The sequence below is a fragment of the Labrus bergylta genome, chromosome 9 (assembly GCF_963930695.1).
Source record: "Labrus bergylta chromosome 9, fLabBer1.1, whole genome shotgun sequence".
NCBI lineage: Eukaryota > Metazoa > Chordata > Actinopteri > Labriformes > Labridae > Labrus > Labrus bergylta.
The window spans coordinates 26,864,213-26,986,712 of record NC_089203.1 but is presented as its reverse complement, the minus strand read 5'-3'; the positions used below and the strand labels follow the sequence as shown (position 1 = coordinate 26,986,712).

Here is a 122,500-nt window from a genome sequence, read left to right as displayed (position 1 = left end):
TAGACTCACACAAACCTGTAACAAAATGATGGGTTGGGCTATTCCATTGGACGACTTTGGCTTTCTCAGTAAATATTATGTAAGGTGGAAAAATGGAGGATGATATTTGTCGGACGTACCAAGCTGGACTCTTCATGTTGCATTTGTTTCAACACCACCAGGACATCCCAAATGAGGTGATGAGCAAAACAATGCCATCCATCTATCCATGTTATTACAGTCCTTAGAGTACTTCTTAAATAAATGCCATGTGCGATGCTGTCCTCCATATAATGTCTCCATAAAAATCATTGACTATGTTTACATGCACACCATATTCCTGTATTAATCGGAAAAAAGACAATATTCTGATTCTGTAGGAGTCATGTAAACACCTTATTCCAATTGTTATAACCCGATTAAGCTCATTTTACGATCATTAAAAACCTGAATAAGACCCCTGGCATATGCCTGTATCAACCTGAATATTGGGTCATGTAAACGCGTTAGTCTGAATATGCTCCTGAATATGTTACATCAAGGATTTGTTTACTTCTGCGCATGTTCAACATGGCGAGAAACACGCAAAAGACCTTACAGTTTTGGGGCGAGGAGGAGACAAATGTCCTACTACTACTACTACTACTACTACTACTCGCTCCCACCAGTCCTGGCTGTGAACTTCCATCCATAGTCTCTCTGCGGGTTGGTATCCATGGCGTAACGTGTAGAGCTCCGTTTACCATTTCCTCGCGTTCTCGTCGGCCACGGTTGAGGAGGTGAATGAGAACGAGTGTTCCAGTCACACTTTGATGGAGAAGTGATGAGAATATTACACAGTATAGCGCAAACGCAAACATCTTGGACTATTTGGTGGAAATGCCAATTCAGTGTGTGCAAAAAGAACGCGCCAGATGATGTCTTGTCATGAAGCTAATACTACTCCGGTTTATTGGGAATAAGCTGATTAACATGCAAACGGGAAAATATTCCCATTCTCCCCGCGGAGACTATGGATGAAAGTTCACAGCCAGGACTGGTGGGAGCGAGTAGTAGTAGTAGTAGTAGTAGTAGTAGTAGTAGTAGTAGTAGTAGTAGTAGTAGTAGTAGTAGTATTAGTAAATTTGTCTCCTCCTCGCCCCAAAAGTGTAAGGTCTTTTGCGTGTTTCTCACCATGTTGAACATGCGCAGAAGTAAACAAATCCTTGATGTAACATATTCAGGAGCATATTCAGACTAACGCCTTTACATGACCCAATATTCAGGTTGATACAGGCATATGTCAGGGGTCTTATTCAGGTTTTTAATAATCAGGAGAATGAGCTTAATCGGGTTATGACAATTGGAATAAGGTGTTTACATGACTCCTACAGAATCAGAATATTGTCTTTATTCTGATTAATACAGGAATATGGTGTGCATGTAAACGTAGTCAGTGTCAGTCATGTGACTAACTGTAACTCCTAAAACACAGCCTCCATGTAACACCGGCTTACAACATCCGGCTAACCGCACATCAAAGCACCGCAGAGCTCCATGATGCCTGTGAGAATGCCGTGAGCCTATATGTGCGTGTGTGTATTTGTGTATATTTGTGTTAGATAATGGCAATCCTTTGATGCCTGAGAGTGATTTGGTTCGAGCTTTCTGGCGCATTGTTTCCCTTTTTGGCCTCCCTGTAAAGAACTTTGATGAGGACCCAGAAGAGAGGACCCTTATTGCCTGCACTTACTGTGTCAATAATGAAATTGTTTTGGAGATTTCACCCCCGTCTTCATCTTCTTCTTGTTCCAGCCATACATGCAGGCGGTCTTTCATCTATCGCTGCCATCTTCCTTCCGTAGCATGCAACTGCTGAGATTGCAAAGTTGGAGTCGCCACCTCTCAGAGGAAGCAGAGCTATCTGTAAGAGTCGTCTTGACTAGAGGCTCATTGCTCACTGCGCACACACACACACACACACACACACACACACACACACACACACACACACACACACACACACACACACACACACACACACACAGGATGAAAGCTAATGAGTGATGTGTTTATGTACAGTATACAGGACACATGCACATGTTGTGACTCATAAATAAGCTGAAATAAAACACATTATCATGACATAAAGCCTGAAGGAACACAGATAGAAATAACAATCTGGAACAAATGGGAAACCTGGAAATCTTTAGCCACATCTGGAATACAATTTATTTAATTATTATCCTAGAAATGTAAGTAAAAGTCTAGTATTTTTTTTACCCATGCATGTAGATCTATCTAGTTAGAAACATCATGGAAGTATTTCTTTGAAAAAAGCTGCCAAAAAGCGGTTTTCATTCAAGATATTCAGGCTTGTAGTACGGCCGGAGAGCTCACACTGTACAAGTGAAATCGGGACAGAACGTTGACAATTGTTAATAAAGTTTCATTTAAAAAAAACAAAGGAGGACGATTGGTGAAAGAGAAGGAAGTGGAAGTTGTTGTAGGATATAGAAAAGTTGATACAATCGTAGATATATGGAGACAAGTTTCAGAAAAGCTGCACTGATGATCTGAATCAGGTTTGCGTCCTGCCGCTGGTCGCCATGACTACAGTCCTCCCTTGTCTCTGGTGATTATATTGTAGTCACACACAACTTCTGCCGGACCCTTTCATGACGTAATCATCAAGATTTAAGATTCTAAATATCAAACATGTTTGAAATAAATCGGGGCGTCCCCGACGATCGGCGGGCAGATCGGGGATGTTAAGATTGGATCTTTGGACCGCTCACACTACGAGATAATCTGAGCAGATAATCGGGTCCGATCCGCCTCGAGTCGGGAGCGAACCCTGCGATTGTCGGGAAGGAAGAATCAGAGCTCAAATCGGCCCGATTATCCTGCAGTGTAAGCCAGGCTTTAGTAAGGTTTCTGTCTTTGTTTTATTACAATAAAAAATAGAGAATATGCTGCTAACTTTGAGTATCTTGATAAATTGTTCCAATAATTACATTTTTACATTTTTCTTTCCATTTGATGATTGCAACAATGGAAATGGTGCTATTGGTTGTTTCAGCGGCTGCATCTGATTGACACACAGAAACATGTCAGTTTTCTCTTCCCAACACTTAACACACACCAAAAGCTGAGAGCTGCAAAAACCCTCTAACGTTCTTAATCTCTCAGCCTACATCAGACACCAGGAAGCAGCCAGACATCCCCCAACACAAAGCCAAGGGCAAGCACGAGAGCACACCTTGGACTGTGGAGAGCAAACAGAGGAGAGGGGGGGCGATCTATATATCACAAAGCGACCCCGGCACTCAGGGGCTTGGCAAAAGTAAACAACGGCACTAACAGGCCCATAATTGATGGCACCGTTCCTTTTTTATACAGTAAATAAGATGTCAAACTGTGGCGGAACGCAGCGACCAGATCACAAAAGATTTGCAACACGGCAGGATTACAGAAGAATTCCTCGCTTTGATCTTACACCACTTAGTCTTTGATTCCCTGTAATTACTCGAAGCAGCCGCTTTCTGAGGCAGGGTCGAACAAAAAAAAGGATGTATAGCCTTTAGCAAGTTTCTTAATTTTAGGGAGAATAAGTGACTGCGGTCCATAATGGTGGGCCAAGAATGAAAGTTACATTTGTAGTAAAACAGATGAGTTCATAACATTTAGTTTTTCACAATAACTGAAAAAAAAAAAAAAAAAAGGCAAAATATCTTCGGAATCAGAATCAGAATCAGATTTATTGGCCAGGTATGCTTACACACAAACAAGGAATTTAACTTCAGTGAACTGTGCTCTCTTATATACAGGTACAACTTTAAATATCAACAATAAACAGAATAAGAAAAGACTAATATTTACATGACTAAACATGAAACAGTGCAGTGGTGAAAAGTGCAAAAGATGCTGAAGTAACATGATAAGTAAAATGCAGTTATGTGACAGATGGGCCAATTAACATGTCAATTACAGTATTTACATAAATAAGTGTGAGTATATTATCATTTAAATTAAATAATATATATATACATATATGTATATTCACAGTGACGGTTGGTTTAGAGTTGGTTTAACTTCAGCATTGTATTTATTGTAACTCTGTCCCTAAACTCCTCATTGATGTTATTGGTTACATATCTTGGGTCATCAAATTGTTCACTTCTCACAGGCTCTTAAAAATGTTCAAACTTCTTTAGACATGCTAGCAGCATTGCTTGAGGATAGGCTGTTAGCAGGTTTGGGCACACGTTGGTTAATCTGGTAACCATTAATTATCTACATTAAGTCTTTGTATGTGATTTTTCACACTTAAATATAATATAAATCAAGTATATCCTCTGAAAATAACTCTGTGAGTCATGACTGTCTACAATGGGTGTAACACCCGAGTCCCACTGTCTGTGATGTTTTCAGAGTTTTCAGAGTCCTATCTTCAGTTTGTTTACATCGCCAGGACGGCCGGCTGACTCCTCCCTTCGTGTATAAAAGTTGTTTAATTGAGGGACTAGAGAAAAGAAGAATAACATACTGTACTCACTGCTTAACTGTGTTTCTAGATCACGCTCATTTCAGGTAAATTTACATGCAGTGTGAAGATACCAGCATAATAAAGATCGCTAGCATTAGCATGCTAACACAACAATGCAGCGTGAGTTGTTTTTGTTTCATACTGGTGCTCAAGGGCGACATCTGCTGGATCAAAAAATTGCAGTTATTGCTACTTGAATTCACTTTTGCTAGTCAGCTGACCTCAGTTGGTTAGTGGTTGAAAAATGAGGGGCGGCTGGGGATCAGTGGTATAGAGATGTTTGTTGGTTGTGTCTTTAAGAATTTGGAGATATAAATCTTTGTCAGATGTCAGTCACTAAGTGCAAAAATTCCATAAAATGATCTCAAAGGGGCACATTTGGCTCCATGCATCCATATAAAAAACATATCCTGGCTTCAGGTCCTTATTTCATCTGTGTCTTTTTTAAAAGATGAAACACACACTTCACTTTATTTGATATTAAACTGTGCATGTCATAGAGATCAAAAGCGAGTTGAGCCCAGCCCATGATGACCTGGAGTCATACTGAGTGTACCTTCTGTCTGGTCATTTTTCCTCTGCTGCATGGCTCAGTCACAGCTGGTAATGGTGGACGCTTGCAGAGGATAACCAGTTCAGTGCACACATTTCCCTGCTAATGGATAATTTGTGAGGAGAGAGAGCCTTTAATTTTCTGATAGGAGGGTGGATCAAAGTTATGAAATGATTAAAGGAGAGCCAAAGCATGTGAAATAAAGGGACCACAGATTCCTTTAAAAGCTTCCATTACTTCTTTTGTTGTATTACTCAACTGCTTTGAGGACGGGTTGATATTAAAAATGAGCAATTTAACTCAACATGCATCTAAGTTTCTAAGGGCCTGATTCAGAAAAGTGTTTTGCAGCTTTTGTGCTGACTAAACCTATAAAAAAAGAGTAAAAAAAGACACCGTCAAAGACATGCAAAGGGTAAATGCTCCCCTCACTGCCCTGCAGAGCAAACAGCGTCTCTTTGCACTGGTGCTGAAATTAGCCTTCATGCAGTCGCTAGGGGAAGAGTGGCCCCGTTCTATTAGTAGTACTCAGTAGTAATCATTTATTTCGGTAAGAAAAAAACAAAACATTTTGACCGAAAAGGTGTAGGCTGAAGCTTTAGCTTATTACACCTACCCTTGTTACAAATCTTAATATTTAATTATTTAATTATTTAATTCTTGTTCCAAGAATTTATTTCAAAACAAAACAAATCAAACAAACAAAAAACAAAACAGAAGTCACACTCACAAAAAAATAATCAAAAACGACCTTTTATATTTGTTAAACACCATTTTTTTAAACAGAAATTTAAATCTGGAAAGTGAACTACACATTCTTAATTCCATGTCACAAGTATTCCACAAGTTAACCCCTTTTACCAAAATACACCTGTTCTTTATGTTTGTCCTTACCTTTTTTATACACACCTATACCCCTTAGTTCATACCGGCTCTCTCTAGTTCTATTCCTCGAGTCAATTGCATAATTGTCAGGATCTCTGGAAGTGTGAAGTACTCAGAAGAGAAATTCAGGAATGAGGGAAAAATCAACCTATTTGTTTAAGAATTTATTTAGAATTGCTACTTTTCCATATTCATTTGATCATTGTCCAAACACGCTTAAATTAATCTTCCTTACAGTATACCTCCAAAGCTGAAAACAACAGTTTCAGGCTACCAGTGGTACCATTACACCCTTTGTAAGACCTACAGTTCCTGCTTCGAGTGGTTCTAGCAGAGAAAATCCTTCAATTTCTTCTTCAAAATCGACGATTTATTTGTCATGTAGCACACCTGAATCTGCTCTTCAGAATGGAGCAGTCCATCTTGTGCTCATTGTGAGCCTCATGCAACACTATACACTTACATGTCTTGTAATTTCCTCAGGTTCATTTTTGATGACATCCCAGGTAACCAGTCATCCTTCTCTGGTTTCAGGCCTCGTGATTAAGAATTGTTTATCCCTGATTTTTTAGCTTGGGGGAAGGAGTTGGTCATAATCCAAATGACCGCTCTCTACAGACATAAGGAATGATACTTAACTCATCTTTTATCAATTAAACATAATTCAAGCTACATTCCTGTTTAATCAAAGATCCCCAATCAGCACTCCTGCATCGAGAACTTTGATAAGACAGAGGAGCCAGGCCTCTGAAAATCGAGTAAATCTCCTGGAATTGGCGTTGAATCATTTGTAGGTGGTCTAATCAGCTCAGCTCCTCACCCAGACTCATCCTCGCTGGCCTTTTTTTCCCCCCTGAGCTGACATCACTTTGGTCTTTGACACACACACACTCACATACACACATACACACACAGCGCTCATTCCACATATGTGGTTCTGTTGACCCAAGAAGACAAATCAGAAAAGCCTCGGGGGCTCGGCCTGCCCCGACCAAAGGGATGAGGTCATCTGACAGAACCTCATTTTCCCTCAAATTGCACCTCTGATCAGCGCGGTGTTTCCTGCAACAATTACACCGACCCTCATTAGCAAAATAGTGTGGAGGACAAAAAAAAAGAGACCACTTGGTTTGTGAAGAGCAGGATGTTTAGTTCAGACATGGTTGCAGGGTTTCTTCTACCCCTTGTCTTTATCTTGAGGCTTCTTCTCAACATCATCCTCTTGATTAGCGGATATTTGGTTTCTGCATCATCAGTGCTCCAAATCTGACAATGAGAATGCCTAAAGGAATGTGAGGGTCATGGTGCCATGTCCTGTAAAAAAAAAAACGATTTAAGTTTGTGAGAAATGGCAAAAAGAACAGCCAACTTTACAGTTATGTTTTGTGATGATGACATTAAATTTGTACTGACATTTGTGATGCCCAGAAGTTGAAACCCAATGCTGGTGGTCCTCCTCTTTACTATACAGCCACCAGCAATGCATCATTTTATAAATCTAATAATTCATTCTTTTAACTAATTGAAACAGAAAGTAAAACAGCAGCTATAGTGCGCCACAGGAATGAGTCCTAAAAACCCTGAAGTAAGTTAGCATTTGAGCGCCATGGGGTCTAACGTCTAAAAGTCAACAGGGATTTTGAATGGGTTTGTGGTTGGACGCCTGAAATAAGGTCTGTGGTTAACACAAGCTGAAGAGATGTTGGTGTTTTGTTAGACCACATAAACTACGTTAGGTAATACCTCCACTTGTGAAGTTTGAAGTTTTTACTCGTCTTTAAAAAGGCGGTTGCTAACAAGAGGCTAAATGTGACTACAGTGGTTGTCGGGGACATTAAACGTCATCACGCCGGACACAGAGGGCGGGAACTCTCTCACTAGTCGGAGATGTCTCCTGTAGGTTTAATCTTTAGGTTAAGGTGAATATTATGTTAGTAAACTATTTATTAAGCTACGTGGATTAGTTTATCGGAGATCGTCTGAAGCATAACGCTAGTGACGTCACAATCATCCAACCGTGGTGTAGATAGCTTGTAGCATAACGTTAGCTTTTTACTTCTGTTGGCCGCATTAACGCTTCAAACATCATAAAAATGGCGTTCATCTGTGAAGATTATCCTGCTGAACAAAACGCCTACGCTTCAGAAACGTGTGTTTGCCACAGAGATTATTTTCTGCAGTGATCCAAAATCCAATGAAAAAATCCCAGAGGTGAATTCTAGTTAGACCCCATGGCGATGCTACTAACGGGTTGGCCTACAAAAACACATCATATGGTTTGTTCTCTAGACGGTCCATGAGTAGCAGTATAAGTTGTAATGTAGGCTTAATGGTTGATGTTGGTTTTTGGCCTGAGTGTGGCTCCAAAGAGAACAGAAAAGATTGTGTTTGTTAAAAAAAAGGTTCACTATCAAATGCTTTCTATTAGGACTTGGGTCAAACATCCCATCCACATGAACGCATAGCTGAGAACAACAAATCCAGAGAGAGTATGCTAACGCCCTTTTTTTAGGATGTCATTATGCCACTATATATTTTGAGTATATTTGATTTTTGCCATATTAATAGTCAGAATGTCTAATTTTATACCTTTAAGGTCCCAACTTATTATCCATAATTTATCACCCCGTTTCCTTTACCTGCATGTATTACGCTGTATGACACTGTATGACGATGACTAGACTCTTCTCCTCTGTCGCCCCCCGGTTGTGGAAAGAACTTCCAAACTCCATTGGATCTGCAGAGTCCCTCTGCACCTTTAAGAAAAAGTTAAAGACCCAGCTCTTTCATGAATACCTACTAACTTAATGATGATGGTCTCCATATTATTGATGATGATGATGATGGTAATGACGATGGTTTTTGTTTGATAACGACGACTTACAAGATGGTTTCTATGCTGATTAGAGCTCTCAAGAACTGCCCTCAATGTTGTGCTTTGCCTCTGGTCACTTCCTGTCAGCACCTATGTGTCCAATCGGACTCAAAGCTGATCGTTTGCTCTTACTGACATTGTTCCCTTTTTTCTAGATCCTTGCTTGTGTTGTACTTACTCTCTGATGTACGTCGCTTTGGATAAAAGCGTCTGCTAAGTGAATTGTTGAATTGTAGAACTGTATTCGTATAAACTCTACTGGTATACTCTAACATAAACCAGATTTAAGATGTGCATTGTGTTTTTTTCAAGTATTACTGAACTATCTGTCAGTGGAGAAACATGACTGTAATCACTGTGAGTATTCTTCAGTAATCATACATTTATGATGATGACTACATTTATATTAGACTCGAACGAAATGAATGGGCAAGTGTCTCTTACACTAACGTCTTGTTTGCAGAAATATATGATTCTAGCTGAGTACAGGGTGATTTGTTGGGATGGCCAATTTGGCAATGTAAGAGAACTTAATTCATCTCAAAAACATGGGGGCTCCTCCAAGTTGGAGCTGGAAAACCATCATAATTCATCCATGCAGCTCCAGGCCAAACAGCTCCCACTTGAGTCAGTATGATCTACGAGTGTCCATGAGGCCCCAGACACATGTAAATGTATACCAAGCTAATTGGTGCTGCAAGCGTCAGGGGATTTAAATCATATTATATCACCTGTTATTTCAAACACGACGGGGGGAGAGAAGAGAAACACCTACTGAGATTATTTGATGATTTGTTTCAATTTCTCCGTTTCATATCTGATTGACCGAGCGCCAGGTTACATCTCTGTTTTTCAAGGAATATATTCCTTAATGACAGTTGGAGATAAACTTTTACTATTCTTTTGAAATACAATCTATTTCAACGTGACAGAAAAGAAAAAGGTGTACTTAAAAGATTGGATTTGACCACAACTCCAAACAGATGCATTTTACTGTTAGTATTAAAACGTTAAAGCAATCAGGTTGCATAAAGTTTTAGTTAAAAAATGAAAGAGAAACTTAAAATGCAACACAATTTAAATTGCAAAAGCTGTTGATAGAAATGTTGAACCGCTCTTACATAAGCAGATTTGGCAGAAGAACTACAAGTAAGTTTGCAAGAGCAGGCAAGAAGGAAAGGAAATCAAAATTCTTGTTAACAATAAAACATCAACCTGAAATTGACATTTTTTGGTTTTGAAGAATTGCATTGTGTAAAAAGGACCCTGTGGAAGAAGCAACAAGGTCCAATGCTATGATTAACATTTTGCATTCGTATCAATGCTTCAACATCATTGGACAGTATCAACAAAGAGTGGAAAAGAACATACTGGCAAGCAGAAAAGAGTGCAGTTAGCGCAGCGGACCCAGGAAATAAACAGGAAATAAGTTCACACATTGGCTACAACCAACTCTAACATTTCTGGACATTTTCAGGAATTCTATGCATGTGTGAAAGTGCTAATGAGAGTGACCAGCCTTCTCTTTTTTCTGAAAGGGCCACACACAGTCTCCTGACATTATGCACAACAAATCACTTGACAATAATGGCAGGAAGAGAGCCCTTGCTTCAATTCAGTTTTGATATACCTTGTGCATCTAAATCAGACACCTCAGGGTTGTGAGAAAGCATCAATAGTTGACCACCTGAGATAAGAACAGACTAGAAGCGCCATGATGCCTATGTATCTATTTTTGACTAAAGGAATGGTACATCTATGGCAATAAAGTCTGAAGAGGGAAAGTGTCCCAACATGATAACTTTCCAGTCCTTCAACTTTCTTTGATATGCTTTTCCTTTTCTCTGGTCTTCAGCTGGTTTCTTTTATTCTTCACCACAGCAAATGTACTTCACCTCTTACCCTTAATCCAGAATCATTCATTTCTGCAGCCCACCATCCAGCATTGATAATACAGTTTTGACATCCAAAATATTTTGTGGTTCTCATTACTGCCTCATTGTTCATCTCCAACAACATCATTGTATCAAGACTCTCCTCTGACAGAACTCAACCCAAAAATGTAGAGCCTGTCAAACACAGTGTGTTTCCATTTATCTTTACTGTGTAAACCTGACACCATACCTCGGCTGTCGCATCAAAAAATGGGCAGGAAAAGGTTCAATATTTGACCTTAGCTAAAGAAAATATTAACATATTTCTGTAGTGATCCTGTGCTAGCTGCTACGCTCGTCGGAAAAAAAATAAAACGTCCAAAGTTTGTTTGGAAGATGATGGATTTTATGTCCTTTCGGTGCTCTTTGATGGTAAAAGTTTGAAGAGACAGCTAATTCATCCCACACCTGACTTTGATCTGAAAGAAAAAACATGGAGGAGAACGGTCCAGACAAAAAGATCAATGGGAAATTATAGAAGACTGACACAGGGCTGTGTCTGTATAAAACATGGATGTAGTCTCAGTGACATCACCCACTGGTTCATGAAGAGGTGTGATGAAGCCCAACGATGACGGTCACCATTTTGGAAATGTTATCTCCTCCAATCATTTGATCAATTTAGCATTAGGCAAAGAGGTAGAACTGAGACCGACCATAATCCTCAAGGTAAACAACTAAGATGTGCCCACCTGTGGGAGACAGAGATGCTTTAAAAAGTACACCTGTATGGGGTGCAAAACTGCAAACATGTTTATCTCCACTGTAAAAATGGGAATTTTAAACATCCTACCTGATGGGTATTCCTTTGCTTTTTCCCCAAGTCTCAAGTAGACACTCAACAAAATGCAGTTTTTTCAACTTCAAGATTGGCTTCATTTTTCCACACAGGAGGTTGCAGCTAATCTGAGATACCATCATGAAGTGCAATTGGACCAATGTGAGCAGGCTTCTGTCCTGGGAATTCTCCAGAGACAATGACATGGAATTGATGGATGGATGATTCAAGTGTTGCAAGTTGCAGCAGTGATTCATTGACTTCTACAGTTTGCTAGCATCAAACGAATAGAAGTAGAAATAGGATTTCCAAAACTGCATACAATTCATACCAAGTAAGAAGTCATATTGAGTTTGAAGTGCCTTCAAAATACATATTGTGAAATTTGAGTATGCAACAAATCCCTAGATATTTTCTAGATTAGACAGATTTGCCGTGTGTTAGTTCATTCACTGAAGCTTGGACCAGAAATAGGTAATTAATAAAGGTGGAAGGAGCATGCATTAGTGTGTTGCTAATGACATCTGTCAGCTTAGTAGGCAGTATGTTAATATGTAGAAGGCAGTACACATCATGCAATACTGTTTTAGTATGTAGAAGGCAGTAAACTAACTTGTGGTTTCAGACAAAGCCATAGTCTCTAGGTGGATGTGCAACAGTTGGCACAGGCTAGAGGAAGCCAATGCCAAAGTAATAAAATTAGTTAACTTCAGAGACATTGTTAACAGCTAGCAGGGTTTACCAAGAGGTCAGTGAGGTCGTCTCTAATTAGAGGTTGGAGGAGTTATTTTGGTAATGTTCTGTTATCTTTATTTGTGTGTGCATTATTAATTCTGACATGTGAATTTACTTCTAGATATTCTTGTTGCTGGAGGAGAAGGAAATTATCTTTATTGGCTTATAAATGTCTCACATTTAGATCTCAAACATATTTTTTTTGGTACTTAAAAGATAGACAAAACATTTATATTTTTTTATTTCTCAGGCTCTGAACTGTGACGTTAGCTACTCTGTTTTTGTAAGCAGCTCTAAGTGAAGCATACCTGGCTGCAATCAAAAACAAGCTGGCAACTCCTCGACAGCCCTCGGCAAGTTTTTTTGTTCATGCAGTTTTGTTTGACACAACAAATGGTACCTGAGATGAACAATACAAAAGTAAGAAAGAAGGTGTCATAATCGGATACATAAGCCATGTTTCAGTCAGTAATCCCGTCCAATGGGAAACCTTAGCCCTATACGTGGCAGCCTGACACCACTTCTGTGTTCTTTTAAATTGTTTTGATCTTTTTCGCTAAAAAACTGACACATCAGTTGACTGGTACGCTGATCAGGTGCCTTTGCACATGCTCCTGCTTGCTCAACACACGTTGAACCGACTTGCCAGCAAAGACAGCAATGCTGTCACTGCAGACACCTGAATAAAAAATGTTGCAAATACTTTGCAAGCAGATATGTGCCGGCTCGTTGGCAGAGTCGTGGGACTTTTGTGGTTCAGCAAGAGGTAACTGACTTCAGTGGGTGTGGAGACAGAGGGAAAGTAAAAGAATCTTCCATGCAGAGATAGAAAGAGAAATGCATGTATGATACATGCACACGCACACGCACGCACGCACGCACGCACGCACGTACGCTAGCACGCACGCACACACACACACACACACACACACACACACACACACACACACACACACACACACACTGACACCCACACACAAGCAAATATGGATACACCTATGCGGCAACCTCCAGTGTTGAAAAATTAAGCCAATTCCGAAGTGCAAAAAAAAGAGCAATTCCTTAAGTGTCCACTAGAGGGTGGCTCCAAAAGCCCTAGAAGTCACATATACATACATATTAAAATGCCCTTTTTAACAGCAGAAATGAAAATGTTTGCTGACTGGTACAAAGATCGATTTTGGTTTGAATAGTTCATCTCTTTAATAGCACAGACTTTAAGGGGTGTGATTTATTTCATGTAAAATGAATTACATTTTCGAATTGGAAAAGTTACTCTATAGATTGCTCATTATTGTTTGAAAAAAATATTTGTTCAGCGCAGTGAAGTTGAGGGTGTTTTTGAAGTGTTAGTTTGGAGTTTTTGATGTTGAATTTTTGAGATTTAAAGTGAGTGTATTGCACACAGTAGATCCTGGTTCACACCGTTTGGAGAAACCTGCTGCAATACGATACAGAGGCTAAGATTTGTACTGAGCTTTGACATGCTGTTGAAGATCAGCTGTTTTGGTCAGAACTCGTCATTGTAAAGATTTCAAAGATGGTGCTTCATTGTCTTTTTCTGAGCTTTTAAAAGAGATTGTCCTAGTCACCATATAAACTAGTTTTCAGAAAATTATTAACCTATAAACTTGTCAAGCTGCACTGAATATAAACCAAAAGATTCCACATGCAACACTGACCCAGCTCCACATTTGTAGTGATACATTATTCCAAAAAAAGATATTGTGAAAATACCACTAAAACAAACCATCTACACACTCGCTGATCGCTAAATAAAACATGAAACCAATTACCAAACAACCAAAGAAGTTGTCGCTCTCACGCCTGTGCTGCTCTGAAAATACATGCAACTTAAAGAACAGTACATATATAAGGTGGACATGTATGAGTGGCAAATATATCTAAAGGTCTTTTTACAATGTAAATTGTAAAATTAATCATTTTTGAAGTTGAAAGTGATGGGATGTGATCTCCATTTGATACAATGAGACAAATTGTGATTCATTTTGAGACTGCCTGAGAATGTCATTAAACGTTGAAACAACTAAACTGTCTTGTAATTACACACTGATACGATCAAAAAAAGAGTTTCCCAGCTCTGTTGTGACTACAGCAACTGTTGTTGTTGCTCTGATGGGAAACACATCAGTTGCCTGTTTTTAGGAGGAATCAACACTCCTGCAACCTGGCAAACGCCTAATGAATGGGAACAGTCTGATATCTCAGAGAAGAGAAACATTTGCAGGATGAGCAGGAAGATGATATCCAATGCCACCCAAGGACTGTAACAAATGAGTCAATGTCTCTGAGCATCAAAGCGGCACTGTGCAATGTGGCGTCTGACCTGCGAGGTTGCTGGACTCCATGACATCAGACCCACAGCATCACGTCATGGTCAGCCCCCGAGCGCTAATTAACACCAGACATGGGGATCGTTGGACTGTAAGCTCAGGGCATTACCATTCATCACTGAGCGGCTTAGTTTGTTTATTTGCAGATGTAGAACAGAGAATAATAACAGATTGTGCAAATTAGAGGAAAGGAAACCCAAGGGATGTACGAATTAACAAGTAAAAAGGTGGGTAAACTTAAAAGTGTCTGAGGTTTCAGTATAACCATGCCACAGTCTCTCACTGCAGCGCCATCCTCCAGGCTCTCCTCTCATGTGACTCAGCAGCCCGTGAAGTGTCATCAACCTTTATTTTTATGAGATGGATGGGCCCAGAACAGAGGTCTAAAAGCTCCTAACATGAAAGAGAGCATGTTTGCTTTTGCTGCCTTTAAATGGACTCAGAAGCAGCGCGGTGGAGAGACGAGACAAAAACAGATGCAAACTCTGCTTCTCTGAGGAGCTTTCTCTAAACAGTGAGCAACAAGTTCCTCCCCTGTGCTTTTAAACATGAATTAATGTAGATTCCAGACGTATTTTTGAAGTCTGCCTGTGACGCCTCGACTCACCGGCACGGTGGAATTTTTTCGTAGGGGTGTGAGAATCTTGATGTAATGTGCATTCCTTGCGCTGCAACATTACCACTTTTTTCCCAACAATCAATCATGGTCAGTGCGCTTCAGGAGGAGAAAGAATCTGCAAGAGTCCATCTGCGGTGTGAGCAATGGGTTACTTACTGAAGGTGGTACTAAATACAGATTATGAAATGAAAAATAATTTGTCCAGACTTCTACCGCCCTTTTGCTTCCTTGTTACATTAATTGTTATTTAAGGTCCTGTGTCCTTGGTGCTTTTTGCGCTGGTAGTGACCAAAGTTTCTGAGCGCTTCGTCGCTAGGTAATCAATCAATCAATCAATTTTTAGTTGTATAGCGTCAACTCATAACAAGTGTTATCTTGAGACACTTTACAAAAAGCAGGTAAAAGACCTTACTTATTGTTATGTTACAAAGACCTGGCCTATCCATCATGAGCACTTTAGCAAAGCAGCAAAAGTTACAGTAGTAATACAAAAACTGTCTTATTAAAAGGCAGAAATCTTCAGGCTGGATCCCCGGCTCATGACGAAACAGCCTTCACAGGCCTAAACTGCACCGGGCTTGGAAAGGGATAGGGGGAGAGATGGGATAAAATGCAGGAAGAGGGATAGGGAGCAAGGGGGTGGGGGTGGGGGGTGTTGTTCAGGCAAGCCGTCCATCAACGATCCCGTGTAACCGAATGATAACCTTAGCAAGGGTCCATGACTGTTGGCAACAGGTAAGCAATTGGGTCTTCCACTTCCCTTTATTGTGACTGTAAATCTGCATTTTCTTTTGATGCCCCAAACTCGTGGAACGCCCTCCAGCAAACTCTAAGGATCAGAGTTCTTCCCTCTCTTCCAGAGTTTAGGAATTTGATTTCGAAAACAACTTTGTTTCAAATTGTAACTGTTTTAATTTATCTCAGTGGTTTTTGTCACAAATGTTTGATGTGTTTTTGCTTGTTTTACTGTGCTTGTAAATCTCGACGGCATTGTAAATGAGGGAAACCTCGGTGTCTTTTGAGAATAAATAAAGGTTTGAAATGAAATGAAATGTTTCCCTCTGCTGCTAACGTTTGGGTTGTGGTGTGTAATGCGTTCATGGGCGCAAGTAGCTTCTATCTCTTGTCTTGAAGAGGAGCAAATACCTGTTTACATCATGTTTACATGGACGGGACGGCGCTGCGTATAAAGCTGTTTTAGTCAAGGACTAGAGAAAAGAAGAACATATTCACCGCTTATTTGGATGTCATGTTAGCGTTTTTAGATCATGGTCATTCTGCGTCAATTTATGTGCGATATGAAGCTACGAGCTAACCGAAGTGTGCTAACAATAGCATGCTAACACAACAATGCAGGACACAGGCGATTGCAGCTCGAGCAAAGGATTGATAACTCCTTTGTGTGAACACGAGTGGAGAGGGTTTGGATGTGTGTCACTGGAGGAGAGCGGAGGCTTCAGTATGGAGGAGGGGTGGCCAAACAGCAGTTTGTTTTGGTTTCATGCTGGAGCTCAAGGGCGACATCTACTGGATCAAAAAGTTGCGCATTCTTCCTTTAATGGTATTTATTTACACAAGCAAATCTGAGAAATGTCTTCCTTTTTGCATGCAAAATAGTAGATAAAGTGTTATGTGTGTGTATATAAATTATTTTATTCTATTCTGTTCTTAAGAATCTGTATGACCAGATGATTAAAAAAACAAATCTTAATGAACCCCTGACTTTTAGAGAAAGATTTGATCTTCTTCAAGTGTGTGTTTTCACTCTGCAGCATCGAGGTGTAGGGCAGCTCCCTGACTATCTGACAGTGATATTGCACATACGCACCTTTTGACATCAGTGATGCTCGGCACATGTGCTCCGCATGCCGTCAGATCACGTTAAACATAAACGAAAAGAGGGAGGTGGACGGTGTTGATGAAGCCAAACAAGAGGGCGTTCACCGGCGTGTGTTCCTCACATTCTCAGCTAATCAGGACCTGCCCTGTTTGGAGACACAGTGTCCACTGAATAACAGTGTGCAGTGATAAGGTCACCAAATGAACTAAAGCTGGAATCAAGAATCTGAGGCTTTTTCTAATCCATGACCAACAAGATTAGAGGGATTCCACTCGGCACACTATAAGGATCCCTGGAAGAATCACTCTGAGACCTGAGAGGTGCACACAGAAAGGAGTCCAGTTTTTATTTTAGATAACAATCACATTAACGTTGAATTCAGATTCTGATACCCCACTCTAGCAGTCACACAGTAAATGCAGGATTTAGGGTTTGACTCTCATACGACATCACGTAATAGGGTGGTTTATTGATTTAGCATTCAATTCTACAATTCACTTAGCAGACGCTTTTATCCAAAGCGACGTACATCAGAGAGTAAGAACAACACAAGCAAGGATCTAGAAAAAAAAGGGAACAATGTCAGTAAGAGCAAACGATCAGCTTTGAGTCTGATTGGACACACAGGTGCTGACAGGAAGTGACCAGAGGCAAAGCACAACATTGAGGGCAGTTCTTGAGAGCTCTAATCAGTATAGAAACCATCTTATAAGTCGTCGTTATCAAACAAAAACCATCATCATTACCATCATCATCATCAATAATATGGAGGCCATCATCATTAAGTTAGTAGGTATTCATGAAAGAGCTGGGTCTTTAGCTTTTTCTTAAAGGTGCAGAGGGACTCTGCAGATCCAATGGAGTTTGGAAGTTCATTCCACCACCGGGGGGCGACAGATTATTTTGTTTTTAACTAATATTATTTACTTTTTAAGATATCTTAGCTAACTGTGTTTGTCTTGGACATACATCAGTTGCAGCTGAAGCATCAATAAGAAATCAAGTAAGTGCACCTTGAGTGAAAACGTCCTCCTTGATATTTAGGAGCATAAACAATAAATATTAGGACAGTCAGCATAAAATACAAAAACAGCAAAAAAGGAGCACACTCGACAGTAAACACGATTCCAGGTGCACGTCCGCAACAAGACTAGTAAGAGACAGAAAAGTTTGTTGCACTTCTTACCCAGCTAAAGGAAACTAAAAGGACATTTGAGTGCTGTCTCTTTCTGTCAGCATTAATGACCTCATCGTGATTAATTACGGTCTGAATTGAATGCATTAATTTTTTAAACGCATACTATTTTGTTCCTTTAGCGCAGCGTCTTCCCGTAGTCATAGTGATAGAAAGGAATGACACTTTCTTTGACTCATATCACTCCAAAAACATCTCAGAAAATTCAGTTTACGAGCCAAAGGTAATATCCAACTTACAAAATCAAACATTTCACTTTGTTAAGGTTCCTTAACCTGTTTGACATCAGTTTGTGATCTCTAAGCAGTTCCTTTTTCCGTGGTTAAGTTAATGTTGCTACCTTCTACCAGAATGCCGCTGCTAGATTTCAAAATAAATGCAGGGTTGACTTCAAACAGTAAGTAAAGTTCTCTCAGTTTAAGACAAAATTACAAAATAAAAGCCTATGCTAAATGCAAAATGATGGACTTTTAAACATGCGATTAAAATGCGATTAAACATGCGATTAACTTTTGAAATTGTGTCATTAACTGTGATTAAATATTTAGATCGTTTGACAGCCTGAGTGAATAATAATTTATATAATGAAACACAGTAAATGGAAAAATGACGCAGATTAGTGAGCACATTTTTTGCATACCCTTGTCACAGTCAAACATAGTTCCTTACTTATTTCTTGAGTAACAAATTGGTGCAATAATTGGTTTAAATGATTCAATTTCATTCAACTAGTAAGTAAGGATTTTTCAGGGCTTCATAAATAAACCGGGAAATGTTTTGTAAATCTTCGGTCATGCAGGTTTCACTTTTACAATGATGAGTTAAAGGTTAGCTGAAGCTTTTATTGTAATCTACCTGAAATCTGAAATGTCCAGTGTACAGCAAAAAGCACATCAGGACAAGTTTGTGTGTGCTTAAATCAGTGAAAAAAAATGTTAAATGAGTCACTTCCCTTAGCCTAAAAGTAAAGACGACCCGTTTCTTAAAAGGTTCCATACATGAGGTAGCGAGGAGAAAGCCACACGGACTATAAAGACGAACTGTGGAGAGGAGAGAATGCACTTTCTCCTTCCCTCTCTTTGCTCAGTGATCCAGCACGGCGAACACAAAAGCTACTGTTTGCCAGTGTGCTGAGGAACCCAACCAGTTACCTCAACAACAGAGAGGGCTGAGAAGGGCTTCCCATAGAAAACATGAACCTGTCGACTGTGTAATGGATCAAAACTTAGGTCGACACAAGTCAATAGAAAGTTATTTCACATCGGTAAGGAAAGAGGCTGGGGTCAAAACAAATATGGACCTGTAATGTAACTGGCTACATAGGATTAAGAATCAATCTAGATACTGCTTAAATCAGAGCAAATATTAAAAAGGTATAACTAGAAAACAAAGAATGAACTCTCTGATAAAGTGGGGCCCGGTGGTCTAGTGGTTGGTTTGCACTCCCGGTGTACATAGGCTGCAGTGTATCTGATAATACAACATCATTTGTAAAGCATTCACATTTTATTGTTCATAATTTTTACTTGAATAGATAAGAGCAAGTATATAAATTGTGAATGTATATGTAAGTTTTGTGTGTCATGCTTCCTTTAAAAAACTGAGTGACATCCAGTGAAGCTGATTTGCATAAAGAGAGAGAGAGAGAGAGAGAGAGAGAGAGAGCGGCACTAGGCAGGGGAGCAGAGTTGTTCTACTGTGTGACAATTTACAGCATTTTTCATCAAACTAGGTTACATCTCTTGTCATTCAAATCGGATTCAAGGTACTCTGCCTACACCTCGTCGGTGGCAAACTTTACACATATTACAATACCAAACTTGGGGGCCCCGTTTAGCCTAGCAGTTAGAGCCCCATGTGCCCCGGTGTGGTGGTGTCATGTGGTTTAGGCTCATCTGCAGAGGAGAGATGTCTGCAGTGGCTTGTGGGAGCAGAGCCAGACTAAATTGACGCAGGGGATTTCTGTTGACTGATTTCCTCGTCAGTAACAAGCAGGACCTGGAGGGACACACATGCATACATAAATACACACAGAGAGAGAGAGAGAGAGAGAGAGAGAGAGAGCGAGAGAGAGAGAGAGAGAGAGAGAGAGAGAGAGAGAGAGAGAGAGAGAGCAGGAGGACTATGTCAGAAAAGCTGGAATGACTCTTCTTTAGGAACACTGTGCAAGTTTATGAAAGTTGTGGCACTGTGCAAGTTGTGTATGTTATTGAGAGTGTGTGTGTGTGTGTGTTTGTGTGTGTGTGTGTGTGTGTGTGCCTCTTAACAGCAGATTTGTCAAAAAAGATTTCATTAAAGGCTTCATATGTGATTTTTTGATCCAGCAGATGTCGCCCTTGAGCACCAGCATGAAACCAAAACAACTTGCGCTGCATTGTTGTGTTAGCATGCTAATGCTAGCGATCTTTATCATGCTCGTATCTTCACACTGCATGTAAATTTACCTGAAATGAGCGTGATCTAGAAACACAGTTAAGCAGTGAGTACAGTATGTTATTCTTCTTTTCTCTAGTCCCTCAATTAAACAACTTTTATACACGAGGGGAGGAGTCAGCCGGCCGTCCCGGCGATGTAAACAAAGTGAAGATAGGACTCTGAAAACTCTGAAAACATCACAGACAGTGGGACTCGGGTGTTACACCCATTGTAGACAGTCATGACTCACAGAGTTATTTTCAGTGGATATACTTGATTTCTATTATATTTAAGTGTGAAAAATCACATATAAAGACTTTAAGGTTTCTTTTGGAAAAATGTAATTTCAGTACCATTATATCGCTGATAACATTGGCCAATTTATATAGATGTGAGACTCTACCGACATGAAGCAAATAATACAGTTTGGATTTTCTCAATTTGACCACGTGTAAACACATTTTTGTCAGTCTCATTTTTGTGATGAGATGATGAACACTGAATGTTTCACATAAACGCTAGGAAGCCAGGTCAACGTTGGACTTAAAATCAGGTCAGACAATCCTGTCTTAGATTTTATTGCTACGATAAAGAAGGCTGGACAGCCTGCATATTTCAACACTACTGAAATATGCAGTTTCCACAGGACTATTTGTTATTATCTACACATATCATCACTGTTTAGTGTGTTTGGCTTTTCATTCATTTTTCATTACTTGTTCAGTGTAATTTATTTATAGAAAAATATTTTGAGGTTATAAAACCTGCTAAACCTCTTTGGATAGAGGCCAACGGCGAGGGATTACTCAACTCTACAAGCTTTAGAAACATGGGGGGACTGTTTGTTGCATCTTGTCTTGTCTGTACCACCTGCCACTGTGTTGTTTCTTTTAGTAAAGACTCATTTCTGATCACCTTAAAACTTCATTTTTAAAATGAAGATGTGGACATCTTTGAAGACTTGTTGGTAAAATGATAGTTCTGTGCAGCGAGAAAAAGAAGGTAAGTCAATGATATATATGATTTAAATAACCGACAAATGTAAAAAATGTTTAAAAAGATAAGATTGGGTCGGGTCAGGTCCACTGGTGTAGACTTTGTGAAAGAAAGCATTTAAAGATGTTTAGTCTGAAGAGCTGAATCAGCTTCTGGAGGATAGTTTTTTTTGTCACATTACAGTTTGAAAAGAAAAATACAACCTGCATCCTGCATATGTGTTGTTAAGGTTCTCAGTTGTTGCTTGCCCCATAGCATTTATAAGCTATAGGGTTGCTATAGCAACATGTGACTAATGCTTATATTCAAAATTGCACCATATAATCAAAGAGATCTGACCTGAGCCATTCTGTTGCCAAAGGCATGCAAACTCAGCAAAGTTGCAGTTGTGAAAACTTGCCTTGCACTTTTTAAAAAGCAGTATTATAACGTCAACAGTCTGATTTGTAAATATGAGTTGAATACACAGTGGACTTTGATGTAATGGTTATGTCATTCAGATGGGCCTGGAGCTAATGGCACAGAGTCAGACTGTGACTTTTTTTCACAAACCAATCCAGCAAAAGAAGGCCTAAAAACCTGCTGCATCCATATGCCATTAACTTTGGATCGCACCATCCTGCTTATCAAAATATTTAGCTCTGCCTTTTTTTTTTTTCAAAATACTTAGTAACATTGGAATCTGGGAAAAACATTTTGGGTGCATCAGGTTTACCTGAAGGTGTCCAATTCCATCGGCAATAGATTTCTCAAATATTTCTCGTCATAGATTAGTGGATATTTTGTTAAACAAAGGCGGGTTTGATTCTGAGCAGAGCCTGACACTCCACCTCTTTAAGATTACATAAAGCGTGAGCCTTCACTTGGCACAGTGTTGCTGCTGCAACAACGCTGCATGAGAACATGACTGAGCAATGCTAAACCCATGACCCCACTTGTACCCCTTATTACCCTGCCACCCCCCTCTATGCCTCATTCTCTCCATTTCTCTACATGTTCTCCTCCCTCTTCTTCTGCTATTTTATTCCTTTACAGCTCATCTTGGGTCAAACTGTGATTTGAAAATAAAGCTGTTTACCATCATTTTGAAGAAAGGTTTTTTTTTTTTTTTTAGATCTAGAGCAGTAGTGGAAGAATCCATTCATGGCTGTTGTTTTCTGCATGAAAATGTCTCTTAAAGGCCCCAACACTAAAACACAACAGATACTTTAAATTCTGTGACTCATAGCTGTAGTGGCGCCTAGCAGGCAGCTAGCTATACCAGGCTGTCAATCAAACCAGCACCTCCCTTGTTATCCATAACTGTAGTCATAATATAATTCAGAGGGATGAAGTAGTTGCCATAAATACAGAAAAATAGCTAATGAGACCAATAGTTTTTTGAAAGTCTGTTCATAAAACATGTTTAATTCTGTTGGGCATTTATTTTTGAGATCTTTGGTTAGGTAAGGGGTTAGGCTTAGGGTGGCCACTCGAGGAGCTGCGGTTATAAGCACTTAAGTGTTGGCGTCAGCCCACTGGAAAACGTATGATTACTTCAAATTAAATTATTATTTCTATGCAAGTGTACTCAGTAATGTTCCTACGTTGACCTCCTGTTGATGCCGATTCTTGCTTTCTCCCATCTTACCTGCTAAGACTCGCAGTATGGCAGATGTAGCCAGCACTCTTTGTACCATAACAGAAGGTGCGACGTCCTGTTTTGGGTTTTTTTCTCCCTCCCTTCTGCATCCTCTCTCAGTTTTTCCTGTCACTTTTTAATCTCGCATCAAAAGGCTACTCTGTTTGATCTCAGTGACTCAATGATATCCAAATACCATTGCTGTCATGGGCTCTGTTGTTTTTAAGAGTGCTGACATTTCTGTCCGCATTTTTTTGCATATTTTTGGTGGAGCATGGCCAAGTGTAGTGCTGACACTTACTATGGTATTCACTTACCTAAACACTTGTAAACATCTCAATATATTTTGCAATGTACAGCTATGCTATTTAAAAGACTGAGAGACAGCAAGCATGGCATAAAAGTTGTAAATTCAAGGGGAATGTTATGCAACATGTAATACCCTTGTATGTACCAATCTAGCTGTTTCTATCACAACAGCAAGTGCTACTATTACTAAACAACCACAAGGACAGGAAACACAGATTTGTGGTCATGTTCTGCTTTGTGTTTGATCCTATATGATCCTAATGCAGGTACATTTATAGTGATGACATGGAACAAGTTAAAAACCCTGAATGAATACATTACCATGCAAATTAAATGTATTTGACTGGACCACCATGACAACTCAACAAAGAAATGTAAATCAGATTTTACATTTTTAGCATCAGCTAAGCTTCACTATTGGCTCAGTATGAAGGACCCTATTAAAGCACATCTCACAAAAAGTTGTTGTTGTCCTCAGTATTCATAAATACCTATTTTACAGACATTAAGGGGACCTGGTTGCACAAAGACATCTACGAGGACTCAACTTCATTAAAGTCTTCATAAAACTAAGCCAGCAAGCTTAAATCAAATCTCGTGGTCAGTCCTAATAGACACCTTTAATACTCTTTCATACACACAAGAGGAGTATACCTGTTTTAAGAACAATGTGGGGACCCAGTCACACAACCACATCGTGGGGACTCAGCTTTATTTGAGCTTAAGAGTGAAGCTGGAAAGTATACAAGAACATCAATTTAATCTTGATTAAACATGATAGTTACCTTTATGTTTGCTATAGTTTCAGAGGGAGATGTATATTTGTTTTATGATTATTGTGGGCACCTGGTTACAAAACAACATCATGGGGACCCAACTTTTTTGAAGCCCAGGTTGCAACTATATGTATCTGGTAGCATTGATCATTTATTACAGGTACCTTTTGTACTCCTTAAACATGTTAATATAACTACTGAACTTAGGGTTTTGACTCTAAAATGTTTATTTTTTATTTTTTTGGCACTGCATTGGCATTCATTCTGTTAAAGTCAATCTTATTAGCTTCACATCATATTAGTGCATGTCATTATCTGTAAATCTTCATGTACTATTTAAGTTAAAACCATATATCTTTCTGGGAGCTCCTGGGCTCTCTTGTCTCGTAGGTTCCTCTGGGTCGTTGGTGTGGACAGCCTGCGGCTGTGGACCCCCCAGACTCAAACTATTACATCTATTTTCAGACTTCCATCATAATCAGTCCTCCCCATTTCATCATCGTAGCAGTTGCTAATGTATTAGACTGATCAGTCTATTATCATACGTAGCTGTTACTGATAATACTACGCGTGTTATTACTGGCATTGTAGCTATCGGCCTAAATTTATTTTATTCAGTATTGTTTCATCTCTCTGTTATCACCTCACAACCTCAACAATGTTTCTGCAGATGGCTGTTCAACATGAGTCTGGTTTTGCTCTGAGTTTCTACCTGTTAAAAGGATGTTTTTCTTTGCCAGTGTAACTTTGCTAATTGTTGCAAAGTGCTCATGATGGATTTATGTTGGATCTGAGTGCAGTCTAAAGCAGCTCTTTGTGTAAAGTGTCTTCATATAACATTTGTTATGAAACAGTGCAATACAAGCAAAGATTGATTGATTGATCCCTTCGAAGAAGTTTTGGTACAGATAGAACATAAACCATAGTTAGATATAAGGCAAGTACAGAAGTATGTCCTGCACCATGCTGACCAATGGCTGTTCATCCAACTCTGGACTCTATTTTTCCCTTATTCATTTTTTGCCATGGACTTCCTGTCCCACTGAATCATTAGGGCAGTATTTATGTTGTTTGAAGTTAGTCGATTGCCTTTTCTTTTTTCTACACTTTGTATTTTATGTACTTTCCTTATATGTTGCTTCTATTAAAGCTATTAAAAAGAGTTGGTAATATTTTAAATGCAACATTTGTTATAAAAATAAAGTATCCAAGAAATACTCAAGCTGCTGAGCGTGTTGAACATTTATTTCAAAAAATCTTTTTGTTTGTTACAGAGCTGATTCATAACAAATGTTATCTGCAGGCACAACAAGAAGAGCAGGTCAAGTAAAATACACTTTGCAACATCTAGCAAAGCAAATGCGGCAAGGTAATACTTCCTTATCAGGCAGAAACCTGGAGCAGAACCAGACTGGTGTTGAGCAGCAATCTACTGACCGTGAAAGGATTTCAGAAAGAGAGAACGAGACAAACACAATAACTGACTTTATTACTGACTGAAGTGGCTTACTCAGAAACCATAATGTCGTACATACACTCTATGTTTTGATCTCAGTATTTGGTATTATTTTTATTTCTCTGCCCACCTCTGATTGCAGGCAGAGCTTGTTCAGTTCAGCTGAGTTAATTAACTGGGTTCAATTCAAGCATGACTTGTTGGAGTGGTTAACATACTTCTTTAAATCAAGGCCTCAGCTGGGTGGACTGCCCTGCCCACCACCCACAGACTTACCGTTGTCTCTCCACCTCTGCAGCATTGGAGGAATCTTTTGGGGGTTGAATAAACTCAGGTGAGTTAGTGCTTTGACAGGGAAGTGAAATTGTCCTATATTGTATAAACATTACATCACCCTCCCTATAAGCTGAAACTGGCAATTGTCCACAAGTCATTGGATGAAGCAACTATCCAACTATTGAGAGACAAAGCATTCGATTGCTATGTCAATGAATTGCATGCAGCTTCATTGCCAATGGACAGTCAGCACCACCACTCTACTGGAGCTGATGACAGACACATATTATTATCATATACAGGATACGCTCTGTTTAAGACCTTTTTATTACCACTTGGCACTTTAAAAACATTCCACTTGTTTTGTCCCTTCTTCAGTCAACCATAAAAATCTGATAAAATACCCAGACTTAAACACTTTGGAAGCAACTGAATATCTGTCTTTATTTGGTGCAAGTCACCAAGTTTAATCGCCTTTTTCTCATGTGGGGGCAATCTTAAATGTGAACCAGACATTTATGAGTTTGAGAAGATCTGTGGGAAAAAAAAAAGACACAGCCTGAGGACCACATTCAAAACAAAGGGTCACCAAACTGTGAAGTCATTGCTTCAATACTCTCCCTCCCAGACAGCGGGAGTTGACACAGACGCACATCTGCAAAGCTTTTCTGACACTGTCAAGTGATACTTATAAAACATTGTTATGGTTATGCTTATATTTATGCCTGAGTATCTGTGAGAAAGTATTTCAACATGCATTCTCAAGATAGGAGGAGGATACAGTAAGTTGCATATAGTGCAGAGTAAAATGCATTGTGATGTGCAGAAACTGAACTTTCAAGTTGATCAAAATGTGAACATTTTCATGACATCTCAGCCATATAATCACCATTTTTTTTTCTATCAAAGGTGGTAAGACAAGCTACCATCAAGCAACAATCTCACACGTCTCTTATATATAGAATTAATCTTCATGAAGGTTTAAACACAAGCTGTGAAACCCCTTCATTTCCACAGTGCTAACATTTCAGGATGATTTTTGAGAACTGGACACAAAATGACACTTATTCAATAAATAAATTGCTAATGCTTTATTTGGATTAAGGTTTCAAGAACATGTTTACTTAAGAATTACAGACCTTTGCAGTGAACAAACGTTTGTTTTTACTGCAAGTTTTTTGTGCACTATACCATAGTTTCTTATTGGGATGAATTGGGTGAATGTTTGGAAACTTTGTGTTCCCTTGCAGCAGAGAATCCATGTTTGTTTTTGTGTTGCTGTATGTAATTCATGAAAGTGCAATGCAGGTGAGATTGTAGATTACTATGTAATTTGTCTGGCAAACATGCGCCAATGGCTTCCAATCTCGTGAGAGAACTGAACAGTCCAAATCTTGTGTATTTGTATTAAAGCATAATAGTTTAGCACTTAAAAACTTTTTGGTGGGTAAGATCTTCTTTTAAACTTACAAAAAAAGCTTTGACTTTGGTAGAAATCTGTGTGTTCGTGTAGAGTCCAGTTGATTAGAGAATAATCTTTCAGAGAATTTGGTAATGGAGAAACTACCCTGGCCGACAAAAATCACAGACAGCATCATTTTCATAATGGCCTCCACTTGTCTTTAAACAAATGTACTATCAACATTATTTAATTTATCCTCTTAACCTTTAAAATAGCTTAACTGAAGAAATGCCTCAGTGAAACAAGAAGACATGAGCCACTGCTATTTTCCCACTGCGGTCATTCATCATTTTCATTTTTTTATAAACATATTTTTATATCATTAACATTTACTGTATATATGCAATGTAATAAAAGTAAAACAACCCCCCCAAAAACAGAACATGTGGCAGTATATTAATAACACAAGAATAATGAAAGTAATTTGTACAATTATACAAATGAAAAAAAAAAAAAAAAGTGAAATAATAAGCATAAACAGTCACATTTGACAGATATTTTCATTCATCATTTTCCATAAAACTTTGTCAAATTATCCTGGACTCCAGTAGTCTGGTCTCCTCTGTTTAACAGGTGACGGGTTAGCAGGAGCTTCTGTAATGTGATCGCAGACAGTCTGAGGTTAATCAGCGGGACCATACATCACGGCTGTATGAAAACAGTCTTGGTTTGACTTCTTGTTAAACGCTATGCATGGGCAATCTGTCTCTATCTGTGCAACCTCTACATGACAAAGCAACAAATTGCTTTTAGATGGTTGGTTGCAGGTGAAATCCCAGCTTCAGGGGAGAGTCGCCCCCCCCCCCCATCTCAATGCAATGAATCATAAAGATGTGACAAATATGGTTTGACATTGCATTTTCGGGCTGATTAATGAGTGAAGCTATAGACACGGTGGAAAGTCCCACACTGACTGGTGTCAAGAGTTCTGTTTAGCACTGGAGTGAAGAAAAGCCTCTTCATGTGTGTCCTGGCACTGAACACAGGTTGGCTGAGTGGTATGTACTCAGGTTGTTCCCCTTATGTGAACCTTTAAATTCAAAGCTTGCTGTCTTCTCAAGTGTGCCTACAGTAACAACAAACGGTTCAATTTGTCATTCATACATTGACACTCCCAGCAGTCATAGGTTCAGTCCATAAGATGACACACTTGCATTTGGCCCACCATGCAGATAGATCAGTCAAAACATGAACATAACAAACAAACATCATTAATTACAATGAAAGTTGAAATATTTCAACTTTGACCTGCTGCTGTCGGTGCTCACATTGAAATAGGGGGCATATTATTAAAAATACCCTTCTCCATGGAAGATATTTTGACATGTGATACTGGAAAAAGACAGATAGAGCATCGGTAATACATCAAAATCTGTTTTCTGAGTTTCAAAATAAAATAAAAACAGCCAGTGCTTATTTGTGAAGTGGCTGCAGTTGGAGGTGTTGGGTGTAAATGTGACTTGAAACAACTTCTTTGGCAGTAGGAAGGTGAAACTGTTACCAATTACATTGATTTACATATAATACTAGATTATACACACACTTTGATTCATGAAGTCATTTGTTTTAGTAGGGGCCTTGGATCAGTGGTAGAGTCGGTCGTCTCTCAGAAGACTAGAAAAGCGCTACAATCCATTTACCATACATACATGATATGAGATTAAAACCTCTAACTACCCACAGAACAGAAAGTTAGCTTGTCCATGATATGAAAATGCTGCTAACATTTTCATTATTATATCAGTATTTATATACAATAATAAATTATTATACTGACACTCTGATTGGGACCATTTTGTAGAATAATTATACTTTTGAAACTATGAATATATTAAAGTAGTTTTATCTCACAAATGTTGTTTCTATGGCGATAAATCTCAATACTTCTTCCACCAGCGATACGTTCTCTGAGCAGAGTTTGGGAGGAGTAGTACCGGTCACATTTTGATTCATTTCCCTGAGAGCAGAAGATCGTGATAGTTAGAGAAAGAGCAGTAGTAGAACAGATTCATCACCGAAGAAGCAGCATAATGAATAAAGTAGAAGCACGAGCGGTAACAGCATCTGTACTGGAATAAGAGTGGTTACTGGAAGTTAAGAATCTAACGGTCCCTGCATTGTTTCAGAGCTGCACCACACATGGAGGACCTGTTTTATAGCTCAGTGCATATTTAACAGTTGAGAAGATACAGAAGATGAGAAATCATCTTCTTCAACTATAAAAAGTCGCTGGTATTTCTGGTGGCGGCGCCTGTGATAGTAACCATGACTTCATACTCCCCTGTTTGGAAACAACCTCTTCATATTTGTTAAACTTTTAACAAGTTTATTTTATTTGTCACCTGTGGCAACATGCTCGTCTGTGTTTTATTTAGACGTGCATTCCAACTGGACTACATTTAGAGAAAAAGTTTATCATACCTGTCATTCTTTCAGAGCCATTTTCCTCCCCTCATGAAGCCTAATATGCTCAGTCAGACCACACAGCACCTTGTACAACATCCAACAGAAGTGATTGGTCAATGATGCATTCCAGCCGTGTCTGAAATTCTCACACTGCACTGGATAGATCTTCAAAAATGTAATAGCTTGCAGATGAAGTAATATCCAGAAGAAAAAAAAACACACGCAGCTTTCTCAGGTAAACATGACTGCACTATTGTTGGACCCATAATCATCCAAAAGAACCCATTTCTGCATGACTTAAAGTGTCCATTTTGGTATGCTCAGGGTTGAGTAATGTACTGTAAAGGTAGGCATTGAGTAGGTGTGATCACCAATCACCTGAATAGTTGTAATAAAGTCACATAACAACTGATTTACCACCATTTCGAGCCTAAATCTTACTAACCTTAAATATAAAAACAATGAGAGGAATTAGTATTGCACATACTTGCGGACCTATGACGTATTGATTGCCATGTATTGGGCTGTGGTACTCTTCAATGGAAGAACTACAAATCCCAGAAGCAGAGGTACACGTTCTGATCAGAGGAGTTGTTTGTCAGTAGGCAAGGCAGGCAACCTCTTGGGGCCTAAGGCCAGTTGGGGGGCCCCTAGGTCTTACAAACTTTAAACCACAGCAGTGTGTCAAAATGTGCAAATTTTGAAATGACAGTAGGAAACCTCTCTAAGGGGGCCCCATTGGACAGCACTCCCTCCCGTTGCCCTGCTAAGTGTTGCATGAATTTTAGAGAAAGAGGAAGATGAGTAAATGCCGGGAAACATGCAGACAAAATGGCGATGAATGCTGGTTTGAGGGGCCCCCAATGATTTTTTTGCCCAGGGCCCCGGCAGATTCTAGAATCGCCACTGGTTGTGATGTGGAAGGTACATTTGATTTTACATTTTTATTTTCATTATTCTGATATGCACCACAACAATACAACTGAATGGGATTGGCACTCCCTGAGTTAAAAGTTCTATAACCCTGCAAAGCCAAACTCTTGGTGTGAACAAATGTTTTGTTCTACATTTTCCGTTTCTACAATCAGTAAAAATGCATTGTTTCTGTAAGGAGCTAATGTTGTGTGATCCTCAGGGGCCTTAAAGGTACTGTATTCATTTCAAAACCTCCTGGTTGTTGGTAATAATAAGCATTTTTGTCATTCTTTTTCCTTTGTGGTTTTTTGTCTCACAGCTGCATCGCGCCGCCATAACTCTTTGTCCCATCACAACAGGCTGTGTGATTTCAGCATTGTTTGGGAATTTCCCTGAAGAAGCTTTATCATGCAGAATATTATTAAGACCACGAGACAACATGAAGACTTTGGCATCAGAAAAGGTGGAGACGATTTTTCAGATGATTCAGCGGCTACAATAATAAACATTGACATTCCTGTCTTTATCTCGCTATCTAGAGTTTCACGAACGCTGCCAAAATGAGCAAGGTGGTTTTTTGTTTTTAGTATGTGTGATATATATGATTATACAGAATAATGATCGTTACATATCTTGTCAGGACACTGTGCCCTCTACAAGTACTCTCCCTAGTAGTAGTTCCTTGTAAACTTCTGCTAAAGAAGCGCTTAATAATTTTAATATGTTGCTTATGTTCATGCATGTTTACTCAAAAATATGAGGATGTTATCAGCAAACAAAAGTATTTAAATCGCTCTTCATGAACATCCCTGCAAAACATGTAGTGTAAATATTTTTCATGTTCACTGTCTTGCAACTAAAGCAAAGTGACTGTACGATTCAGGTGAGGCAACAAAGACCTTTTTGGTTTTCCAAGTGTGTGTGATTAAAGGATTTTAGTGATCTGTTGCAGCTTTGACGAGGAGCCTCAAGCTTTGCTGTGGGCACAGACTCTCACTAACAAGGACCAACACAGGTGGTTGAAGTTAATCTCTTTTAACTTAGACCGAGGTGTCACGGATCCAAACTTAACATGGGGCTCATGAGGGATTACCTGCTTTAGATGAAAGTCTAAAAACCTGCTTTTATGTGTAAGTTCTGCAGGAAGCCCAAATCAACTGGCTAAAACAAGTCAGCTCAAACTGTGTGTGCTGTTTTCAAGGGGAGATAATTTCACTGGGAGAAGAACTTGAAAAGCAGATATATATAGATATGTAAATCCCCTTTATAACCCATCTGCAAAATAGTTTTCATAGCTTTCAGTCATCTGAGTGGCGCGATGGTTTAGACAAGTGGCAGCCACCATTGAACACAAAACAGAGATATTTAGATACATTTCAAGTGAAGCACACTAGGAGAAATATTTGAATCACTAAAAATTGTAAAAAATCCTCTCAAGTAAAAAAAGATCCTCTGCTTATATCTAGTAGAGAATGCTTCCCCTTACACTATGGATATCGCATTGCATCGGGCACGATCACACACTCATGTCCACACTGGGGGGGAATATGACATAAAATGTTCATAATTAGACAAACACCATACATTTGCATTGCATTCTTAAACACCTCCATCCTCAGGACTGAAAACTGTGGCTGAATGCCTCCTCTGTTGTGTTGCCAACTCTCTTCCTTTGCGCCCTCAAAAGAGTTCGTCCGGTCGTGGAGAAGCACGATTGGCATGCCTGTGCTGCTGTGATCGGTGGTGTTGATACGTTTCATTAAGAGGTAACTCTAGCTGCTCATATCTCTGTTTCATCCCCGATGAGTCTCCAGGGAGTGTGCTGCGAAACAAAGGCTGAAGGGTCCTTTGTGGGGTACACTTAGGTACTGGTTCAGTTTACTGTAAACACACCGGCAGGGGCATCACAGAGGTCATATATGAGTGTTTGTGTGTGGGTGTGGAGGCTTTTGTCACCGTGCTTTTATGGAGTTAAGTTGCAGAATGTGATGGAGAATGAAAGACAAGTGCAAAAACACAAGAAGTATCTAATCTATGTATAGTGACATATTCTGACCAATAGGAGTTGTATAATTTCATATTTTAACTAAAACTTGCATTACATTTTATGAATTTGAAGTGGTTGAAGTGAAGTTTTCTTAAAGTTAATCAATAAAGTGTAACTTATAAGTAGACATACTCTATTGAAGGTAAACGTGTTTGTTGATTGCATGAGGTAATAAAGGTATACACTCAGTTGCAAGTAAAAACAAGCACAGTTCAATAGCTTCAGGTACTTTAAGAATTGGAGGGTATTGTGCAAATATATTTAAAAAAAACATATAAATCTAATGCCCTCTAGTGCCCAATTGGTATTGAAATGCATACCCTATTAAAAATACTATACTATTAAATTGGGACGTGCCCCTCACTGTATGGCTTCATTTAAAAGTTCCAGTTATGCTGTACTCCATGTCAGCACTCATGGGATGTCTCTTGTCCAATCAGAATACTCACTGATGTATTACATCAAATTATATTATTTTGTATTACAAAATCACCAAGTGTGACAGAGGGTCTCATTCAGAGATAAAACAAAAACTAATTCTAGGATTCTATGAGACATGATATCATTCAAACCCTTTTTCTTGAGCTATTTGGAAATGTTCAGCCTTTTGAAAACCTCTTAGTTGGTTTGTGTAGTATTGATGTAGTATAAACAATAACTGGAAAAATGTCGCAGGCTGAAGTGACCTATAGGAGGAGGTGGGTTAATTGTTGGCTGACTAGTTATCCGGTGATCACCTTTGAGAAGATTTATTTGGTGTTTGCCATTTGTCACCTTGACCCTCAGCCGCTCTACAAACAGTATGAGGTACAGACTGATGAGGCTGTGTGTGTGTGTGTGTGTTTACGCTTGTACCTTTTCCGACACCGAGGTCAACCAGTCAACTAGGTGCTGAGGGAACCATTTTTCACAGGCTTTGATTTGCCTGTGAGTAAGTTGGCAAGTATGCTTTCAAAGTCCAGTAGTCTGCGGTCCCAGCAGACCAACCACAAAGGAGCTAATCCCTTCTATCACAGCCAGCGCAAACACATTAGCCACACAACATCAACACTGCACTCAAGAGCCCCATTGACAAATCCTCCCTGCTTTCTCAATGAAATTCAGACGAAGAGCCACGATGTTCCTTTCCCAGCAAATCAAGGAGCTTAGATGTTGAAATTCAAGATGCTGTGAAAAATAACTAAAGCTGCACTTTGCCAAGTTTTCCTGCTTCAACGTCATCTGTCTTATCACATTATAGACATTTTCGCTCATGTGATTGAGCTCATGTGATTTTCCAACAACAAAAATAGAAACACAAAAGTAAAGCTAATGTCGAGTATGGAAGGCCTTTATAAAAACAAAAACACTGATGGAGCATAGTTTGTTGTATGTTGTTTTTCTGTCTGTCTGCGACGTCTGCTGGCCTCCCAGTTGCAGGTTTTCTTTGCCCGAGGCTGGATGTTGTTTGACTGCTGACAGGTCTTCAAGATGAACGAAAAGGTCTGGAGCAACAACTTGACTGAGGTGGCACTTACAATCCTGCCTCAAGGCCAAAAGCTACATTTTGTAGCTTTTTTACTACGCTGCTAACAAAGTACAATTAACTATAATTCAGCTAAGGACAGATTGTAAAACCCCCTTCCTATTTCACGTCTTTTTTTGTTTTTGGTATTTTGTTTAGTAATTCAAAGAGAACCATTAAAAGTTATCTTGTTTACCTGAAAAGTGTTCATCAAGATATCAGAAGCTGTCTTAACCCTTTCCTTTTCACAGCAGATCTACTCTTAAAACATTATCATAAGAACTCTGTTGTGTAGGTGATATTTTCATTTAACCCCGTACCACTTGTTCTTTGTTGGCAAATCTAGTGATTTAACAACGGCTGCAGATTTTGGAAAACCTTTAAATCATCTTGGTCTTGAATCAAGTTTATGCCTAAATATTTTCAACTAAGATTTAGCCAACTGGTTCTTGTTCAAGCCAATCAAATATGGCAGCTTGATTGAAAGCCCTAAACTGCGAGAAATCAAATCTTTCAACAAATTCAACAACTACACTCGCTAATATTTGAGTTTTTGCAGTGAACGTGTCAAAATATGACGCAATTTTTTATTTTTCTTTATTTTACATTACATGCTTTATTAATCCCGAGAGGAAATTTTGGTTTACACTCTGTAATGCAAATCAGGCTCAAGCTCATCAGAATAACTCTTCAACGTCCATGGTGATTTTTAAATATTTAAAACTAAACTTTCTGAAAAAAAGTTTAATTCAAGAGTTTTGAACATCTCACAACAATCACACAGTTGAGGAAGCAAAAGTGTTAGAGTTTAGTTATGTAAAAACAGCAAATAGATAATGAATACTGTATATTGGTAACATAACCAATATGTTACATAACATGTCAATAAATACTGTCGATTGGGACAGAGGTGCCCTCTAGAGGAAATGTGCACAACTGCAGTTCAGAGGCACGTGAAGCCGAGCAGTCAAGAGGGACAACAACAGAGCAGCGATGTGGACTCTACTGAAGCTGAGTGGTGATAATTCATTTGATTTACTGAGTGATAATTCAGTCTGACTTCTTTGAGTACTTTTCTGCATTTTGTTTGGACTTAATTTGATGATTGAATTGAATGTTTAGTGACGCTAACTAGCACATGGCCTGCTAGTGAATACTGGGTTAGCATGTATATTCTTGTCACGACTGTTTACTGGATTTCTAAGTATGTAGAAGGGAATTGTTTAACTAACGTTCCATATTTGATTTTGTAAACAAATGTTCATTATGTAACTAGAGAACAGTTACAAACAAGTTTCATAACCAACATACATTGGTGGTGTTTGGGATCGATGGATGAGTCAACAACAATATGTAACTTTCAAGCTGCCTTTCACGCTCTAGATATGATGTCAGGCGACTTCAACAAAATCAAAACAAAGAGTAACAGAACAGCCCCAGGTTATGACGTGAGAGAGGTAGCATCAGCGTCATATATTGAAGCGTTGGGCTAATGAGCGTTGTTCCATATTTTAGAAGTTGGGAATGAGGAAGTCAACATGGGGAGAACAGAGAAACTTTCTCTTAACTCTGGGTAGACATCCCCTTCTTATCAGCCAATCACAAACCCCGCTCTACAAGATATCCCGCCTCTCTGGACCTCTGTTGGCCTACCACACCTATCAATCAGGGCCACTAAAAAGTAGAACAGCGATTTTAGCTGCTAGCGCTGTGAATATAGGATTAGGGTCGGGCTCCTGAGAGGACGTCATCAGGGGCACGATGGAGGGATGGGGTTGTTGGTTTCCGAGTGAGAGCCCCTGTGGACTCCCAGCTGTTCTATGCAACATGCTGAACAGTAGGGGGTCGCCCTGTGTTTGTTTAAAACTAACAGGAGTCCCATTAAAGCCCTGACTCCCCTCATTTAGGACTGCCATGGGGACACAAAGGACAGCCCTGGGAAGCGGCACGTTGCAAGGGACACCAATTATTGAGGCGAGGACACAGGCCAGCTTGTTCCTGCTCAGGGAACATGTCAACACGTTGGACGACCCCCTCCGTCAAACCCATTGACCAGAGCGCACAGAGAGGCATCTTAATTGGTGTTGGGCAAACAGATTTTGTCACAAAGTTGCAAAAGGAAGCTAAGTAGCTGAATGTTCACATTGTCCAACCCCTGACCTGAGCTTCAGGGGCCATTCCGAGACATCATTATGCTCCATTACTTTGAGTAATCGTCTCAGACTCATCCTATACCGCGGCAGGGAATCCAGGACAGCAATTAAAAGCAATATTCTGGCAATAACAGCGGGCGTAAATAAAAAGTGAGCCCTTTTCTCTCCGTACACTGATATGATAGTGGCGAGGGGTAAGATTTGGCACGGGAAGTAGCTAGAGAGGGGTCTCCGCGCAGCACCAAGTTCAGTTTGTTTTTGACAATGTGGGGGTCATCCCAGTCTTTTTCATTGCTCTAACCTGCCCCCCCTCCCCCAGCTTTAACTGCATCCCCTCGCTGGACACGGCGAGCCCCCCCCCCCGCCGCTCTTGCCTCCCTCTCTCTGCCTCTTTCATTCTGTTTTTAAAAGGGATTTTGTTAGAGGGAATCACTTGACATCATTAGTTTTGGAGAGCGGCCACCATGGCAGGGTTGCTTGTCTTGGCTCATGAAAACACATGTCAGATTAGCAGCAGAGGACCTGTGTGTCGACCTCAGGTGAAAGGTCTGCATGAGAGTTTTTTTTGTTTCCTACTGTTCTTCCTCCTCTCTCTCTACCAGGGTTAGATAATCTTACCAATTATTCTTTGCTTTGGTTTTAACCCAATCAAATCATTCTCCATCTTGCAATTGGCATGCCATGTAATGTGTGCAGTATTCTGTCTTTAGCACAGTGGTAAAGACCTTTGACCTTATTTTGCATAAATCTACCTGCCTCTCTCCTCACCCTGAACTTCCACCGAATACGTGTGCAGATTCACTCGCGACGGCGCAAGACAATACGATGTATGTGGTATAAAACTCTAATATAAACACACAAACAAACAAACAAACGGCCATTTTTCTGAACCGTCAAAATGGAGTGTTTTAATCTGAAGATAAACCAGATGTTTTAATGTTGTTTTGGTGTCTGACTTCCAGTCCTTCTTGTTCTTTTCTGTGCTAAACTGATGCATCGGACTCCGGCATCCGGCAAAAAATAAGAGCCCCGCATATCTGCCATGGGGGACTCCGGACGGCCGGAGCGCTGCAGAGCCAGTGGAAGCACACACATTGAATTAAGTGAAAACCGCATCAGCTCTGCTCCGTCTGACCGAACATGCATCTGGTGGAAGATGGCCGTCATTGTGAACATCCCATCTCATCAAACTATCAACGGACTACAGTGTGCAGCCTATCATGTACTTCAAAAAGACTTTAATTTAGAAAATGATTTATTGTTTTGTAAATACAATTAAACATGTGAAAATTAAATACAAATAAGACAAATAATAAATCCTCTCAGTTTGGTTTGGTCATCACTTTGGCAAGATTTCTTGATACCTTGGATAAATAAGGATGGACATCTTGAAATGTAAGTACGATTCATCCCTCTGTGGTAAGAAAACACGACCAACAACTAAAAGTGAAAATGAAATGAAGAAACAAATTATTCAATTATTTAAGTCAAGGTGTTGGTGTGGTGGATACATTTTTATGTTAACAGGGCTGTTTTAATCACATTCATTGTGGACTTATTGGACTGAATAAAGCTGAAAGAGTTTGAGTTGTAGAACTAAAGCTTCATAGAGGTTGTTAATTTAATTCATATTTTGAGTATTACAGTGACAGTGATTCATCATCACCTGGCAGAGCATTATCAATGATTCACAGGCCTTTATTGTGAAATACCTTTGTCTCAATCAGCACACAGATAACACACCTGCGTGACGAACACATTGTTGCTTCTTGTGGTTCCTTCTGAATTTTTGATGTGGCTCAAAACTTTGAAGGATTTGGTGCTTTCTCGCACGCAAGTTTTTCAACTTGAGCCTTGTGTGTCAATGCAAACAAACAGATTTTCTCACTAGCCATTTTCCCATGAGTCCTCCTGAAATTTTCTAGAGGATTTCAGGAGGACTGCTCCTGAAATCTGATCTGGTTGTTCACACATGCACCTCACGGTAGGGTCGGACAGGGAGGGTCTCTTGAGGCAAGACGCAGAGAACAACGCAGACAGATCAACAGAGTCCGCTACAAGATGCTATTTGCTAACTTATGCTAGGTGTAGTTTGATCATACTGGTGAACAGAACCATATAAAGTGCTTATGTTTAACATTTGGCTGTTACTAGAAGTATAAATGGATATAATGCATTCACTAGTTTGTTGTCAACATCCATTCCTGATGTCATTGTTGTGTCCTGATATTTTTGATTAATGGAAAGCAGGCGTCACAACTTAAAAATGTGGCCTTGATAGAATCAAGCAGCTTCTGCCCATTGATGGGAAAGTGCTGATTAATTGTGTCGTAGCCCTGTGAGAAAGTACGCCCAGCGCAAAGCACTAATTACGGGCCCTGCCTGGTCCGAGAGAAAAAAGGGGGCAAAAACTCTCAACAAAGGCTCATCTCATATCTCAAGACAATGAGGAGCAGGAAGAATAGGAGAAAGGAGAAGTTAATGAGCTGTGTCACCTGGCATCTGTTGATGCTGGGACGAGGCCCGCCTGGTGTGTGTCTGTGTGTGTTTGTGTACATGTGAAAGAGAGATTACGTTTATGCATGTTTACATGGTTGTTTGTTTGCTTTGTCGCTGTGTGTGTTGGTCTGTTTTTTTTTTCTTTCTCCGGCAACATTAGCGAACAGAAACCAGCAGTGAAGGTCAGAATTCAGGCGGGAATGAAACTGAATAGAAAAAACGTATCGCTATCTTTGAATGTTTGTTTACACGGTCACAAATTATCCATATTTTGTGGACACATGGGTCACACAAACACAGGACATGTGCGGAGTAAACAAGTAAACAAGTAAACATGACCCCCCCTTTCAAGACAAAAAATTTACACAGCGACTTTAAAGTTTGATTCTTGAAAGCTAAACATGTAGATTGCATTGAAGTTTTCTCAACATGTCTACTTTTCTTTCTTTGTCCGTTCAGATACAAAAGCCGCTCACTTCCTGTTGTAAACAGAAATAAACAAGCTCAAGTCCATTTTCCATTTGTGTGTAACTTCAAGAAGATTGATTTTAAATGGTCAAATTTAAGCTGCAGAAGTTTTGATATCCAAAATTTCTCTCCACTTCTCAATCTAAAAAGTGTTTCAAATTTGAAGTCGCACACTTCCATAAAGCTGACTGTCCAGCTTTGTATTATTCATGACTTTAAAACCAAAAAGAGGCAGTGTGTCTTCAGTCTGGCTGGTACTCATGACACAAGAACTGATCTTCAGGTGATACTGGTGTTGACATTTTTAACGTTTTTATTTCAAGGCACAAAGTGACGTCCTGTTGGAAATGACCAGCAGAGTCTGAAAAGATCATTTTCAAAAAAATGCCATAAAATCTCAAAATGAGTGCCAGGCACTCTGATACATTTATACGAAACAACTACTGAATTTAAATGTTTTATGATTCATATTAAGGTCTATTTAAATGTTTTAAAATGTGAAAAATGGCACCAAAAAAACTCAAATTGTCTTTATGTTCAGAAGGATATCATGAATATTTCACATCAAATGTGTTTGTTTCAGGATTGTGGCTTTAATAGGAATATCTAAAACAATCAGCATATCAAAATAACATGTTGAAATTCAGGCTGACTCTTTACTGACCTTTATTGCGACCCTTCTTGGTAACACGCTGGCCACATGTTGTTATATGAGCAGAACACAGGAGAGGTCTGACTTTCCAGAAACTGTATGTACAGTAAGCACATTTGTAATCCTGTAAAAACACAACTCAGCCATGAGTTCAAAAATACTTTGAAAGTGTTTCCCCCTGTGGATCCCTCAGTCATGAAGGCGACCAGTCGACTGTGGTTTCAGCGCTTAGCGGCAGCAGCGAGTCCTGCTCTGACAGTAAATGACGTGACATGAAGCTACATTTAATGACACGAGATATATTATAGCTTGAGCTTTATTATGTTTGACGTCAAGAGTTTTTGTTTTTTACTGACCTTGAGGAACAATTTGAGTAATATTCACAGAGACCAAACTTGTTTTATGTCTCGAACAGAACACGTTTCTGTTGACAGGGCTAATTGTTAAGTGTGTGGTTGCTGATCTCGAGGCCAAAGAACCACTTTTGGTTGTTCCAAGTTTTGTTTAACTTATGCAGAACCCACAGTGTTCTGGATTGACACTGGTCATACTGTATCCATTGTGCACAGCGTCAGTGTGCTGACTTCTTCTAATAATAGAATATAAACTACTTGGCAAGCAGCACTGCATTTAAAGATTCCACCTCCCTTTGTATAAAGGGGCTTGCCTTTTGCAAAAAGGGAATTCTATGTTTCATTTTGAAGTTATTGGTCCAGTTCCAAGACCATCCAGCCTCCACTGATCAAAGGTCGAGTCAGAGAAAAGCCTGGCGGGAGGCTTATGCAAAAATGTCGTCTCCTTATTGCGAATCGGCCCGGCACATTGGAAACCATCGGCGCTCGTTTTAAATGTCAATATACCCAGATGCAGTTTGGCTCTGCTTGGTCAAGTTTGAAGTATGTGGATGGAAAAAAAAAAAAAAAAAAAGAAAAGCTCGCTTGGAAATAGAACTTGAGGGGTTTCGAAAGTTGCATTGATTAAATTCCTTGACTTTGTGCAAGGTTGATTTTAACTCCCCAGTCCTGCAGAACATATCTGCAGACAGTGATGCACAGTGGACATTTAAGGAAAGTCTATATTGCAGAAATGCCTTAGAAGTATTTTTTATTTCCATTTCAGTTTAATTAAAAGGCCCATTCAAATACTTCTCTTTGATTGTTGCTGTTTAATATTAACATTGTTCTTGTCGTCGTTGAAAAGGTTGATGACAACATGAAGGGACATAAAACATTCCTTGAAATCTTTTTAGCCAACTCTGCTCCCCCCTTCTTCTCGGAGGAGGAGGAGCAGGGTCTTCAGCGCTGATCCATTATGTTAATGGTGAATTAACGGGTCACACATCAAGCGCTACGTTTTTTTAACCTCTAAAAGCAGGCCAGACGTCCAAAGAGCCCATGACGGAGCTGGGGGACTTCTGGGTCTGTTGGAGGTATAACGACCAGATAGCATCGCTTGGAATTTAAACAGAAGTATTTTTTTTTCTCCCTCAAAGCCGCCATCTTTCAGTCTGACGGTTACTGTAAACATCATTCCAGCACACACCAATATAAGACATGCTACTCCACATTCCTGCGGCGCTTTTAAAAATGGAAAAAAAAAAAAAAAAAACGTCTAAATTATTGCATGTTTACAGGTGTGGAGCGTTTACATCAAAGCACGTTGTGTATCTAAGTGCTCAAAGGTTAGCAAAATTTTCACCTCAGACCATCTCCATTACTCTTCACTAATATTTCCATTTATTATCCTTGTGTTGTGACTTTACAGACTTCACACAACTCCAACCGTATGTTGTTTATGATGCCTTACAAAAATCACATTTCATTAATTACCGCAGCAGACATTTTGACGCTTAAAAAATTAAAAGTCAGAAAATAGAATTTGACTTTCTCTGCCAGAAAGTTCTGCAATAATTTAATGAAAGCAATATTATAAACTGCACCATCTGTGAAAACTCAATGACCTTTGCAAGGATATAAAAAAGCATTCAGAGATGTTGCAAAAGCTTTCTTTTCATTTAAAAAGGACACTGACGTTAAGAGTAGTCTTCACACTTTGTATATAAAAATCATACCATGGCATTATGAAGAGAGGGGAATGTACTCTCTCTGTCCTACCAATCGCTACCTACAGTATTTCTCTTTTTTTATGCACTATGATATTCAACATGCATATCACAAATTCCCATTTCAAAACATCCAGTCTATATAAAGTTGGACAACACAACGATTCTTCCTCCCATTGTACAAAAGTGAAGCCAAATACCTGTGTGACCAGAGCTGACACATTGCTCATTTGGAGCCAGAGTCTGTGCATGGTGATTGGCTGGAATTTAACTTACCAATAAAACATCTCCCACAGGCCAGATCAGTCCACAGAGCGGCAGATTCTTGTGTCCGTTTGAAGCAGACGTTCACAGTTATGGAAAGGTCACTGACTCCTGTGTTACTGTTTGTGGTGTTTCCACCTCTACTTTGATAATCCATTGCACACAGGGCTGCAGAAGCTGCATTTGTAAACCCTGCTGTCAATCCAGGCACTTTACACCTTTCTAAAGCATCAAATATCTAATGCAAAAGAAACTTATCCGAAAGAGCTTGACAATAACTAGCTATCGCAACAGAAACCGTGTTTGAGACAAATGTATTTTGCATTTATTTTAATTTTAAAGTCTGCCCATGCCCCGTATGTTAAAAGTTTTCTATGCGATTTTTTGATCCAGCAGATGTCGCCCTTGAGCACCAGCATGAAACCAAAACAACTCGCGCTGCATTGTTGTGTTAGCATGCTAATGCTAGCGATCTTTATTATGCTGGTATCTTCACACTGCATGTAAATTTACCTGAAATGAGCGTGATCTAGAAACACAGTTAAGCAGTGAGTACAGTATGTTATTCTTCTTTTCTCTAGTCCCTCATTTAAACAACTTTTATACACGAGGGGAGGAGTCAGCCGGCCGTCCCGGCGATGTAAACAAACTGAAGATAGGACTCTGAAAACTCTGAAAACATCACAGACAGTGGGACTCGGGTGTTACACCCATTGTAGACAGTCATGACTCAGAGTTATTTTCAGAGGATATACTTGATTTATATTACATTTAAGTGTGAAAAATCACATACAAAGCCTTTAACATGGAAGAGGCAGAGTCTATGAGCAGTTAGTCAGTAGGAGGAGCTCTAAACATTCTGGCTTCACTTTAAAGCAGGTGTTGTGTTGTCCATCTTCTTATACAGTTAAAAGGGTCCAAACCAGGACATGCACTGACTTCCACCATTTTCCATGGTGCAATAAAGACATAAAAAAAGTTATTTTTTAAAATATAGTCCTCATTTTTATTAACAGAGGCCAAATAAAACTCATCACATTTTATTTACAAAGGGAGGCAATAAATATCTTAATAATAGTCATAAAATTATTTTTGCTTACATTTGTTTTAAAAAAGAAATTGTAAATGTGTCATGTTGTTAGTAGCAGTTCATACAAAAAAAAAACAACAACCTGCCAGCAGACAGGTGAATACATACTACAGGTGAGGAGGGAGGGCTGGAGTTTGTCGTCAAGTGAGAAAAAGAGTGACAGAAGCAAAGACATTTCCCCCGTCGTTTCAGGATTCACACTCAAACTGAAAAATGTTCCAAGAATCCCGGATAAGTCGGTCACATGGGGGAGAAGTCTTAATTGTCGAACGTGGATTTATGAAGTGGTCGGAGTCGATTAGAGCTACAGTAGTCCTGCCTGGTGGATCTGACAAACAAGGTTTTAAAAAACAAATCCAGTGAGATTGGAAAAGAGTGAATAAAGGTGAATCAGGACGAAAAGATTAAAAGAGCTCACCATCGACCGATTCATGAGATTAACTCAAAATAAAGTCGGACATATAAAAAGATAATAAAAAAAAGAAAAAAGGAGGTAGAGGAAGTCTTCATCACCAACCCCAAACATTTTGAGCTAGCTCACACTCAAAGAATCAACACAACTTCAGGAAGATTAAAAAAAACAAAAAAAAACGAGTCCAGGTGGAGACGAAAGGGATTAACATCCGTCTTTCAAAAGTGATAAAGTTGGAAGACTTGGTGGAGTTATGAATCACATCAGCTGTTATGTTTTTGTCTTGTTGTTTTTTTAGTGTTTGAATAAGGCTAAAGCCTCGGCTGGTGCCCGACTAGTCAAAGCATGTCGTGTTTTAGCTGAATCACAGGCTGCATGGAAACGTCAAGGAAATCACACACACAGCACTCGGAAGGGTTCAGAGCATTCCAGGAGTGAAGCTGAGGTTGAGAGACGTATGGAAAAAAAAAAAGAAGAAAAGAAAAAGAAAAAGAGAGAGAGAGAGAGAGAGACCTGTAAAATATTGCACTCAAAGCTAACACAGTGATCCCGGCAGCAGCAGTGTCACCTGCGACCGCCACCGCCTCCTCCTCCCCTCCTCTCCGTTTCATCTCCACGGTGTCTGATTCCAGTGGAAAGTATGGGATCCGCGTTGTCAGGGGCAACACAAACAAAAACCGACAGGTATTCCAATAAATCTCTAGTTGGCTGATTTTTATAACATTGCGTCAGCTCCTGCTTTCGGCCCCCCCCTCCCCATTGTCAAAAAGAGAAGTATGCCTTCAAGCTTGCAGTTCAAAAACGGAGCTGAGGACGACAGCGACAGGGAATTCTCTCGGAGGTCCTTTTAGTTTATCCAGTATAAATAACTTGACAAGATTAGCACAATGACATCAACCCCCGAGGAATCCAAGAGTAAGGAAAATACTCAGTCATGCTGAAATACAAAAATAAAACATCTTTGACTCTTTTTTTTTGTTCTTTTTTTGTGTCTGTCTTTTCCTTTACAGAAGTGAAGTCTTTAAGGTGATTCTTTAAGACAAGAAGCTTGAGATTGAGTTTTTTTTTTTCCCCCCCTTCAGAGGAAAAATTAGTGCTATCCCATTGGTCCAAATCAGTTCCTCTTGGAGTTGGGTTTTAACCGCCGAGCCCTTCGTGTCCGCTTAGTCACTGTGGTGAATCGGAACTCCTCCAGCGGGTCCAGCCTGCCTTTGGGCTGGCGCTTCATGAAGTGGACTTCCTGTTGCCTCTGCGTGGTCCGCGAGCCCTTCTTGGGCCGGCCCTTCCTGTTGAAGCCGAGGTACCAGCCTTTGTACTTTGCCGACACGAGAGCCGTGTAGTTGTTCTCTAGAAATTCCTCGACAAAGACGCACTCCTGCTTCCTTCCATCGGGCTGAAAGACGGGAGGGGAAAACGGGACATTCATTAATTATTAACGCAGCAGTGTGAGCGCTTTTTCAACCAACACTATGGCTCATTTTCACCGCACCTGACAGAATCAGACTAGTTTGATTTTCTGTCGGGTTTGGCCATTTTTTCCTCACCATTGTAAATTTTGAAATATTTGAAATATGTGAAATGCAGTTTCTGCAATTTGAACTTTAATTTACCATCAATATGTGTCAAAATCGATTTGTTATTCCAAATCTGTAACACTGAAGGAGTAAGCTAACAGATTCATTAAGTCAGGGAAATCATAACGAAGAGTTAAAGGCTTTATATGTGATTTTTTGATCCAGCAGATGTCGCCCTTGAGCACCAGCATGAAACCAAAACAACTCCCGCTGCATTGTTGTGTTAGCATGCTAATGCTAGCGATCTTTATTATGCTAAAAATCGCACAGAAAGACTTTAACGTCACCTTGAAATCATGATTTTTGTACATTTGAAAACGTTTTCCGAGGAGACGAGGATTAAAATAGAAACGACTGATGCCTGTAAATCCAAGCCTTTAACATGTGTGCCTTTTTACAACCTTCAGTGAGGAAAGTCATAACTTTCTTTTCCTTTTTATCAACATTAACATTATGTCATTTTAATAGCATTGCATTGTGGGTAATACTCCCATAAGCTTCCTTGCTAAGATTTTAAATGTCACATCATTTCCATGTCTGCAGACTAAGACAGAGTGGTAGGTGAATGTTAGCTTAGCTTAGCATAAAGGATAAATAGAACTGTCTTTATGGCTTTATGCTAATGCTAAAGATAAGTGAGTGGTGCAAGTCTTCTCACATCAATCTAGGTAAGAAGAAAACTTTCAACAAACTCAGACTGTTGCTTTGAATCAGGAGTATTTAGGTTTAAATGGCATCAGTTATTGAGGCTGCAGGTGACAAACAAACTGCTCCTCAGTAGGACAACATGGTCACAAAACTGGCTAAACGTGTCTGAGGCTCCTCTGCAGACGGTGTGTGGTTTCTTATTTTCGGCTAATGATGAAACGTGGTAATGCAACATGGCGGACTCCTTGGACAAGACCTGCTCCGTATGTACAATTATTTTTAAATTTATTCCAACTTTTATTGAGCTAATCCGATTTTTAAGTGATTGTACTTTAAGAATACTTTTCATAATTTGTAAATAATATATTTAAGTTCTGCTGATAGAAACCCCGGTCTTTTACGCACTGGCCCTTTAAGGTTTGTAGCTCTACATATACTGTAATTATATAAAATCATCTGTATTCTGTAGTGTAGAATTGATACATAGCCTACATTTTAGAATATTTAAGAGATTTGAGGAAAGACATTTTAAATCATAATTTTAAATTTAATGGGTTCCGAAAATCCTGCTGTATTGTGTAAGCATAGCATGCCCAATGGAAACCTCAGATGTCCTGCAGTTCTGCAACATTTTCTGTACTTTATGGTTCCTAACTGAGAATAGATCTTTTTTTTTTTTTTAATTAAAAAATAATAGATCTTCAAACAGATCACAGTAAGACCAGCAGACTTTCTCCTAAAGGAGGAAGTCGATGAACATTTGTTAAACAAATGAGGCCCCAGCAGCTAAAAAAAGTCCAAAATGCATGTTTCTAACAGATGACCACGGTGAGGGAGTGAAAACTCGCTGCAGCCCCTACCGACGCTGACAGCATGAGTTATTAATGCAACAAAATCACACGTGAGCCTCCCACTGCAGAGCACATGAGTTCTGATATTAACTTCTTTTCCATATCGAAAAGCGGCCGTCCGCAGAGTCACATGCAGTCATCCCGCCGCTCCTGGCCACCTGGTGTGACTAAGTGATATAATTGCAATGGCATTCCTCCTAAGTGACCATTAGTCTCTCAATGCATTGTGGTGATTGCAGTCCGTAATTGACTGATCGAGTGTCAAAGGAGCAGGCTGATTACGTAATGGAAGAAGGGCTGTGAGTTATCAAAGGGGTTTTGTTAGGGTGTACAAAAACAGCAGGAGAAAAGCAGATCGGAGGCGGCGTCCGATTCAGCTTGGATTAAGAGCTCCCTTTAAAAATATCCATTAAGATATCACGACTATTTAATCTCATCAGCTAAAATATTCCGCTTTTACCAAATGTTAACCTCGTTTTCATCGTGTCCGATAAATTAAAAAAACAAACGATACTCACCCTTCCTACTATCTTGCCCTTCTCGTTCATGCAGATGTAATGTTCGCTCTCTTTCCCTTTTATTCGAATGTGACTCCCGAAGGTTTCCGTCTCGACCACAAGAAGAGCTGAAAGAGAAAAAGAAAAAGTGAACTCGGTTAGGGAGCAGGTTAAACATGTTACACAAAACAAAATGATTGTATTCTGGTGAAACTGTGTTTTTACTCTTCTACACTTTTGCAATTATCTTTAATTTCTGCAAAATGTGCAATTTATTTGAGACCTCCTAAATGATTTCATCCCCCCCCACCCCCCCCCGCTCCCTCCAAGTATGAACCGTGCAACTAGAGGCTCTCAGATCCAGAATATAGAAATTAATACATATTTATAGCTGAAAACAACAGAATTCTGCAAGATCCAGAAATATGAATTCTTGTGTTTTGGCTCTGCATACATTTTCATACGACTTGATATGATGAATATTGCAAACAATGCTTATGTGCATGTTGAAAAATATGATGTTTCCAACTCAAAAATAAACAAAAAAGGAATACATGGTGGGTCTCTAGAGCAAATATGAAACACTTGTTACAGTATATTAAGCATATCACTTTATTTATATGTGATAAGACAACAAAGCCACCGTCACTTCAACCTGACACAGCAGTAATCCACTCTCGAGACACACATCCCGGCGGTTCTTTCAATTCCCCCCCGCCTCCTCCTCATCCCAAATGTTAACCCCCGCGAGGTCACCTTTGTCTCGGCTCGCCCCCCTCAGACCAGCAAAGAGATCTGCCAAAACATTTTGTGGAGCGGTTATGTGCCCCTCAGGATTAGGTTTCAAGTTCCCTTTAGTCTGTGCTCACTCAATCAAAAAGTTAAGATGATCCATTTGTTTAACACACAGGGCCATTCAGTAGCGCTCAAGGGAGAAGGGGGAAGAATAGGCGAAGGGGACGGGACAGGCTGGAGGGCAGAAGTGACTCCCCTCCTCCTCCTCCTCCTCCTCCTCCTCCTCCTCCTCCTCCTTCTGCTCCCCTCAACCCTAAAATCCAACCTTGGAGAGAAACTCGAAGAAGGAAACCTGCTGAAAGGTGTAACTAAGGGTAGGTGAAAGCTATTGTCTTATTTTAGGGCTTCACATTGCAGACTTTTCTTTGCACTGGAGAGATCAGTCTGGCTCTTTTTTGGGAGAAAACAGGAACAAACAATGGTTTGTACTCAAAGTAAATAGTTATTATAAGGACATATAAGTTCTGAGAGTCAGATCAGACTACACTTTGGCCTTCTTACACCCGAGCTTGGACCCAAATTTTGACCTCAAGTATGATGTCTTTGCACAAGAAAATCAGATAAAACAGCGTCCCCCCTATTATAACTTTTTTTGTTGTTGTGCCCCGTTCAAACCAAGTTTTATATTTTTCTGTTAAAGTATGAACCTGACAGAACATTTAAATAATCTTTTGGAGGACTTCTGAGTGTATGGATGTTACAGGTGTCCCTCCACTGATGGTAAAATTATAAAAATGGAGCCTAAAAGATAAAGAAGGGTGGATTTATTTGCAACAGCATCGGCATGAAAATGTGTGTGTTCTGGTTATTTCTCTACACAATCCTTCAACTGGAGACTCCATTGGTCGCCATTGTTGGCATTTACAACGACTAAAATCCGACAGAAACTTCAATCAAGATTGAAAATGTTGTCAAAGTTAACATCAGATTTTTAAGATCGCCCACTCAATCCCATTTGTAACGACTTCTGAACCCCAACAAAATACAACAGTTTTTTTTTCTGATGCATTAAACAACGCGGGGTTGCTATATGTGGTCACTCGTCAAAATGTCTAAAAAGTCCGTCTTGCAGCATTTATCAGTTAAAAAGCCTTTTGCCGTGACAAAGCATTAGTCCTGAGTGGACAAAAAGCATCATTTACAATGGATTCTTCTGGACAAAAGGATTGTTCTAGTCTCTTAAAAATGACAAATATGCTTTGCAATTACAGGAGAAGGATTGCCCTAGTCTCTTAAAAGTAATTCATTTGATTCTCTAATACCCCAAAGGAATAATAATGCTTGCACTTTGCTGCACTGATTCGTCATAAAGCTCTAAATTGAGGCAATATATTTCTCCTGCGGTGGTTTGTATCCCTCCTCCGTGAAGCTGCAGTGACCGAGAGAGTGGATTGGAGCAAAAGAAAATATCTTCCTGATTATTATTAGTGAGTGCAAAGGAGTTCACAGGTGCCAGGTACTGCAGCTGGATGGGGAGGAGGAGGAGGAGGAGGTAGACGAGAAGGGGGAGGGGCAGAGGGTGGAATTGGCAAGGCCTCATGGGAAAAATTGGATCTGCTTCCACTCAAGCTCTAACAAGCAGTGAGGAAACTTCGCCTCGGCGCATCTGCGACTGAACACACTCACTCAAGAGGCGTTCAACACCAGCAATTTTCGAGGCCGTGAGTCAGCTGTTATGAGCAAAAAAATATCTGCAGGAGAGTGCAACACGAGTCCCGCCGCCTTATGTTTGTGCCACTGCATCAAAGTCGGCTTAGCTGACCATCAATTTACTTATCCATCTGCAGGGGTTGTTTTTGATCTGAAGTGGTGAACAAGTCCGTGCAGAAGGCAAAGAGAATATACTTAAATATACAAAATCTAGATCCGTCAAGTGTACCTCCATCTTTCACATCTGCATTAGGAACTAGAACAACCTGGTGAAATAAAGGTTAAAAACTACAACACTGCTGGAATAAACCAAATCAAAGTGGTTCTTAAGTTCAACTTTAATGTGACAACGACCATTGCAAGCCACATCTTGGTGAAGAAAAGCGACATTCAACATTTAGTTCAAGCACAGTTCCATTTATGGTTTTCAACAAATGGTGCTTCCCAAAACACATCCACAGTGCCATTCCTTGGGAAACACATTTGCTTTGTTGGGATCTTTTTTATGAACCCAAACACAATCAAGGTCAGTAATCTACATGGCTTCATAATACACAACCTTTGAGTCTAAAAACAGACACTTACTTGCAAGAATATTTTGCACAACGGCAAAACAACAGATAAGATTTGCATTCTGGGAAAGACTCACACTGTTGTCCTTAGAGCCATCCAAAAATAGACTTGCTCTTGATACCCAAATTCTGCAGTAAACATCCATTACCAGGTCAGCAATTTCATAATCTCTCCTTCCATTACAACCAGTAGTTTGGTGTGATAGAAGAGTCTCCATCAACTATGCTCACTCCAAACATGGAGCGTCGAAAACCACCTCCAAACAGGAGTAGTAAACAGCAAAGTAATGAGACAAGATCTCATGAAGTGCCTAAATCTGTCTGGTAGGTCGGTGGTGGTTTTATCACTGACTTGATGAAGTGTAAAAGTGAGATGCACAGGAGATCTCCCATACCATACTTGCCCCCATCATCTCCGTTGGCGTTGACTTTCTTCCCCAAGATCTGGACGTGCTTCCCCGTGGTCCTGCTGTAGAGCTGGTAGATCCGGACCTGCTTCCGGCTAAGGTCGTCGGGGTTCCTCGTGTGGTTCTCGATGTAAAACCTAAAATCTGCGGAGCTCTGCTGGGACTCCTGCGCAGAGGTGAGAGACACACAGAGAGAGAGAGAAGATGAAGAAACAGAAAATAATCAGCCTGAATAAATGTTTTAAGTAAGAATGTTAAGTTAAATCCTTGATGTATAAATCTCTTCCTATTCTTATTTTACTATGTATCTATTCTTACATTGTTTTATTTGTTCTGATAACCTGCTGCTGTAACACCAAAATTTCCAAGTTTTGGATCAATAAAGTAATTCTATTCTATCCTAAAAGAGGGAAGACAGACAGTGAGAGATCGTCACTGCACAGGTGCTGATAGTATCTTGTGCTTGTTGCTTTTATGGGCCCTGTGTCAAAAACAAATTGTGCTTCAGGGGGCGAGAGAAGTGAACCTAGAAATTGCGGTTGTTCTCTTCCTTTCTTTCAACCGGCCCGTTTTATATGCATTGCATTTACAAGGTGATAACTATGCTACAAGACATGTTAATGAAGTCACCGTTTGAGTAAAAAAAAATCCAACAGAACAAGTGCAAAAGCGGAAAGGTTGAATCTTCTGTTGCATCTCTATTGAGACAGCGGTTTACTGTGTGCCCCGGGCGATATTGAGAAACCTGTACTCCCATTTCCACAAGCAAGCAAGCAAGCAAGCAAGCCACTAGCAATTATACACCTGAAGCATCCAGACCTGTTGCACTATCATCAAACAAATATCTGCCTGCAGGCGAAGTCAGGGTCCATAAATTAGGAAAAACCCAGCAGGCAGGAAGACAAGACTGAAAGATGTGCAAGAGGCACCTCCAACCACACACACAAAAAAAAACGCTCTTGTGGGATGAAATCATCTAAAATCCACCTTTCAGATTCACCCGCTCGCCTGCTGTTTTTTACGAGTCACCTTAAGACCTGACGTGAAAACACAGGAAATGACTGACACTCGGCAGCATGTCAGAGAAAGCAGCCGTGTCAAACCGACATGTGGAAGAGCGCCGGGGAAAACGTATACTTTCAGAAGCCCAGGAATCTCAGTTCACGCCAAGATCCCATTTCCCCAGCTGTACGGTGTGGTAATTGCACAGTAATGGCTTTTTATGTGGCTGTTCTCAGGTGGCTAATTATATACACATTACATACCCCTGAGTACTTGTTATTCTACCTTTCGGTGAATTAATGGCATGTAAGCAAAACATGATGGGGAAATTGAGGCCTCAGAAGAACAAATCCTTAAACTCAAGAGTGGAAAAAAATAAATCTTCAAATGTGAACAAAAGTTTTTTTATGGAGGCTCCTAAAGCGCCTCTTATGGACCAGATGTCACACAAGTTAAGGCCAAATCCATGAAGAGAAATCCTTTGGGTTGGACCCAATGTTTTCCCACATAAGTGACAATCTAACCTTCCCAAAAAAAAAATGTTTGTAAGTCATCTCTTCACGTCAAACAAGGACCCTCAAACGCTTCATACTTTGTAAGCTGTAGCATCACCGGGCATCATTTCCCCGCCATCCTTGGACGAGCTTTAGAAAAAGTTGGCTCAATATGACGTATTTGGTCTAGAAATGTGGCCTCTGGAGGATCCGTTTCCCAAACTGGGACACAGCTTCTGTATCTTGATGTTTAGGAAACACGCCCGTAATGAAACTTTTGGCATCAAGCGGTGTGAAAAAGCGTCAGAAACTGGAAATGAAAATGCATTGCAACACATTTGTTGTGCTATTATTGACTTTTAGGCAACGAGACTTCAACATTCTGATGATTTTGTTTCAAGTTGATGATGATTCTCACTTGGTAAAGTTTTTGATGAGCAGTATCTCTAACTTTCTTTGTCTTAAAGAAAAGGTTTCAAAATCAGTAACCCCCGATTGGCTCCTTAACTTGCCCCCATGGTCTCCAATTATGGCTGCACGTTTTGCAAAAACAGTTGATCCTAAGTGATCATTCAAACCTGCAACACGACTGGCATGCAGCAATGACGAGTAAAACTGATCCTATAGATCGAGTACTCTAACCTCGTAGACACCCTCAACACAACTGTACCAGATCAGTGACCTCGTGACCTCATGAAACCTAACTTATTTGAGGCAGATTTGCTATTTTCAACAAATCTGTGTGCAATATTTAGGGCAGTGTACATCGATGTTACCCTCCTCAGAAGCTTTTTGAGTATATGCACAAAGACAAAAATGTGGAAAATCCCAACTACTGAATGATGAAAATGAACCAAAGTTGGAGGATCTCTCCTATCGAAGGTCAAGTAGCTGCAACAACAATGGCGCTTTTATTAAGCGTTCATATTTGATGCTCAACACATTTAGTAGCTCAATAAGGAAGATTCAGAAGTTACTGGTTAAAAAGGACCAGCTGTCCGTCTGAACTGATCAAACAAACAAAGACAGAACTGTCACCTGCATGACTTTTATTATCAAGGACAAGAAGTCATATTCATCATGTTTGATTGGTAAGTTCTCTCTGCTCTTCTCAAAACTCGAATGCAACGTTAGAAGCTGAAATATATTTGCAAAAGAAGAAACTGGATATGGAGTTCAACCTGCTGATTCAGAGATAAGCATTGATTGTAAAATGTCTGCTCATCCATAACTGCACACAGGTGTGAGGAAAATTCACACAAATTTCAAGAGCTAAACCTCAGCATCCTTTGTTGTTAGCTCGCTCTCTCTCTCTCTCTCTCTCTCAGACACAATCAACCACAAGGTTCACAAAAAATGCATCACACAACAAACCATAGCCTAACCAGGCTGCTACAGGATTTATCCCAAATCTCCCCATCTCTAAACAAACATAAAGGTGTGTTTGGTAGACAGTTGCATTTTGTGTCAGGGGAGAGAGGCAAGCCTAAGCACATGGCCGAGGTGAACACACCGCAGCGACAACAGTGTTTTATCACGCTGTCTCCTTTCTTCAAAGACACAGCATGAAAACGGATATGGTTGAAACTTCAAAAGTCTGGCACTCGTCTTTGCCCAGGAAGCTTAGTTGTCGCGTCCATCTAAGATACACCTTGCTATCTGCTCTACACACACACACACACACACACACACACACACACACACACACACACACACACACACACACACACACACACACACACACACACACACACACACACACACACACACACACACACACACACACACACACACACACACACACACACACTCCTAAATGTTGGCGGTGCATTCAAAGTTCTCTTTCAACTGTGGTTGCTTCTGTTGTCTTTCCTCTTGAAATCACAGCCACAGCAGCGCTGAGGAGCAGAAGGGGCAAACAATACGGGAAGGCAACGTGGACGGTGGGATTATCTTGATTTTATGTTTTAGTTTGATCAACCAGCAAGCACTCAAAGTGTCACAATGTATGTGCTTTATTTCACCTTTTCTACACCGAAACAAACATGCCAAATCAAAAAGGAAAAACCCACATGATAGATAAAATCCCTGCTCCTTATACATCGGTCAGGCCACATTCTGCAAGAACTACATCCTGCCTTACATGTGAGAGGTGCTCAGTCGACACTAAAGCTCTGTTTGTGCTAGCTCTGTTGGAATAATCCGAGCACATAGGCTTATGCAACATCACAGTTGCGTTTTTTTAAGAATTTATTTTATATTTTGCATTTAATTTATTTCAAAAAGTCTTGGATCTTCTATCTTACTGCAGGAGTTGTACTCTATTTTGCCTCTGAAAGCTAATAAACACGGTGAACCTGGCAGGACTAAATAAATCTAGAATTTTTCAACCTATAAAATACATTTTGTGAAGTGAATAAACAAACTTTCCCTCCTGCCTGGTTGTATTTCTCTAATAAAGATCAAATGTTGCACCTTCTTGTAATGATGCAGCTTTCTCTTGTAAAAAATATATATTTTATATTTCATGCATTCAAGTTCTAATTACATTACTAATGATGCTTGGTGATGCGTTTGTGGAACAACGTGAGGAATAAATCCTCTCCTCCTTTTGAAGATTCTTTGAATATTTGAGGTCATAACAACTCTGAGAAATTAATCACGATCAAACACGTCATGCCAATAAATTGATCAGATAGTTTTATGAGAGAGAGAGAGAGAGAGAGAAAGAGAGAGAGAGAGGGGGCATGCTCTCTGCATCTTCTCTGAATCAAAGCGGCGCAATTAGGTGAGTGAATGCCTGCAAATGATTACTGTTCAAAGTGAGACGCAACTCGTAAAAAGTGAGGCTTACAAGCCCCAAACGAGCCCAGCTGTTCAAAGAACGACTTTTTCACCCCAGGGATCAAAATATTTATTGCACGATTCTGTTGTAAAACACGGAAACTGCTACTTGAATTCCAAATTAAAAACAACGGGTTTTAATTAAATTGTTTGGGAAGATGGCGGTCCTTATTTAGTGGAATAATCCGACCAAAGCACGCAGATACACACAAGACTGTCTTTTTTATATTCCTGCTTCTGTGCTGTGGTGTAAAGTAGGCTATTGCTGCTGCATTGGTTATTTTAATAGATTTTGATTAAATTATTGTTATTGTATCGCCAATCATATCGCGATGATGCAGCTCTGATAAGAATGCAGGGAAATGCGATACAATTGTAAAAATTTGTTATAAATTGTTTTATTTTTTTTCCTCTGCATTCAACTTTTATAATCCTTGTACATTACTTAATAAGTTGCAGTTTTTTTTTAACCATTTCTTCCAACTTCCTTGACTGATTTTATCATTTGTTTTTGCGCAACAAATGCGTCCTTGTCAATTTTAGACACAATATTTATTCTTCTAGTCCCCAAATGAGTATTGATTTATTGAATAAGTCAACCCGGCGTGCAGTCTAACAGAGCCGGCTACTCCGTGTCAAACCATCTCCACCTATCATGAGCATTACATTTAAAAGAAGCGCATGCAGCATGTAAACACAAGAAACACAGGGTTGAAGTCGGGAGTAAACATACCTGTAGCTGGAAATAGAGGACCAGAAAATGTAAACACCTACGTGGAGAGAGAGGGAGAGAGAAGAGAGGAGGGGAGTGAATCAAACAGGCAATTACATGAAGAATAAACGCAGCCTACCTGGATGAAAGCAATGCGTAAATATGAAGCTTTTGGCGACTTCTATTGGTAAGAATGTACGAGTTTAATGTGCAAAAAGGCAAACGGAGATGTGGAGCACTTACACGTATATGAACCTCGAAGGCAGCAGAGACATCTTGACTCGCAGAAGTACACCTGAAATACACCTGCTTCCACAGAGTTAGAGCCCCAGGAAAAGGTTGGCGAAATCGCCCCCCCTCCTCTATCTCGCTTTCGTTCACCTTGCGCGTACTTTACGCGCACAACTCCGGGGGTAAGTGGGAGATTGAATCCCAGTGTAAGGATAGATCACTGGAGAGCAGCAGCAGAGTCACGGGGTGCAACATTAGGTGCTTCCTTGTTGGGGGGGGAATTATCCAGAAGTGTGTTATTTTCTCAGCTTATAGTCTCCTCCGCTCCCCGAAATCCCCACCGCGTCTCCGGATGTGAGTGCCAAAGCGTGGAGAGGATTCAGAATTCAATCTAGCTCCAAAAAAAAAAATCCCGTCGCTCAAATAAATTATCCTCCGAGTTTTACGCACCTACAGCCGAGTTTCCCCACAATCCCAAATCCAGCTCCTCAAGAGCTCACAGGCTGTTTAACTCCGTCCGTACCTGCGGGGGATTTCTACACCTTGCATCGGTCATTTTATTCTATCAAGTGCTGAAGAGGAAAAAGTGGTGAATGATAAAAACGCCCTTCCACCAAGAAGTCGCTAAAACCGGGAAAACAAACTTATCCAGGCTTGTTTTACAAAAACAAGAAGTATGAAAGTCGCAGCAGCAGCAGCAGCGGATCCCTGGAGAGGTTTGGGGGCTGATGATGGCGCAGCAGTGCCTGTCAGTGGTGTTTGTGCGTCTGCGGCTTTAGATTTGGGCACAGAGAGGCTTTTTTGTTGTTGGTGGGTGGAAACATGTCAGCGGTTTGCACCTGATAGGGTAATCTTGGAGAGACCATCAGCCTGGAGTGGGGTTTTTTCCTCTCGGTGGGCAAAGCTCTGCGCAAAAGGAGAACAAGAACAAGGGGATGAAGTGCTTTTTTAGTTTGTTTAGGGGCATTTTTAATTAGATTTATTTCCCACAAGTAGAAGATCGGGGGTGGACAAAACAGCCTAGTGTGAAGGGATTGGGGAACTGTGATTTCACTTTATATATTTAGGTTTAAATTTACATATTTTTGTACTTCAACGTTTTTTTTTTCCCATCTTTTTTTAACGCTGGTAAAATGTTTTTTTTTTATTTTTATTATTGTGACCGCTCGTGAAAATAACCAGTTGCTGTTTTTTTTTTTAACAGCGACAGAAACTGACTCTCTCTCTCTCTCTCTCTTTTATTTGTGCTTTTTAAGCTGCTGCAGGTTTGTGGATTGGCCTCGGCTCTTGCCAGACACCATTCAAATGCAGGTTGTTGTCGACCTCGATTTTTTTTTTTTTTTCAATAATGTGCTATAACTTATCGCGCATTTAAATGCAAGAGAGGTGTGAATGTGTTTACGAGCTGGCAGCAGTAAAGTGAGCCCACATCCCTTCTGCCATTTATACAAAAAAAAGAAAAAAAGGAAAAGAAAACCTTTGTGGTTCTCCTTTATTGTCCCATTAAAACTGGATCCTCGGCATTCCTGTGCCATTGATATTCACAGTGATTCGAAATGATTACATATATAACTTCCCCATGTTGGGGATCTCAAAGAGCCCTCCTGTGGTGAGCTTTCATTAAAGGGAGTTTAGTTAAAGAGCTCGAGCTGCTGATCAACATCAGGAAGCAGAATAAACAAAAAAAATGTATTTAATTTATTTATCCGGGAAATCTTCTTTCATGCTTTTATTTTGGAAAAAGCTTTATCGGTGAATAAATCAGGGGAATCATTTGTGTTGTGTTCAGGTACAAATGTAGCTAAAGTGGCTTGATGTGGGTTTTACTGTGTGATTCATGGCTGTCTGCCTTACAACAGAGCTTGATCCTGCCAACCACACAGCTCTTTAATAATCCCCTGTAACACAACTGATATATAGTATCATTTAAAGCATGACTAATTTAGCCTTGTCTGCCTCAGGGAGGGAAATCACAGCAGAAATGAGCAAATAGTAATTATCCAGCGAGATAGTTTGATGATTTCTTTACAAAGACGAGGCTCTATTGGATCAAACAGGGCTTACATTAGCTGCTGCTCACCACAGGTAAAGATTTCTCCCCTCAAAATCCAAAACAAAGGCACCTGACAATTGATTTAAAGAAGGCAGAATGATAAACAGCAATTAGCGCTCTGACTGTGATGGAGCCAGCACGGTGGAGTCAATCATCGCCTCTTTTTTTTTTAAGCGCATGTTTGTGACAAAACTTCTCGGAGCATGACTGTAAATCCATGCCTGAGAGGAGAGAGAGCAGCAGCAGCAGCAGCAGCAGGCTTTGGATGTGGCCACCTGTGATTCAGGAGGAGGAAACGTTTCTCTGCTTGTGGCAATGCGGGAAGATCCCGGCGTTTTGAAAAGAGCGTTTATCATTTCATCATTTGTCTTCAGGGTGTGTGGGAAATAAAAAAAGACAGTGATGGCCAAAAGCCAGTTTTTTTGGATGGTTCTGCATGTGCACTTGTCTGGACGATGAGTCACTTCAGCAGCTGGCCAATCAGGGGTCAGAGGGTCAGATATCTAGAAACAAGAAATGTCAACTAAAGGTTGCACCAAAGAAAACAAAGTGAACCAATGCAAATACATTTCTCTTTTTCCATCCTACACATGAGAGAAAAACAGAACTGACATTATTTCTCAGTTGAAATTTTAGGAGTTTCATGAAATTGTTAAAAGACACACTTATTTTACCACGTTTATCCTTATCTAACTTTAACATACTTTAAATTGTTGTTTTCAAACCAAATTCGACACCTGTGCAACTGTGGCTCAAGGAGAATAAAGTGTTGCTCAGTGTAGGACTGTCACATTACCAGAGTTTTAAACTTCAATAATCAAACACCTGTTTTAATACCACAGCGACAGAAATAGAAGTCCAGGGCACCCAATATTTGGTTATTTCTTGTTTTGTCAACTATCAAAAGTTGCATGCTGCAGCACCCAAAACATTGCCAATGCATGTGTGCAATTTCAGACAGTTAGCAGGAGTTTGCTTGCAATTTTGAAGAATTCCTTCCTCCTCTCAGTACCTGTCTTATGATGAATTTGAACAAATAAAACAGCAGCAATCGATGAATACAGGCTGCTGCAGGAGTGAGCTTTATGAATGGGGGGAGCTGTTTTTTTACAGTCCAGTTTCTGAGGCTGGGAGAAGGAGGATGGGGTGGGGAGGGGGAGCAGCCACTCAAGAGTCGGGATAAGGTTACCCACAGAGATTAGCTGACAAGAGTGAGGGAGTGAGAAAAACAAGCAAGCAAGTTAAAGGTCTTATTTTACCTGGCCTTGCCGTGCTTGGCAGCCAATGAAAGTGCTTTCAAAACCAACCGATCCAAACGGTGCCTGGAGTGATCCTCAGGCAGCCACATTTCTCCATCCTGCTTCAATTCTGATGACAACAAATTTTGAACTTCTAAAGTCAAAGTGGCGAGTGATGTTATTTTTTTTAGTCGACTCCCAGACTCCTTTCAAGCCTTTGAATTTGAACCTCGCCGCGTCCCCTAGTGCAGCTATGCGTGTCTGTCCGCAGAGACGGGGACTGTGGGAATGCCGGCGAGGATATCTCATTGAAGCTAAAGGAGGAGGCTTCTGAGGGCGGGCGGGCGGGCGGGCGGGCCGGGCGAGCGCTCCGCGGTTCAAAGGGGTCCTAGCAGGCATTTAGGGGCCTGACAAAAGAAGTTGGCAGATCAGTAAGTGAAGCCCAATGTACTACATTAGTGTCAGGACCCCCCCCCCCCCCCCCGCAGTCCGTCCCACTTTGCACTTTCATCTCTGACACGGACATATTGACTTAAAGGAAAGGAAGGGGGGGGCGAAGGAGGGGTGGGCAGTTGTCGGGAGGGGTGCATGTGTCCCATTCAACTCTAAAAAGGTGAGGCGATTGATGCTGGGGGGGGGGGGGGGGGACCACTGGCTCATATAAACCACCCAGGAGCCTTTTTTTTTCTTTTTTTTTTAACAAGAAGAAGTCACAGACCGACAAGGGTGTGAGACCTGCGACGGGGGACGGCCCTCTTCCTCTCATCTCACTGGAGTCAGCCTCACCCCATTAGGGATAACGCTGACCCCCAACACCCCCCCCCCCCCCATCCCCCCTCCCCACCGCCACATCCCCTTTACACACTGTTAACCATGCCATCCTGCAAAGCGAGTGAAGTCCAGACAGGGGTTTGGGTCGCAACAGGGGTCGTGACACCATGACATTTTTGTGGAGGGTGAAAGAGAGAGAGAGAGGAGCCACTGCAGCGGGCGAGCTATACCTCACAGACTCAAGTATCACCTGAAGGAGAGGGAGGAGGGAAAGAAGCGGGGAAGTGTTTTTAGTAATTTGTCCCCCGTCACACATTGTTTGCATGGAGTCATTAAGGGGCCATTTAGGGTTTTTCTTTTTTGCCTTGAAGGGGGAAGAGGCCAGAGAGTTTGGGTGCGGGCACTCTTTATGGGGGAGTGAAGGGTGAAAATTAAAAGCGTCGCTCTTCAACAAATCATCCCCGAGCGCCGCGGTGCATGCAGAACATATTAATGTTTCCACTGACTTCAGTCGCCTGCTTGACATTAATGATGATTTGCCTCATGTCATCCAGCGGGGGAGTCTTGACTTCTCTAAAAAAATGAAAGTATGGCATCTCTAGTTTTTTTTTCTTAAAGTGACTATATGTGCATTTTTAAAACATCACTGAACCTTCAAGTTGTTTGGATGAATTCTTTGGGTGTTGTTGAGCACAGAGAAACTGCCAAGACGTCTCACAGCGCTACAATCAAATAACAGCCAGCCAACAGACCCCCATGTGTCCTTAGGTTTTTTGGACCACGTTTGACACATAAATGTCGATTCCTTGGACGAGCAGAGGTAATCCAAAATCTTTTTTTTTCGGTTCTCAGACTTTAGCGGAGCATGTGAGCGCCTTAATGACATAATAGGCTTGTCAGAGCTGGGTGGACTGGCTGTGAAAAGTTTGAGAAGTAAAATGATGTAAGTGTTCTTTGTCAGCTCTTTAATTTCTTTCTCCTCCCTGAAGTTGAAGGGACTTCATAATTGTTTTCTCGGGGCTGCTTGTGTGTAATGTGGCACAAAATGGCTTAAAATGTGCTATCTTCTTCATTGACTTTGTTAATGTATTATTTCCTGTCTCTTCTTGCTCCTTGTCCTAGTATGCATGAGTGTGAATGAGACTCCTGGGTAGGCTACTGTGGTAACAGGCTAGGATTCCTGTCCCGGTGGGTGGGTACGGGGTTAACTGGGTTGGGCGGTAGAAGGCAGGAATGGGGATTACAAAAGATGACCACAGTACAAGGTCAAATCTTATGCCAACTGTATGTTTCTTATCATCTGTGCAAACTAATAAAAAATTGCAATCTTAAAATCATTACAAACATCTTGCTGCTCCGGCTGTGTTTTAAAAGCATCTTTGACCCTTGGGGAACGGCAGTGTATCGAGCTCATTAAGGACACACAGGCCCAGAGTAAATTAAGAATCAGCTTCGAAACAGCTTTGAAAAGGTGATGCTCTGGAATCAAAAGGAGGTCGAAGCCCACCAAGTGGGTGACCCAGACTCGCCCAGCATCATTTGATGAGGACTTTAAAGTCATTACCTTCATGTTCAGGGTGAGAAGTACTAAGTGGGTGTTCAAAGCCCAACCCTGTCAGGGCCAATGTTTATCTGATTACCGACAACTCCTCAGGTGCTCCTGGTTAGATCTTGTTGTGTGGCGGCGACGCATTAGATTGGCGCCACCATGGGAGCGTCACTTGGGAGACCTGCTTCATGCAAGCAATAGAACAGTATATTCATGAATTCAAACCTTTTAAAATAACCCCTATTTTTTTACTCTTTCACGATTTTTATTTGAAAAATATTTGAGTCTGAATCTGTGCATTCTTTGACAGCTAGATTCCTCAACTGGTTTCTGTTCTGGTCTGTGAAGTATTCCTGACTCTGTTTGTATTCTGAGTAGCTCTGTCCAATCATGTTTTATCAGGCTTTAATGCAGACAGGCTGTTTTTGTCTGAAGAGGCAGAAAGCATGGGCCACAATGACAACCCAAAAAATTGGCGCCCATTGGAGGACATTCTAGCTATTTATTTATTTTTTTAATCTCTATGAAAATAAATTCACATATAAGTGTAAAAACTTTAACGTTTTAAACTTTATTCTTGGAACTCAAGTTAAAAGTCAAACTTGGGAAAATATACAGAAAGGGACGGGGATGTATCGGCCGCGAGAGGAAACCTTGGGGGGTTGAAACGTGGAGTCAATAGGGAAGTGGAGACACCTGCAGTTCTTTGAATGTCCACTAGAGGCTGGCTGAATAAAACTAGTACTCCCTAAAGGTGCCAATTTTTTGTGTTGTATGTTTGGAGAACTGTAAAAAAAAACAGTTTGGGTTTAAATATCTCATGTTTTTAGGTCATAGCTAATTTTTACAACGCATCCGTTTTGATCATATTCAGGATAATTATTATGCATAATTAGGGGCGTGGCTGATCTTACTTAAAGGCGGGCGTGTTGTAGCTGTTAGCTAGGAGGCCATCCTTGGGCTTTAAATAACTCTGCTTCAGAAACCAGTGGATGACATCACTATTTACCTCCTTGTTTTTACAGTCTAAGATTGACCTCGATATCTTGATATAACGTATATGACTAACCATTTTTTATCCTGGAAGCCCTGAAAACTTTTAGTCTCCACAAAGATTACAGCATTACAGATGATTGTGACAGGTTTCGAGGTTGGTGGAGAAGTGCCCTAACCTGAGTGACCAGTCTCAGTCATTTTACACATTTGGGTGTGGATAGGTTGTTCCATTTTTTGTCCAAGATGAATTTATCCTTCTAAATTAATTATTGACATAGCATTAAAGACATCAATCCTCACCTTGGTTTCAGTTTTGCAGATTGGAACAAACTGACAATACAAGGGGTCAGGTTAGTCCACTATACAACTCCTGATCTTTCTTTTAATTTAAGGTCAACAATAAGTTGCACTGGAATGCAATCGGTGGCACCACAAGTCCTCTTTTTTCCCAGTCCCGAAAGCTCCCACAGCGAGTTGGAGTGGAAGTCCCTCCTTGAGCTGCCTCTGCTCTGCTAAGCTAGCCTGAACCTGCAGTTCCACTCATCCTAATCGCTGAGCCCAATCCATTCCCCTGTCTAGCACCTCTTCAGAGGCCGCTCGCCCCTTTGTTCTGACAATACACAAACGACCATTCAAATGGAGGGGACTCTGTAATCAGTGAAATACTAGCCTCTGGGCTTTGTAGAGTAGAAAAAAAGGAAGAAAGAAGTAGAGAGAGAACAACATAGAAAGAGGAGAGAGAGAGAGAGAAAATCCACCCATGACCAATCAAGTCTAACTACCTGTCTGGTTTTTAGCTGCAGATGTTATTTAGAAAAAAAGGGTAAAAAATATGCCCGTTCCAGATGTAAGATGTAAGATGTATAAAGGGAAGGTAGGCTGGTACCTCCACCCACCAAGAAAAAGGCTGGACCTTTCCACACCCAACCAGCTTTTGATATGGCTGAAGTTGTTTTTGCCACTTCCTTCAAACAGATATGTGATGCATTGCGTCACCTTACACTATATTTAGAAAAATAACATTTATGCAGTTTTTCTGACAGAATTTGCTAAGATCTTCCCCCTCACCTTGGACATGTTTCTGGATCATTTATGCAGGTACAACATTGATCATATTTAAATGAATGGTTTAAAGGTATGTACAGGTAATCTTTGGACAACGCAATCATTTAGAAAAAAAAAAGGCTTTGCAGTGCAAATTCTGGTTGACCCGACGTCTTGAGACAAAAAGACAATAACAGATTTGCTCGTCTTCAAGTGAAACGCCAGCATATAACGTTTTTCTTATTGCCTTGTGACCCAAATAAAGGGCAGCAAAACTTGCACTAGGTTATGCATCACCATGCAATAGCTAAAAAAATGGTTCAAGTCTGAAAACACAACTAACCAACATTATTTGAGTGCATGCATATGTTGAGTGTAGAACAACTGTTGAATAGTTTTGGTTGCATAATAGTCGGCTTCTTTGTATTTGTGTATTTGGGTCATTTAGTTTCAACCTGCATTAAACAAACCGGGGCGTAAACAACCCTAATGGTCTCTGATGTGGGGTTTGTTTATTGTACAGAAGTTTGGTAACCTGTTAGGTAAGATGCCGACGTCTGCATAGTCGAAGGGGTTTTCTTTAAGATTGTTGTCCTGACATTGACATTAAAACTACAACAGTGTAAGAACGTTGCTCTTCCCTAAAGAACTAAATTATACGACAATAATGCCCAAGTTGGGTTTGCAGCGTTTGGACAGTTTTTTTATGCTGGCCATTGGTTCATAATTGGTAAGGTAAGAAAATAAAAAAGGAGTAGCTGAGCTTAGCAAAAAAGCTGTTGTTAAACCAGTAAATCAGGTTAAATCCCAGCTCAGCGTTGGTGTGAGTGCATGATAGGTCAAGAAATGCATTAGCTTAACTCGTTTAAAGTGCAGGATGATTTGTGTGTCATGCCTCCTCCATACCCCCTTTTATGAAAACTCTTTTTTTAATGTGAATCAGAATTATCAATATCCCTGCAGCTTTTTCTACCAATGCACAGGGAGGGGGAGGGGGGGCAGGTTTGAGTTCATGTCTGTGGTTGTGAGTTTGTTGGGTTTTCCCAGGTTTAAACAGGCACTCAGATCTTCTATCAACTGAAATTACTGGATGTGTGATGGATCATGTTGTTGTTAAGTTGTGTAGTACTTTCCACTGTTTTGATTTGTTTTTACTCTTTGAGTTTTCAGAAAAGCATTGTAACTATCTCTCCTATTTATAAACTACATGTCTGAAATTTAAAAAAAGAGCTAGGAATTAAATCAATTGCAGTTTGTAATATCTTTTTTTAAGTTAATTTGGGGGCTTTTCATGGTTTTATTTAGAGACAGGACAGTGGACTGAGGCAGTTTTTGGGGAGACAGAGAGTGGGGACTGACATGCAGAAAAGGAGCTAAACTTCCAAACTCCATTGGATCTGCAGAGTCCCTCTGCACCTTTAAGAAAAAGCTAAAGACCCAGCTCTTTCATGAATACCTACTAACTTAATGATGATGGTCTCCATATTATTGATGATGATGATGATGATGATGGTAATGACGATGGTTTTTGTTTGATAACGACGACTTATAAGATGGTTTCTATACTGATTAGAGCTCTCAAGAACTGCCCTCAATGTTGTGCTTTGCCTCTGGTCACTTCCTGTCAGCACCTGTGTGTCCAATCAGACTCAAAGCTGACCGTTTGCTCTTACTGACATTGTTCCCTTTTTTTCTAGATCCTTGCTTGTGTTGTTCTTACTCTCTGATGTACGTCGCTTTGGATAAAAGCGTCTGCTAAGTGAATTGTAGAAAAGATCGGATTTAAACCCAGTCCGCCCCACCTGGAGGACTACAGCCTCCGTACATGGGCATGCACACTAACCACTAAGCTACCGACACCTCCAGTTGTATTTTTCTTTCAGCATTTTATTGTCATTAACATGTATAACTTGATGTCTAAGTATGGATTTCATTGCCTTTTATTTGGTGATCTTTAGATAACCAGTGAGAGACAATAACATTTTGATGGTTGAGATAGAGAGACAGCCCTCAAAGAATAATTTTGTCCCAATTTGGTTTCATTGCAAATGGAAGTCATCACCTGGTAAAAAAAAATATGGTGTTGAAGCGGTAGAAGACGTCAAGTGAACATGTAAGGTGCATAACGGCCTCATAGAGCTCGGGGGCTGAAGTCATTACAGATATCAGCTTTTTGAAGTTTGTGGACTTACAAATTACCTCGTTGAAACCACCGCGGTTTGAGTGAGGCATGTCTGTCAAAAAACATGATAAAGGTGCTGCCTGAGGCTGCTGCTAATTTTGGACAGAGAAATGTGCGTTCAGTGGAATAAACTTGTGTTGAAGTGGTGAATGAAATTGACTGTTGAAATAAATGTTGTACCTGTGTGGTACTACAAACTCCCACTTAGAGACAATATTGACTTGCTTCCTATGGTTAAATAAAACATGTTTCGAGCATATTTGTCATGTTCATTTGGAGAAGAGGAGCAACAGGAGTGGTATATGATTAAATCATTTATTTGAAGAATTTACAAACTGACAAGCCAACATTACTTACAAAGAACTGAAATTTATAATACGGAGAAAACTTGATGGTGTCCATCCATCGTCCATGTTTGTGGTAGCAGACACAGCAAGGTAGCATATTAACCCTGCCAGGCTTTGCAACCATGTTCGACTGTGATAAAACTTAAAAAACCACACTGTTAATAAAAGGCTTAGGTCCTGGCATACTGGAAGTGTTTTTGCGTAATTAAAGGCTTTATATGTGATTTTTCACACTTAATAATATAAATCAAGTATATCCTCTGAAAATAACTCTGTGAGTCATGACTGTCTACAATGGGTGTAACACCCGAGTCCCACTGTCTGTGATGTTTTCAGAGTTTTCAGAGTCCTATCTTCAGTTTGTTTACATCGCCGGGACAGCCGGCTGACTCCTCCCCTCGTGTATAAAAGTTGTTTAATTGAGGGACTAGAGAAAAGAAGAATAACATACTGTACTCACTGCTTAACTGTGTTTCTAGATCACGCTCATTTCAGGTAAATTTACATGCAGTGTGAAGATACCAGCATAATAAAGATCGCTAGCATTAGCATGCTAACACAACAATGCAGCGCAAGTTGTTTTGGTTTCATGCTGGTGCTCAAGGGCGACATCTGCTGGATCAAAAAAAAAATATAGCATATAAAGCCTTTAAGCAATGCAACAACTTAACAATTGGAGCACATCATTAGAAAAGGAGTGTCAACTAAGAAAGCTCATCATGTCCAAATCTTTCAGCGTCTCTCAGAGATTCTCATCCACCTCTGCTGCCATGCCACTTTAAAACGTTGACATTGCCTCAGTGACATCTGTCAGAGGGACAGGCAGAACATCTTCTACCTTTTTATCCAAGGACACAGAAGATTTCTGGCCAAGCTTTCCAGGGAAGGATAAGAAATGCAAAAAAAAGACGAATTAACACTTAAACAATGCCGGGAAGTGATGCTAAACCAAAACAACCCAATCATAAGCCTTCAGCATCTTTTGGAAGTTTTCTCGACTGCCATGCCATGTAACAGCATTAGGATTGCCTCAGTGAGACAACAGAGAGCTTAACAATGCATAGCCTGGGACGCCTAGGGCTAAACAATGTGATACCCTCAAAAACTGGAGCACATACCCCCTTGATAAGTTTCAGAGTCACCATCTCAGTCGAGCAGTCCAAAGATCCTGTGCTTACTTCAACACAATGATGTAGAGGCATGTCACAAGGTTTTTGAATGCCTCACTGACCCATCCATCCATTTTCTTCTGCTTATCCGAGGTGGCAGCAGGCGCAGTAAGTCAACCCCAGACTTCACTCTCCCTAGCAACGTTTTCCAGTTCCTCCTGGGGGATTTCGAGGGGTTCCCAGGCTAGATGGGATATATAATCCCTCCAGCGCATTCTGGGTCTGCCCCGGGGTCTCCTCCCAGTTGGTTGTGCCTGGAAAACCTCTAAAGGGAGGCGTCCAGGAGGCATCCTTAACAGACGCCCAAACCACCTTAACTGGCTACTTTCAATACGCCAAACTCCTCACCCTCTCTCTAAGACTGAGCCCAGCCACCCTCCAGAGGAAGCTCATTTCAGCCGCTTGTATCCGCGATCTTATTCTTTCGGTCACTACCCATAGGTCATGACCATAGGGTTCGACATTAACCCCTGTTGGCAAAATAGGCTATGTCTTACCCAAGTCTTCTGCGTTTCCCTGTCCAAAGAGGCTTTCTCTGACGGTAAATCTCAGAGCATGTAAGCAGTCCAGGCACGCACCTCTGCTCTACGGAGAACTCCTATGGACCTGTGTCCATGCTCAGGTTCTCAGGTGTTAAACCGTCTCCCAACTTCTGCTTGCTCACCAGAAGAAAAGTGGCATAACAAAAGTAGCCCAAAAGCTAACTTTCACTGTGACTCTCCAAGGTCAGCATACACCCACTACCAGATTTTCAAAACCACCCAACATCCATATTGGACCCGTCAGTCTGGGGGATTGCAGCCCAGCAGCCCCTTGATGTTCGTTTGGGGGCAATGCAGCCGGGGAATTTACCAACTATCATTCTTAAGGAGCTTTTTTTTAATGTCCCTTTTCATGCAAACTCGTCTGAGTCCATGGAGCTGGAAAATGAAAATGGCGGAGCGGTTAAAATCAAGACATCTTCTGGAGGTTTGGATATATGCACACCAGTTGTTCAACCTACTGGTTTGTTCAGAAGTTTAAAGTCGGAGGTTTAAGTGTTTGGACATTGGAGCAGTTATGCATCATCAAATGATTATGATGGTTACTATAGTGAGTTTAATATTGAGTGTTATAAATCTTGGCATCGCTCAACATTTTTGAAATACCACCTTTTGAAAAAAATGCTGAGCTGCACGATAACATTATTACTCTCAAGTCAAACCCTGTTTACATCATTACTGAACAGGTAACTGGAATTCAAACTTTCACATCCAGATAGTTGACGTCTTTGTGACTTCATTTTTTCATGTTTTTTTCCAATTTTCTGCAAGTTAAAACATTTACAAAAACAAATCTCAAATATGAGACCACAGAGTAACATTGAGTTCCCTTGAGCAATCTCTAAGCCCTCAAACTCCCCCAGATGTGATCCTCTAACGTTTAGAAGCCTCTCCTCTATGTTAAGGGAAACAAGCTCTGAGTTTGTGGGCAGAGGAATGCAGCTCACATCTTTGCCATAGCAGCCGTAGAGGTAATGCGCTCGCGTGTTGGCGCTTGTCGAGGTGAGCGCACCCTCCCTCTTCTGTATTAATAACCGCATGTCCTATTGCTGTACCAACTGGGCTGCGTTTTACTGGGCCCACGGGTTTGCTTACGGGAAGATGGATGATGAACTCCTCCACCTCTTCCTCTCATTTAAACACAATTACTTCCCCCTGATGTCTGTTTTGCTGATGTGTTCCCAATCCACGACTAGAAGAACCCCCTGCACATCCCAAAATCTGTCATCCCTCAGATATTCCCAACGCCAAGAGAGGACTGGAAGGAACAAATTTGTAAAAAAATTGGTTGCAAAGACTAAGAGTTGTTAAAAATAGCTCTGCTTTGTATTCACACTACTTGTGATAATGCCACAGAGTTCACAAATCCTGACAGGAAAAAAAAAAAAAATTCCCTGCTTTTTTTTTTTTTTTTCTGTGGAGAAAAAATGTTTACATAAGCGCATCACCCGTGACAATTGACTTAACATAGAGGGAATTGTTATTAAGATACAGTCAACTGTCAAAATCTTGCAGTGAAAGAGAAAATCACTGGTGATGACAATGATGGCTTCCTTTCTGTCTAATATAAACATACCAGCATGATCACTTTATTCCCCCCGGGGCAAAGTCATTGTTCCATTCTGAAAGCTCTCTGTGAATGCTTGAAATGTTCCCTTGATATTTTTTCCCCTCTTGCTCGTTTATTTGCTTGTATCCAGGTGATGTGCCAACCTGTCACATCAAGCACAGACGGCCTTATTTCCTCAGAGCAAAGGTCAAAACAATTGTCATGGGAGGGATGGGTGTGTGTGTAATGTGGGGGGAATGTGTCTGAATATGTGTGGGTGGGGGGGGGGGGGGGGGGGGGGTTACGGCCCAACTCAGAAGTTTTTTTTTTTTTTTTTTTAGGTTGACGTGTGAAGAACAAACTGCACAAGGAAGCCGACATTGTTAAAAACATGCTCACTCAAACACGCCTCTGACAGAGCTCTGGTTGACGTCTTGTAAGAGATGTTCTGTTGGGTCCAAATCACAAACTGTGGCTGCAAAGAGTCCTCAGTTCCGCACATATGAAATGAAACTCGGCTCATTTGCTTCAGGACAAAAAAAAAAAAAAAAAGGTTATCACAACCGAGGAAAAAAAAAACTGCACTCTGCCCATCTGTCAGGTAAAGGGTAATTAAGTTCAAATATCCCAAATCAAAGTTCTCCCTCACTGCCACTTGAGGCCGCCAAAGTGCAAACCTGAGCGAGGAGCTTTAAAAAAAAAAAAAGAACTCTTCTTCTTCCAACACATCTGCATGTCCCCTTCTGGAGGAGAACTTCTGAGTTTCTTCCAAAACCTCTCTCTCTCTTTCTTAATAACAACACTTATCACCAGCCACAGAACTGACCGCATGTCTAAACCACAGAATTATTATATAGTATTAACACGTGTTAACAACACCTGTTGTTGTGAAGTGGGCTTTTTTTTTTTTTTTTTTCAAACTAGACGCACAGATGTGTTTAAAATCACACATCCCTTTGGGTCGTGAGAAAGAAAAAAGGGCGGAAATGTACATGCCTGCAGAGACATGACCTTACATTTCTTTCCACCAGAGATGAGAGCTAAAAATATTGTCCTCGATTAAATGTCCTGCAGGTAAACCCCACACAGACAAATTGACTTATAATATATATTTAATTAAGCTTATGCTAAACTTTTTACGGAGCAGAGCGAGTTTACACTCAAATAGAAACAGAACAGCACTCAGAAAAGTGGCATTACCCTCAAAAACCCCCAATAATTCAACGAGGTTTAGTTGCCATGCACAGCTGCTTTTAGCTCTCAAAAGTGGAGCTGTGAAAACACATGGCATAGGCGTTGTCAGCGGAGTGATATAGTCAGTCTGACAGTAGTGTTTGCGTTCCCTGAAGGCAGTTTAAAGAACAGTGGAGGATGAAGTTGCATAATCAGCGCCTCGGATTCATGAAAAAAGAGCGCCCTGGTGTTTGAGAAAGATATACTGACACTTGAAGACGTCTGGAGAGAAGCATGTGGAGTAACAATCTTGGCAGCAGCACAGGCGATTGTATCTAATGGAAATTTGTAGCTTTAATTGATACTAGTTGCTACAAGTCGCACGAACAAAGGAGGTCAAAGTGAAGACAAACCGCGTCCAAATCAAATTTTAGTGTTTTCGTTTTTTCTTAAATTACTCATAAGCAGAAGGGGCTTTGGACCAAGCTACAAACTTAATGCCACTTTTGAAAATCAATTTCAATTAAATCCTAAAATGAGCTCATAGGTTTTATTTTAGTTTTTCAGAACACTTTAAGAGCTGTTTTGCAATCCTTTATGAGTGGCTCTAACTCTAAAAAACAACTACCGATCAGCAAACATGCATGAATATATTCTACAAAAAGTTTATCATTAAGGTGTTTTAAAAGCAAAGAAGTGCATTCAACATTTTTCTGTCGGTTCCCGGGGATTGTTGGTGGGGACTGCCTGCTGTTCTTCAAGGAGCTTTTTGCTTCCAACAGATTGAATGTAGGAGAACTTTAACCTTTAAGTTGTCATCCACAGTTCTTCCTCTCCCCTGAGAAGAGCTGAGTGACATAATGTCTGTTTTCAACATGCAAAGATCATAACCTTTCTATCTTTTAAACAAATCACCTCAGATGTTTTAGCTTGCGTTTTAAACACCTTGAAAATTAGAAATGAGTCACTGTTAATCAAAGAACTACTAAACGACCACTCCAACCTGTGTGCACACATACACACACGCACACACACAGAAACACACAAAAAAACACACACAGAAACACACACTGGCTGCAGGCTTTTAATAAGGCAGATGGCCAAACATGCTGATTTTATTCAGCACAAACTGCCCGTTGCCTGTTCTAAACTCACACTTAAATGTTCATAGGGGGCACAAAGTTAACACCAGAGATAAACTGACACACACACACACACACACACACTTACACACACACACACACACACACACACACACACACACAGAGGTTGGAGAGATGGTCCAGATGGAGAACAGACTGTGATGACTGTCCTGTCCTGTATCGTGTGACTGCTGGATTAGAGAAAAGGGCAACATTTCCCTAATGGCCCTAATGTTGTGTTAGTGATACCTGCACACTCACCTGTGCACCCCCCTCACCCCCCCCCTCCTTGTTCCTCTTTGATCAAACTGTTAAAGTGAGCGACTGGCACTAACAGAACAAGTTTGACCATTTCTGAGTCTGTTCACCCAAATCAGAAAAGATATATATTTAATCTTACTCACCTGTAGCGGTATCAAAGCATGCTGATTCTCCACTTTTTAGATTCTACCTCCAGTCCAAATTAAATCTATTCTTTGTGCAGAACAAATAGTCCCAATGAGAACTATAAAAAAAAACTATGATCAGTGAGTTATCCAGATAAATTGACTCAGACAAACTTTATTTTCATAAACTATGGTATGATCCTGCTTTAATCCTCATTTTCTTAGATACATTTTTGGCCTTTTGACCTTTTATTGGACAGGACAGGACGAAGACAGAGTGGAGAAGTGAGAAGAGTGGCCATCAGCCTCGCTCCTAACTATAGATAACAAGTATCGTTCATTGAATTTGGTGTGAATGTGACCTCTTGGATCCAGCCTCAAGCGGACACTCAAACTCAAATTTAAAACATGTGTAGACACACTAAAGATTAACTGAGTTGATGATATATTAATGTCTTATGTACTTCTTAAGTCCTATCTCTTTCTTTTTTTGATCTCTTAATTTGATATATTATGTCTTCTGTCATGTCTTTTTTGCTGCGCTGCTCGTTGTATGAATGTATGTGTTTGTGTATTTTAATTGTGTCTTATTCATTTTATTTTATTTTTTGGGATCCTGATGATGACAAACGCTCTCTCATTTTGCTTGCACTACTGTTGTATGTCAGCTAAATGACAATAAAGTTTTGAAATTGAAGCTTCATAAATAAACTTACATTATGTTTCCTGTAGTTTTATTTTGTTAAAGCACACACTGCCCACGGACACATGGTCTTTAATACAACCAGGTTTTCTTCATACGGTTTTCTTGCCTTTTTTCAATATGACTGCAAAAATAATGAAATGTTAACAATCAAATGCAACAATAAGTTCAATTCAAAGACTTTTTTCTAAATCTGAAACAGAATTGTTTGAAGTCTTCTTTCTCAGACGTCTTCTCCTCCTCTTGCTAGTGCTTTTCTTTACACACTGCTTCAAAAAAAAATAAATCAATGTGCTTCTTCTCTGCATTGTCTGTGCTTATTTATCTGTGTACCACCTCTAGATGCTCCTTGGGGTACTTCACTTCCTGTTTATTCCTGATTATTGTGATTCAAAGAACTAATTTCATTGGTACATAACTGAGTTTCAACAGGATGCGATTTTACAAGTGAATTGCAACAAGCCTCAAGAATTTAAGGAATATTTGGCTCTTGGGAGAAGTTAGCTTTTTCCATTTGGAACTCCCTTTTTTGGGGGGTTAAATCAAAGTCAGCATTAACGTAGGCAAACATTTAAGCCCAAACTAAACTTAGCCTAAATCCTTCTGAGTAAACTTGGTGCCTTAGTCTAAACAAACTGTTTGTGAAATGAAACAAAATGTCTCAGATTTGTTAGCCATGTGCAAAGGAATGGTTATTTTTGGGAAAGAATTGTGATTTGGGTTGGAGGGTGTGATGGAAACTCTGTATACCCCACTGATGCTCCTCATGTCATTTTTTTGGCACCTTAGGATTTTGCTGCATGTGTGTGTGTGTGTGTGTGTGTGTGTTTGTCAGTGAATACCTCCAGGCTGGTTCAGTCAAACCCCGTACTGGAATTCAAGCGAAACCACAAAGGGGGGGATTTCCACGTGCCTCTCAGTCGTTCCTGTTTGGAACATAAAATCGTGCGTCATCCCGTAGCTGCATCCGCTAGTGCGCCTCACTTCCTCGAGGCTACGGGACAAAAAAAAGTGTTCAGCTGGCAGTGAAGTAATGCCTGACTCACACTTCAGGTAAAAAACTTCATCAATTTTATATCATTGTGAAGTCCGGCTTTGAAGTTAAGGCTTTGGATGTCAGCGCCACCTAGTGGTGACAACACAGACTGACGGTTGTTAATAAAGAGAAGGGTTGAAGTTTTTCAAATCTGACTCACAAATGATAACACTGCTGAGTTCTTAGGACAGTCACAGATCAGTTTCAAGAGTAGGGCCGGGGGATATGGACCAAAACTCATATCTTGATATTGATTAGCTGAATGGCGATACTCAATATATATCTATATGTATTTTCTTAACAGTGAAAACACATGGAAAAATAAACTACCTGTTTGTGAATTTAAAAAGTAATATTATAAAATAAAAATGTTCCTTAAATACAATAAAAGAGAGAGAGAGGATGAGCAGGGTGAAGAGGGACAGACAGTCATCATCAGTGAGATGAGAGGTGACCTAGTCCCTCTGTAACGTTATTTTAATGCAACATAAACTATATCGATATTAACGATATTGTCTAACCCTATATCTTGTTTGAAAATAAATCGATATATCTTAAAAACTCGATATATTTCCCAGCCCTATTCAAGATGTCTTTGTTATTCTCCCAAACAGAGAATAACAAAAAAAGGGAATTTGGTCCCAACACTACTTGATTCGTCTAACTCAGAAGTCGATCTTCAGCAGCACCTTGAGAGCATTTTCCCCCCCACAGATTAAGGAGAGCAGATTTCTGCCCCTTTGATTTCAGCTGTCGCTTCAGATAAAAATCTCTGACAATTATTTTATGAATATGTTTTTTTAAAGGCTTGATATGGGATTTTTCACACTTAAATATAATAGAAATCAAGTATAGCCTCTGAAAATAACTCTGTGAGTCATGACTGTCTACAATGGGTGTAACACCCGAGTCCCACTGTCTGTGATGTTTTCAGAGTTTTCAGAGTCCTATCTTCACTTTGTTTACATCGCCCGGACGGCCGGCTGACTCCTCCCCTCGTGTATAAAAGTTGTTTAATTGAGGGACTAGAGAAAAGAAGAATAACATACTGTACTCACTGCTTAACTGTGTTTCTAGATCACGCTCATTTCAGGTACATTTACATGCAGTGTGAAGATACGAGCATAATAAAGATCGCTAGCATTAGCATGCTAACACAACAATGCAGCGCAAGTTGTTTTGGTTTCATGCTGGTGCTCAAGGGCGACATCTGCTGGATCAAAAAATCACATATATAGCCTTTACAGAAGGGTTTCAAAATACACATAAAAAAATGTGAACCTCACATTGTCATTTAATGACAATAGTAGATAAGCGATGGGAATATATGCCCTTGAACTTCATCTGTCTCCTTTTCAAACATACTTTTTGTTTTTGATAAACAGTGGAGCAGCTTACCTGTGTTTGATAGTGGAGTGGTCTCTGAAGCGCTTACAGGCACACTGGTGTGGGAGAGGTTAGGACCTTTTTTTTTTTTCTCGATTTTATCGTTCATTAAAGAAATGGAGAATGTATCGTTTAAAAACATGTGGTATGGAAAAGTAGGGAACATTATGACAACCTTAAAGGCAGGGGTGGTAATTTTTGAAAACTAGCATGATTTTGAAAGTAGCATTCCCTCAGTGCTGCGTCTGCACCCGCCCCCTCCCCTATGTGCTCCCTCTAAAGCCACGCCCCCTCACTTACAAGCACGAGCGCCGTTGCTCCAGAAGCGGACTTCAGTTGATCTCTTTGAGTGTGGGCTCGTGCATGCATTGTGTAGAGAACGAGCAGGGAGACAGGGAGGCGTCTGATTGGTTCATCAGATTGGTACCTCGTGGCAGACATTGGTTGAAGTTTTTACAGACTTACAAACTGATACAGATGACAGATTTTCTTCGTTCCTTTTTCAGAGAACATGAGTTATTCATTTCTGTCAGGACCTAAAGACAACTTCAACCAAAATCTTAAAAAAGTGTATCTGGAGAAAATGACCAACCCTGTCTTTAATTCTGAACACTCAGAATTTGCTTTTGTTTACTGCCACAAAAACGTCACAAAAATGAAACTTAAAACCATCTGGGGTTCGCTTTATTCAGGTACATGTTACAGGAAGGTTTAAAAAAAGAAATATAGATGGACAAGTTCATCTCAACAAACCATGACAGAATGAAAATCTAGCATCAGCAGTCATGCATGAAGAAATCAATAAAGACCAGCTACATGGACAAAATGCACTTTTCATGTCGAGTCTGCACAGATATCATGGACTCAAACACACTCAGATTGGACAATCAGAGAATCAGCTTTACATTTTAAGATGAACGGACACATGCAGCAGAGGCTCGATGAATCCAACTGTCACTCATGACTGATGTTTTTACAGAAGGTCATTTAGGTTGTAGACAAAAACACATAAAAGAAAAGAAAAAGAGAGAAAGAGAGGGGGTCAATAAAACATCAACCTACGCGTCCCATAGTCTCATACAACCAGAGACACTCACTACTACGACGGAGGATTAGGGCCACGTTCAAATTTTTTCATTTTTTTTATTTTGAGATTAAAGTTGTAAATTTACAAGATTAAAGTCGTAAATTTACGAGAATAAAGTCGTAAATTCATGACATTTAAGTCGTAAATTTACGAGATTAAAATTGTAAATTTACGAGATTAAAGTCGTAAATGTACGAGAATAAAGTCGTAAATGTACGAGATTTAAGTCGTAAATTTACGAGAATAAAGTCGTAAATTTACGAGATTTAAGTCATAAATTTACGAGAATAAAGTCCTAAATTTACAAGATTTAAGTCGTAAATTCATGAGAATAAAGTCGTAAATTTTCGAGTTTAAAGTCGTAAATGTACGAGATTTAAGTCGTAAATTTACGAGAATAAAGTCGTAAATTTACAAGATTTAAGTCGTAAATTTATGAGAATAAAGTCGTAAATTTTCGAGTTTAATCTCAAAATTATTGTTATTTTTTTTTTTTTTTAACATGGCCCTAATCCTCCGTCGTACACTACTGCTCAAAACGAAGACAACTCTATGTTGTTTCTAACATCATTTTTTGCCAATAGCATTTCAGGGACCTTAACTTCAAATTGATTTTGTTGTCACTACACAAAGATGCGTCGTTGGACATCATGATGGCTTCAAAACTCCTCTCAGCACAGAATCAAAAGGAGAGTGACTCCAAGATACAACGACAGCAGAGTTAAAAAAAAAAAGTTAAAAAAAAAAGTTCACACAAAAAAAAAACAGGAAAGAAATTAAAAACTATTTAACAAGTAAATCACACGTCTACTCCAAACTAGCAAACACAATGTTTCAAATAAAAGATCATTACAACATTTTCAAGCTGCAAAATCAGCGATTAGCGAGGGCGGATTACGCATACACTTAAAAATATATCATAATTCAGCTGCCGTACTTAAAAAAAAAAGCAAGAGATGTATTTACAGAGACGTTCAATTGGTTTGATACAAGGGAAGTGTTCAAAGAAAGTATTGATGAAGGACTTTTGAAGGAACTCGCACACAAACCATGAGAAATGCTGCTCCTTCTGAAAACTGAGAAATTTCAGACGTAATTTAAAATCTACTGATACGGTAAATGACCAGAGCGACTTTTATGACACATTATTACAGTACAGTTTATAGGTAAGGAATTTTAAATAGTTTTTTTTAGGTTAGACAAAGTGATTTGATTGGCTTAAGATGGTACCCAGCCGCCAACATTTGTCTCATAAAAAGGCCTCAAACAGGATCATAAACACATCATACGCACAGCCGGTGTGAGTGCTTATTGTCACCAGAGCGCTGATACACAAGAGTGCAAACAATTACCGGGTTTGACTTCTTTACGGGCTCTCATGTCCCTCTGATATACACCTTGTGATTACGTTGCAATAAATAAGAAAGTCTGTGTTAATCATAGGCCTGTAATATGTTTTAACAGCGTTGATTACACGTCGTAAATTCTACTCCTGGAGCTAGTTAGCCGTGTTTTTAACTTGCTGTGTATGTTGTGTTTATAAAATCATTTGAGTCTGTGCGTCTATCTGTGTTGCTTTTATGGACCTCATAATACTCTTTGTAAGGTTTTGTGTGTCGCTCTTCTGAACACTTGATCTGTAATCACCCTTTAGGTTATGACGCACGTTAACGGGCTTGATATGAATTAATTCGCTCTGAACGGGTCGAGTCAGCGTGTTTGTAACATTTGCAGGTTCTGCATGTTTCCATGATGCTAATATAAATGTGACTACATTTGGATTGAAGTATTAAATCTAGGGCCCGACCGATATGGGATTTTTGGGGGCGATGCCGATATGTCGACATTAGGAAGAGAGAAAAATCAGATACCGATAAATCGGCCGATATCTTTCTTTGATCTATCGTCGATCTGTAGAAGTGGGTAGATATAGAAATAAACATTGAATGCGTTATCAAACACTTATCAAACACTAAAGATATACAGGATAACGAGGACATGACGGTCACTGAACTGGAAAGTAACTGCGCCTGTGTGTTGCAGCTTGACACTCTGGAGAGTGATGATGCTCGTTATAATCCATATAGCGCCCTCTGCTGGTGAAAGAGATTCTTTGACTGGTGAATAAATCTAGTAATATCCGCGCATATCTGCGATAAAATTAGCCGACACCGATAGTCACTTGATACGCTAATATCGGCTGGCTGATGAATCGGTCAGGCTCTAATTAAAACACTAAGATATAACACTGTTCAGAAATGCCAGGATGTAAAACAATGGCTGACACACGTCCTGTTAACGCAAACGTTTACATGATGATGATGATGAGCAACAGCAGTGAGATTAAAACTGCAAACATAGATGAAGATGCTTCGGTATTAATACTTCTTATTATCGATTTGTCGGTTTTTAACTGATTTTGTTTATCTATGATGTGTTTTTTATGTGTGTATGTATACAGTATATGTGTAAGTGTACATATATTTTATTTTTCATTGTTTATCCTGCTCAACGTCATTGTAAATGAAGGCTATGCTTTCAATGATTTTCGAGTTCAAATAAAGACATAATATTTTGTTGTGTTTGTGTTGTTGGCCCTTAAGAGTTATAGAAAACACCTGATTATTGCAGGTATGTTCTGCTGCAGGGGTTGCTCTTACCAAAATTGAAGGACAGAAAAAAAACATAAACATCAACATAAACTGACCAGTTTCTGTTCAATACGTATCAAGCAATTTCTCAGATTCATAGTACAATCAGAAAGTTTTGCAAGCTAAAAATGCATTTTAAAGCCAGACACAACTTAAAATAACACAAAAACATCTCAAGAGGAAAGATGTCATCACTGTCCCCCCTCCCCCCCGCTCAGATGTCTTAACCATCCTTGTAATCACGGCTCAAATTCACACATCTGGTGACTCTCAGTTTACAGTAGAGATATTTAAAGGCACATTCTGCAATATCTCCTATTGCATTGTGGACTTAAGAACACGGTGTCATAGATGCGAAGCACCTGAAACTAGGCTCAGCTCATAGCATCACACTGCAAGAGCAGCAGCATTAGCAGATTGTAAGGTGCAGTTCCAGGCAACATAACCCAACTTTGTAAAAAGAAATGTAGGCATACCAATCTCTCCGTCTACAAGCAAGGAAAGGAATAACTTCTGCAAACTAGAAAGTTTCTCCACCTGCAGTCAGCAGCTGGTTGCGTTTTTATAATGTACATCAAAGAACCCTGGTGTGTAGAGTTTAAACATGTCTTTCTCCTTAATAGTAGTATATTAAAAGTTACATTTCCAAACCTCACAGACAGCAAAGGTATCTTTGTGTCAAACAGGGTATGACCAGAAAACCAAAATCCAAGCAGTGACTTCACTAGATTCTGTCTGGACTCTTCTGAGTAAACTTTGTTGTCTAATAACTGATCTCTTATTTAAATCAGCTGTTGATATTTGCATGTGCAACTTGTATTGCCTGTAGGTGAAGCAAGTTTAAAAAAATGCATCAACTTTTTTTTTTACACTGCAGCCGTCCTCACAAAGAACATACTTAGCATGAAGTATGCAAACAATCGGGACATGCTACCTCGTCATAGCACTGTGCTTTGAACATTCTTGATCGGGCTAACTTAATAGTCTGTAGCTCAATTTGAATTCTGTTGGAAAATTGTAAATCTTGGAGATCAAGGGAAATGTATAGAAGCAGTGCTAACCAGAGTGAATCTCTGTAGTGTATCTACTGAAGAATATCACCATGTTTAACATCCATGTATCAAAGGATGCCAAATGTTTTTCTTGCATACTTAATAGTTATGATTCATAGATATTGGAATGCAGCCATATCTGCAGATCCTAATGGGTATTGTTATTCCTTTCCTTCCTTGTAAGTGGTTCAGATTTGCATGTGATGAAGCTACTACTTTTAGAAAATCTGCAACCTGCTGAACGTGGCTGATTGAGTTCATTCAAGTGTGAATTGCAAACTAGCTTCAGGAGGTGCTTCACATCTTACCAACTAAAAGAAAATTAAAAATCTGAATCAGTAAATTCTTTCCCCATATACCTAACCCTCAGTCCATCTTCACTCCAAGTCAGAGTTAGTAATGATGACGTAATAAGGCCAAGTAGGAAATGTCGCTGACTGTGCCTTTAAATGTCTTGCAGGATGCAAAACATATAAAAATGCTTCAAATTGTAAAGGTTTGTTACTTCTTCCCGATCTTCAGTGTTTGTACAAAACTCCAAAGGTCCTTGACCACCTGAGGAAGGTACGGAGAGGGGTGGTGGAGGGGGTAACAACAGAACAGAAGAAAGGAATTATAAATCATCCCGATGAGGTGCTATACAGCGTTACACACATGACTCACTTTTTTTTACTCAAACATGCTTGTGTGCGTCTCGCCTGTGGGAACGCTGACTTTAGACGGGGGCTGTTGAGGGGAACGACGAGGGGTTGGGTGGGGGCAACATTACATACCAGAGTATATGACTAGGTGCTCCAGGTCTGACAGATCTCAGCCTTGGCTGATGAAACCAAAGCACTTCCACAGATGTTTTCTACACACTGGGATCAACAAGCCCCCCCCCCCCATCCCCCTCGCTCGTTTTCCTGTCCAACCAGCTCTTGCGCCGGTCTAAAGAGCTTTCACCTGCGCTCATAACTGTACAGCTAACATTTTAATACTGCAGTAAAATCACACATGATCGCTCAAATAGCCATTTTTAAGAGATGCTTTTGATAAAGGAAAACTGAGGTGTTGCATCCAGCCCACTGCCTAAACGTCTAAAAAGGTTTTGGGTGATTAATTCAGGTTCTGCAAAACAATCTGCAGAGACTGTTTTTTTTCTAAAATGACAGGCAGCATTAGAAAAGATTGAAGGCTTGCATTTGGAGAAAAAAAAATGTCAGGTTGGTCCAAAGCCTCGAATGTGAAAGAGAGAGACTGGTACCATCCTCATACCACCAGTCCCTTCATTAAGACTACAAAAGGCACACTCCAGTAAATCACAGAGAAAGAGTTTGCCTTGGCAGGTGTACTCCCATTCCCATCTCGAAAAGAGCCGGCCGACAACAAAATGAGCATAATTCATAGAGAACACACTGTGCTGCGGAGGCCTTTGAGGCATAATGGACAGTGGAAGTACGAGGACAGCGTGGGGAACAATAAGACATTCTTGGATATCCATCATGGCAAAAAGCTCTTAACGCTGAAAAGGAGGTTGATGTAAAGGTGACCTTGGCTACTAACACCCAGCAACTGGAAAATATCTGGAAACCAAAACAACTTCCTTTTGGCTAAAAGAGCAAATGACATAAATTGCACATCGCATAAGAAAATGTAAAAAAAATGTAGGATGTAAAAATAAACAAAGAGCAATCTCAGTTGCCTCATAAGTGCTCCTAAAGACCATGAGTAATAAATAAATGCATGCATGATGCATCACGATTACTTACTTTCTTGTCAGAGATTTTAAAAGAACTCTTGACGAAATTCTCAAACTTCTGCTCCGTCTTCGGGAGAGGTTTTCCCTGGTTGGGAAAAAAAAGGGCAGTTAAATCATCAGCTTAACCGTGTGCGTCAAGACATTCAATTAAGAGCGGTAATTTTGCAAAGAGAGGATGACAAGCCCTTACCTCCTTGGCGGTCGTTGACAACTTGCTCTTAATCTCGGTCAGGGAGGGAGATTTAGACGGGCCGGCCTGGGGTTTGTCTTTTCCCGGGGCAGGTGTCTTCAAAACAATACATCACGTAGATAAGAAGCACTGATTGATTTGTCAAATAGAGCAAGATTTGTAGAGTTGTAGATTAAAAGATAAGCTTCATATTACGGCACAGTATTTCTTTTATGACTCAAGCTCGGCTCTTGCTGTTACATTTTGTGTTCTCATTTGACCTCTACTGAAAAGCACTAGTTCTGACTTCTTTGGCGATGAATCCGTTAGCTGACCAACGGGCCGTTCTAAGCTCCAGCCCTATCGTGACCCATTACGGTCTGGGTCTGACTTTACAAGCTTGGCATGGGCAACCAGCTGGAGAAAGATGAAAGCATTACAAAAGGACAACAAATTCTAAGCTAATTACACCATCTTTTTTTGTTTTTTTTAAAATCCAAATACATCAGGTACAAATTATGTTTTTTATTGTCTGCAAGCCGGAGAGGGCAAGCCCTGACTCACCAGCAGAGATCGTTTGGCAAATGTGTTTTTTCCTTTAACGGCAAATTTCCAACAAGTGCACTTAACAGAACAAACACCTGACATCAAACGGACACCGACACTATTTCTGACACAAGTTTATAAAAGGTCAAGACTAGAAGCACTCTGATACATGTGCTGGCTGATATTAATGGCCTGTAATAGATATAAGTATCTGTGGCTCAGTTGGTAGAGTCAGTCGTCCCTCAACAAGAAGGTCGAGAGTTCGATACCCAGTTCCTGCAGCACCATGTCCGATGTATCCTTGGGCGAGACACTTAACCTCAAATTGCTCCCGCTGCTTCGCCTGTGGTGTATGAATAGGATTAGTTACTTCTGATGGACACTTTACTCAGCAGCCTCTACCATCAGTGTGTGAATGTGGAGGTGTGACCTGTGGTGTAAAAAGCGCTTTGAGGAGTCAGAAGACTAGAAAAATCGCTTTACAAGCTCAAGTCCATTTATTTCTGTTATTTGGACATAAACCAATATTAAAACCATTTATGTAGAAAACATTACTTAAGATGAGTCACTTATGATACTTTTATGTAATGTGCCCAGCAGAGCATGCTACGACTCTACAGTTTAGAATACTCTCAGCACTGTCTGCAGCAAATGCAGCTTAGCATCAAAGCTGAGCAGACAACTATGATGGAAATGGTTAAAAATGAATTGGTTGAAATATCTTACAGTTAGTTCTACTAAGATAAAAGTATCTGTTTAAGAAATCAGCTCCTGAGCATGTTTGCCATTTGTCATAATGGTGCAAAGTCAGTGCATAGGTCAGGAATTGTGTTGGACATGGTCGGGGCCAGTCCAAGTCCCGGTATGTACCAAGTGGGCCTGGTTGCTGAAGAGGTGTCAACTCAATTCTAGAGTGGTGCAATAGTGCTCTTCAGTAAGGCACTGAACCCCCACCTGCTCCGAACGCCAGTCTCTGTGCAGCCCTCTATCTCTCCAATTATGCATTTCCTTACTGTACGTCCTGTTTCTGCTTTTGGGACTGATGTGTGTGTAGCATGTTTTACAAGAAGAGAGTGAGACGTTGCAGGTGTCATTTTCATCTGGTTTTATGTAACAATGAAGCACATACAATTAAATCAAATTTAAATTAATAGAAAAAGTACTGTCCCAAGCAACCTTGTTTTTGTGACATTATAGGAGCTGTTTTTAAAAAAAGCATTGAACTAACAAGCCCTCACATGTGTCCAGACCTGGGCATTCAAGGCACCTTGAGGTCCCAAATTAGAAATGTGCACACAAATACAGTACACACACCCACACACGCGCACACACACCCACACGCACACACACAGGTACTGCATGTTACACAAGCCCCAGAACTTGCCCTTACATGCACAGCCGGTGTGGATTCCAGTGAAAATTGCAGGGTTTCATTGATAGCCAGAGACACATTTGAAAGAAGAGTGAAGCCATGTCTAAAGCGACTTTTTACCCAGATGAGTCACAAAACAGAAAAAACTTCACGTCCAGGACATTTTTAACTATTTTAATCTACGCTGCATATCAGCATTTTGACTTTCAGATTTCTGTGTACTAGTCCCAAACAATAGGAGGTAAAATCTCAAACAAAGTTTTAACAAAAGCTGTCAATGTACAGATTTCGGCTGTCATAAAAATGTGTTAGTGAGAACAACAAATGTGCTTTAAAAGAAAAATAAAGGAACATTAATATGTGATGCCTTGCTATGCACATAGTATGTGCTTTATTGGAGACTTGTGCCGAAGAGCTGAATAATAGATCGGCTGTTAAAAGCCTATGACAAATATCTTGATAATGGCTTAAACATTTTACAATGAAAGTTAAATACAAAAACTCCCGCCCACTACGCTCTGCCAATGAAAGGCGTCTGATCCAACCTGCACAACAGGGTCCTAAGACGCTGACTAGACTCTTCTCCTCTGTCGCCCCCCGGTGGTGGAATGAACTTCCAAACTCCATGTGATCTGCAGAGTCCCTCTGCACCTTTAAGAAAAAGCTAAAGACCCAGCTCTTTCATGAATACCTACTAACTTAATGATGATGGTCTCCATATTATTGATGATGATGATGGTAATGACGATGGTTTTCGTTTGATAACGACGACTTATAAGATGGTTTCTATACTGATTAGAGCTCTCAAGAACTGCCCTCAATGTTGTGCTTTGCCTCTGGTCACTTCCTGTCAGCACCTGTGTGTCCAATCAGACTCAAAGCTGATCGTTTGCTCTTACTGACATTGTTCCCTTTTTTCTAGATCCTTGCTTGTGTTGTTCTTACTCTCTGATGTACGTCGCTTTGGATCAAAGCGTCTGCTAAGTGAATTGTAGAAAAACTACATCAGACACATACTTATCACTGCCTGCAGACTATGTATGAGACTATCACAGTATCACAGCTAAGCAGGCACCTTTGCATTGTCATATGAGTCCACACCCTTAATTGAAAAGGTATAGCTATATTCAGCTCAAAATCAGTGGCCATATCAGTATTCTTTCCTGAAATTGGTGTCTGTATTTCCTTCTTCTGCTGTTTGTACAATGTACCTTAGGACAGGGTTTATCAAAGTGGGGTTCTGGATCCCCTTGGGGGTCACCAGAGGAGGTGCAGAAACTTGGTGATTAGGGGACGGAGGGGGGGTGAAACAAACATGTCTTTTTAGATGTTACTAATCATCTCATACACACACCTGTGTTCTTTTTCTATGCCAATCATCAACAGAGTAATTTAAGAAACTTTCATAGAGAGGGGGGGTTCCAGTCATTCCAGGATGATGCTTCATGGGGGTCCTTGGAATGACAACGTGCCTTTAGCCGTAGTTTTAAAAACGGGGGTTTGTTGGAAATACAAAGGGTCACACTTTATTGAGTAATGGTTGGACTGGTTTCACAGGCAGAGCTTTTTTCCCCCGCCCTACCCTAATGGTCCGGTTCTTTGGATTAAAAGTGACAGCCAATGTGACACAGTATGTATTTATATAATACTTCAAACACCATAAGCAACTTTAGGGTTTGAAAACCAACAGGAGACTTGAAATGGTTAAAAAAAAAACAGGTGGAATATTCCTGAGAAAATAAAATCTCTCTTCGTTGAGAAAAGCAATTATCTGTCCCTGTCCCCAAGACTTCTGCATTTTATAGCAAAGATCAAAGGAATTAAATGAAGAAAACCTTGACACACATACCACACTTCAAAAAAAAAAAAAAGGGAGCACATATGCTGCTGGCTCCCGGCCAGACAAATGCACTACGTATTATTATTTATGGGCAGCTCCTCTCGACTTCCAAAGGACAGCTGTGGACCTGAAACAGCTGATAAACACACAAAGCACGGCAAAGCTTTTTCATCTGGGCCAGACACTGATTACAGATGCCACGAGACTTGGAACTTAATCACAAGCATGCTATCATTTGATGCAATCTCTTGGCCTCCAATCCAGTGCAAACACATGGTTGTGACACCTTTTGCTCATCAGGTGTGTCGGGGAGGGTTATTGTCATTTCGTTGGAATGAGCGCTTCGAGGGCCTTTGTCTGGACTCAGCCATGACTCACTGAGGACGGTTGGTCATGGAAAAACTCAGTGTCATAGGTCATTTTCTTATATAAATCACCATTACATATAAAGTGCAGACATGGTCCTTCACACAGCGTTACACTGACTGTGTTAGACGCCTTCTCACATACTTAAAGTACTCTACCTGATTTAGAACTGGGGTTAAAACCTAAAGCCTGACTCACACTGCGAGATAATCGGGCCGATTTGAGCTCCGACTCTTCCTTCCCGACAATCGCAGGGTTCGCTCCCGACTCGAGGCTGCTCGGAACCGATTATCTGTTGAGATTATCTCGTAGTGTGAGCGGTCCAAAGATCCAATCTCAACGTCCCCGACCTGCCCGCCGATCGTCGGGGACGCCCCGATTTATTTCAAACATGTTTGATATTTAGAATTTAAAATCTGGATGATTACGTCATGAAAGGGTCCGGCAGAAGTTGTGTGTGACTACAATATAATTTTTTTTTTAAATCAGCCTTACAGCTTACACGGAGTAACAGGTTAAAAATAGGAACGCATTCTAACATCGGTTGAACATCGGTATTGGTTGACATTTGTAGACAGAAGCAAATCATGTGGCTTTCTCTGATGTTTTGTGCCTCATCAATGTAATACTGACAAGCTAGTTACCTTACTGCTGATTCAAACTTTGAATTAGATCTTTTATCATTTTTATAAATATTAAAGAGAATCTTAGAGCTGCTCAACTTGAACTACTACAAAGTTAACATAATCTGTCTTTCCCGTTTCAACATCATTACAGTTGCTAATGTTTATATTAGACTGATCAGTCTGTTATCATACTAAGCCGTTACTGCTAATACTACACATACTTTTGCCATTATTACATATTGATATTGTAGCTTTAAATCTGTCTTATTAATTCTTGTTGTTGCTCTGTTTGTCGATCTGTCTCGTTCTTCCTGCATCTCCCTCTATCTCACTCTCCAAGCCGAGCACAGTTTCAGCAGACGTCTGTTCATCATGAGTCTGGTTCTGTTCGAGCTTTCTGCCTCTTTTTCTTCCCTCACAGTCCACTACACAGCTCCTACATTGCACCTTTTGTACATTTTGAGTTTTTTATGTATTTATATTTCATATTTTACATTTTTAAATTCTATTTGATATATTGTAATAGCTTCTTATTCTGTATTATTTAAGTTGTTGCTAGTTCTGCTTTATTTCCTTGTTAATTGTTTAGCACCAATACACCAAGTCAAATTCCTTGTATGTGTAAATGTACTTGGAAATAAACCCAGATTCTGATTCTGATTCTCTTGATAGCCACTGAAACTTGTTGCTAATGTCGCTAAGCACTCATGATGGATTCATGTTGGATCTTTGTAAACAGTACAAAGTGTCTTTTACCTGCTTGTTTGTAAAGTGTCTTGAGATCACATTTGTTATGAATTGGTGCTATACAAATAAAGATTGATTTATTCATTTTAAGCACTTTAATAGGCACGTTAAAGTTCATTACAAGAACAAACACAAACAGCTCCTCAGGGTAATGTGTGGAAAAGTTCAGGGTTGCGGTGTAAGTGTGAAAGGGGACTTTAGTTAGAATTAAACATCGTTGAAAGAACAACACAGGCACCTGCTCTAACACACGTCTATCAGTCGCTGAAACAATGACTCACACCCTTTTGGGATAAGCTCGAGTGGAGTGCTTAACAACTTTACGACTGTGACGTGCGCTTGAAGGCATCGACTCCTCCAAAGCCATCAATCAAAAGACACCAGCTGCAAGATGAAGTTACTTCAAAATCAGCCACGACTCATGTCGAGCCTGTTACACAAGAAGAAGGTAAGAGCGACACGCTGGGCTGCGAGAGAGGTGAGAACTGCGGTCCTGGCAGCAGATCTGACAAGACGGTGTAATGACCAGTCACCTGCATTTAGTAAAGAAAAAACAGACATCCACGCCCCGCCTCCAACTCCTCAGGGGCATCTGGAAGCGCAAGCTGCACCAGACATCAAACGCTGGTTAATGAGAGCAATTGGGAGAAGGTGTGTCCAGGAAGTGAGGGGTGTGAAGAGGTTGTAGAGCGGGAACAGTTGTTGTTAAGAAGTGGAGAGGGGGAAGGGGGGACGGGGAGGGGGGGACGGGGGGCAGTTGAAGCTCCACGGGCCAGAAAAGTTAAACTGGTGGGGATGACTGCCCGTCAGCTAATCCCCCCCGGAGCATCCTAAGAGCTGCTGTGTTTATGTCTGGGCGACGGCCTCTCCTGCACATACACACACCATGTTGGCCCTGAGGGGAATTTTCTTTTTTTCATCTCAGGAATTTAGCAATCCAGTAGGCTTAGTGTTTAACGTGATCAAAATTAGCCATCTTTCTTTTAAAGACATCTGAGGAGAAATGACAATCCTCTTGTGTTAATGGGTGTTCAAGTGAATGATATGATGGCCTTTAGCATTAGCTATGTTTAGCATAAAATCCGGCAGCATTTGTGCTCCAACACTAAAAAGAGTTTTGGTCGACCTCATGCTTTGTGAAATGTGTGAACCTTTGCATAAAAGCTCTCCACTTTGAACTTACGAATGTAAACGTGTGCTCACAGCCACTTATCAGAGGAGGCGGCAAGACAAGACGGCGGGGTCAGGCAGAGGGGTCGGGTTAAAACCTAGCCCCCAGGGGAACCCATTTAAAGGTCAGGTGTGTTTGCTTAAAGAAAGGCAGAGTTCAGGCTTTGCGAGACATTTCACTTGAGAAATTAACTATCAGTTTGAGCTAATTGCAATGAGCATTCATCACATTCTTCTGTGGCTGAATGGGGACACTTAAAGTCTTTTTTTTTTTTCCTTTTAGGAATGTTTTAATTGTAGTTGGACTTAAACGCAAACAATTAACCTCTGTCATTGAAACCTGATTTTGCTTTTTGAGAATGTTCTGCAGTTGTTGTTTCTTTGGCTGCTTTTCTAATAGGATGCTATTTAATACAACAGCCACAATTCACTCTCATGATGTTTTTTTCTGTTTTTGTGAAGGATCTTTTCACTACATCCTGTCAACTAAATTGTAAATAAATATCGGCCTTTGACACGAGGGGGGGGGGGGCATAACATTATCATTATCTATAGAATTCGACTCAATCTGCATTGTGGATTATGTAACAAATAGATACTTTTATTAACGTATGGCGGTGAAAGTGTGGAGGAGTGTTGGAATAATTTTCCAGGACATTTGACTTTTTCTCTCATTTTCTAGGTGTTTTCCAGTACTGGAAAATTAGTCAACTGCTTTTCAGATTTTCCAAGACGAGTGGGAACCCTGAAGAGGTTATAAGGAGTGTAAGGCATGGCCGCTTCAGAACTGCCCTATGTGGTTGAGAACAGGAATACTGTGTCTGCGTGCATTACTGGTGCCGTCATTAAGGAGCATCAAACTAAACAAATATCCCATTATTCTGGGTAACTTCTGGAAAAAAAGCTAAATGGTAAATGGACTTGAGCTTGTATAGCACCGATACATTCACACCCTGATGGTAGAGGCTGCTGAGTAAAGTTTCCATCAGAATGAACTAATCCCGTTCATACACATTCACCGCTGACAAAGCAGCCGGAGCAACTTGAGGTAAAGTGTCTTGCCAAAGGACACATCGGACATGTGGCTGTAGGAGCTGGAGATCGAACCCCCGACCATCCGGCTTAGAGACGACCAACTCTACCACTGACCCACAGCCGCCTCTTCATTAATGTCTGCCTTCACTTAACTTCTTAGATGACTTCATTATCTAATCAATTGGCTTTGGGCTACCTAATAAATTAAAACACAAACAAAGATGTCCACAGCCTCCCCTACCTTCATCTGTGGTATGATTCCTGAGCCGGATGGTTTTCCTGCAGGACCGTTTTGTTTCACTGGCGTCTTGTTGGGCTTCTTTGAGGACTCCAAACTCTGAAAAAAAAAAAAAAAAATCAAAACAGGTAAACAAGAGATCATCTTTTTAACCAGCTACAGTTACCGCTCTATTTCATCTAAATGTTTCTTAAAATGTAGGAAAATGGAGATTGGATGACAAAAATGCATCGTCCTAAGTGTGAAAAAAAAGCTCTGAAATTGGATAATAAATTGATAATATGTTTAAACAGTGAGCTGACAGCAGGGGGCGCTGTACTGACATTACAGGGAGCTGCAAACGTTTCTTGAGCAGTTCTCGGAGACATCGTTTTACTTAGCTGAAAAACAGTTGAGATGGCTTGTAAATCACATTTTTAATAACCCCTTACAAACAGGACATACTGATGATAGAACTGTTGGGTTAACACTTCACATTCACACCGCTCACGCTCATATACTGTGTTGGACAGTCAAATTAAAATCACCTGATTTTTGCTCAGCAGTTGTGTTATGTTGTTTTGAAATCTGATTTTAAAGCGTTCCTTATTAAGTTTCTTTAATAGCTGACGAATTGTTATCGGCATGCAACATAACATGAAGCACATTTGAAGACGTGCTTGCAAACGTGGTTATATAAGCGTGGTTTCTGCATGAGGTCCGTGTCCTTCTGGTGCAGGTGTGGACTATTTGTCCGAAAGAATTGAACAAAAAAACGACAAACAAAAGTAAAAACTAGTACAAAGGAACGAGTATAGCATCCTCAATTCTAAAGCAGAAATGGCAGTGATGTGATATCTGAAACACTTTTTAAAGTTTGTACAAATATGGATGATTTAGATCAATTTGACAAAATTGTATACTGCGATATGTTTTTAAACCAGCAGAGGACGCTGTCTGCTTTAGGCTTATGTTGTTTGTGATGAAGAGAGGCGTACAGACATGGTGGAGTTTAGATGTTAAAGTCTTTCTATGAGATTTTTCACACTTAAATATAATATAAATCAAGTATATCCTCTGAAAATAACTCTGTGAGTCATGACTGTCTACAATGGGTGTAACACCCGAGTCCCACTGTCTGTGATGTTTTCAGAGTTTTCAGAGTCCTATCTTCACTTTGTTTACATCGCCAGGACGGCCGGCTGACTCCTCCCCTCGTGTATAAAAGTTGTTTAATTGAGGGACTAGAGAAAAGAAGAATAACATACTGTACTCACTGCTTAACTGTGTTTCTAGATCACGCTCATTTCAGGTAAATTTACATGCAGTGTGAAGATACCAGCATAATAAAGATCGCTAGCATTAGCATGCTAACACAACAATGCAGCGCGAGTTGTTTTGGTTTCATGCTGGTGCTCAAGGGCGACATCTGCTGGATCAAAAAAAATCACATATAAAGCCTTTTAGAATGAGTCTTGTTTCAAATCGGGAGTGTAAGACGCAAACAAAAATAAAATAATTAATTATTGTAAAAGATGATGAAGAACGGAAATGTCATGGCACCACGCTGACACATTTCAATGACACTCGTAGTGCAGGTAGAGTGGATCGTTACATCACAAAGTAGCCGAGTAGTCGTAATGTTGAGTCTTTATTCTGGTTTGTAAATCTGCAGGCTGAACTAAAAAACAAATCAGAGTTGATATGAGGCTAAAACTGAAATGATCTCTTAGCACTGATGCGGTTATAAAATGACAGGAGGAAGCACTACACATGCTGGATCATTAGTCACTGATCACATACTTAGTACCCCCCCCCCCCCCCCCCCCCCCAAAAAAAAAATAACCTGCGCTTGTTCTTCTGCACACTGGAGGCCTTCCCGTCAGGTTTGCATCGCTCTCAGTCACCTGTGTAATTACCTTGTAATAGCCGAGGCAAGTACCTGCGTTTCCTGAGCACCAACCCTCTCCTTGCAATCACTGGTATTCACCTTGGAACGGGCTACGTGTGTAATTGCCTGTGTTGACATAACTGCTACAAGGCAATTACACATGTTATTTCCTCCAGCGATACTTGGTGATACACAATGCTGCAGGGCTTTTTTTCCCAGAGTGGTTGCAAAGCTTTTTAGCAACACACACAGGACAGACCAAAAAGTCGAGACATATCCTGCCTCTGAGTGAATGCTGTCTGTATTTGTGATTTAGGATTAGGGTGTCCTTTAAACAATGATTTTCATCGGTTTGTCTACACTACAAAGTTAATGACCCTACTAAAATGTTACTCTCTGTTTGTGACACAACTGAAGCAAAGACAGAACGACTCATTATGAATAAAGAGAGACATTAAAATACGAGGTGCAGTAAGAGATCAAAGGTCAGAAACCACAGGAAAACAAATATCCAATAAACCATATCCTTCACTTTCTCTCTCATGATCCTTCTTTGTGTCTTTATCTGGTTTTCCATTGGTTCAGTTTGGTACTCTTTGTTTAGTCTCCTCCTTGGCTTGGAGGTTTCTGACTTGTTCTGCACCCGAAACTGAGATTTTAACTTCCTGGGTCATCAAAAACTTCTACCACTAGAACTTTCTTCAAGGCAATCGCTTTAGCTGAGAAGCAATCTTTGATTAATTTTAATTCACATGAAAGTTATATCACAGATGTGCTGCAAAACTTTTGCAAAGTCTCTGTATTGTGAATGAATCTCCTCTGAGCCTCACTAAGACAAAAGAAACTTTTTTTTTTTTTTTTTACACTGAACTTATAATTTATCTTAAAACAAGATTTAACAACTACATTATTCTTTTTCTTAGGTTCTTGTTTCGTCTTAATGCCAACTCCAGCAACAACAGGCTGCTCCGATGCTACAATTATGATAAGTGACTGATGATGAAGCTGTTAGATTTCCTTTCTATTAAGTTGCAAACCTCTCACTGAACATGAAGGCTACATAAAGTGGGATCTTAATATGTAAAAACAAACCAGATGTGCTCAAAATCAGAGTTTAAACGGACTTTAAGTCAAGCTTTGTTCAATGAAAATAGTGTTGGACACTGCGTCAGCATGCAGGGAGTTTAGGTAAGAATGCAAGAAATGTTTCTATTTACACATTTGATATGTTGTTTCACACAAACAGCTTTACGTCAATTTGACAGACTGACTGAAGGTGTGTTACTAAATGATCTTTTTAGATGTTAAAACTGATTGTAGACTTTCTAAAAGTTTTATGCAGATTAGTGAAAAAACATTAAGGGCCACGTAGGGGAGGGCTCGGGGTGCGGGGGTGCAGGAGAGGATGAGACAACAGAATAAATCAACAGGTGACAGAAATGCTCAGCTGTCATCTGACCCTGAGGCGAGGATCCACGCTCACGTCGCAGGTATGTGCATCTGCCCTGCTTTGATCTTTTTTTTTTTTTTTTTTTTAGCCTGGCACAGTTTTCACTGGGATGGCGTGTTTAAAAAAAAAAAAGGAAAAAAAGAAATCACTAACAGACACTGACATAAAAAAAATGAGGCAAATACACACACACACACACACACACACACACACTTGCAGACGATTGTGGTAACACGCAAAACAAGTGTTCAAAGGCAAAGGCCAGGTGCAACGCTGAAATGGCATGAGAGACGATAAAAAGGAGCAATCATATTAACAGTGGGATGACAGAGGGACAAAGATATGCAGCGTTACAGAAAAACGGAGGGAAGATGTTTCCCATAACTGGTGAGTGTGTGTGTGTGTGTGTGTGTGTGTGTGTGTGTGTGTGTGTGTGTAGGGGTTTTTATCTGCATATGAACTTTTAGCAAAAGTCGTCCCTTTTTGCACAAATGTACTTATATGTGTTCTTTCAAAGTCTCCAGTGTGTATCTATACACTGTTGAGTGTGTGTGTGTGTGTGTGTGTGTGTGTGTGTGTGTGTGTGTGTGTGTGTGTGTGTGTAAGATAACACAGTGCCGTCTTGCCGGTGAGACAGTGAGAATTCAGGCAGATTACAGAGGAGAAATCCGATCATTACGCCACACAGACCCTGTGTTTTACTGGAGGGAAACAGGTGGGTACATGAGCGAACAGGATGAATAAGTTCCATGTTTTGTCTCGTACAAAAAAAGCTGGACGGTCAGTGAGTGCAGGGATGGGAAGGGCCTGCTCAAATGAAATGCTACTACAGCGTGCAGTCTGTGGGAGTTTAAATGATGAGGTAGGAACAGAACAGAAGAGAGAGAAAGAAAAAAAAAAAAAAAGGGGGGGGGGGAGGGGGAGCCGGCTGCAGCTGCTGAGAGAACAACAAAAACAGTGACGGCCAGCAGATGACTACCCTGACACCTGGTGGACAAAAGAGGACTGGAAACGCTTCTCACATATTTCATACAGCACAAATTAAAGTTTAGAGCCAAGGACCTTTTGGTTTGTTTCAAGACTTGGTGAAGGAATGCTAATAGGAGTTGCAAAATAGTCAAGAAAAATAAACACAGGAGGATTCAGATTTAGATGATTTACATTTACTCATGCAGTCACTGCACAATAACAACTCACTGTATAAACTCTTTCACTGCACTATAACTTCACTTATTTGCACTTTATCTCTCTTTATATATATTTGTTTACCCAATCAGTCACTGCACAATAATAACAACTGTATATATTCTTTCAGTCACCACAACTGTCTATTTATTTATTATTATCATTATTATTATTCATTCACTGAACAGCAACTGCTCTGGACACAAACATACTTGTCTTCATATAACCACAAATATATTTTTTATATATATTTGTAAACGCTGCTGTATAGGATTGCTGCTAACAAAGTTTCGTTGTGTCCTTGTATACAATGATAATAAAGATATCGATGCAGATATCTGAGAGGGTTGGGGTGCTGCTCTTGTAGCGACCTGCAGCAGCTGACTGTCTCGTGTGTGACTTTGAGAGTTTTGGACTCTTTTTTCTTCTCTTTTAATATTCATCCATCAAGCTTATCACAACATATCAGACACGACATGTACAGCTCCCTAAATGTTTTAACACTGTCGACAGCAGTGCAGTTTGTGACGGACATCTAAACCAAATGATGACATTACTTGTCGATCGTGTACAGCGCTGGGAAGAAGAATTTTCCATTGAGACAATGAAGACTGAATCTCTACGTCCTCCCTAAACCCTGAGCCCTTACTGCTCTTATTGACGTCACCTAGAAAGTGATTGAGTGCATGAGGCTGCGAGGGCTCCAATGGTTAAATACAAATGGGACAGCATTTTGCAACTTCTCTGTTGCCATGACTACATGATGTCATGTGGCAAAAGCTTATTTTAGTTTTTTTTCCTTTACTCACTCACAGCCGTGGCGCTTATATAAAAAGTTCTACTCAGTATAGGCCTATATATACATTTATTTGTTGTGGGATAAATAAAGGTTTATCTTATATAAATATAAGGGGACTAATATGCTCTGTCTCTCTTGTTTTTGTTTAGAGACTTGCAAACGAGTTCTGAATTAGTCTGTTGTTGCCCTGCAGAGGTGTGACTCTCCGTTTGCTTCTTTCAAACTTGTTTCAGGGGCACAATCAAAGGAAACTTTCTCAATAAATATTCATTAAGTCCAAATATAAAAGCAGTCTCACTTTTTTGGCATCTTTCCCGACATTCTTCAGAGGCTTCACATCGTTCTCGTCGCTGTCATCGTCTTCATCATCACTACGTAAAGGAGGAAGACAAAAGCTCAGTAAGTGAAAAAACAAAACAAAAAGTTCTCTCAGCACCAATGATAGGAAAAAATTAAGGACTAAATGTCTTCTTATCTAATTTGTTTATTAGACCTAAAATAAAGAAGATACGTAAATGTGGTGTTTCAATGACAATAAAAAAAACACCTTAAAAGAAAACTTACTCGTCATCGTCGTCGCTGTCTTCTTCATCGTCGTCTGATTCCATCTTTAGTTTTTTCTACAAGAAAAATTCAAATACATCTTATTAGCAACACCATGAGAGTCGTACAGAGGACCTGAGCTGTCAACACGTTTCAAGTCTTACTAAAGGTCACCGAAATAAAAATGTACCCTCTTAATACTGACTGTTTACTCCATCACTCAATGTAACATGTAAGACTGTCAAACGATTCCTTTCTCTGTAATTATGATTCAAAGACGAAATCCAATAGTTAACAGCAATTAATCACATTTGAAATCCTTTTATTTTGCTTTTTTCTAGAGTATTTTATGCTTTTATTTTGTATTTTTGTACTGCTTTAATCTAAGGGTACTGTACTTCCTGTTTGGATACAAACCCGCTTTCATTTTGAAAGAAAATAAGGAAGTTGTGGTAGACCAAAAATAACATTAAATTTCATCAAGCAAAAAAGGAACTCGATACAGATTGAAAAGTAAATAAAAACAGTTGATGAGGAACGATAAGAAAGTCACGAGGCTGTCTGAGATTTTCAAAGTAAAATGAGACATTCAAAAAGGTGCTGAGGTGTGCGATCTTTTCCATCACTGTCTCTACGGTGGCCTGCAGGGACGCTGTCATGCCCAAAGAGACCACACGAGGGTATCAGTGTGCCGGCGCTCATCTTTGTCGAGTACTGATTGGTTTGTTGGCTGAATCTCGATGTCCTCCCTAAACCGTTTCAAGTCACAGCGCTATGAACTCTGGGTAAGTCTGCATGCATGCCCACTTATGGACAGGGTGCATAAAGGGCTCAAAAAGTGAGCGAGGGATCCCTCACACACTTGATGATTCGATCGTGGGACAGTCCTAAACTCTCACAGACTTATCGAGAACGTGCATCAAAGTAAGTGAGGGAGAATCAGTCATCTCTTTTAAGTCTCTTCTTCTAAAGACACTTTTTCCGGCGAGCCTTTCCTAATTTTTGTTGATTTTAAATTGTTACTATTTTCACTTTTTAGAATTCCTTTCAAAGAATTGTATGTATTTTAAAGTTCTTTTAAAATGGATTTTAAAGTGATTTTTATTCCTTAATCTTGCCTTGTTTATAATTCTATAACCTGCCTGTTTTTATATTTGCTGTCCTTGTAAAGCACTTTGTAACTTGTTTTTGGAAAGTGCTCTATAAATAAAGATTATTATTATTATTTTAAGTGAGTGTGTGAGGGGAAACATCGAGATCGGGCCTCTGATAAACTCCTTCTGTAGTTTGTTTGTAAATGTTTGCATGGTCTGGGTGGACTGTGGAACTGAATTGCCGATAAGTTGTCTAAGTCACTTTATTGTCCCCTTGCAGAAATTTGTCTTGGACTCAAAGTGCTGCACACAGTTGGCTTTCAATTATCCAATAAGAACTACAACATGTTTTTATTAATACTAGCTTCATATCATGAGATTAAAGTTTCAAAAGATGATATTTCCCTTCACAGTTGAAGACAGCTCAGAGGGCTGATTGAACACAATAAGGTATCTACCAACAGAGGCTTCTTCCCCGACATCAGACTTGCAGGCCGCTTCACCGGTGACGAGTTGTTTTCCTCTTCTTCATCATCTGAATCCTTCACACCTGGAAAGTAAACGCAGGTCACTGGAACTGCAAAGTGATTGTAATTCTGATTCAACCAGGAAGTCTTTGTAAGGACATTTTTAATCATCTTGGAAACAGCAGGGCATAAATATATTTACCATCAACGGTTAAGTGTAGTATTATCAGATGAAAGACTATTTATGCATGACCCTCACCGTGTGTCATAAGTGAAAGTCAAAAGATTATCTCTGTGTTTCCACATTCAAACGTGCTTCCATGTTTTTCCTTCTTCTCTTCCCATAAAAACACCGTCAACAGTAAAGAAGAAATACGTGCTGTAAAATCTGTTTTTGAAGGTCTCTCAGAGGAAAAAAAGAGTTTAAATTGTCTTCCTGCAAGACGATTTCTTTTGTGTTCAGCGATGTCTACTACGTGAAGTTTCTGCACAGCTGTGTCGCTCGTTTAGTTCAGTTTGTTTTCTCTTTGTGGAGTTTGCTCTCCTACTAGCTACAGGACGGTAATCGAGCTCTCAGCCTGCAGGGAAAGTTGTGAAGCAGAGACTCCGCTGGTCACTCTTTAACTTTCCCACTGGACTTTAAACTTATTTTCTTACAGGCACTCTGTGAGTAGGTTACATACACTGTAAGATTTTTTTCTCACAGTCGACTGCACAGCTCCTACACTGCACCTTTTGTACATTTTGTGTTTTTATATATTTATATTTAATTCTATTTGATATATTGCAATATCTTCTTATTCTGTATTATTTAAGTTGTTTCTAGTTCTGCTTTATTTCCTTGTTAATTGTTTAGCACCAATACACCAAGTCAAATTCCTTGTATGTGTAAATGTACTTGGCAATAAACCGGATTCTGATTCTGATTCTGAATAACATAGGACTCTTTCAATCAAAAGAGCACTTGATAAGGTTTATTTTAGGGAACAATCTCCCACCGTTTTCTGTAAATGTCTGATTATGACATCGTGAGGGAAAACGTTGCGCAGCCAGACCGTTCTTTCCAAACTCAGCGTGCAATCAGCTTTCAATACACACTCAATGAGGATGTATTCTTAATCAAGAAGTGTGTGGTGTATGACAGCGCTTGTATCTGCACTTTATATTGGTCGCACCGGTGCATAAGACGCAGCCAACTTTTAAAATGAAAAAAAAAAAAGTGGCGCGCTGGTGGCCCAGTGGTTAGGGCGCGCGTCCCATGTGTTGAGACTCTCGTCTCGAGCGGTAGGCCCGGGTTCGCTTCCACCCGTGGCCCTTTTCCGCATGTCATTCCTCGCTCTCTCTCCCTGGTTTCCGACTCTATCCACTGTCCTCTCTCTGCATTAAAGGCACGAAAAGCCCAAAATAAATCTTTAAAAAACATCTCTTAAATCTCTTAAACACTGGATTTGACGGGACATCCCAAAATCTTAAAAGTTATAGTATTGTCTGCTTCTCTACAGAAAAAGATAAAAGCAACACTCGCAGCTGCTGTCATCATACTCACTGACAAAATGCTGCCCGCTGATGTGAACTGGTCCAGAGCCGGACTGAAGACGAAAGGTAACTGGAGGTGTGATCTCGAATCCCCCTAAACTCATCTGCACAAGAAGAAGAAAAAGATAACAAAAAAAACTCTAAAACTGATCATGATTTTTGTTTTATTGGATTAAAAAAGTCAGAGGCTGAACACTATTTGATCACTGTAGGTTTAAAGAAAGATAATGGGAAAAAAAAACAAATATTGCTGAAACGTATTGCTTAATAATGAAAGTCTTGTGTGAGCTTGCGTTCACTCACAGAGGGCAGGACGGACGGTTTCAGAGCAACTAGTGGCACTTTGGTTGCTTTCCCATCATAAGTCAGACCCTCGACTTCCACCATGTGGAACTTATCCTCGGCCTCGGCTCCCAGACACACCTGGAAAAGGAAAAAATCATTCTGTAGAAAAACAACCTCCACTCCAATACAGCTAATGCAAGAAAGTTAATAATACCCCAAAAAATACGGCAGACAACTTTCCAAAAATGAATTACAGTTCAAGTGTCTCACAAAAAGCTTTTGGTTTCAAGGGCTTTAAGATTTGTGCAGGTTGGACTTTAAGTAAGACATAAACAGTGGAGTAGTGCAGGGTTAACGCAGATAATAATCAGTGTATACCCAACTTATTTATCAGTTTCCATCGGGGTAAACAAACCCACTTCTAAATCTCCTCTGACTCACATCAATGATTGATTGAGAATATTCAGCGTGCTGCAAAAAAAAATTTAAAGGACGTTGAAGGGACGACCCTCCCCACTCTGTCTCTAATAATCTCTAATAACTAAATATGCAAGAGTAGTCTTACATGTCACTGTTTATACTCTGCTGGATGGGCCACTTTAAAAAAACTTTGGGGGGGGGGGGGGGGGGGATTAAGAGTGCAGTATACCCACTTCTTAAGACACCACTGGACATAACTCTCTGCTGGCAGGTCTTCCTACAGTCACTATCAAACCCCTGCAGATGATACAAAATGCAGCAGCACGACTCGTCTTCATGTACCTCCGCTGTTCATCTCCTCACACTGGCTCCCAGTTACTGCTCGCATCACATTTAAAACTCTGCTGCTCGCTTACAAAAACAGCGACAAAAACGTCTCCTCCTTACTTTAACTCTGATCCAGGTCTACACTCCCTCCCGCCCACTACGCTCTGCCAATGAAAGGCGTCTGATCCAACCTTCACAACAGGGTCCTAAGACGCTGACTAGACTCTTCTCCTCTGTCGCCCCCCGGTGGTGGAATGAACTTCCAAACTCCATGTGATCTGCAGAGTCCCTCTGCACCTTTAAGAAAAAGCTAAAGACCCAGCTCTTTCATGAATACCTACTAACTTAATGATGATGGTCTCCATATTATTGATGATGATGATGGTAATGACGATGTTTTTTGTTTGATAACGACGACTTATAAGATGGTTTCTATACTGATTAGAGCTCTCAAGAACTACCCTCAATATTGTGCTTTTCCTCTGGTCACTTCCTGTCAGCACCTGTGTGTCCAATCAGACTCAAAGCTGATCGTTTGCTCTTTCTGACGTTGTTCCCTTTTTTCTAGATCCTTGCTTGTGTTGTTCTTACTCTCTGATGTACGTCGCTTTGGATAAAAGCGTCTGCTAAGTGAATTGTAGAATAAACACAACAACACTGGGCTTCTGTTTTAAAAATGTCATTGTGTGTATTTTGCTTGGTGAAAAAAAACAAGTTAAATAATAAAGAGGATGCATTTCATCATCAAAAAGATCGAAATCACAGTTGAACAAATAGTTTTGAGTTATAGTTTCATCTGCAGAGTGACACAGCATGTGTGTGTGTGTGTGTGTGTGTGTGCGTGTGCGTGTGCGTGTGCGTGTGTGTGTGTCTTACTGCTTTGAGTGACAGCTGTTGCTCCGTATCATCGTCGTCTACATCAACTTTGAACTCCCTTTTGTCCGATTTCAGGGTACAACCTGAAGAAACGCAATGTGCAACATGCATCCAGCATTAAACACGATGATATGCACACTTATTTAGAACAGAATGCATCTTATTAAGACATATAGAAGCGTTTAATCTGTGCGCAGCCGACGTGTTCCCATGCACTGAAAGGCCAGCTAACAAAAGAGCTGAATTGGCGCCAGCAGCAGCAGGCAGTGATTTAGCTAATTTCCTCTTAATTAAAATGTAAACTAACTAGCTGTGAATGATGACGTGGCATCTAAGCTGATTGTGCAACAGGAACATGTTAAGTTTGTCTGAATATGAGGGCTCACCGAACAAGTACATTTGCGGTCTGCTCGAATCTGAGATATCGTCCTCCATCTTTGCAGTGGCCGTGTACGCTTCCGTAAACTGGTGTGACGGACGCGTCAACGAGCCAATCGCGAACCAGAGCGTCACTGACGTTCGAGAGGACTTGAGCCAATTGGAATTCGAGAGAAGGCGGGACAAACGAAGCTGAACGTTTCGGGGGGATGAACACTAGATGGAGCTGTCGTGAAAGAGATTCGTCGTTTACCAGAAAGAGTAAATAAAAAATACAAAATAAAGGATAATGAATTAAATATAATATAAAGATGTTTCCTTTTTAGCTATAAATAATGGAATTAAGTAAAAATTTGGTTCACTGCATTGCTGTACATATATAAATCACAACTTCAGAAGGTCAATACTTTTTTTATTTTTTTATATTCAGGTCTAATTACAGATTTTTTCCCTCAACTGTTTTTAGGTTCTTGTTTAAATCTCACATATATTTTTATCCCTGCACAGGTTATGTACATTTCTTGTATAAGTCTATTTTTAATTGCACAGTTTAAGTTTGATTCATTTAGGGGTATTCTTTAAATCTTTTTTTCATGTTAATATATATGTATGGGGGAGGGGGGGCGTCGGTTTTGCGGTTTAATTTGTAACAAATGTTTCATGTCATGTCTTTGTAACCTGCTACTGGATGCTTTGAATTTCCCTCAGGATCGATCAAGTATCTATCTATCTATCTATCTATCTATCTATCTATCTATCTATCTTTACACTCTGATTTTCCGTTTATGTTCAGGCTCTTTTTGCATTTGTTTGTAACTCCCTTATACGCAATGGCGCCCTTAAAATAACTATTACAGCTTTTATATTAAGATTGGGATATTCTCCCTAAAGTCCACCGCTTAATGTGCCGTTTGGACTAAATAAAAGAGGCCTTTGGTCAGTGATATTAAAAGTCCAGCCCTAGGGGCAGTTGCAGCCTTTTAAAAGAGTGTTCTGTGGTTGCTAAAAAAAAAAAATATTGATAATAAAATGGAGAATCATTGCAGGCTGGATTATTACGGGGAGAGACAAATTGACCTAAATTCTCAGACTGTGCACAAAATAAAAGAGTGGCACGGTTTGTTTTCAGGGAGAAGCTGCACACCAGTGAAACATGCATGAACAAAATGTAGACTTCTAAGCTGTGAACTTTGCTGTGCTTACTTCTTTTTCTATCTGCCATGCACCTTAACAGCCGTTGCTTTATCTGGTCTCATGCACTACATCATCACTTTATTCTATCCATTTTATATCAGTATTCATACAGTTCTGGTTTCTTTATTCCTGTTGTTTCTTATCCATCATTGCACTACTTATTTATTTCAGTATTTACCTTTATAGTTATATTGTATATTAGTTCTGTTGTTCCACTTTTCGCCATGCACCTTATAACTTATCATTTAGTATTTGCCTACTTGCACATAGCTCTGTATATTTATATATTTATTTCTCGTTTACTGCACATAGTTCTGTTTACATCTGTTAGTCCGATCACTGTCCACTTTTATATTTTGTATTTTAAGTTAAGTTTAAGCTTTAAGCTGTATCTAAATTGACACTTTATATTTAGGTTAAAATGTTTAAATGTTTAAAATGTTTTGTTAATTTACTGCTCTGTGTGCCTTTGAATTGCCCCCTGGGGACAAATAAAGTTTTTTGAATTTGAATTTGAATTGAAAACATGTAAACAACCTTTAAACTCCGTTCATTTATTTACTTTTATGATGAATCGATTGAACTGTGAATGAACTGATTATGTGACTGAAAAGGTCAAGAATATTCATATATTTCATCAGTTATATGATTCCTTTTCAGTAAGAAATACATTATGTATGCTGTTTTGCCATTCTTTTCTCGCCCTGAATGTCAGAGCTGTTGTCTCAAAATCCACTGATGGGTCAATGTTTTGCTCAAAGGTATGTTGCAGGTATGTTTTCAGATGCAGGTGCTTGAACCAGGGCCCTGTTCAAGAGCCAGCTTACGCTCTGTGGGCTGCAGGCTTCTGTCCTTCAGGGTCAGCATTCACCTTTATTCTGTGAGTACTCAAATGATTTCTTATGCCATCATTTTTTTTTTTAAATGTCAAGGTGCACAGGCATCTGTTGCAAAATGTGTAAATTGTGTAACGGCAGCAAAGTTGCTCCATGGTGAAACACCTTTTGTAATCTTCATATGTGTCACACAGTGTGTGTCTATCTGAACCATAGTGAGCATGTGTTGAGTCACTGAGGCGCAGCAGCAGCAGCGGCAGCAGCAGCAGTATTACCCATGAGGAATGAGTTGAGTTGTCTTCATGCATGCCTGAGAGCCTGAGAAGTTGAGAAGGCTTTAATGTGTCACACACTGCCAGGACACGTCTGCAGATCCGCTCCCATGGCTGATATGACGCCATTGCACATGGACTTACTCAACACTTTTTTTACTTTAGCACAGATTCGTCAAGGTAAACTAGAAGTAACCTTTTTACATTATGTCAAATTTACGAGTCGTCTTCTATCCCCTCAGAGCCAGTTTGTAATGACCTTTGACTTGACATGTGGTTTGTTTTGTGTGTGTATATATTTTTCTATCTCTCTATTCTCACTCCTAATATTTATTTCCTGTCACCTGCCATACAGATTACAAGTTAATCAACGTTTTTGCTAACTTTGGTATGTTTACACCCTGTATTTTGCACAGAGGTTTATGAATGTGCTCTGTTTAAATCAAATCAACAAAATAAAAGACTAACATTTTTTGTATCCTCATAGCTTTAATCTAAATTTGAGGATGCTAATATTGATACCTGTGCTTTTTTGCTGTATTTGTGCATCATCCTTTGCATTTCCTTCTGTCCCTGCATGCACTATTTCTATGCAAACATGCATATATGTGTGACTGTTTGCACATAATGTGAGTGAGTATGTGCGCTTCTGTGAGTTTGTAAATGGAGGTATGAAGAGAGAGTGGGGCCATGACAGCGCGTCATGTCAGCAGGTCTCTTTCTTGCCGACCGAATGCAGAAAGAGTTCCTCATTCTTCACCTGGAAGTGACTCAATCCTCCAGGATTTTCTTCCACTGCCACAGCCAACAGTTTTTTTAAAATCATCATTCAAACCATTTTTCAAAATAAAGCGAACAATAGCCGCCTTTAAAAAAGCACTTAGTCAAAATTAAATGTACATTTAGTGTTATATGACCTGAATGCATGAATATATATATTTGTAGTTATGTGCTTCTTTCCATCTCCTTTGATTTGGAGTCATGGTATTTAACATTTTTTAAAGGTGGACTTACAATAACTCAAGAGACCCTGATTTTTTATTTTATTTTATTAATCCCTGAGGGAAATTCTGTTTTTACACTCTGTTATTAGAGACATGCTTCTCACACACATGCACAAACTGTGGACCTGCATTAGTGGAGAGATGTCAGAGTGGGGCTGCTACACACTGATACAGGGAGCACATATTATGGTCCTCACCGGGACTTGAACCGGCGACCCCTCCAGTTCCCAACGGACTGAGCTACTGCCGCCCAGATTGTCCTACTTGTTCCCCTTTCATTACAAAAACAAAAGTCTATAGCCAAACCATCATGTTAGAAAAAAAGAGACCGTCTGCACCCGGGAGGTTTGAACCATTTTAATTAAACAATATAGAACAATAATTTCCAGAGCAATAACACATTAGAAGCTACTTTAAAAAACTGAATATCTTCAGACTGTTTCATCGATTGTGGTTCAGAGTCCTCACTGATGTTGGGGCCTCAATAAATAGGGCTCATAAATAAATGGCTCTGGGAAAATAACTTACACAATACCCATGAGGTAACTTGTTTTTATTTCTAGCTGATTTAAATCTGGTTCAAAGTTTCCATCAAAACAGAAAAACTGTTCAGAACACGTGTGTTTTCTTCCAATGTAGTGGAACAAAACTATGACGGGATTTTCTGTAGCCGAGCGAGTCAGTACAAACAATATGAGCCTGATAGTAGAATCATTGATTTAGTCTTTCATATACTATTGTTATATTCATAGTAACTCAAACAGGCTGTGGTGGTACTTCAGAGTCAAGTGCTATAAAAGCTTTTGTCAACAAAGCCTCGCATGTCATCACATTAACAGTTATTTAATAGTTTGACATTCTGAGGCGGCCGTTGCACGACTAAATCTCGAGTCTGCAGCAGCTGCCTGCAGAGGCCTGAAAATGTTCATACGACTGTGGACTGATAGTATTACATCAAGGTACCAAGAAAAAGATTACATCAAGAGAACAGATTATAAATATCACTCTCAGGTTTGTACTTTTTATATATTATGAAATTGTGCATGTGCTGGCTTTCAAATAATCAGTTACACCAAAATGTTCAGTCGACTACGACTCAACTTAACCTTTTTTTTTTTTATTTGTGCATGTGTTGTGTATGCAAGCGAAAATGTTTTTACTTTACACAAAGCTAAGCATTAGTAAAGCATTTTCTATAATTAAACACTATTTGTACATTTATGCACGATTGCTTTTCATTACATATTTTGATTTGCATAGTGCTGCGCCTGCACATGAACATTTGAGTCATCAGGCCATAAAAACTGTTAAAAAGTGAAACTCTTCTGTGAACTACAAACTACCTTTGTTTACCTAAGAGAGGAAAGCCAGCAGGCTATTTGAAGGCGCACTCACTTAGAGACGAGGATTACGTTTATATGCTTTTAATTAATCATTGAAAATATCAATATAAAAATCAAACACATGCAAATGACAGGTTTGGACCACACGGGGTCTTTTTCAAGTTGTGGGAGTGTTTGTATTCAAATTTATATTTTATATTTTTAGTTTGAATTTTTAGCCTACTTTGCACTTTGAATTGCTCCGCGGGGACAAATACAGTTTTTTAAATTTTAATTTGAATGAATTAAGCATTGGGAACACTGAAGTCCACTTATGTCAACATGTAGCCTGTAGGATGAATCACTCCAACACATGTTTAACCGCAAATGTCAATAAAAATAACATTTGGCCATAATTACATAGAAAAAAGTTGATTTTAATAGTGTTTAATAAAATATATATGCATACCCATGCATATGCTGCATTTATTCAGACAGTCCCATCCTAATGCTGGGCTTTGTATGAAGCAACACATGTCAGTAAAATAGGTCCAATAAACGCAGAAACCCTGGACTAGCTTAAAAAGTGTTTTTGAGCAAGTTGTTTTGGAGGCTTTTATTTGTTTATAAAAAAATCCCACAGAAGTCTCATCCATTTCAAAATGCCAACTTAAACATTTAGAAAAGACAAGGCAACATAAAGAGTATGTGGTGTCTAAAGCTTATAGGTAGAGGAATGAAGCCAAAAGTCAACACCTGACGTGTTGTTACCTGAGAGCTGAGTGTCAGTGTTTGTTCATCTGAATAGAATAAGCTGTATAATGGTGCAAAGTGACCGTTTAATAAGAAATATAACACTTAGTGGACGGCTGTAACGATATCTATCAGTCGCTATTTAGAGATCAAACTGCCAAGCCGTGCAGCATTCACAAGATACATCGGCAGCCTAAAAATGACTTACATGTTTACTGTATTTCTTAAGAATAGAAACAAATGATGGCTGCAGTGGAGCGTGACAGAGAGCACAACAGGGCAGTTCTGGTGAATAGTTTTTTTTGTTCCAAACAGAGTGTCTGATAGGAAGTGTGATACACCCTGAGTCTGCGTCTCTTGTTCATCTTGTGTGGTGACATTTTATTGGATAAGGAGGACAGGGCTCTTTGGTGGTGAGACAGAGAAGGACTGAAAGAAAAAAAAATAAACAACCCTTGTAGAGCCGTGACAAGCGAGGAATGAAATCTTTAAGCACCTGTAGTAAAACACAATGCACAGTTTTGAAAACAGCAAAAGCGAGGAATTTCTCCAGAATGAGCCAAGTCACGTCTTCAAGGCATCCGAGACGCAGAGATGAAAGCAGCGTGGAGCGGAGGAAATGGGGGGTTGAGGAGAGGAGGCGTCACCTGGAGAACTTGCCTGCCATTGACAGGATCCCAACCAGGCGCGACGTCCTAAAAAACAAACTGACTAAACATACGCGCTGTGTTGTGGAGAATCAGAGGGTTGTTGGGGGTGGATGCAGCTGCAGACAGCTGTTTCCAACCAAATCGTCAACCTGCTCTGAGCGACAGTTTGGAGACTCGAGCAGCCAGATGCTGTTGAAATCCCAAACAAAAGGTACAAGGTGTTCACCCTGGAGTTTTTCAATAAACCTAAGTATGTCATAAAAGCTTGCGAAAGATATTTGACAGCAGCAGCAGGCACGGCCAAGATAACAACAGGCCGACATGATGCGTCAACGAAATCCAGTGATTGCAGAGTAAGGAAAAACAAAGAACAAATACTTAGCTACCGGGGTGCGTCCAGATGTTTTGACAGGGCTGGCCCGACTAGACAACCGACTTACGCAGAGGGTGGAATGAATCGGGTGTTCACTCTTAGCATTCATTTTCAATTTCCTTCCGCACTGATTTTAAAAAGGCTTTATATGTGATTTTTTTGATCCAGCAGGTGTCGCCCTTGAGCACCAGCATGAAACCAAAACAACTCGCGCTGCATTGTTGTGTTAGCATGCTAATGCTAGCGATCTTTATTATGCTGGTATCTTCACACTGCATGTAAATTTACCTGAAATGAGCGTGATCTAGAAACACAGTTAAGCAGTGAGTACAGTATGTTATTCTTCTTTTCTCTAGTCCCTCAATTAAACAACTTTTATACACGAGGGGAGGAGTCAGCCGGCCGTCCTGGCGATGTAAACAAAGTGAAGATAGGACTCTGAAAACTCTGAAAACATCACAGACAGTGGGACTCGGGTGTTACACCCATTGTAGACAGTCATGACTCACAGAGTTATTTTCAGAGGATATACTTGATTTCTATTATATTTAAGTGTGAAAAATCACATATAAAGACTTTAAGGTCTTCTAAAGATGTTATATTCAGGTGTATTTGTTTTTAATTCTTACAAACATCACAACAGAGCAGAAACATAGAAACCTTAATGTTAATTTCTCTACGGCCTCAATAAGATCTCCAAAGGTCACAGTGCCAACACAAGAAAATGTGCAATGCCACAAAAGTGAATTCAAGTCAATCAAAAGCTGTTTTGAACTTTGGTTCTGTCGGGAAAGTAGCCCAGTCAGTAGTTTATGGATTAGCACCTGGGGTGGCCAATTAGATTTTAGGGAGGAGACGGGGGCATGCCACCCCAGAACACCCATGGGAAACACCCCTGCTCAGGTATCTGTTACTTCAGTACTTCTCTGACTTCTTTTTACTTTTCTGTTTTTACAATTTAACACAAATATCTGTACTATCTACTCTGTGCATTTTCAAAACAGACATGGTAGCTTAAGTGCTTTTGAGACAAAATCAAGACAATCTTGATTTTGCATCACTGCATGCCAGCTCCTTCCCAGCTGCAACACTGATTCTTGAATGGGAAACATAGATTATTTCTTTGGTATATCGATTTGGTATATGATGCATGATGAATGCAAAATGACAAATAATTACTTTAAAAGGCTTTTCAAGACGTAACAGACAGAAAAAGGAAATCTTGCTCAGAAACATCGGGCGAGTGATCGCAATGACCTTAATCACATGGACAACTGGACACCGTCAGATGAACGTTAACCAGCCTAATCAGCAGACAGAGCAGATGAAGAGCAGTAAGAAAAATCGGGATCAATTCAGGGTATTGTTTTTGCATTTAATTTGAAGTTACAGCGACTCAAAGTCAACAGACTTCCCAAATATGGCATGATGTGTCGTTGGCTTTGCACAGAAACAGCTGAAGACTTGTCCTACAGAGAGGACACTTCACAGCCTGTACTCTATCTCTTCTTCTGCAGTAAAGAAGTGTAATCATTTCTTCTACTTTCAACAATCTTCTCCTTTTTTTAGTAAAGAATTTGTGTTCTTGTGATTGGCCGTCGAGGTGGGTGCGGCCCGGCTCTCACTTCCTGCAATGTCACGGTGGTGGAGGCTCATTTACGAGCAGAGAAACCTGAATGATGTGTTTTCTGAGCTTCCACACAGATAGGTTTTTTTGTTATGACTCGGCTGATAAGTATTTGCATGATAGCATGGAAGTGCCGATAACAAAAGCATTTTTTTGGGCTGTCTGGTGTCTCCATGGCCATGATTCACCCAGACAACAATGGAAGCAAAACCAAAAAAAAGTGTGGGAGCAAAAGTTGTGAATGAAGATAATACTGGCGTCATTTAGGATTATAGTTCATGTTGTTGTTTGTTTGTTTTTTTGGCAGAAGTTTCCATGCCTCCTTGTAGGTGTAGATCAGGTAGGTGTGAGCTGATGGAAGCAGAGCGTGCAGTTCTGCAACAGAGAAACTTGTCAACAACCGAACATCAACTTTTTGTTTTTTTGAGAACATTGTGCGAGAATTAAATAAAATAAAATAAATAATAATAAAATTCAGCCCTTGAGATCTTAACTCCTTTTTGCAAAAACTCCAGCAAGAGACAAAACGTGTCACAAACTGAAAACACACTGACCATAAGTTGTTTTTTTTTGTTAAGTTTGTGCTCCAGCCAATGAACGGGAGCGTGCCTATGTTCCCACATTTCCTTTTTTTTGAGAAATTTGTATCCTGTGAGAACATAGGGCCTAATTTTGAGAAAATTCTGGTCACACTTTATAATAACCATCATCTATAAATGGTAAATAATGGTAAATAGATAGTTAATTAACCATTAGTTAATAGTTATTTACTGTTAACAAACAATGAAATGATAGTTAATAATGTTTGCTAATGATTTGTAACAGTTTATTATACATTATAACATTTGCAATGTGCAATGTGTGTGCAATGCAATGTGCACATCAATAAACTGTTAACATAACATACATTATAGCATTACAAATCATTACAAACAAACATTATTAACTATCATTTCATTGTTTGTTAACAGTAAATAACTATTAACTAATGGTTAATTAACTATCTATTTACCATTATTTAACCTTTATAGATTATGGTTATATAAAGTGTTCCCAAAATTCTTAGAAATGTGGGAACATAGGGCTGACCCCCAATGAACACAACTTAAAAGAGAATATGAAAAGTTTACAGGAATGTCAAATATGTCTTTTAATGCTCAGTAAACTGAAGCAATCGTTTCCTCCGTGCAGTGTATACAGACCATCTACATGACCACCAGGATGCGTTTCCAGCCAGCAGCTGTAGCCTCTGCCACGCTGTGCTGCATGTCTTCAGATTTTTAAACACTCTCCTACTTTTGGCTGCCGGCAAATAATATCCAAAATATGCCCAGAAACTGCTGTGTGATGGGATGTATTACACAAGGGATAAAGAGGCCAGAGCTAGATATTTATAAGCTTCCATTTGAAAAATCTGGGTCTTAAAGAATGGATACAGGCAATAAGAGGGAAACATTAGGGTCCTGACACTCATGATTTTGCGGGGACAAACTGTAGAGGTTGAAGCGGAGGCTTTATAAGCCCGGGTGTTTTTAGTGATTATTTTTCAGGTGAGACATTTTTCCAAGGACCCCCCTCATTATCCTAACTTTGATAAGCAAATATTAATACTATATAATGATGTACTATATAGTACTTAGCAGCGATAGAATTAGGCTACATTTATACTTTACAAGTAATTCATTTTATAAACTTTGAGAAAATGTTGGTTCGAGGTGTTTTTTGTTTTGAGTTTTTTTTTTTTTTAATCGTTGCTCAGTATGAAGTGACCGACATGTCACGATCATATCAGAACTGATCTAAAGGCACTAAACTAAAGTGGGCGGGAGTATTGGACAAAAATAGCTGATTTTATTGGTGTAAGAGGTCCCAGTTTGTAGATATGCTTTTTCAATGATATAGCACACTTTTACAATTGTTTGTCAGTTATTCCACGGACCCCTAAGCTATGGTTTGCGGTCCCATGGGGGTCCTGGGACCCCACTTTGAGAATCACTGCACTAGGTAATGGCGCCCTTTAAGCCTGGGAACTTTTGACTGTTTGTGTGTGAATGTTCTTTGGTGGAAATTGTCTGTGTTGACGGTGCTGTGAAAAATAATTTCCCCATGGGGTCAATAAAATCTTTAGTCTAGGTGTTTGTCTTTGTTATGTTTAATTTTGATGATTTGATTAATTGGTTGTATAAAATCAGCACATTTTACATCTGAAGTTAGTGGGATCTTTTGGTAAGATGGTAAAAAGAAACAGATAATATAGAGTTTCTCTTCATCTTTCCTCACCTGACTTTAAAATTAATCCTTTGCATGCCGTGTTTTTGGCTAGCGACTGGTATGTGTCAGTATTTGGCTGTATGTTCAGGTCCCTGAATCGGGCATGGTTTTCAAAATAAAACACATAGCGCCCTTTCTGCAGATAGAAACAAGGTTATGTCCTTTTCAAAAGGTTCCAATAAACATCACTGGAATGAAAACAAAAACATAAAAGCCAGACCGCAGTTCAAATGTTCACTTGGCAGCGGCACAACTTGTACTCTCGCTGTAATTTGAGCTGGCATCGGTTCTCAAACCTTTATTTATCCAGGGAGGATTCCGCTGAGCAACACCCTCCTTTCACAGTCACACCTGGGAGCTGTAGTCATCAGTTTTTATGGAGAAAAAAAAAGGTATTGCCCTGTCTTTGTGATACACTTCAACAGTATCTTACCTTTGGGTGGTTTGAAACTTTAATGTGTAATCATAGCTGAATCCCAAGAGGCTAACTATCTGAGGCAAAATCGTAAAGTATTATTGCATTGTTTTCATAATGGTGACAAACAACAGAGAGAAACAGCCCGACGAGACAAAGAGAGAGGGGAAGAGAAAAAAAAAGCAGAGAGCTTTGTCATCTTTTCCAAAAATTCACAATATCATTTAATATAAAACACCTTTAAATTGAACATAATGAGGAATTCATCATCAGGAGATCCCACCAATCCTCTACCACTCGATCACTGCAGTCCACCTCCTCGGCAGGCTGGCTTCAATTGGTACGTCCCGAGTGCACACAGAAAGGGTTGAAACATGCATTTTTTTTACTATATTGTACAAAGTCAAAAGCGAGAAAACAGGAGGTCTTTTTTGTGCCGTTATTGGGGCATAGTGTCTCTGCTGCCTCATTGGGGGGGGATCCAGAGGCACAAAGAGGAAGGGGGGCACAGTCTTGATAGTTGGGCATGTACAGAGGTTGTCCGTTTTGTTTCCTGGCACTTTTGGATAAAATGCCCTCCTCTCTTTTAGACCGACAGCTGAAGGGAAAGCGGAAACGTGGTGTAAGGCAGGGATATGACTCAACAAGACTTTAGATATTCAAGATAACAGTTTGTTTAAATTTGACAAACAGAAAATGTCAGTGCGGCTCCTGTGCTGTCGTGTAGGTCTTGGCAGTAACCCCACCATGTTGCTGGTAAACGATCAATGAGTGAGGAAGCAACGTCCATTTTTTTTTTCTGTGTCTAAGACAATCCCATAACGGTGCTGCGTTTTTGAACGTCAGACACGACAACATTTTTCCTCCCATCCACACATTCAGTAACACATTCTCTCACCTACCTCCCTCCCTCTCTTCTACACACACACTCTCACAAACACACACGCTCTCAAACTACAGATGCCACGGAGGTGACGGAGGTCACCTTGTTTTCGTCCGCCCAGGGCTGCAGGTTCTGCAGGGCGTACAGGGAGGAGTTGTGCAGGCAGAGCGGGTCGGGCTGCAGCGGCTGGCTCAACGTCTTCTGAAAGGCTTCCTGCTGAAGCTGCAGCATCAGCCGGTTGGCCTGCTGCCTCTCCGCCTCCCTCTCCTCCGCAGTCTGTCTCCTGGGTGGATGAAGGGGACAAAGGGGGAAACAGAGGACATAAAAAACTAAATTATGTTTGTTTTTTTATGGGGGATTTATGCACACCAGATTGAGTCATGTTGCACACCACAACATCAAAATGCATCATAACTTTCAGACAGGAAACCGTTTACATTCAATTGTAGTTTTTTAGGGTCATTTTTAGAATATTAAGATCCTAATAAAGTAAATAAATATGTATGATGTTCAAATATATGATTGGAATACAATTTATTTATTCACACTCTTTTTTGAAGTATCAAAAAAGAAGAACATCTGGAGTGGTTTTGGTTAAGTTTGTCAGAAACTGCAACCATAGCAACTGCTGTTGAGTGCAACATAGACATTGCTTTGGTGTAAAAAGGTCATTAAAGGAAGCCATTGAAGGTTTGTCAGACTATTGTATCTCCTAAAAAGTTTACTACACAAATGACGGCCAGCAGAATATGAACTCTTTATTTGCTGCAGCGTGCAACTGGGTCAAAGAAATCGTAATGAAAAGAGAGGGGGTAAAAATAAAACGTTTTCCTGTAATTCAACCTGCTAAAGTTCACTGCTTTTAATGCACACATATTCAACACCTGTGCCGGTGACTTCAGCCTCAAGCTGGATGACAGCTGATCAGGATGAGTGACAGGTGTTGGTGACTGACGGAGGGAGGGGAGGAACAGCTTCTCTTTCTGCCTCAAGGTAGGAAAGTTACATCTGTTTGTTTTGTTTTTCTTTACAGAGCGGCATATGTTAACAAAACCATAAAACATCCATTGCTGTGTTATAAACATTTAGAGTATGTTTTAAATGCTGCAGCCTCTTTAGAGGAAACATTGAGTGTTGGTGTCTAAGAGTATCCAGAAAATAAGGAAGGATACACACAATAAAGATACACACACTCTGTCTCTGTATCTGTATATTTTTATCTCTTCAACCAACTGTGTCGTCTGCATGAATTCATAATAATAATAAAAATACATTGGTTTTACATAGCGCTTTTCTGAAAACTCAAAAGACGCTTTGATAAAAACATAAAACAATATAACAAAACAAAAAACGATGAGGACAGTACAAGGAAGAAGTCATGTGGGGGGGGGGGGTTAGTGGTTGTAGGCAGTGATGAAGATAGAAGAATGGACGTCGAGATGTTTTATTCCAGAAGTTTGAAATCTTGCAAATTTTTGTGTAGAAGATATTTTATTATTTGTACTTTTATGGTATATCTATTAAAGAAATGTGTACACTCTGAGTCTGCAGGGTTATGGGGTAAGGTCGTGCCCTACAGTATGTACGATCCTCCAAGCAGGGGGGGGTCCAGGTTCAAGTCCGGCCTGTGGCTGCTTTCCCTCATGCCATTCCCCTCTCTCTCTCTCTCTCTCTCTCTCTCTCTCTCTCTCTCTCTCTCTCTCTCTCTCTCTCTGATTTCCTACTCTATCTACTGTCAAATAAAGGCAAATCGCCTCAAAATAAATCTTTAAAAAAAGAGGTGAGTGAGTGAGTGAGTGGATGCAGAACAGGAATACAAATGTGTGATTTTCTTTGTAAGAACTTCTTTAAAAACAAAAAGGTTGCGTTCTAAATATGAATACGAGTTTAAAACCTGTGTTTCATGAATAAATAAATAAAAATCTCTCATACATTAAAATGTTATTAAAATGAATCTCCTGACTTGTTTACATCTGAAAACAACATTTCACTTTCAGGCACAATGAGGATTATTTAAGCCCTTTTTAAAACATGACGTTACCAACAACACAAAACCATTATGAATGACCCAACGCCTGCCGTCAGGATCAACAACAACATACAAATGGCAGGTGGATCTCACAGGCGGAAACACACACCTCTGAAACAACTCGTTCATGCACACCGAGCTCCATCCATTAGCCACACATTATTGTTAACAGCATTATCATAATCCGATTGGCCGGCTGTTGATTCGATCATCGTCTTGTTACTAGCGTAGTCGTCACGCAAAGACATCCCTCATGCTCATCCTATCAGGTGCACACTACGGGGAGAAGGCATAAATCTCTGCAAAACCAGGAAATCAGAACAAAAAAAAAAAACAGTTACGCCAATTCCCTCGCTTCTCGGGGACGGGCTGTTTAGTCCTGGATTCACTTTGCTGGTGTTTTATTTCAAGCTAATTCACTTTTATCACATCTTGAATTAAAAAAAAAAAATGCATCTTTACGTTCACTGCTTTTGAACGTAATTATTCAAATAAATAAACCTGTATGACTTTTTTTTTTTTAAAGGACTTTGCCATTAATGCGTCACATGAATTAAAGGAGCAGTGCGTAAGATTTCACAACATCGAGCAGCAACTACAGGATAACTTAACATGGCCTTAAAGCACATGAAAGGCACTCTCTTTAAAAGATAAAAAAGAGTCTTACACACAGGTCTTTGTAAGTGTTATTTATAAGACATAAAACTTTCTAACTTTCTGGGAGATGCAGGGTTTCTGTCGTCAAAGACAAATCAGTATTTTCGCACATTTTTTTTACTTTGTCATCAATATTAATTCAATTACCGGTAAAATGTTTCTTGAGTGACCTTGCCACAAATCTGTAATATCGACTTTCTCTCCATTTTTTCAAATCTCATCTCAAAACACATCTTTTTAAACCGGCATATTCAGTCTGATCATTCGCCACTCGGTCTCATAACTCCTTTACATCCTGTACATTTGTGTGTTTTGAATGGTAATTTTATCGTTGTGTTGTCACTTTGTCGTTTTTATCTCTGCTCTGTAAGGTGACCTTGAGAGTTTTGAAAGGCGCCTTTAAATAAAATGTATTATTATTATTATTATTATTATTATTATTATTAAATGTTAAATTAATTTGATGCTTTTAGACAGATATGCCAACAAAGCCGCCCTGAAATGTAAACCGGGCCTGCAAAACAAACATTTTTTATCAAGTGTTTTATTCCAGTTGAAAAATAATTCTTAACAGCTTTAAGATCATTTAACCATTAAAACTCTAAGAGGTTATTAGCCGTTTGTAATGTGCTTTTGAAAAATGCGTCCTGTCCCTTTAAGTATGGGCAGGGCTTGATAATTTGATTTCCTACTCATTTACCTCCAAATGGCAATAAACAACAGTTAGAATGAAGTGAAGCGAGTGTGTGTGTGTGTGTGTGTGTGTGTGTGTGTGTGTGTGTGTGTGTCTGTGTGCTGTCTATAGACCTGGCAGTGGATTCCTCCTGTGAGTGTTTCAGTATTGCTTTGGACAGCAGCTTTTCTAAAAGGCCTTTCAGGACGCTCACGAGTAATTGTGCTTGGTCAAGTGAAGTGGCCTCGACTGGCAGCTAAGCTAAGCAGAATAGGTGTTGTGTTGTTACGACGTCTCAAACTGCTTCAGAGGCCGTTTTACTCGTCTTTTAAGTAAACCCACTTGGAGACCGGGACCAAAACATTCAGCTCTGTGGATTTACGCCTGGAGGAGGGGAATCTTCTGAGTGAAAAATCTTGTTCTAATAAAGAGGAAAAAGCACCACAGCCTCTTTGTTTTTTGCTCTTGGGAGCAAAATATGGCACTAAAACTGAGAATTATGATCCTTTCACACTGCATTAAACTGCCAATGATAACACTTTTTTCAAGCGAGAAAGGGAGAGCGCCCGCCTGCATTCTTACCGCCATTTTGTCCGTCTGTTCTGGAACCAGGTCTTGACTTGCGCGTCCGTCATCTTCAGGGCTTTTGCCAAGGTGGCGCGCTCCGCCGACGCCAGGTACTTCTGCCGGTGGAAGCGCTTCTCCAGCTCGCAGATCTGCACCCGGCTGAAGGAGGTGCGGGGCTTTTTCCTCTTGGGCGGCGTCCGGTTCTGGTACGGGTGTCCGATGCGACGGGTCACGGAGAAGGGCGAGAGGGCTGCTGGAAATGAAAAGAAAAATGGATGTATTTGACTTTGTTTTGATGAGTGTTAGGCAGTATTAGCATTTGAGATAAGATTTTTAGAAGTAATTGAAGTTTTTGTGTCAGCGTTTTATTTTTCATTTATAAACTGGAGTGAGCTTCACTTCTGAACCCAAACTCTTATTTCCCAGGAGCTTTTCTGTTTGTTTAGCTCACGTTACAAACATCATTTTGTTTTCCAGTCCACTCGGTTAGATACAATTATTGTCCATTTTGTCTTAACTCTGGAAAAAGGCCAGTGTGTGTTTGGGGGGAGTCGGAGAAGAGAGAAGGCCCAGAAGCTGCCAATTGAAGAAAACAAATGTAATTACGCTTGATAATCCCCCCCTGCCAGATTTAAGAACCAAACAGCCGTCTGATTCATGCAGAACGGAAGAACCAACAAAAAGTCAGAGACAGACTTTAGGAAAACTGGGATATGCAGAATCAACTAAATAAAATACTCTATAGGAGAAAATATTATGCAAATATTAGAAACAGTTTAAACTCCTAGATAAGCAATTTTTCTTTACATTTTCACAAACAAATGTTTTCAATTTAGAGGGATGCACTTCATAATAAGCAGTAAAACACATGTTTAGGGGTGTTTTTAAGGGGGTAGAGGGGGAGGGGGTCACTCACCTGGGCAAGCCCCCTTTGGGAAAGGATAGTCTGCTAGAAGGCCATTGCCGTCTCGCAGGTGAGCGAGCTCGGGGTAATAGCATTTAGCTAACGTCTCCATAGTGCTCCAGACGGGGACCCTGCCGATGTCTCCCTTGGGGAGAGGGCAGAGGGACCCGGCGGCCCCCAGCCCCCCTGTAGCCTCCCCGGCTCGGCTCTCCTCTGCCTGCTCCCCTAAAGGAAAGGGAGACACATTGAGGTCCCACATCTGGAGCACAGCAGCACAGCAGCCGGCACTGTGCAGGCGCCGACGCATAGCAAGTTAATCACATGAAGGATCCCTGAATGATGAGCAGAGTCTGCTTTAACGTTATTATCTAGCAGAGACTTAAGTTAAGAGAGGTTTAGCTCGAAAATGAGACATCTGCCATTTAGAAAAATATGTATAGCTCACAAAGATAAATGAAGCACATACTGAGTACTAAACAGAATCAGAAGATCGAGGGTTAATGTGAAGGTCAGAAGATTATTTTATAAACACGATAATATCATAACCCCACTTTAAAACAAAGGCTCGAGCAATCTGAGTGCTATTCCAAAAACTAGCAAAGAAGACATTGTTACATGCTTTTTCTCCTTTTTTGGGGGGCAATGGATCAAAAGTATAAGATCAAATTTAACATTGGAACAAAATATCTTCTACACAAATCTAAAGATTCCTCATTTAAACTCCGAACAATAAGTCAGTAAGTATTTTCTGGCAGTGTTTGCCACCAGAGCAGAATTATTTCAAAGCATTCAATTTTGCTACTATATCTTCCATAACAATATCAAGTTTCTTCTTCTTTATTTTTTTTACATTTAAACCCTGACTGTATCAGTTTTTTTAGGTCGTTTGCTCTTAAAGCAAACTTCAATTTGGCTCAAAAATGTCTTTTAAACAAACACAAAGCATTCCTACATTAAACCCCTGACAATATACATATTAACAATATTTGCCAATTTTACTCAAAAAATGTGAAATTTTGGCCCAGAAGGTCTTCCATACAAAACATCAAACTCCTCAAAATCACGTATTGTGTGTCATCAGATTAATTACATTTGATAATATGCAGTTAGTGCAGAACATCAAGCAACTTTCATCAATAATTCCAAACAATATATCATTTGTTTTGGCACTCACATCAACCGTATGCAGAATTATTCTACAGGCACATTAAGTCCAAACTCTGTATGTTTAGATGACTGGACAGACATTGTTATGAACATGCATTAACTGGTTTGTGAATGTGTGAGCTCTCATTGTGTTATTGTTCTGCTGGTTCACTTTCCCAGATGCCTGTATCTGGGTATTAATAACAACTTATCCTCTGCATCATAAAATATCTATGAATCCTGTCTATTTTGTCAGCCACGGGTAAACAGAAGATCGATAAATGTAATGAGATCGTTTCTGGCCATGGATCCACTCCCCTGGCCACACTCTCAGTGCTTTTTTTTTAGACAAAATGGAAATCCACTACAGAAAAAAAAAAATAGAATGTGTATCTTTGTGTCACTCGTTCCCCAAACAAGCTGTTTTGCCTCCTGTCTTACAGGGTGTTTATTTGTTGTTGTTTTGTCAGGGAAAAGCTCACCAGAAGCCAAAATGAATATAACATCTGCATAGGTGTCCCAAGAGGGGCCACGTTGCTTTGTTTTTGTTTTTTTGTTGTTTTGTTTTTTTTGCTCGCAGAGTTTCAGCAACCCTGAAAAAATTCATTTGCAGCACAGACGATGACAATTTGGATGGAAAATGGAACATGAAGTGATTACGCGCTCGGCAGTCGTTTCCAGGGAGCAGCCGACTTGTCCCCTGATGGTGCTGAACACGAGTGGCAAATTGAGGCAAGCGAGAGCAAATGACTTGTAAAATCAAGACAAAGCGCTTCAATGTGCCTTTAACTGTAGGTCACATAAAGTTAACATTACCTGAGTGTAAATTAGCAACGCTAGATTTAGTGCCTGGAATAAAAATGCCTTTTTTTTTTTTATTGTGTTCTGCAGCTGGATTTATTGTGACGGTGTTTTTCGTTTGCTTCCTCTCTCATTATTATTTTTAATCTCCCACAGTAATATGCCTATAATATTATCATCAGGTTTCACATTATGTGTTTTGCTCTGATGCTCCACAGTAGCATAAATGGTAATTGTATCCCCTCTAATATTCCTGTTGGGACTGAGACAGACGTCTTTGGTATTTAATCATGAGTTTATAGTGACAAAATCCCCATGATGTTTGGGATGTTTCTGTGAAGTGTTCTCAGTGGACAGTAGCACCTCTGCAGCCTTTAAACCTGACTTTATAGTGACGTTTGTTGTGTTTATTCTAACAGGGACGTTTCAATAGCTTTTGCTCTATTTGAACATTGTGTTGTTGGCTCTTGTTTTTTGGTCCAAAATAAAATTGGGTGTAGCCTCATACGGGTCACATGCAGAGAGCTAACAGGCCTGCTGTTGCTCCCAGCAGCAGCAGCAGGTCTGGCTCACCAATACATGCGCATTTAGACGGCTATTTCAGGCCATCTGTGGGGCTAACTAATGGACCAGGCGCATACAAGCACGTTCAAGAGGAACCCCAGGAGCGTTTGGACACCGACAACTGCAGAGGAAACTCTCTCTCACCGTGTGCAGAATGCTGATGAATACAAGAGGATGCTGGACACTGCAGCAGAAAGACACGTCGGTGTTTGGAAAGATCATTTTTAAAAGTTAAAGCATCTCAGGAGGCAGATATATGTTTAGATTTTATGCATATCTATTATTATGGAGAGTGGACGTTAAGAAATGATGCAACCTTTAAGCTTGAGTGGTCTTTAAAGCAAACAATAAACTGGATTTCTGAAGCAATTTGGAAAAAAAAAAGACTGTCCCTGCTCAACTGCATTAGTTTAAATAAAATGAAAAATATAACCCATAATCCATTCTCTTCATGTTAACACTCAAATATGTTTAGTAGCCCTGTGTGTTAACATTTTAGTCTCATTAAAGGTAGCATGCACCTTTCTCAAAGGTATAAAACAATATTTCAAACATTTCGATTTTAGGAAAAACAGACAGAGATTTGTAATGGATGCTGATTAAGCAACACTGTTATTTACAATTATCATTATTTAAATACAAAGAGAGAAACTGGATGGGGAAATAAGACAAAATTAGGTCAGGGTGTTTTAGGTTTCCTGTAATGTCTAAATTAAAGGTTTAAATCTTTTCACTCAGAGAAATGCAAATTCAAATATTTAAAAACAGCATGTTGAAAATGTTTTTGTTTTTTTTAAAGGAAAAAAAGGAGAAATCTGGTTCCCATGAAGAAGAGAAGGAAGTAAAAGAGAAACCTAAAGAACATGGTGCAGACTTTTTCTTTCATCATTAAAAAAAACGAAATGAGCGGGTGTACTAAATGTGCTGCCTGGCTAACACGATTGAGCATAAGCACATGGAAATAGAATTAAAATGCTACCGTGGAGAATGTGTTTCCATAATAAAAGCAGCTCTACTTAATAACACTTGTGTGTGACAGCGCCTCCCTTCCCCTCTGCGGATATTACCTCTGCAGCAATCTAATAAATACGGCCGTGAAGGATTCTAAAGGGGATATTGAAATATAACATGAACATATATTGCTATTTATTACACTATACGGGACGAAACGCAGACACACACACACACACACACACACACACACACACACTGGGTTCTGTCACCGAGAGGAGATGCTGAGCGTGGAGACACGGAGATGAAATGCAGAATGTTTTCCATTAAAAACTCAGACAGAGATTAACCGGAGAGAGAAAAAAGGTTTAATTAGGTTTTTTATTGGAGCTATATGTGGCCGGAAGGAGAAGATTCACGTGCTGGATCATCGCTCTGTTTATTGTCAAGATGCCCAAATGATCAACACCATCTCCTCTTATATTATTATTATTATTATTATTATTATTAGTATTAGTATTAGTATTATTATCATTATCATCATTATCATCATTATTATTATTATTATTATGTGATCTGCTTACTGTTTAGTGGTTGTATTTATTATTATTTTCACGTGTCTGTTAAACAGTTTGAGTATCTATTTTAATTTATATTTAGTGGATATATGTTATACTACAGACGATATATAGCCTATATTTTATTTTACAAAGGTTAAGTAACTGTTCAGTTTTTATATTTTGTGTTTTTTGTATTTTGGGATTGTTTGTGTTTTTTTTTTTTTAAAAGCTCAGATTTAAATACATTTTTAATCAAGTGATAGTTTTCTTATTGCACTAAAAGTAGGCTTTAACTTATCAAAGAATACAAATAACACTAATAATTATAGTAATAGTAATCGTGTCGACTTGCTGTGAATATTTGAATAATAAACACATTAAAGAAGGGAGAAGGAAACTATTGCTCTTCAGCAGGTCGGTCATTTTAAATCATTTAGTACCCATAAACTGGTCTTCATCATAAACCCTCCAGCACATAAACAAGTCTTATTTCTAGACCTGGACTGAATTATGTTTTTAACGTCACAGAGTTTAATCCTCAGCGTCAGTTGGATAAAACTCCTCGACATTTATTAGG

The 122,500-nt window shown here is 39.9% G+C and overlaps 3 protein-coding genes across 4 annotated transcripts in view; all 3 read right to left on the bottom strand.

Moving 5' to 3' along the window:
* Positions 1–43,537: 43,537 nt before the first annotated feature.
* Positions 43,538–57,739, bottom strand: fgf24 (fibroblast growth factor 24). Of its 2 annotated transcripts, none has more exons than XM_065958996.1 (5): positions 56,348–57,739; positions 56,126–56,162; positions 51,050–51,218; positions 47,650–47,756; positions 43,538–45,451 (listed from the first exon to the last, which is right to left on the bottom strand). In XM_065958996.1, exons 1-5 carry the CDS (start codon positions 56,377–56,379, stop codon positions 45,173–45,175), a joined length of 624 nt encoding a protein of 207 aa, XP_065815068.1. In that variant the 5' UTR covers positions 56,380–57,739; the 3' UTR covers positions 43,538–45,172. The 2 variants fall into 2 exon arrangements, with proteins under 2 accessions (XP_065815068.1, XP_020510728.1); XM_020655072.3 differs by having other exon boundaries at positions 43,539–45,451; positions 51,041–51,218; positions 56,348–57,716.
* Positions 57,740–76,257: 18,518 nt separating this feature from the next.
* Positions 76,258–101,564, bottom strand: npm1b (nucleophosmin 1b). The gene is made up of 11 exons (XM_065958725.1): positions 101,480–101,564; positions 101,094–101,176; positions 99,489–99,608; positions 99,196–99,289; positions 97,641–97,732; positions 96,110–96,165; positions 95,844–95,916; positions 90,245–90,340; positions 82,323–82,418; positions 82,143–82,217; positions 76,258–80,946 (listed from the first exon to the last, which is right to left on the bottom strand). Exons 1-11 carry the CDS (start codon positions 101,526–101,528, stop codon positions 80,893–80,895), a joined length of 888 nt encoding a protein of 295 aa, XP_065814797.1. The 5' UTR covers positions 101,529–101,564; the 3' UTR covers positions 76,258–80,892.
* A 10,815-nt stretch (positions 101,565–112,379) lies between these two features.
* The window catches only part of tlx2 (T cell leukemia homeobox 2), a 167,769-nt gene continuing 157,648 nt past the window's right edge, over positions 112,380–122,500 (bottom strand). Inside the window, exons 2-5 of the mRNA XM_065958887.1 lie at positions 117,914–118,126; positions 117,013–117,250; positions 113,174–113,354; positions 112,380–112,786 (exon numbers count right to left, since the gene is read on the bottom strand). Of these exons, the coding sequence (XP_065814959.1) occupies positions 112,775–112,786; positions 113,174–113,354; positions 117,013–117,250; positions 117,914–118,013 (531 nt within the window). The 5' untranslated portion in view covers positions 118,014–118,126 and the 3' untranslated portion in view covers positions 112,380–112,774. The remainder of the gene's footprint in view (positions 112,787–113,173; positions 113,355–117,012; positions 117,251–117,913; positions 118,127–122,500) is intronic.

Coding starts and splice junctions, on each gene's coding strand:
- npm1b (XM_065958725.1), bottom strand. CDS start 101,528: ATGGAGGACGATATCTCAGATTCGAGCAGACCGCAAATGTACTTGTTC. Junction 82,419..90,244: donor GAATCATACCACAGATGAAG/GTAGGGGAGGCT, acceptor ATTGTTTTGAAG/ACACCTGCCCCGGGAAAAGA. Junction 80,947..82,142: donor TTAAAATCTCTGACAAGAAA/GTAAGTAATCGT, acceptor TACCTTCCTCAG/GTGGTCAAGGACCTTTGGAG.
- fgf24 (XM_020655072.3), bottom strand. CDS start 56,379: ATGTCTCTGCTGCCTTCGAGGTTCATATACGT. Junction 56,163..56,347: donor CCTTCGAGGTTCATATACGT/GTAAGTGCTCCA, acceptor CTCTCCACGTAG/GTGTTTACATTTTCTGGTCC. Junction 47,757..51,040: donor AGATGATGGGGGCAAGTATG/GTATGGGAGATC, acceptor TTTCTCTTTCAG/CTCTTCTTGTGGTCGAGACG.